General features: G+C 41.6%; 11 protein-coding genes across 13 annotated transcripts; 4 read left to right on the plus strand and 7 right to left on the minus strand.

Annotated features, from left to right (window-relative positions):
- Positions 1–19613: 19613 nt before the first annotated feature.
- Positions 19614–48913, minus strand: LOC308133715 (forkhead box protein O6-like; the record flags this gene model as incomplete). Its single annotated transcript, XM_080501206.1, has 2 exons — positions 19614–21441; positions 48425–48913. The coding sequence occupies 2 exons, from the start codon at positions 48911–48913 to the stop codon at positions 19750–19752; spliced, it is 2181 nt and encodes a 726-aa protein (XP_080357332.1). The 3' UTR covers positions 19614–19749.
- A 6497-nt stretch (positions 48914–55410) lies between these two features.
- On the minus strand, positions 55411–57426 carry med18 (mediator of RNA polymerase II transcription, subunit 18 homolog (yeast); the record flags this gene model as incomplete). Its single annotated transcript, XM_080501426.1, has 3 exons — positions 57158–57426; positions 56806–56888; positions 55411–55967 (listed from the first exon to the last, which is right to left on the minus strand). The coding sequence occupies exons 2-3, from the start codon at positions 56876–56878 to the stop codon at positions 55411–55413; spliced, it is 630 nt and encodes a 209-aa protein (XP_080357552.1). The 5' UTR covers positions 56879–56888; positions 57158–57426.
- A 7448-nt stretch (positions 57427–64874) lies between these two features.
- On the plus strand, positions 64875–70822 carry cyp4t8 (cytochrome P450, family 4, subfamily T, polypeptide 8; the record flags this gene model as incomplete). The annotated part of the gene is made up of 12 exons (XM_080500505.1): positions 64875–65069; positions 65666–65810; positions 65908–65952; positions 66284–66411; positions 66580–66704; positions 66839–66993; positions 67123–67229; positions 67697–67887; positions 67979–68112; positions 68466–68530; positions 69758–69840; positions 70091–70822. The coding sequence occupies 12 exons, from the start codon at positions 64875–64877 to the stop codon at positions 70266–70268; spliced, it is 1551 nt and encodes a 516-aa protein (XP_080356631.1). The 3' UTR covers positions 70269–70822.
- A 3409-nt stretch (positions 70823–74231) lies between these two features.
- ppp1r8b (protein phosphatase 1, regulatory subunit 8b) lies at positions 74232–80349 on the minus strand. Its single transcript, XM_080501532.1, has 7 exons — positions 80259–80349; positions 79724–79784; positions 79254–79407; positions 77922–78139; positions 77560–77704; positions 76432–76496; positions 74232–76343 (listed from the first exon to the last, which is right to left on the minus strand). Exons 1-7 carry the CDS (start codon positions 80309–80311, stop codon positions 75990–75992), a joined length of 1050 nt encoding a protein of 349 aa, XP_080357658.1. The 5' UTR covers positions 80312–80349; the 3' UTR covers positions 74232–75989.
- Positions 80350–81746: 1397 nt separating this feature from the next.
- Positions 81747–86061, plus strand: themis2 (thymocyte selection associated family member 2; the record flags this gene model as incomplete). The annotated part of the gene is made up of 6 exons (XM_080500506.1): positions 81747–81849; positions 82383–82523; positions 82601–83026; positions 83706–84931; positions 85081–85198; positions 85949–86061. The coding sequence occupies 6 exons, from the start codon at positions 81747–81749 to the stop codon at positions 86059–86061; spliced, it is 2127 nt and encodes a 708-aa protein (XP_080356632.1).
- Positions 86062–87754: 1693 nt separating this feature from the next.
- rpa2 (replication protein A2) lies at positions 87755–93803 on the minus strand. 2 transcript variants are annotated; one of them, XM_080500211.1, is made up of 9 exons: positions 93673–93803; positions 91758–91852; positions 91214–91315; positions 90170–90283; positions 89845–89919; positions 88905–89021; positions 88652–88783; positions 88361–88455; positions 87755–88185 (listed from the first exon to the last, which is right to left on the minus strand). In XM_080500211.1, the coding sequence occupies exons 1-9, from the start codon at positions 93734–93736 to the stop codon at positions 88098–88100; spliced, it is 882 nt and encodes a 293-aa protein (XP_080356337.1). In that variant the 5' UTR covers positions 93737–93803; the 3' UTR covers positions 87755–88097. The 2 variants fall into 2 exon arrangements, with proteins under 2 accessions (XP_080356337.1, XP_080356338.1); XM_080500212.1 differs by lacking the exon at positions 93673–93803 and adding an exon at positions 92018–92431.
- Positions 93804–94001: 198 nt separating this feature from the next.
- smpdl3b (sphingomyelin phosphodiesterase acid like 3B) lies at positions 94002–96930 on the plus strand. Its single transcript, XM_080500213.1, has 7 exons — positions 94002–94119; positions 94378–94475; positions 94603–94746; positions 94837–95006; positions 95279–95459; positions 95841–95974; positions 96163–96930. Exons 1-7 carry the CDS (start codon positions 94076–94078, stop codon positions 96526–96528), a joined length of 1137 nt encoding a protein of 378 aa, XP_080356339.1. The 5' UTR covers positions 94002–94075; the 3' UTR covers positions 96529–96930.
- Positions 96931–97250: 320 nt separating this feature from the next.
- On the minus strand, positions 97251–101179 carry mecr (mitochondrial trans-2-enoyl-CoA reductase). Its single transcript, XM_080501108.1, has 10 exons — positions 100899–101179; positions 99605–99702; positions 99294–99425; positions 99067–99210; positions 98732–98834; positions 98244–98346; positions 98095–98168; positions 97917–97977; positions 97712–97784; positions 97251–97615 (listed from the first exon to the last, which is right to left on the minus strand). The coding sequence occupies exons 1-10, from the start codon at positions 101087–101089 to the stop codon at positions 97452–97454; spliced, it is 1143 nt and encodes a 380-aa protein (XP_080357234.1). The 5' UTR covers positions 101090–101179; the 3' UTR covers positions 97251–97451.
- Positions 101180–106236: 5057 nt separating this feature from the next.
- Positions 106237–115190, minus strand: lin28aa (lin-28 homolog Aa; the record flags this gene model as incomplete). The annotated part of the gene is made up of 4 exons (XM_080500951.1): positions 106237–106456; positions 110693–110877; positions 114611–114783; positions 115160–115190. 4 exons carry the CDS (start codon positions 115188–115190, stop codon positions 106237–106239), a joined length of 609 nt encoding a protein of 202 aa, XP_080357077.1.
- A 4459-nt stretch (positions 115191–119649) lies between these two features.
- LOC308133713 (glycoprotein endo-alpha-1,2-mannosidase-like protein) lies at positions 119650–130432 on the plus strand (the record flags this gene model as incomplete). 2 transcript variants are annotated; one of them, XM_080501203.1, is made up of 4 exons in its annotated part: positions 119650–120160; positions 121432–121568; positions 128786–128862; positions 129796–130432. In XM_080501203.1, the coding sequence occupies 4 exons, from the start codon at positions 119650–119652 to the stop codon at positions 130430–130432; spliced, it is 1362 nt and encodes a 453-aa protein (XP_080357329.1). The 2 variants fall into 2 exon arrangements, with proteins under 2 accessions (XP_080357329.1, XP_080357330.1); XM_080501204.1 differs by having other exon boundaries at positions 121432–121541.
- Positions 130433–133958: 3526 nt separating this feature from the next.
- On the minus strand, positions 133959–140830 carry yrdc (yrdC N(6)-threonylcarbamoyltransferase domain containing). The gene is made up of 6 exons (XM_080500436.1): positions 140590–140830; positions 138685–138880; positions 137693–137807; positions 137451–137570; positions 135922–136052; positions 133959–134844 (listed from the first exon to the last, which is right to left on the minus strand). The coding sequence occupies exons 1-6, from the start codon at positions 140762–140764 to the stop codon at positions 134772–134774; spliced, it is 810 nt and encodes a 269-aa protein (XP_080356562.1). The 5' UTR covers positions 140765–140830; the 3' UTR covers positions 133959–134771.
- Positions 140831–143809: the final 2979 nt, after the last annotated feature.

The following is a 143809-nucleotide window of genomic DNA, read 5'->3' on the forward strand; positions in this document are numbered from 1 at the left end:
AGTGTGTTTGTATCTGTAAAGCTGGAAAGTGTTAAACTAAATGCATTTACAGTAACTTCCAGGTTCCTATGAAGTTCTTCAATCCCTTATCATGGAAGATTTGTCACAAATGCATATTGGTATTTTTCTTTAGCAAATTAGAGAGAACAAGCCCAAGGGAGAGAACATTCCAGATTTCCATGCCATTAGTCACATCTTGTGACCTTTTTCATATCAAGTTTGGGGAATTCCTGTTTCACAGATTTAAGGGTAAGAAGCTGATGACGCAGGACCAAGACAAGTAGGAACAAAATGGTCAACAAACCCCAAATCACAAACTCTCAAACATTGCAAAATGTTTACGTTGCCGGATCTCAGAGTAAATTAACTGTTGATATTATAATTTTCTTGCCACTATTTAAGTTTGCAGTCAGTTCTTCACAATGTAGCTTCTTCGTGTCTTTAGGAATCAAAAGATTTTCAGAACCAAACTCTTCCTCCATGTTTATGTGTCAGGATTGACTTCCACTTTTGTATGTCCATTTTCTTGAGATTATCTTTCATTCGGCTCAACTCAAGTCACTTTGTCCACATTATTGAAACCCAAAGAGATGCAACCAGGATATTCTAAGTGTCAATGCAGAAAACAGAAACAATGCATTAACTATGAGGGGAAAGAACACAAGGGGAACCACTGCAACGACTACATTTCTGTGACACATTATAAAATGTCTACACATGTTTAACTTTGAGCCAAAGGATCTATCCTCATAAGCCCTCCTTTGCATTGTCTCCACAAGGAGAAGTTATCCTGGCTCTCTTTCCTTCTTCCCCTTGCTTTCCCTCCTAACCCAGCTGGAAGCTCCAGCTGCTAGGTTAAGGCTTGTCGGATTCTCCCCTGTGGCTCATTTAACCAGGGGAGGAAGCAGAGGAGAGAAGAGAAGAGTGGAGAGGAGGATGTTGAGGCTTAAGTAAGAGACAAATAATAAAAGTGAGAGTGGATAAGATTCTGGCTAACTAAAAACACAATTATCAAAAGTAAGCGCAGGTTTGCTTAAACAATGGGAGAGCGAGCACATTTACACGCACAAAAGAAATGCAATGGTTTTTGTACACACGAGTCACAATTTTACAAACTCATTGGGGATTTTGAAAATTAAGTTGATTTTTCTTTTTTTGCTGTTATATTTACTCACAATACGGTCTGCTTTCTTACGACCGTACTGCAGCACAGTTACTCTCCCAGTCTAAAAAAAAACAAAAACCTGTTTAGTCTATTCAGTATTGACATGAATATGTTCTACATGTCAGGTAGAAAAGGGGCTCAGTTAATGATCCTTTGAAATAACTTAGGAAAGCCGGTTTCTTGTCACGTGGTCCTTCAGATACTCTGCACAAAGCTGAGAAAATGCGTGTACCTGAAGTGCATTCGCATTAAGAGGCCACGCGGTCTCTAAAGGGAGAGATAAACATTGTGAGTGTGGAGTACCATACAGAATTTACTCTGTGTCCCAATTGGTGGCAATGGGAGGTTAAAGGTCAAACCTTAAGGCCAATAGTGATTAGTTCTCTTGGGAAGGCCACAATATACACACGGCCTTGAGCTCATCCATACGTTTTTTTTTTTTCCCCCTCTGTCTCTTTTTAGCGCACACTGTGGAGCGACCTTGAGAACGTCTGCAGAAAATCTGTCTTTTTATTTTTTGTCCTACCATGCTTCCTCAAACTCACTGAACAATTACTGCTATAGGAAGCGCAGAAATAAAAGAATCACAATTTCTGCTAAGCGAAGAGACCTGGAGCTCTGGGGTATAAGAGAGTGTGTGCGAGAGTGTGGGTGGATGATGGCAAACCTTGGGTCAGGGCCCCTTCCTCTTTTCTTGGCGCATTAGGAGCCAGCAGAAATAGCTTCAGTGAGCACTTCAGGGTACGCCTTGGGCTAGGTATACCATGGACATGGGAATTAGGGAGGGAGGTAAAGGTCAGAGGACTAAGTGTGTGTAGGAGTGTGTGCGTGTTTGTGTATGTGTTTAGGTGCTGATCTAAGCAGAGATTAAATGCGTTTTGCCCAGAGAAGGGAACAGCTCTATGATTATAACCTGGGAGTTGATTGAATTTGTTTATTTATTTTATTCACATTTGGGCCATCATTGTTATCTGAAGACTGTTGATCTGACAAAATCAGTCACATATATTTGGGAAAATTGGGACAATGCAACAAGCAGAAATTATTTAACTGGCTGTGCAATACTTCAGTCAAAATGTCGTTGATGCAGGAGTTGAAATTGAAAATTAATTCTGAAACCTTTTACATTTAAACAGGAAACCTGTATGTGCTCTCAATTAGTTCAGCACAAGCTGATTATATAAACCAATCTAAGGTTGGATGGATGTACGCCAGCAGCTTCCTGCACCGCAAGAGAATAGGGATAATATAGAAAAATGCACATGAACCGCAGGTATATGAGACTACTGATCCTCAGTAGGACAAATTGCAGCATAATTTCTCTCTCATTCACACTCACCATGATTGCAGCTCCAGTTCCTTCCGGACATCAGGAGCAATTTGTGGTTCAGTGTCTATGTTAAGAAAACTTTGACACGTAAGCAGAAGGCAGAGACTGAACAATGAATCCTGCAATTAAAAGGCAATCTACCCCCTTCCCTCACTCCTCTTAAGCTACATCGACCATGATGCACATCTCTCATAATTAGGCCAACTCCTGGACTACTTTTCTCCCATCAGGCTACGAAATACTGGTTGTTTTTACCTTTTCAGTGCCCCCCAAAAATCAACTGTTAAAGGAAACATCACTGCTCATCAATGTTGCACTCATTAGAGTTGGAGTTTTGATTTTGCGTCACAAAGAATAAGAGTGTATTTATTTGTCTTACTCTACATTTGAACATACTTTAGTGCAGTTTAGTGTGTTTTTCTTACTCATTACATTCTCAAAACTGACTGGTGGGAGTGTGTGTGATTATCTCTCTATGCTTTTGCCCTGTGATAGATGGTTGGTTAGCTCCATCGCCCCTCAGTTGGATAATGATGCTATGGGGCAGATGGATAGATCAACTGGAATAAATGCATTATACATTGTCTTTGGAGGTTTTTACTCTGAATGTATTGGTAAGTTTTTGTATAAGAATTCTTTGTTTTCCTACGATTGCTTGGTCTCAAAATGTGTCTTTTTAGTATTGTGTCTGAGTACAATATACTGTTTTTAGTGAAACATTCACTATGGTGATATAAAAATGTGGAGGAAAAAAAAATTCTCGTACAATATATGAGAATAAATGTATTATCTGCAAAAAAGATTATTACTGTAATAGATATTGGGAAAAGATGTGCATCTTGTGTGATGTATTTTTGAATGACAAGAACATGATGTGAGTCGTTCATGCAGGATTTTTCTGTGGAAGAAAAGAAGATTTGAGGGGAGGGTGTTTGACTGTTGGAGCTGAAGAGAGCATCGGCTGACCTCCATAAAGCCGGTGCTGATAGCTGAAGAGTGTCGTATGAAATTGAAACTGATCTAAGTGTAGGTCTGTACCTCATGGCAATGTCACACGGAGGCCTACCTTCAGCACTGATTTGAAGCCTAACGCAGTACAAGCGGAGATGATCTGCAGTAGCTGTGAGGCAATGGGAGCGCTGATCTGAGAGCAGTCTCGAAGGCTGACTGAGGAGAGCTGCAGCTCTGGGCTCTGGTGAGCGGTGAGAAATTAATTAAGAGTGAAACAGCAGCAGGAGGGAAGATAGGAGGGAGGGCAGCAGTGGGACTGAAGGAGAGAACGAGCGCGAGAGAGAAAGAGCATGAGAGGGAAGGAGCCTCTGGGAGTGGGCCTCCTGCAGGATCAAGACTATTATTGCTATTATCATTGTCTAATTTTCCCTGTGTTGCTCCCCTCCTCCCATCTCAGATGTTTCATCTGCCTCTCCCTCGTTTTTCCTCTCAGATTTTTTTTCTCCCTCTTTGTCTCTTGCTTCTGTCTCTCCCGGCTTCTCCTCTCCTCAATCCTCTTTCTCTTTCTCTCTCTTCCTCTTCCTCTTCTTTTCCAGCCTGGCCTTCAGAGTGAGGACGGGCTGCTCGCCAGCGGGTGCTGTAGAGGAGGGAGAGCAAGCGAGAGCCTAATGAGATGTCTATCGCCTCCGTCTAGACTGGACCATTCCTCTCAGCAAAGAATCACCATCACTAACACCACACTGCACTGTACTACACACTGTACCCCGACTGTCTGCCCGCTGTTGCTGCTGCTGCTGCTGCTACTGCTCAGGGAATAGCGAAAGGCAAGGTTTATGTGTGTGTGTGTGTGTGTGTGTGTGTGTGTGTGTGTGTGTGTGTGTGTGTGTGTGTGTGTGTGTGTGTGTGTGTGTGTGTGTGTGTGTGTGTGTGTGTGTGTGTGTGTGTGTGTGTGTGTGTGTGTGTGTGTGTGTGTGTGTGTGTGTGTGTGTGTGTGGAGAGCCAGTGACTGAAGGGTGTGTACGAGGCAGTGTGTCTATGAGGTGTGCAGAAGCCGTATGTGAAGGAATCGGCATGGCCATGTGTGTTTGTTTCTGAGGGGGCTTCTCTGGCAGAGCTGTATTTTGTGGGGAATGACCATGTGTTTGTCTTGTTTGTGTATTTTGTGCACATTTCGGAGTGACAGTGTGTGCTACTGTCAGTGTACTATCACTATAATTCGAGTGTGAGAGAAACTGGCCCTTGGGTAGACAATATTATGATGGATGCCCTCGCACACACCCTCCTCTACTGTGATTGCCTGTTAGGGCTCTACTCTCACAGGCTGACAAAAAAAAATGCACTCCAAATCCACCATCACACACAGTCTGCTTGCAGAGGCCCTCTTTTATTTCCTGATATGCAGGCCCCTGGAAAAGGCTCCACCACGGGGCACTCTGCCGACACCAGGGGGACCTGTGTCGTTCTGGAGGGACCTCTCCAATGGGCAAAGTCACCAGAAGGTCTCAGTTATACGTGTTTCTTGTATCTATCTCCCAATTGTTCAAGTTGGCAGACCACCGTAGTATTTCAAGTGACAGAACAAGATGAGGGATCAAAACACTTCTTGCTATAATGAGAGAGTGCTGCCCACTACTCTACCATGCAGTCCAGACGTGAGACAATAAACGTTAAATTTATTTCACTAATATGGCACTTTTTCAGCAACAACCACCATGTAAGATGTTCAGTCTATCCATTGGGGGCAGTTTAGAGTTCAGTGTCAGCGTAGGTGTGGGATTAATCCTGCAACCTCCCCACAGGCAGACAGTCTCACTGAACCACAGTCGCTCCAGCAAATCATGAGAGGCAAGACCTGAGAGAGAACACAGGAATTAAATCTAACATAGAACTAAAAACTATGACAACCAAAATCCCATATTTTATTCTCTTCATTAGTCTCAACAAATAGGGTGAGTCCACAATGTAGCATGACTGAGCCTGATTAACCTGTTTTCGTGATATTATGACAATGTGATCTTGTCCATAAATGCTGAAATATGTCTTAAAACCTCTTTTGGCCAAAAATTTAAAAATAAATCTTGAGTATTCGCACATAGTGCAGCTTTCCTGTTGTGAGAACTGAATAAAAAAAAAAATCCATTAAGATGCCACTGAAAGGGCAGCTGTTAGCGGCTAACATGCTACCATGAAGGAAATGGACTTCATATTGTCTCTCAGCTCAGTTCCCCATGGGGTGAACTGAGAAAAGCAGGAGCTTGTCTCACCAGAGGCCTCCCTCTTTCTCGTTGCCTCTTTGTGTGAGTTTTTATAATAAGAAGCCCTTGTGAGGCATCTCTTATGGTAACCTGGCCACTGAACACACACACTGTGTTCATTAAAGTGCCACTTTGGAAAGGGCAAAGAAACAGAGGGGTAACGAGTGAGAAAGGGGTGTGTGTGTGTGTGTGTGTGTGTGTGTGTGTGTGTGAGAGAGAGAGAGAGAGAGAGAGAGAGAGAGAGAGAGAGAGAGAGAGAGAGAGAGAGAGAGAGAGAAACCTTGTTAGCAGCCATGCTGAAAGTCTGCTCCAGTTATTCAGTTGAGTGAGAGGCACCACCTTTTTTTTTCTTTTTTTTTCAAAACTCTTCCTCACTATCTCTGTTTCATCCCCCACTCCCACCCTCCCTTGCTCTCTCCTCTCTGAGGCCCGTTGGTTCCAGGTGACAGGCTGAGTGAGGGTCAAGCAAGACTGCACACTGGGTAACTCACCTCACTCAGACGGAAACACACACACGTTTACTGTCTCTCCTTCCAGCGCGTGCACACACACACACACACACACACACACACACACACACACACACACACACACACACACACACACACACACACACACACACACACCATGTTCACTCACTGGGCTTTTGACTGCAGGCCTCATTAACTACACTACAGCTGCCCCTGTTTTAGAGACGCTCCTCAGCACGCCGTCTTTCTCTCCATCCCTCTCTCCCGCAGCCACACACACATTCAGCCTTCGTCTCTCTTTGTTTCCTGCAGCCAAACACACAATCAAAAGCACACACATTGTCCTTCAAGCTTAGTATTTTTTTTCTTTTCCCACGTCTGTATTTTAGCATCAATATCTCTATTTATCTGTCTCTAAAGAGCCAGACAAGACCTCCAATACACTGTTTTTGTTCGGCTTATTAGAATTATATGGTTGACGAAGGCAAAATTATGTCCGAAAACAAATGCCACAAAGTTTCCAGGCTATCACCACATGGTTTAAAATCTTCAAATCGACCAAACGGACAATAATGAGTACAATCCAACTTCATTCAACAGGTGTCAGCAGAGTAAAGTGAATGCAAGAACCATTATTATTATCATTATTCCTATCTTAGATACACTTTCAGTCTTAGGTAGTTTTTAGGTAAAATATTTGCCATCTTATCTAATGTCTTTTCAGAAAATAAATCTAAAGCTTTAATTAAACCGCTGAAACTTTCTGCAAATACCAGTCAAATTTACTTTTTTGCATCTGTGCCACTGGAACCAAGACGTCTTATGTGTCCTTATTTTTCCTGGAAAACTCCTTGGTCGTGTGGTAGGTTCATAACCTTTGAGGGAGGGTATGCTGTGCTTTATTATTCAGGCAGGTGAGTATTTTTTTCGCCCTGTATATCAGTTACAAAGAGGCAAGAAGTTATGTTATATCACCAGGAGGAACAACAGCAGATAAAACATGAATTAACATTTTTTTTAAACCTGATGGTGTTTGTTGATTGTGTCTTAATGTTGTGATTATGATCTTATCTGATGAGTTCCTTGAAACTGATTTATTGTTTTAAGCATATTACTAATAAAAATAAAATGTGGAACTGTCCAAGATAAATTATTTGGATTGTCTGTCCTTTCACAGTCTGCGTGTCTTGTGAACAAACACCCAGCTAAACACTACATACTTACACAAATTGCACAGTTTGTAAATCCAATGGTTAACATCTGACAATGCTTTTTGCTTTAAATTTTACTTTCTGCATCCTCATGAATATATCTGTTTACAGAGATTCATCAAAATGTCCTCTGGACCTAAAAACAAATTTCAAGTGGTGGACAAAAGATTAAAGCTGAAGCCCGGATGTCTTGCTATCCAGCGTCTCCGCAGGAACCAATTGTTCACTGTCTTCAGCTCTAAACTGTTGTCACACTGAGAGTCAACAGTTTCTTATACATGCTGCCCATTTGTGTCCTGTGGATCAAGGCTTTGAAATCTGCATTGGTTTCTCTCTTCCTTTGTGAGCGGTTCAGTACAGGAAATCATTATTTACCTGAATTAATCTCAGCAGTGTATGTCACGGAAAGAGTGGCTGTATGCCTGTGCCAGTGTTGGTGTGCCTCGTATGTACATCCCATGGGATGCCGCATGGCCTCGACAGAAACAGCTCTTATCGCTTCGAACGATCGAAATCTGACGCTCCAAAGCATAGACTGTACACTCCGAAGCTGCTGCCATCAGCCACAGACTCATTAATTACTCTTTAGTATCAAGCCGTAATTAGAGACACCAATCAGGCCCCTGCTTTGCTCCCCCTCTCCCCCAACACCCCCCCTCGCCCCTATTAGCACACCACACCATATTGTTTGCTAGGGAGCTAGGCTAGTTGCTGCACAGTCGCAGAATGTCGAGATGAGCTCCCCCATGTGTGAGATTAGGCCACGTGCGGTTCGATAGGAGAAGGGGAGGGAGGGAGGGAGGGATGGGGAAGCGACAAGGGGGGAGGAAATAAAGACTGAAGAGAGGAAGGAAAGACAGAGATAGGGAAGGGAAGATGAGGAGCAATACCAAGAAGGGCTGAGGTGATGTTGACGCTCAGGTGGAGCATTAATTTGCCAATAATTATGTCATCACCGCTTTAGGTCACCCCCCACCCTCATGTGCACAGCCACACACCTTCTCCTTGTCTTCCACTCCCGATGAGTGGATCATGGCAGAGGGGAAGAGATAACATCTGATTAGATCTGTCTTGTCTGTCTGCACTGGGAGAGGGTGAAACGGGGACAAGAATGAAGAGGTGGAAAGGGTGGGGGCTCACAGTCATTAAGGACAGTGATCGGTTTAATAACACGCGAAGGAGAGTGACAGGAGGATTTCCTGGCAGGTCATTTTCTTTTAATCAGGAAGATCTCAGTCGCCTCGGACACCCAGGGGATGCTTGATGTGTTATCTAATCAGTTTTATTTTTGTCAGCACTATGAAATGAGACAAACTTATGGAGACCATTGTTGTTAAAGGATTAACGAATAACCTTTGGGCTTTTGAGAGAGTTTTAAATCAGATTTTTCAGTCGGTATAATCAGTGAAGCCTGTCGCACTTAATCTTAAGTTTAAAATTAGTTTAAGTTCGACAACGATAAAACTATTATACAAGTTGGGTTCCAACAGCAATGAAGCATACAAAACAGAAGTTTGGAAATTCTTTCAGACTGGTTTCTGAGTGGTTTTGTACTGGTTTCTAGCTTGATAAAGATGGGTATCAGGACAGTTATGAAATGTTTTATGGTCACTTATGGACTCTTTTCCAGCGAGTGTGTGACTGGTTTCTGAGTAGTTTGTGGACTAGTTCCTGGGTAGGTATGACTTGGTTTAAATATAAAATGAAATATGACACAACATTTTTCCATACTGGAATAAAGTCACCGACCCACGTCAAAGACATTGACACTGACCAACTAAGAAATCCAGCTTTAAAAATAAGGGCAACATCCACCTTGGGCATCACCTGTTTTCATCACCTGTCTGCGCTCAGGTAGAACAGAGACTTGTCAGAACCTCTACAAATAGACTTTGTTGTGGTAAAAACAAAAAAATAATTACCACAACAACTTCTAAACACTTCATAAGTATTAATTTATTATAACTTTATCCTTACTTGTTTTCTTTTTTGTAACTTTATATATTTATTCTTCTGCTGAAAGTTTTCAAGTTGTTTCTAAAATAGTGCTAATAAACGGTAGTCTATTGTAATCCATTTCCTTCTTTTTTCTAATGTGTTCCATTCAAAAATCCAAGGTGATCAAAACATGCACTGCCTGAATTTCTGGTCTGTCACAACAGAGAAAGTGTAGGTGAATCAATGCTGGCTGCATTCCACTTCGAGCAGTTTCTGCTTTTGTGCACGACTAACACAGCTCATTGGGACACTTAATGGAACAGTGCCATCATTAATTTCCCCTGTGCTTTTCCTCCTGTGACAAGTCAAAGTGTCTGTGAAAATGTTCCGTTAATGCAGTAAGGACGAAATGGGTTTCACAAAGGTTCAAACTAGTTTTCATATTAGTTATAATAAACTGGGCTTAATGCCAAGGGAAAAACAAATAACAGTAATAAACAAAGGGAATTTGAAATTCTCCAAATGAAGAGCAGAACAACAATCAACCTTTAAAACAGAGAGAAAAGCTTTATGGGTGAAAGTTATAAGAAAAAAAAATGAAGACTGTTATTTAAACAGAAAATTAAAAATAATCAACTTACAATATTGTTTCTGCACCAGGTTACCATGTGAATGAAATGGACCAGCAGTGGTTGTCACGAGCAACAGAGTACACATCTACGATCAAGTGATCATAGCAAAAAAGCTCTGTTTTAACTGTTAACACTCTCGAAAACTCTGTTACACACTCCCTAATTAATCCGTATTTACAATGAACGCTTTTCTCCAAGTATTAATGCATCATGCACCACTGACTACATGAAAGTGTAACGCAACAGCATGTGTAGTTGAGAGAAATAAAGGTCGGTCACCACTAAATTGGACTTTCAATTGCTGAAGAGCGAAAAAGAACTCCTATAGATTTTCTTCCTATTACTGGGTGGAAAATGATTACAATCTGAAATCATTTTCAAATGTGTTTAACTGCAGGGAATTATTTCTACAGTGAGTATCAGATTACCAAACATTAGTATGTCAGTATATTAGTTTAAAAGTAGTTATGTGGACAAAGAATAATTACTTTGAAAAGCAGCTTCTGTATTACTTTTTAATAAAGGATGCTCAGAAAGCGTAAATGTAAAGATGTGACACATTAGCTGACCGATGAGGGAAACGCATGAATTCTTAATGAATCCTAATTATTTATGTTTTTATTATTTTACATAACCTTTCCACTTGAATGTTTTATGTTCTTTCTTTGTTTAAAACATTTATACAGATGAAATTGATCATTTATGATTTTTCCATCCTCCTATCCATCTTCTGTACCACTTACATCCTGTGCAGTGTGGCGTGGTGCTGGAGCCAATCCCTGCTAACTATGAGCAATGGCACAGTACGCACTGGACAGGTCACGAATCCACCATAGGCCAAACACACAGAGAGACAGACAAGCACACACACACACAGTCCGAATGCACATTTTCCGTCTTGTCTGTTTCCTGTTTCAGTTTGAAGTCCCGCATTGAGTTTTGTTTCAGGCTCCTTGATTTCCCCTGCTCTTGTCTGATTGCTGCTCCCTGCCCTGATGTCTTTCACCTGTGTGGTCGTCTGCACCTGGTGTCAGCACCATAAGTTGGGCTTCAGTTCTGTGTCTTGTTGCTAGTATCTCTGGGTTGTTTTGCCTGTGGTCTCTGTATTTTTAATCCCCTGTGTTCTCGATATTACTATATTCTCTGCGTTCAGACGTTCTCTGTTAGTTAAAAAAAGAAGGGATTTTCACAACACCTGCTCTGTCTGGCATTTACAGTTTTCTTCAACATGTACACCTTGGAGCAATTTTAGGTCACCAGTCGACATCACATGCACATTTTTGGACTGTGAAAATAAACTAAAGAAGGGCTAGAAGAAACCCATGCTTGCAAAGGAAGAACATGCAGACTCCACACAGAAAGGCCCAGTCAGTATTTGATCCCATTACCTTCGAGATGTGTCGCCAGAGGGCTCACCTTGGTTATGTGCACATTAATGCAAAAAGTCATTAATATGAAAACTTGCACAGTATGTCCAAATTTACAAATAAGGATAGAATTTTGGAGTTTTGAACTGAACTCTACTCAGAAAGGCTTTTGTACGAGGTGAGCTACGCTAAACCCTGCACCACTTTCAACCATGCTGCTGTTCAGTTAATGAAAGGCGCAATTAGGGAATTATCTGTAAGATGCTAATTTAAGATACTACAAGATGGTTCAGTCTGCAGAAATATGACACTGAATAATACTGAAGCAGTACAAGCGAGTGATGTAGAGCAGGGGTGTCCAACCCTGGTCCTCGAGGGCCCCTGTCCTGCATGTTTTAGTTCTCTTCCTGCTTCGGCATTCCTGAATCAAATGATGATGTCATCACCAAGGTAGTGAAAAAGCCCAATAATGAGCCCCTCATTGCAATCAGGTGTGTTGCAACTGGGAGAGAGCGAAAACATGCAGGACAGGGGTCCTCGAGGACCGAGGTTGGACACACCTGATGTAGAGTTTCCTCATCATGCTTATTGTATTAGCGTGCACGTAATCATGAGATTCAGAGACTTTATTAGCTCCATCTTAAAAACAGCCCGTGCCGTGATAAAGTTCTTCATGCACAACTTTATGAATATCTGTTGCAGCCTTATCCTGAGGTACATGTCATAGTTATGTAGTTTACAGTACACCTGGGGTAACATCCAACTGCTAGGTATTTTCTTCATAACAGATTTTGTCGTGTTTCCTATCCATCATTGAACAGAGAGTCCATCTATCCTCCATACCCACCCTGCAGACGTTCATCAGGGCTGATGGAGACCCCGGAGCACGCAGCGATTCATGGTCCTGTTCAGGGAAAGAGTTTAACGCAGCTCTGCAGTTCTCTGGGCTAAACATTATACCTTTACCTGAAGGCTTGCTGTCTTCATCTTTCTGCCCTCCCTGTGCAACTCTGTGAGTATATACATCATGACCGGACCAAATCCAATCTGCAGTGGATTTCTCATGCAAGCCTTTAAGTGTATTGCCTTCAGCACAACTAAAATGAATTTATGAAAGACAATATCCTGTTTAGGAATGATTAGATGTCCTTTTTTTTGTTATTAAAGATAAATAGTGTTATCAAACTTCATATTCACCAGATTATTGGACGAGTATCAAGATAATTGGTCCTGAGATATCTAGAATATCATAGCTGGGGATAGTTTATTGCACGGATAACACACTGATAGCCTGAAACATCTATCATGAAAGTTGTTTTCAGAATAGCCTCATTAGCGATGCCAATTTATTTGTGCTGCTTAAGGCACAAATATGTATGAAAAAGTTGCTTCACGGCTAAAAGCGCAAGAGTGAAAACTTGCATTACTCTCGGACTGATTGACAGAGCTGTCTTTTAATACAGGGACCAACATTAGACAACAACTGAATCCGAGTTATTAATGTTTGCTGGTGCTGTTAAGGTTTGTTTACATCACTGTGAGGAAAATTAAAGCCATCTGAAGTAATGCAAAGACTCTTCTGTGGTGTAGTTTGTGAAGTCTGAAAAGTAAATGGTTCATTATTTTGTGATTTTCCTCTTTAGATTTGAGAAATATACATAATTCATTTTTTTTATGCAATTTGATTATTGAATGTTCTGTATGTTGAGGCATCTTATTAAATCTTGACCATGAGCGAGGGGAACTATTGTTCGAATCCCTGTTGCCATAAAATGACTGTTGAGATGATTTTCCATGGTTAGCCCTGTGCAAAAGTGTGTGACCTCCAAATATTTAGCAGTAAAACAATCATACAGATGCACTGAAGATTGAGTTTTTAACCATATGTCATGGTGTTTAGGGAAATGTCTTTACAATATGATCATAATCATGGTATATAGTCTCTATATATTACAATTTCTATATCCCTAAAATCTAGTTTGACCTTTAAAGCGTCACTACAATATAAAGAAATCAGCTGTTGAAGCATCTTGTCTCTTAATGTGTGTGTGCAGCACACTGTGTGTCAAACTCCTCTATCTCTGTTGTTGTGTTCTGATGTGTCTTGATGTTAAAAATGCTTTAACAAGATCTATTAAAGAGAAGTCTCAAACTTTTGATCCTTTGAAGAGCTGTTTCAAAATACTTAAACTTCTGGCCAAATTATAACTCTTGAAAATATTCTTTAAGATGTAGTGCACAGTAAGTGTTCAGGGCCACAGTTTACCAGCATACACAAGCAAAGTGCTTTATTTCAAATCTCTTGAATTTCAATGAGCATTTTGACTCTTCTCAAGCACGACGCTGTTAAGATTTATCGGCTTTTGCTTCAAAGCGTAACATATTCCCAAATGTGACACCTCAGCCAATACTAGCCATCTCCTGGTGGTCTTTTGGTGTTCTCTTTCTTCCATGTGGAAGCAATTTGTCGGATAATGTTTGGCATCTACGGGACAATAAAACTGCATGTTACAATAAAAGTAATGTGCAGTCAGAATATATCTTCCCCTGTTGATTTTTTTTGATGTGGAAAAAAAGCTGATTCCAACAGTTCCTATTTCGTCACTTGAAAAATTAAGATTTTAAGAATGTGTATTCTTATGTATCTGCAGAGTTTTGTTACATATTAAAATGTATTGATTGTTAACACATTTTCCGGCCCCTTGTTTTCTTAAACATGTTTGTTTTTGAATGCCTTTGACCTCATATTAGGAAAAAGTCAAAGGCCCCTGCCAATTATTAAAATGTATTTTCCTCGCAATTTCACGGTTTAAGAATAAGTCTTAGTCTGGAGGCAAAATATCAAACTCCTCACTATTGTTGAATTAATAATTTCTGTGAACAATTTAATTGAGTTTTTTTCAAAATTGGAGAGCCGTTTTTCACTTTGCAGCTCACACTGGAAAAGTGGGAAGTGCTGAATCCTCATAAGCACTCAAGGACATCTGCACCCTGGAGCCTTGCCTGGGTGGGTCTGTCTGTTAGTAGTTAGCAGTGTCCCCAGCCAGCCTTTAGCTCCAAGGGCGGTCTCTACAACAATCTCACTATGCCAAGTAAGGAAGGACCTGCCCCCAGATGCTTGAGTGGATGAATAATGACACTGTAACGCAGCTTTACTCTATCCCCCTCCTCCTCTCTCTCTCTCTCTCTCTCTCTCTCTCTCTCTCTCTCTCTCTCTCTCGCTCTCTCTTCTTCTTCTTCTCTGATAATGAGGAACAGAAGAGCAGAGCCTCCCCGAGGCACAGCACCTGGACTGGACTGCCTTCCTGTCTGCCCCAACCTCTGTCTCTCTCAGGAGATAGGCAGAGCATAGTGAGCCTTTGGCCTCGTGCCAGTTTCTCAGTGTCAGTTACACTCATTTTGGTCTAACTGGAAAATTATAAAACATCTTGGAAAGTTACTGAACCATGTCTGAGCCCATCAGACCCCCAACCCTTTTAACAAAAACATGATTTAATTTTGCAATTCGGTGTGATCTCTTGTTATTATTATTATCATCAGCAGGCATTGCAGGCTTTAAATACAACCTGCCTGGCTTTCTTTCTCCTCTATTTTCTTTTTCTCGCTACTTCTCACTTTTTCCCTGCAGAGAGGCTTTGCCAAGTGGAGTCAATTAAAACTGTACATCTAAGTGAGAAATGTCTGTTTGAGTGTGTGTCTTTGTGCTTGGTTTCATAACTGCGCTGCGCACTTCTTTGTGTAAATGTGTGAAATTGTGGTAGTTTCAAGTGTGTGTGTGAGCGCGCATGTGTCTATGTATGCGAAAGTCTGAGTTTGTGTAGAAGCGGGGGCTCCCCCGGGGCCTGGCAGTATGGCGCTGTAGCGCTGCACACTCCTCCTGTGAAAACGCCTCCAAAGGGACTGGGACAGCTGTGGCCAACCTATACCGCATCGTGGGCCATAACAACCCTTATGACACACACACACACACACGCACGCACACACACACACACACACACACACACACACACACACACACACACACACACACACACACACACACACACACACACACACACACACACACGTATACAAACCTATTACTCCAATACTGGCAAGTCTGTCCGGCTGTCTGGGTGCCTCCTTGTTTTGTCTGTCGGCAACACACAAACACACACACATGCACACAGGCACGGACACACACAATGACATTCATGTATTTCTTTCTCATGTAATCACATTCTATCATACACAATTGATGCCTACATATATCACAGTATACTGTTGTTTTGTCATTTTATATACAATAGAACCTCTGATGAGCGGACCTGGTAAGAGCGGACACCCTGTACTGGGCGTCCACATATTTAACTGTTGACACACCTTGATGAGCGGACAACCTGCTTGACGTGGCTAACAGACAGGTTTTTCTGGAAAATTTCAAGCTGAGCAGACACTAATATGGCCAAAATACTTGGTCTGGACCCGATTATTTGAATATTCAGACGTTGTGGTGGTGTCAGGAGATTCAGTTTGAGATCTGAATAATTGCCGCTTCTCCTGCAACATGGTGCTGCTCTGTGAAGCTCCTCTGTGTCAGCCCTTTCATGCTCTGCTCATTGTGTGTTTGCAGACTGTGTGCAAGTCGCGGATGTTCACATGATTGCATCTATACATACTATACTATAGGTTTACTTTTGTGCGCGTTCCATAACGTGACGTAGCGATCTCGAAACTATCTCCACTTCTGCTGCCTGGCGTTCTCCACCTTTCCTAAAGTAGTTTATGTTTCACTTCAGGAGTTCTGAGCCGTCTCCCTCCTTATTTGCTTTTAAATTGTGATTATTTATCAGGGGAGACGGAGGATCTCCTCACACAAGGGCCCACAAGGCTCTGGCATATGCCCAGTCAGTGCACAGGTCGCACAGTCGACCGCAGAGTGTCGGAGCGAACCCTAGCCCACAGGGGTGGATGATGATTTTAAAGTTTATCTTTCCCTTAACAGCAGAGAACATAAGGCCCGAGGGCCAAAACCGACCCGCAAGAGGCTCCAATCTGGTCCCACCAAGCAAGGTGATTATATAGGATTTATACAAGTTCTTTTTTACATTTCACCGTATTTTGCACCAGAATGTTTCATTAAAATTAACTTTATGTTGAGATTGTAATAATTTTCAGCACTGACTGTTTGATCTTGCACAAATATATAAACAATTCCATTACATACACTGTGACCAAAACAAAGAAAAACTTTCAAGTGAAAATTTAAAGGTTATTATGGCAATATTTTACCAGTCTGGTCCACTCAAGATGAAACTGGACTGTATGTGGTCCCTGCAGTAAATTAAATCTCATTTAATAATTACCTTGTATACATCTCATATACATATGTATATACAGTATGTAATTATATTTTATACATCTTTGTTTTGGTTCAGTTATGTGCTTTTAAATAACCATCACATATTTGGTGTTTGGTTCGTTCAGTATCAACTTGTCCTACAATTTGTCCTCGTGACCCGTCCCTCCGAAGAGAGGACGCCTGTCTTCAGGGGACCCTTGACCTTGGATTTTTGGACATCCCTCCATCAGAGGTTTTACTGTATTCCCGTTTTACGTTTATACAGCCCACTCCTTCTGCCTTCCACACCGTGGCTCAATGCCCGAGTCAAATATGACAGAAGAGGCTGTCACCTGCCTATGGTAAAGAGATTGTATTTTAATAAATAAAACAATATCAAGAAGTAAATGCCCTAATTGCATGCATTCATCTTTGTCAATAAAACCCACACATGAGAAAAAGCAACCCAGCAAACACAAGCAGTGAACATAATTTTTTGACTTCCTGAATTGTGAGGTTTTCAAGAATTATAAAGACAACGCCACAGGTTCACAATCTCCCGATCTTACACAAATTTGACAACACAGTAGTTTTTTTTTCTTTAATTTCATTTATTTTAACAGTCACCAGATGATGAGATACATTCTCTTAAAAAAAGAAATAGACAACAAAACTGATATTCTTTCGAGATTTTAAAAACTATTATACAATATTTTTAATATATAGATTTTGTACAAAATAAAAGTCAGCAAAAGGGGCAAAGGGGGAGTGACATCTTTAAAAAAAACTGAGAAAAAAAGAGGAAAGGGACAGGAGTTGACTTATACAACTACCACACTTAGGAGTGACAAAGACCAATCTCTTTCATAAATAAATATAGGAAAATTAGACATCATATATGCTCTCTTTCCAATAGCAGGGCATTGCTAAGCGTATGTAGCATAGGATATAACATAGCTGTTCTGTGAGGCCCAGTCACTTATAAAATTTCACGCATTTTCCACACGGAGATTAACTGGAACCATCACGGCTAAAAGCCCTGAAATAAAGGTATTTACCTCAATAATGGGTCTGATAGTCTGTGCCGTGCTTGACCTTTGGCTGTAAAAATAACTCCCACCGCACCCTCACCCCTCACCCTTTTTCCTTTGTGTGCCATACTGGGTGCAGACCAAGCGCCTTGAGTCTCCTTGAGGGAACTGAAGAATAGGGGTGTCCTCTTTTTTTCTCTCTCAAGGCCAGTGAGAAACAGGCTACAGACTCCCCCCCCCTCCCCAGTCACAAACACAGAAACAACTGAGCAGAGCACATGTGGGAGGGGTGCATGGTACTGGAGCTGAGGAAGGTCATACTGCACTACCAACATCCTTTCAACAATGGATTCCTTCCTCACATTATGGGTATTTCAATGTTGTCCACATCGGTCTTTAGATTTTCAACAATACAACAACTACAAGACAACAGAATAAACACACAAAAAGTGGGTGTGGATGGCTGTGGGGCTTCACGACCCTGTTTGACATACACTTGTGCCACTCAGACGGGCTGATTGTTTTCTCCTGACATCTCTCCTTTCGCAACTTTTTCAGTATTTAAGCTCCGGGTATAACTGCCGGAAACATGGGAACAAGGGAACAAAATACAGATAACTTTAGATGATTTACAATATGTAAATACACAACCTGTTTTGAAACACGCACGTCTGAACTGCATGAAAACCAAGGCTAATGATTGATTCCACTGCAACAACAGGCTTTTGTTCTATCCTTGTCTCCATCTTTTCCTCTTCTTCTTTTTTTTTTTTTACCCTCTTTGAGCAGGCAAGCGGACAGTGACATTGGGGCCCTTCTCAGAGCAGGATGGCAGGCAGAGTGACTTGGCGTTAATCACCATTTTGTCTCACTTTCTTGGCGCATTAAGTTGGGGAGGCGAGCAGTGGCCCGGACGGCTGGGGTGAGAGATGGCAGGACAACACGTTAGACTCTCAATAATGACACATCGCTGCCGCATCACTTTGGAGATTAAAAGCAAGATGCTGAATTTCAATCAAGCTACATTAATGGCTCTGTGTGAGGAATGGTCACTTTGTCTCCACTGGCAGACAGAGAGGGAGAGACTAAGCGAGGAGAATGAGAGCAGGGGGACAAACTGGTGCGAAAATCCAGGTGAGACAAGGTGATATGACATTTTAATTCACCAAATTGTGTGCTAGCCACTAATGATAGAATCAATTTAATGACATGTTGACAATGTACTTCAACCAATAGCGAAAGGGCATTTGCAAAATGCTGCATCCAAGAGAAAAGTCAAAGCACCAAGGACTGAGTGCATGAGGCAATAAATAGCAAAGCTGCTGTTGGAAGATAATTAATCAGAACTTATAAATATGTGAATATCATTATCATTAAAATGGTAAACTGGCAACAGATCAGCTCTCTATTTTGAAATAATAAGCAAATATGGTAATCAATAGAGAAGTTACATAAAGTGATGTTTTCAATTTGGTAAAAATTTGGAAAGATGGGGTAGAGACAACGTCTTGATTTCTCTGTTATTATTGACAAAAAAAATAAATGCTTCTGTCACAAAAAACTAAAGAAAAAATACATTCCCCTCACTAGTAGCAATGACAGCATGTAAAAAAAAGAGTCCAATTTTAATTCAATGCCTGGATCTGACACTTCATCAGCAGAGCTTGTGATTTCCTCATTTGTTCCTGTCAAATGCAGCAGCCACCTTACAAAACATGCCAAGCTCTGCCTGAGCTGCTCTGTGAAGGCATTGCACCACTAGATGTGACCCACTTGCAATAAAGTGCATTCAGAGTTCAGTTCTCATGGTAGATGAGAAGCGATGTTGGGCAACCACAGCTGAGAGATTGTCATCACAGTATAGCTGATATGAGAAAAAACTTAATGTGACATGAACTAGATCTCTCGGAGGGAGGGGGGATCAAAAGAGGGGGGCTAACAGAGGAATTGTCAAGATGACAAAGAGACATTGGAGTGTTGGTCCTATAGTCTTTGTGTCTTGTCAGGAATGTCACAGTTGAGCACAGTGCTTCATGGGGAGAGCAGTTCGTTCTGAGAGCAGGAGGCATGTCTGACACTTCAGCCTGGCACCCAGCTCTGGTTGCTGTGGGCTTGCTGGGGACCAGTCAATCCACTCATACCCATCCCCATTCCCATGGTCACACCCATGCCCATACCCATGCCGATGCCAACTCCCTGGGCTAAGGAGCAATCAAAGTTAAAGTCCATCTCCTCCCCAGAGTCCATAATGTCATGAAGGAGGATGGACTCCACATCACAGTCCAAGCTACCATGGAACATGTCAATGTCCAGGTCAGCCGGTAGTCTCTCATGGGGGTGAGGCTGGTGATACCCATGGTAATTGCTACCTATGCTACCATTGCCCATCCCATGGATATGGTGATATGGTCCATTAGTCATGCCCTGGTGCTGTGGGTCCGGGTAGTGGTTATGGCGAGGATGTGGGGCTGTGGCCACATGACAAGAGTCCTGAGGTATGCCAAGCATACCTGCTGGGTTGGGGGGCAAGGTAGTAGAAGCAGGCAGGTGTGCATGTGATGGGGGGCTGTACAGGTATGGAGCTTTGTTGTAGCTCTGTAACTGGTTGTTGTTGCCACGTGGAGTCAGGGAAGCGGCCCGGGGCGGTGTGTGGTTATGGCTCTGGCTGAGGTTGTGACCATTGTGAGTTAGGCTGTGAGGTGAGTTGTGGTTAGGTACACTGTTATGACTAGGAGTATGGCTGTGAGTTCTGTTATGGCTATGAGGTGAGTTGTGACTATGGCCATTGTGATGGCCATTGTGGTGGCCAGAATGGTGGCTGTGATGAGTAGATCCAACTCCATTAGTAGTCTGACCCATCATAGGATGGCTTTCTCGCTCCTGTCCAATCATCATGTCCTTGGAACAGTATTGCTGCCCAGCTGGACCCCCTGTTAGTAGACTCTGCAGGGCATTGGTGCTAGAGTATGCCCGCATGGTTCCAGAAAAACTGGCTGGTTTGTTCTCCTGAATGGTCTGCATGGGTGAGTGGTGACGTAGCATCCCCATACCAGTTGCCCCATAGACACCTGCACCATAGGAGCTCTGGCCCTTCACTCCGGAGTTGTAGTGATACACAGAGGTTTGGTGCTTATGTCTTCCAACAGTGGGATGCTGCTGGGGTTGTTGACGGCGATGATGATAACCATCTTCCATCATCTGCTCATCTAGACTGATGGCACCAGTAAGGTTAGCTAGCTGTGGCAGCTGCTCAAGGGGAGGACAATGATTCCCTGGCCCCATGGATGGAGAGCGGGCACTAGTTGGTGATTGATAGAGGTGCGGGGAGGTGGAGCAAGATAGGCCACCCTCCTCTGGTTCTTCTGGCTCTCCCTCAGCAAGGATAGGTGACAGACGCCCACTCAAGGTGGACGCTGATGAACTCGCCCGGGAATGGAGGTCTGTCCAGGCATCAAATTCTCCATCATTCCCAGATGCACCTCCAGCTCCAGGGAGGCCTTTCGTTGATGGGCTGCCATGGTCTGGGGAGTTCTGGAGTCCAACCACCGCAGATCCTGCACCAATTCCAGGACGGCCAACTCTTTTGCCTCGGATGCGACCTTTGCTTTTTAGATATTTAGTGTTGTTGTCCATAGAGACTGCTCGTCGTCGGGGGGACTTGCCCATCTTCCCTCCATCGGGGTTCAGCATCCACCAGGAGCTCTTTCCTGTCCCTTCATTCTGCACCCGGATGAAGCGTGTGTGGAGGGATAGGTTGTGTCGAATAGAGTTCTGTAGAAAGATGAAAGAAGCCAACAGTGAGCAAGACATCAAATTAAATTGTAATGTATGTCACACAGATTACTATTTGTATACAAACAGCTTCCGTGAGTTAAATTTGCATAACATTCAGATAAATAGTTCCAGAGGAAAATACAAATTTTGATATCAAACATAACAATGAGAAATGCAGACAAACCTAATCACAACCACAGCTGTCAGCACTGCTTATAAGCCATTCACTCTATACATACTGAGTCACCGAAAATTGTGCCAAATTATCAGGTCGCTTCCATGTCTATTATTAGACACACAAAACACACAGAAGTAGATACTCAACCCTCTATGCAATCAGTGTCAACCAAAGACAGAAAATTGAGAACCTATTCAAAAGCACAAACATGTTTAAAGGACAGCTACAGCTGGCACAAAACAAGACCCTGTCAGTCTTATCCAACCTGAGACTAAGTCTTGAGACACGTTCCTTATGCACGTCAATCCTCCCACTTTCATTTCTATCAATCCATCTGTCCTCCTCTACTTCTCCTTTTAACTGGGCTGATGTAAGCTGCTGAGGTTGGGCGTACTGTATGTTTGAAGTTGGTGCCAGTCTGGCTTAGTGCCAGCCTGTCTCTTTTGCTCTCAGTGCTTGAATGGGGGGGATGTATTGCAAGATTGAGCCAGGAGCAAGAAGGCTAATGGATGTATCCCACCCTCTGACATCTACCTTCACTGACTATCGTCTCTCCCTTCCCTTGCTTTGTCTTTATCACAATCTTGCTTTCTCATTTGTTAGCGAGTGCTACATATTTCAACTTGTCCAGATTTCCCTTTACTTATTTTCTTTTTTTTTTCTTACACAGTTCTGTGAGCATAAGTCATTTTCCACTTCTGCTTTCAATCTCTATGCTTTCAATTATACAGTGTGTCACCAATTACTTTCCCATTATCCTTCATACTGGCACATACAGTCACTGATTCAGTAATTCATGGGATATAGTTTTTTTATAATCATTTACATCTCATGGGTTGCTGAATATTGAAGGTTCCTGATGTGCAACAGAGGCTGTTGTTACAATTCTGCTGTTTGTTGTGCATGAGGCATTTTGACGCTCAAGCGGCAAAATATCAAATCAAAAGCACCTCCTGTGGTTTGGGAATATACTGGTACAATAGATTGTTTCAGATTGAGGGGTACTCACACTTCCACAGTCTCCATTATAGTGCAGATTATTTGTATTCACACTGAATTGCACGGCAAGGAAACAAATAAATCAAATTGCGGCTGCGAACACATAAATGGGAGGCGAACTGAATTCAGGTGATCTGTGAATGCCTCCTTGGGTTATCTTGCTGTGACACCTCCGGCATTGGGTAACCATGGCAACCGGGTAAACGTGCAACAGCAGAACTATATCATATTGTGGTGAGAGTCAAGAGAGTCAGAGAGAGAAATGGAGGGAGAGTGGGGGATGGGGGAAAGGATGCAAGAGGAGGCGGCTGTTTGATGCTGCTGCTCCAACACTAAACAGCCTTTCATCTTGGCAGTGCAGGTCCGCAGGGGATGCCCGCTCTCTGCTTCTGACGGCTTCTCTACGTGCCGCGCCAACTCCCTGTCTCACCCTGGCTGGATCATCCACCTATCATACCACTCCAAATCATCCCCTATCAAGTCCTGTGCATGTATGAATTAAAACATATGTAAGCTTTCATGCCATTCCACCACAGCCAGTAGTAAATGGGGCATCTTTCAGAGAGCTGAACCACTTCATGCTGCAACTCTGTGTGACCTGTCTGATTCAAATCTCAATTTATCCCCGTATGAGAGAAGAGCAGCCTCATTGAACTTGGAGGGATTTGTCATCATCCCAAACCCTCTTTATCTGATGAATCCACCTGCTAGAGAGATTTGAGAGATTTCAGATGGTGGCCAGCAATGCCATCATTATGATCATCATCATCACTAGCTGCTGACTTTATGACATGCAGTCTCCTACCACATTTATCCTGGTCATAATGGTTGTAGGGGGAGGCAGTTATGCAAGCGTGCATGTGTGGATCTAAGTATAGATAAGGTTGCAGGTGGTTCCACTGAGGGTGTGGTTCTGTCCGCCTCCTGTTCTCTGAGTCAGGGGCAATTTGGCCAGCCTATGGCCCTCACACCCCCGAAACAGGCAGTCACTGCTAATCCCCCTCCATCCCCGAGTAATCCCAGACAATCCTGGGCTAATCCCAAGTTGATTCAGGGGCACTCCCAGCTGGGTGTCTCACACAGAGCCATGCCAGGTCACCACAGACGCGACAGGCAGCTTGGATATGCTATGATCCTATAGTAATACAGCAGAAAGGGAGTTTGTGAGCTGGGGGAAAAAGAGACACCCTAAAGCCCCCATCTGATGCAGCTCCTCATGTTGGTGTGTGCGTGTTTTAGTAGATGATTTCTGAGGCAGTGAGCTGATGTTAACCATATTTTTGATGCCTCCATCAAATCAACTACCTTTACTCTGTGCTCTGTCCTTGAGGGTTGGCTTTGCCACATTTTACCCCTACAGGCTGAATAGAATAAAATTGAAAACTTTATTATGTATTAAATATTCATAAAATGGAAATTCTCTTTCAGCCCCCTGGCTTGCTGAGGCAGACGGATGAAGCCCACAGAAACATACAATGACAGAGGAACACACACATCATACGCCCGGGTCCAGGAACCTACTTCCTATTCAAATCATATCCCTTTAATACAATGGGCCTCGTGGAGAGGGCTCTAAATAATGAATGAACCAGTAGCTGAGGTTATGCAGAGTGATCCCCTGCCTGGTCCCATAATACTGGAAGGAACAGATGGAGTTATAAGTAGTTGTGTGACTTCTTTTGTTTTGTTATCTGAGACATCCAGTGTCATCAATTTACAAAGACAACTAAATCAGGCTGTAAGGAGTTTACTTGGCCATAAAGTACAAGAGGTTAAGGGTAAGAGTTTCTGGATCAATCAAAGCCAATTAAGGTGAATAAGGCTCTGACGGTTGCAGGGAAAACAGCTTGGGATCAACTCTCATTAAGGCCTAAAATCCCAATAGCTGATTTAGACAATAGATGCCGGGATACTTTGTGTTAAGATTAACTGTTTAGACTAAATACAAACAATAATGACAGGTTGACACAGGATGTAGTATAACAGTCAGATGTTTCAAATTTATCAAAGAAAAGAAACGTATTCACATGTAAATAAACGCAAAAATTCTAACAATGATAATAATAAGTCAGTCAAGCAGATTACTGCTCAATATTTCTTGAAGAGCAGAAACATATTTCTGGTAATCATCTCTTTCTTTGGTATTCTGCACTTTAAGAACCATTCATTTGGGCTCTTACAAATCTTACAATACCAATCAGTTGCTCAACTGTTCTACTTCCTTTCTTCCCCATGCAAAGTTTGATTCAAGAATAAGAGAGGCCTATTAATACTGAGAATCAATGAAGTTTAATCGCAAACGCTGCTGAGGCTTAGCATGCTTCGAGGTCTGAATAACTACACAATCCACCTGCATTATGAGACCAATATGTGCACTCAATAAACCATGGCCCCCACTGTTCACAGAACAACATCTAACCGCCACAAGCTTGTGAGTTAAGTGAGTGTGCCCACTTGCCCAAATTGGCTTGATGCCCGACGTACCCTTTTGTTGCCACTCCCAAGATGTCAGCCAGGCATAGACATTGGGAGTGGATGTGGTATGGGGGTAGGGGTTGTTATGTTGGGCTCAGTGATCCATCAGGAATAACCTGATTGAGTGGTATGGGTTCAGCTGTGCTGGGGGTACAGCAGGAGGTGGAGGGTTCCAGGCAAAAGGGGTGGGAATATAGAGGTACCAAGGGGCCCCTCCAAGCCACACAAAGGGGTGCCCTCAAAATGCCCCCCCACTCACCCCCAATCCCCTCCATTAGGCCCCCATCAGAATCCACTCAGGGGTTTTCCCGCTCACACTCAGAGGGGCGAGGAAACAGGTCAAATGGTTTATAGGACCCATCTTGTGGCAAATGTGCACTCATTCAAACAGAACTTAGTGAGAAACTAAAGACTGTGAATGAGGTCTGGGAACCGGCAAAAAGAAACCACTCACCCGATTCAAACAACCTCAAGGGTGAAGCAGTGTGGTGCGCTTGCCCAGCTAAGAACACAGCAGCTGTTCTTGTAGTGGCACCGGGTAAAGCCGTTTGCCACACTCGACTGGTATTACCAAACCATTTCATGCAGAATGAAGCCATTATGTATTGTCAAAGGGTATCCCTCTATGGTGCACATTCATTTGATAAGCCTAAATCAAGGGGGAGTAACAGAAGCGCTAACTGTGTTTATTGTGATGCTGTTTTTGCCTGTGCAGAAGGCAAGCGGGATCAGGGGGAGGGGAGGCTTCAACACAAGCAGTTTTGTTCAGCGCAGGAATGAGTTTTGTCAGCTAAGCCTGTCTCCAGGCTATTGGTGGAAATTAGCGCCAGCTAAATATTCGCTTTCCGTGATTGATGTCACGGCTCGCGTTGTCCCTTTGAAGGGAAATAAAGAATTTAGAGCCATGTGGATTAATAGGGACAGGGTTGGGGGAATTTTATGTGTCTGAGGGGGACTTGAAGAGCGACTGAAGGGCCTAATGGCTGCACAGATATGGCACAATGAAGCTGTGACGATATGGTGTATCAAAGAGAGAAAAAAGACAAGTGAGACTATGACAGTGAGTACAAGAAAGAAAATTGGAAATTGTTTGTGTATGTGTGTAAGAGAGTGTGTGTGAGGGAGAAACTGAGAGATGTAGCTATTTGCCTGAGAAGCTGAGAGTCAGATGATTAAAATCCCTTTAGGAGGCTTCTTTAAGAGAGACAGATGGGCAGACAGGCCTGTTTTGGAATGCAATCAAATTGAAAAGATTAAAAAGGAGTCTCTTTTATTAGGAGGTGAGAAACAGTTACTTCTCTGCCACATGCCATCATCGCCTCCACAGCAGTGGTCACGACTGCATTGGCATGCACGGCACATTCTCGCCCTTGTTGAGGAAGAAATAAACCTGGGATTAAGAATTGCATCTATCTTAGTGTATCACTGTGGGGTCTCTTAGGATTGGCAGCAATTGTAATGTGCTTTTTTTTTTAAATAATATGCTCTACAGGAAAGAAGTCACAAACTTCAAGGATTAATTTCCTGTAGGATTATTATAGGAAAGGCAAACTGAAGGAGTCACCAGCAGCCGTCCGTTTACTGACAGAAGTTTCACTTGATCTCACCACCAAATCTGAGCAGGTAGAATTCAAATGTGCAGTTCCCGAGCTGCTATTGTACTTGAATAGACTGAGTTTGCACAGTAGAGTGACTCGAGCACAGCTAAAGGTGCTCTGTATCCGACCCCATTATTCTACAACACTGCAGGAGTGCCATTTATGAAAAGGCTTAAAATGGAAAGCAAGTGTGTGGTGGTGTGTCTGGTAGCCTCAGATCAGGAAGTGGCTGTGGAGAGGGGTGTAATGGAGTTGGTAGGGGATTCCTGCCTGACTGTGCACTAATTGCAGCCAATGGCTGGCGACCCATCAGCCGTGCCCACTCTGGCACCAAGGGAAGGGTTGGCATCGGGGTGGCAGGGTGTGGGACAGAGAAGGCTGCCGCAGCTTTGGAGGATAAAAATAGCTGCTGACAGATTAGTAGAGCATCTGAGACCCGGATAGGGGATCGGAAAATCCGCTCGCCTGATGCCAGGGACAGCCAAGTGTTTCCGGTGGGCGCAAAGGGGACACAATCTGGGCATCACGTCTGACTCTTACACACAAAACAGGGGAGCCTCGGAGTGAAAGTGAGCACATGAATAAGCACGTGCAAACAGTGCAGCATGGGTGTGGTTTTTTTTTTTTCCACTGAGACCTGCAAGGTAGGCAGCCCTCACACCCTCCCACAGAGGATTCACACAACAGGTGTTTGGGCTGGGCCACCTGCGGGGCCGGCCGCCTGCTCGCACTTCACACCTCGTCTAGGGAGCAAACTAACATTTTCCACTGGGCTTGCCATGCTTTTGTTAAAGAGCAACACGTTTCTGGAGAGGCTTTTACAGCTCTATTTTACAAGATCTGCAAGATATGTGTGCGTGCAAGTGTGCGCTAGTCAATCTGCATTTATGTGACTGCCTGTGTGTCTATATTTGTGTATCAGTCCATTTAATAGCCAACAGGCACAGTGCGGATTTGATTATATTGACACCTCCCTCCGCTATATACAAAGAAACTGTCAGCCAACAATGGAATCAATGCAGACCCAGGCTTTTTTCACACTCAGCCTCCACATAATCTCATTCATAACAATGAGAATCTCATTTCCTACATTCTAAAGGTCAGTGCACACCTCTGATCACACTTTAATAAAAATCATTTTCAGCGTTTAATTTAATTTCAGCGGAGCAGGAAACTCACAGGCAGCCATGCACATGGCATGCAAAATTTATCAGATAGTCCCTTTAATTGCTTCAATTTCACAGTGTAGAGAAGAATGACCACAATCACGGAGAAGAAAAAAATATGCATAAACACCGACCATAGGCATACATTTGGAAAGGCGCACAAGCAGAAGGAGAGAAGACAAGTAGAATCATGACAAGCCACGTGCCAGGTTCAGTCACATTCTAACTCTTATAAATACTTGAAGAATAAATATTTCAACTGTTGTGTATAAAACACCTTTTTGACAGTTTACAGTGGGTAAAAATATAAATTTTTATATGGTATTTATATACTGTATAATTTGTGAGAAAGTGTGAAAATGACTCATGGTTGAAAGTTTGGGTGTTAAAAAGTTATCTCAATAGTACACATCTCTCATTTGCTTTCTGTCTTAATTCAGCTTATTTACAATTTTATCTGTTTACAATTGCATTGACACTTTTTGTATGATACTGCCCTTGATTAAACTGTTTTTTATGTATCTCCAGAATACGAGAGGAGTTGGACCTTAAAAAGACGATATACTTTCATTCATTTTATGAGTGCAGTACATATGTTTGAATATGGTGTCATGATTGATCATTTTTTGCAACAATCAGGTGCACAAAAAGGAGTAAGAGCTGGTTTGCCAAAGCAAAGCAGCAAAACACAACAATCAAAAAAAGCATAAAATGCACCAAAATGTCATATACTGTATTTTAGACTGTTTATCTTCTGCCTGACAAATTCCTTACTACATTTCAGTAATATCTGCATTTCCCTCCCTAGATATTATAAGCTATACTATTGATTTTTGGGAGCAACAAAACTTAACAAAAATATATATAAAGATAGATTGGTCATATGACAATTATTTGTTCAAATTTCAGCATTTTTCTTTTTTTTTTTCATGTGCCTTGTGCATGATCAAACCGGATGCAATAAGTCATGTTTTTTAAATATTTTCAAATCAAAGAACAGAGTCAGATGCACTAACAGGAAGAGAGAGCGAAAAAAAGGTGCAACAACTGGGCAGAAAAGATGTTTGGGGATGTCTATGCTTTTACGAGAAGAGTGAAGTAAATCAATCCCAGTGTGGCATGAAGTGTGACATGCATTTTAATCGTTTTCACAAATTGTAGCCAGGCTATAACTGAATCAATGTTAAGCAAAACTACCAAATGATAGCTTTGTGGTCTGTCATTCACAGGCTATTGTTGTGCTGGAAGAAATGCAAGTGATACAAAATGTGGTCTTGTGATTAATTAAGGTTTAATAAAATAAGATTGAGTCTTTTTTTTTTAATCAACACCAAATACTTCCATCATATCTCTTTGTCATCTCACATTTTAACTGTCACCTAACCAACGGATACGCGTTCACTCTCAAAGCCTCACACACCTGAGCACAAATTCACTCTCAACTACGCACACACACACACGCGCGCACGCATGCATGCACACACACGAACTCACACACACACACACGCACGCCAATACAACACAAAGCCTGGCACACCGGGCACACTCATTACTGCAATGCCAAGCTACCAGTTGCTAAGGAGACCTGTGGGAGAGGGAGGTTTCCTTGTTGTTGCCATAGCAGCCGGCTTGCTCCCTGCCAACTCTCTCCCTCGGGGAGAGACAAGGCAAGAGGTGGGGGGTGAAGTGGGTAGAGGTAGGGGGCAGCGGTTTAATAGGGCTACGAGGTGCAGAGGAACTTCATTAGCCATCAGCGCGCAGCGCACCAGTCATTGCTCCCTACGAATGCCGACCCACATGCTACACTTGAGCCCACAGACTCCCACTTACTCACGCACAGCCCATAGAACCCCACTTATTCATACACCTATGGAGGAGACGGTGAAGAATGGCATGCTTAGAATGAAAAGTGGAATTTATTTACACACGGGAGGGATGGGGAGGGCAAAGGTGGACGAAACACAAAAGAAGGGTCTTGAATGTAGGGACCCGCTCAAAGAAAAGCAGTGTGGGGATCTAAATCACAGAGGCTTATGTAGTTAAAGGCTGCATGCAGACAATTCCCACTGTAACTGTCTTATCGAAGCCAACCTTGACATTGAGTGACAGCTTCTATCTTTTACACTGCAGAACAACAACTATGTAGCCAAACATTAGGTCTGCATTACAAAGGATTACAAATGATTGCGGTATATAGTGTGATATGTGTGCAAAATAATTCAATGCAACTGTACAATAGTTTCTCTGTATTGTCTGCAGTACTATGAAATATACTGCCCACTGGTTTCTAAGTTTGACCTCAGTGATTATGTTTTTTTCATGCCTTATCAAGGGCAATGCATACAAATGTATATGAAAACTCAGTTTTTGAGCACCATTTTTCTTTTTTCAAACAATTTTTTCACATTCAGCCATGTATATCATCGTGCCAATAAATGAAGAAAAGGTGTTGTCAAGCAATCTGTTTTGGATTAGAATTGGAACTTTATTGCCATGTTTCAAATAACTATATAACGGGTCCCTGATCATGAATGACGGCCGTAAATGTTGACCGCTATGAGAGCTGTGAAAACAGTCCTGCATGAATGACTTTAAAGTGACATTGTCAAGGTTTTGAAAACCAAAATGTCTTTAAAGAAAGAAATTGATCATATAAAGTGTTATCTACTTATATTTCAATTCATTGCCTATAAAACTTTGACATGCAACAAAATGCTGTTAATCATATCGATGCTGCTTCCCAGAGAGAGAGATTCATTGATCAACCTGCATATAAAGCATCCATTTCACATATAAATTCAAATGGAAGAACATCTCCATTCAGGATATAATTGTATCTTTGTAACAAAAATAAAATCAATGCAGGTATATCTCAAATAAATCAAATGGGATCAAATATTGATTGTCACTTATTTCTATGCTCATAATGTTTCAAGCCTTTTTAGATTGCAGTCATGATAGTTTCAGCCTCAAGGTAAAAGATATAGTAAGAACATTTTTGGAAATACAGTATTTTGATATTCTTAATTTATAAGCTCAAATTATAATGAACCTAACAAAAAATTGCAAAATGTTTCAATGAATTTGTAATACCTTTAAATTGTTGGAATAATTTTTTGATCAATTGATATTACCACTCTATTTTAGTTGTTTTTAGATAAACCTGTATGTTTCACACACCAGTTTATAGTTTTAAATGACAAAGAAACATATAAAGTGTTTTAACGTTGCTTATTGGTTGTGTGATCTACATGTGCATCAAAAATGATACAAAAAAAAACACTCAACAAGACAAGACTAAAATAATCTTTTTTTCCGACTAGACGGGAAGACAATTAAAAGAATGAAAAGAATGAGTTTGAAAGTAATCTGAGCTCATCTGGGCTTCAAGCCTCAGATGCAGGATGTTTGTGAAATCAGGGTGAGCTCCTACAGGGTCAGAATGATTTCTGTATTCAGCAGCAGCACTTCGAGTATCGACAGCCTGATAACCCATGATGCTTGGACCTGCCCCAAATTCTCATACTTTAAGTGCCAGTGTACAGTATGAGTGAGGAAGGTTATTGATTTGGTCTGAATGAACTCAGTTTGTGTGTGCTTTGAAGAATACCACCCATCACCCAACTTAGCCTCAACAGCCAACCCCCCCACCCCCACAACCTAAACTTTAGCCAATTGAGTCCCAGCTCACAAGCCCACAAAAAGGAAGGACGGTGAGAAAGACACTCGAGTCCAAGTGAGAGGAATGAAGAGATGGGGGATGAGAAAACACAAGATGTACCCCTGATTCCCACCCTTGTACCTCCCCATCCCCTCTCCGTTTCCTGAAACAAAAAGAGCCCAATTAAGTCAGCTTCAGATAGGGTCTTCAGTGTGTGTGTGTGTGTGTGTGTGTGTGTGTGTGTGTGTGTGTGTGTGTGTGTGTGTGTGTGTGTGTGTGTGTGTGTGTGTGTGTGTGTGTGTGTGTGTGTGTGTGTGTGTTTTGTTTGCTTGTTTGTAAAATTGTGTATCCAACCCATGGATATGTATGCAATAAAGGGAAATAGGGGAGCAACATACTGTAAGTTTTGAAGACTGTAGGGGGGGGTCAGGAGGAGGAGAAAGGTTTGCTGGGTTTCACAGTTGAAAGTGGGGGGGCATTTTCTCTCTCGTTCTCGCCTAAAAGGGCCAAACTGGCTCTCAGCTCCTCGACGGGAGTCGCTGAAATATTAATCGCCACGCTCCATCCGCAGACTAGTGAACACAATTGCTTCAAACTCCCACCCTAATGAGTGTGTTCATGAATGGCTAATGTGCACAGATGGGGGGCTGATGACTGGATAGATCGGGATGGGAAGGAGAGGGAGGAAGATGGGGAAGGGATTGGTGGGGTGTGGGGTAGTGAAATTTTAGGGGGGGGCAGTTGGGAGGCGTGGCGGTAATGGGTGTGGTGGTGAGGGGGTGCAGAGGCATGCCATGACCTTTTAAGAGCCTCCTGAAAACTTAATTAAGACTAGCCCCGCGCTACTCTTTCTTTCTGTTGCTCCCCCTCCCCCTCCCCCTCCCACACACACACACACACACACACACACACACACACACACACACACACACACACACACACACACACACACACACACACACACACACACACACACACACACGCATACAAGCTCAGTTTTCTATGATCCATTATTCCCTTTCTCTCTTCTCCAAGTCTATGCCAACTGTTTATCCCTTTGCCCTCGCCCTGTAGATCCCGCAGAGCTGGTGTACAAAAGATGTCTGAGGATAAAACTCCAAAATGATTCACACACCTTTTACAAACTCTTCCGTTTTCTTGCTCATGTTAACGCACAATACACATCCGGAAATAAGCTGAAAGCAGCAGCTGACATTAAAACTGCAGAAGCAGGTATGTTCTGCTTCACCCCCTACGTGGATACATCTCAGGAAGAGCATGGAACAAGTCCACAGGGCGTGGGAGAACAAGGCGAAGAGCACTCTCACCTTAAATACCATTTACTGCCACAGACATTGTGGAGATGTGTCTCACTGGTAGACTGAATCATAACTGAATCTTGCATCAAGGGGCACGCAAGCCAGAGTGCCCTCTCAACTGGAGCTTGTTGCAATTGAATGTCAATGTCTCACATGCAACTTTTATGGCTGACTCTGACCTGCCCTTTCACCCTGGAGAAACACCTTCTTCAGTATCTTTTGAATCTGCACCGCTGATTGCTCTCGCTATCATCATTTCAAGCCATGACGTCACAAACGTCTTGACAACATGTGGAAAGTGACAGGAAATGTGGGTTAACGCATTCTCCCAGGACTCCACATTATCATACAGGTCGTCTCCGGATTAAGAGAAGCCAGCATGTGGACGCATATACAGACAAACAACCATGCATCAGCATACACACACACTCACAGCATCTAATTAGAGGAGTGAGATGATGTGACCTAATTCCTAACCTGTCTGTGGCGGTCGGCGTCTGGGCCTCAGCTTGGATTGCAGGAGGGAAAATGAAGATGTCCCAAACGAATTTGAATGAAGCCAACAGAAGACATTAGAGTTTTAGTGATTACTTGGATTTTTTATGGGACAGGAGTAAGTGTTGTAAGGTAAGCTCTAATACATTATTTAAAACGCATCTTAAATTTCACTTGAGACAAATTTAACATTGTGCAAATGAGTTTGAACCTTTATTTGTCAAATAGCTTTAAAATTCTATGTCAGTGGGATAATCTCATATATTTGGGCCACAGGTCTTACAAAGCAACTTTAAAACTAACTAATCCAACCAGAGAGTGGTGTAGTTGTTAGTACTCTCAATTCACAGCAACATAATCCTTGGTTAGAGCCTGGGCATGGAGGGCCTTTCTACGTGAAGTTTGCATGTTCTATCCACGCATATGTGGGCTTTCTTCTTAATTCCTCAACAGGTAATCTAAGCTACTTCTACTTTCAAGGGACTTTCAGTCACAATTTCCACTCCTTACAACAGAACACTTCAGTGCATTCATCATGGTTCGTCTAATTCTAACAAATGTAAAGTGGATTACATATGCAGCCTTACAACAAATCTACAAATGTGACGCTGTACCTGCAGAAACTGACTGATAATCCTTTCTAGCCCTGTCTCATCTGTGCAAATCATTATGCTGTTTGTGCAGCGATTTTTAATTCCAAACTCTTATCCATTGTGTGCCTCAATTATCTTCTCATTTTCACTAAGTCCGCTTTCGCAGATGCCTTCGCCATCAAGCTCACAGGCCGAAAGAGATACTGGTAGCATCATTAGCCAGCTAGCTGTACCCTGTCATTACCTTGATAGCCCATGTCGATCCATCACATGAAAATTCCTGGGGACAGATGCAGCTGGATAGAGGCATATTTGCAGTAAGTGCATGACTGTGAGCACCACTGGAGGTGGGGTGGGGGGGTGGGAGGGGTTCTGCTTCCGTGCAGAGACAGTGAGGGTACACACACAAACTCACATCTGTCAGCAACTTCACGTGAGCTGATACATGTATGTGAGGAGGCGCTACACCTCTATATGTTCTGTGTGTGTGTGTGTGTGTGTGTGTGTGTGTGTGTGTGTGTGTGTGTGTGTGTGTGTGTGTGTGTGTGTGTGTGTGTGTGTGTGTGTGTGTGTGTGTGTGTGTGTGTGTGTGTGTGTGTGTGTGTGTGTGTGTGTGTCGTGGCTCTCCTGGAAGGGGGCTGCAGTGCTTCCGCCTGAGTGCGACTGTCAGTGGGCATCACTCAGCCCTGCAGTGTGGCAGGACGCGAGGATCATTAGTGGAGACGGAGGGAGCAAGAGAGGGAGCAGAATGGAGGAGAGTAGAGGAGAAAAGGGGTGAGAGGGGCAGTGAGTGTACAAGCGGGGCAGTGCGTCTTGATATCCGTCTTGAGAGCATTACACACACGGCAGTGCACTTTCCTCTCAGTCACGCAACGGCCCCCAACGCGAAGACCCCCGTGTGGCCCCCTCCTCTGTCATTTTCTCCCCTCTGTCGCTTGCCTCTCTCCACCCATCTCACCATCTTTCACCCTGCATCTCCGACTGACCCTTTCTGTCCCTCCCCATATCTCTCAAGTCACGGCCTCACTTAAGCGCAGAGCACTGCTGCTTTTCATCTCCACATTTATCCATCCTGCTCTTTCCTCACTTCCAGTTTTTCATTTCAGCTCATTGCTCCCGTTTTCACTCACTCTGCATCACGCAGTGGATCTTCTTCTTACACTCACCATCATTGCTACTGGACCTACTCTTAACTGCAGCAAGGTGAAACAACTGTTCAACATATGTGAGACACAAGCTCTTTCCACTTTTCTCCTCTTTCTTCTGCCCCACATCACATCCGAGCACGTCATCTCCGGCAGTTGTCCGTGCCAGCCCCCCCCGCCCCCACCGAGTCCTTCCACCACCAGGTAATCCATATGCACATTTAGCCATCAATCCAGCATCCATCTGACACTTTATGTCAGTGTGCTTCAGGATGACAGTCATTCGTGTATCACTCCACCATCAGCGTCTTCTTCCTTTAGTCAGAGTGATCCCTCTGATCTCTTTCTATCCCTCCAGGTTTGTGACCTGCACTGCAATGCGCTACGCTGAATACCAGAATCAACATGCCTGACATTTATACAAACAAAGCGGCTTCTGCAGAGCTAGCTGTGTTAGCACAAGTGCTAATTCTCCTCTTGGTTTGCTTACTCAGTATGTTACCAGGTTCTGGGATCCATCTGTTTGCTTAACCATTGTAGCATTTATCACAGACAGATTAGGCCTATTCTGGAGTACATTTGTCCTAGTGAAACATTACTGAGCTTGGTGTTGGCACCGACTGCGAGTGCAGTTTAGCACTACAGCCCTGCTGAGGACAACGGTGCAGGGGTATCGTGGGGTAGAGCACAGCAATCTTTCATATGCCAGCATAGCTGAATGATTGAAGAGTTTCGGGTTACGTGGAGTCGGATATAAAACTGGTATGCGTACATTTGCACAACACAAGGAAGGTTTGACTGATGAGGTGACAGCTATCGGGGGCAAACATGGCTACCAAAACCTTTTTCAGAGAGGAAGACAAGCGAAAACAAGTGCTTGAATTTGTTTTTGAAGTGATATTTGCAGTTTTAGGTTAGTGAATTAAAATTGTAAGATTACAAAACTGTGTATTTATGAACATATAATTCTATTGTTTCAATGGAAAACTCATGAATTGTAACAATGAGTGAATCAATGAAGGCCCCAAAGTCCCGCTTTTCTTTAATGGAATACAGAAATAAACCAAAACAGTGTTTGTTGCAATGGAATTAAAAGTAATTAGGTGCTGAATCGTGGAACCTGGTGATTTCAAATGGTGTCGCTTGTAAAGGTCAAACAAGGATTTACCTGAATGCCAATACCCAACATTTGCAGTTTTTCTACTCCAAAGGTACAGAAAATGCTTCATATAACATTTAACCAATAGTCATTTACATTTGAAAAAAACAAAACAAAAACAAAAGCAGACAAAATTAAAAGACTTTTCTTTGATGCCTTCACATCTTAATTTTTTTTCTTGGGGCTCTCTTTATTTTACACACTGAACAATTCCTCTGCCAATTGAAATCATCCATAGATCAACCAATAATTAAAATAACCACCAGTTGCAAACCTATTAAAATAACAACAGTGTTTTTATGTCTATTAAGGGATTTGTCAATTACGACATAAGAGCGGCTCTTCTTGGACAAACAGGATGTAAAGCTCCTCTCTACATCAATCCCCGAACTCTCGTCTCTCATACATTCATCCACCCGGTTTCTTCTTTATCAAATCAAAATAAGCCTATATTAACTTGTATGTTTTAATACATACAATGTATCACTCACATAATGATCACACATTCAGAAACCCATGCAAGAAAGCAAACTTGCTCCACCCACACAACTTAATTTTCATGAACTTGAACTTTTTCTCCAGAAACCTACAAAGTATATAAAGATGTAGACGACGGTTCCTCAATCATACATCTTCGCCCCTATTGCCTTGACCTCAGCACTATACCCTAAGCCGCCCCCCTCTTACACCTCCTTCTTACTCATTTAGATCTCTCCCCAGCCGGTGTTTGGGCATGGATCACTTGTAAGGATTTGAGTAAAGACTTCACTAAGCTGATTGCTAAAGGGAAGGGGGCAAATTACCGTTGCACAACTGCGTAAAAACCTTCTTGGGTCATGATTTGCCTTATGTAATAGACTGTGTGTGTGTGTGTGTGTGTGTGTGTGTGTGTGTGTGTGTGTGTGTGTGTGTGTGTGTGTGTGTGTGTGTGTGTGTGTGTGTGTGTGTGCTCCCGCAATGCACCCCCCACCACCCTTACCCCATGCCATTTACCCATTTTGCACTAATTGAGGGATCTTTTTTCGGAAGCTGTTATTGCACGCATTTAATTATTTATTTTGACGGGAAGCAATCTGGTGGCTAGTGAAGAGATCGTGAACGTATGTGTGCGTGTGCATGGGTGCGTGCGTGCATGTGTGTGTGTGCGTGTGTGCATGTCCATGTGCAGACAAGTGGGAAGGGGAGCCAGAGCAACACTCGGTCAGCGTAGCTTTTGGGGCAAACGTGTGTGTGAGGTCAGAGCTACTGTATATTAACTGTACTGTATGTCTGTGGGGCTTTGCATGCATCAGAATATAAGATTTCTGCTCTGTGCGTATGCATGTGTGCATGTGTGTTCGGGTGTGTTGCATCTCAGAGTGCATGGCTTTCTGAGTGCAATGGGACTGCACTAATGGACGCACACTTGAGCTGAAGTGTGCAGAGTGTAGCTGAAGTGCAGCCAAGTCTAGCTTCCAGTCCTGCTTGGAAGCCCTATAATCTACTCTCTACTATCCTAGCTCTTTTCTGTTCCTCTCCATTTTCCTCACTTGTCTCTCATTGTCTTTCTATCTCTGTCTTATGTCAATTTAATATTCATCCATTTCTTCATATAGCAAGCTAGTCTTCTCTGCCTCCCCACTATCTCCCTATTAAATGTCTTTATTCTGGTTCTGAACTGAAGAGATTGGGATCAGCGTCATCACTTGCCGACAACTTTTCCCCTTCATCTTTGTTCCCTCCTCCCTGCTGTGCAGTGAAGAGAATGAAATAAGGAAAGACGACATGTAACCACCAGTAGACTTGACCTTTATCAAGCTCCAGCGCCTGAGGCAGGGTGAATGAGACATTAAGGAAATGACTGAGCATTATTAACCCCTACTTACTTACACAAATTCTGGTGCACTTTCTGGCCTGAAGATTAGCTCTGGTGGCTTTTTCCTTACCTGACACTTTCCTGACATTCAAGCATAGGCCAAATCCAATTGATCATACTGTGAATAACACGTAGATATTCGGTGTCAAGTCACTTCAGGAAGAAAAGAATGGCGTGACCATCTTGGCCTGCCAGCTCTGACTGTTTAACTGTGATTGATCCCAGCTCTACTGCGAATGCCAACTCCTGTTGAGAATTGATGTTTCATTATGAAACAACTGCACAAGTTCTTTAAATGATGCGTCAGCCTATGAGAGAAAGCTGGACCAGTGAGGACCAGATGTTAACCCTGACTGTTGCAGTCTCAGCCAATCTGAATCTGTCTAATGAGAGATTATTTTCATGCACCTTTCCTACACCCCCCCCCCCCCCCCTCTTTTTTCTGTCAATGTGCACGTGCACGCAACTGGTGCATGTGCATATGTGGCCATCCTTCCACTCCAGTCAATCAATAAGCAGAGACAATTCCCCGAGTGACATTTACTGAGAAGAAAGAGAGCCATTTATCACTTTAGTTTTGGGATAATAAAAGAATGACTGAATGAGCCAGTGTGTGTGTGTGTGTGTGTGTGTGTGTGTGTGTGTGTGTGTGTGTGTGTGTGTGTGTGTGTGTGTGTGTGTGTGTGTGTGTGTGTGTGTGTGTGTGTGTGTGTGTGAGAGAGAGAGAGAGCGAGAACAGCCGAGAGAGAGAAAGAGAGCGCGCTAAAGATGAAAAGGGGATTTCAAAAGCACATGAAAGGAGCAGGAGAAATGAGCGAGGGAAGAGGGAAATGAGTGATAAAAAGGCTACTTTGTGGAGAGGACTGAGACTGTGAAATAGAACAAGGGAGGAGAGAAGAGAAGGCCGTGAGTGACTGACAGTGGAAAAGAGCACGAAAAGGAACGGTAGGGAAAATAAAGCCTGGAGTACGGAAAGAAAAAAGGCATCGAAGACACCGTAGAGGGGATAGAAAAAGGCTCTTGGCGCAGAGAGCAAACTGAGGAGAAAGAGGAAGAAGAGACACAGATGAAAAAAGGGTCCAAGAGAAAGAGAACGATGGAGGAGACAGTCTGGAGACAGAGCGAGGCAGACGTGTCGGGTTCATTCAGGGCTATAAGCAGACTCTGAGTTCAGACCTCACACATTCAGCATACTAAACACAGGACCCAGTGTCCTGACCCAGATTCATGCCACTGACATACAAATCCAAATGGGGGTGCCCCTGCAACGCCCCCCCCCCCCCCCCCCCCCCCCCCCAACCCCCTTCCCTAAACCCGCACAAGCGTCTCCCACTCCAAATCCCAGGTGGTCTCACAGTCACCTCATAACCCAACACACTGAACCCAATCCTGTAACCTCCCAACACATATGCTGGCTCCCACACAGATTCCCTCACACATGGGTTGTTTTACACAAATGAATGGAGACGCCCACAAAACGGCACATGTGAACTGACTTATTTCCAAGGTTACTTTGAGCTTCTCAGCTCAGGTGACCCAACCGTACGTCTCAGCGGGGCTGCTGACCAGCCGCTACCCGAGGTGACCTCTGCAGCTCCATCCATCAGTAGCGGCCACGAGTTGCAGCCACAGCATATCCAGTAGCCATTAGCATAACAAGCATCTTTCCTGAACATCACTCTCACTACTTCTCCTCTCCCCTGCCCTTCTTTTTTTTTTCTCTCCCTCCTATCCACCTGCTCCAATCAGTCAGCGTTAACTACATTTCCCCTTGTGAGGCGGCTCCCTCCATCACTTGCCTGGACCGCCAAGCTCAGGTAAACTGATCGACGGCCCTTACACGCTCCACTTTCCCCTCCCACAATCCTTTGACTCATGACAGGGGCTTGATGGACAGGCAGCGGAAAGCGAGAGACCCGGCACATGGCTGCCAGGAAAGGTCCCAAGATGGAGCGTTGTGAAATACACCGTTTACCTCAGTGTACATCATCTCTTTCTCAGGGACAGACGTGGCTATACGTGTGCACGTAAACACACACATTTACACACATGCACATGCAGACAACAATCAATCCTTTGCATACAGGAAGAGATATCAGGCAGAGAGAAAAATTGAATTAGGAAATATGGGTCCCGTGATTTGTGGGAAGCCAGTTTTGAGGCTGCGAGAGAAATACAGCTTGGAGCACACTTCATCTTATAGCGTGAGCAGAGAGGAAGAAGCATCTGTGTTGTTTATCTAAAGCCCCCATCTAGTTACAATGGCTTGATTTGAAATATTCATATACATGTATGACAAGATCAGGCCCATTATGTTGCTCTCTCTGCGGGGCTTCACTGAATGGACTGAATGGAAACCCATCAGTCAGTGTAAATTATGAAAACAAGATACATTACATAAGCCTATAGATGGGCATGAAGAGGAGTGTTATTGTAGCCTGATATCAATCACGGTAACACACGTTCTACAGTGTCATCAGTATGGTAATTCGCTATAGGCTATTTCAAGGATAAACCCACCATTATAATATTTCACAAAGCCTATAACGAAAGCAAAACATATTAGGCTTTGTATAGTGTGCATCATAGGACATTATATTGTTCATGTTTTAGATGGATCTGGAAGTATACACAAGGTGCCTCAATCATATTGAACCATAAGTCAAATAGCCTACAAGGCCTGCAACTAATGATCATTTTGCTTATCGACCCACGTTATTGTCTTGGTAAATCAATTACATGTTCAGTCCACAAAATACAAGTCCAAGCCCTACAACCCCGAATGACCACATCTGATAACTTTTCATATTTGTATCTCACAAAATGATGACACATAATACACATCTGCTTATTTCCCCCCTCTGAAGATGGTTCGTAGGACATCTTCTCCGCTTAGTGTTACTTATTCGTTGTACCCGCATCTGAGATGGTAGGGCATATAGATTTTTTTCCTTTTAAGGATTGAAAAGTTGTGTTTGACATTGAAATAGGTGTTTTGGTTTGTTTCTGAAATGTATATTATGTAAATGTGAAAAGCTTTTAATAGCAATAATAAACACTATTGTGTTCAGGCCGTTTGTTTTTGGCATCTGTCAACCTGACATTTAGTCTGAAAATATCAAAAAAGTGAAAAGCAGTGTACATAAAAGTGACAGTATGCAGTATTGCAGCTCCTACAATGTAATGCTGCATAGTATGGCTCAATTGTATCTTTTAGGGATGAAGGAAGCACAGGCTTACTTTTGGGCTTTTCAAAGCATTTTAACAGATTTTAGATTACGTAGATTGATGTCCATAAATATCATTCAACTACACCTTGAAATTAAAAAGACTTATTTTGTCTGACCAACGCTGAAAGACAGTAAACTTCACGTTCAATAAGCAGAACGCTATTCCAGATTAAGGTTTTTCCTATGAATGGCTAATGTTAAGAGTTATTTTCCCATCGACCAATTAATCGCTTAATAACTTATAGCTTGAGCTCTAAAACCAACTACATTATTATTTGGCTCTTTGTTGGCCAACCAAACATTCCTTAGCTAAGCCTAAACAGTGTATGGTCTGCATTTAATCAGAATTATATGAGGCACATCTCTAAGTACCAATAAAAAAACGGCATGTTCGTAGTATGTTGCACCATTAAGGTGCACACTAATATGGAGCAGGCTAGCCAAGGGCCGTCTTGCTGTGATAAGGGTGAGTACTGGAGACAGAGCAGAACAGAGCAGATCCGAGCAGGCCCTGTAGTGCTGGAGAAAAAGACAGAGAGAGTCAACCCAGCGTGACTACCGACTGCCTGAGTGGAGCAGCCTGCCTGCAATTAAGGTGGAATCAGGGAGAAATCTGCGCTGCCTTGATAATGAGCCTCGTCTGAATTATTAACGAGAGCTGTTCCCCCGGGACCCGGGCTCCCACTGAGCCCATCAACCCCCCCCAACACACCCACACGCACACACAGATACACAAGCCTACACCCAAACTGGGAAAATATAGAGAAATACACTCAGAAACCTTCATTTCCACGCGCACAAACACCACACACACACACACACATTATGCACATTGACACAGATGAGCAACAAGCATTTCGCTACACACAGAGAAGACATTTCTAGCACCACAAGGGCTAAAACATTTCATTCACCAGCTGAAGTGAATATCAAAATCCATTTATAACGTTTGTAACACAAACATTTCGCTAGGACGATATCACTTCATCCTCCAGCCATCAGATGGGACGTAACAGACCTCACTGTATCAGAATGAGCTGCATCAACAATGAGATTGAATTTTAGGGGACAAAAAAGACATATACAATATCTCATATCAGACGATACGATCAAAGTATGAATCCCATCCATTCAGCCAACTGGATCGCACATGTGCAGCAACACAGAATTTTTCTAAACACTTTGTATTAAGGAACAGCACACTGAGGTATTTCACTCTCATGGCCAGTTATAATACAATGAGTCATTTATTGTGCATTAGTCACTTTGTAACATATTTAGAGCAAGTGAATGATAAACATTTTATTGTGAAGAATGTGTTCAGAGATTGTTATTAGTATTAACTCCACTGACAGTGATGTGCAAGTCTTTGCTTTATTATTAGTCAGTGAGCCCTCTAACCTTGCAGCAGTGAATACATTAAGTTTTTTTAGTTTTTTATTAATTAGTGAAACTGCAAGTCACTGGGATACTGGTTTTAATAGAGTGTGGCAGAATTGTGGGGATTTTGAGCGTATGCCTTTAACTCCTCACTGTACATATGTCCAGCAGCCCTACCATGACATAGCCTCTCTGTTCCCGGTCCCCCTCCCCAGCTTCATAGCTGGTTTCACGGAAATAAAAAGCGATGTGTTCTGATCACTCGCAAAGCACGCAAACTTCCCCCTCCATCATCAAATCTCCATGGCATCAAACTTACACGGCCTCAGAGAGCAACACAAACCACATTCTGTCCCTGCAGCTGCGAACAGTTTTGCCAAAAAATCCGCGAGAGCTTACCAAACACAGCCACGCCTTCAACGTTAGCCAATTGCCTTGAGTCAGACAGGTTTCAAAACAAATCAGACTGCAAAACAGCACCACAGAAAGTCACTTCGACTCCTGGTCAGCCCCTTCCTCTCCCAAAAATGGTTCACCCCACCCAAGAACAGAGTGTTCCTCCATGGGTGGTTTGAGGAGGCACAAGTGCGTTGTGTGTTTCATACGAATGTGCGTGTCTGTGCTGAAAGGAATGGTGGAAACCATCACTCTAAATGGTGCAATGGGAAACAAATGACAATTTATCTTAGCTTAGAGAGGGCAAAAAAAGAACTGAGTATTTAATATTCACAGAAATGTCACCAAATAAGAAATGCAGGGGGGAAAAAAAGCTATGGGTAAGATGGCTTGGTAAGAATTGCTTCAACAGCTGAAGTTCAGCTTTCCTGAGAAGAACATCCAAATTAGTTCAACCTTGTCGAATTGGGAACTTGACGGCCTGATCCTCCAAAGACCCAGTAGCTGCAAGGAGTCGATCTGGGTAAAATCCAGCATTGTTATCCTATTATCTCAGAGATAATGTGAGATATGAGATTTCTCTTAGATAAGTGGAGGCACGCTGCTTAAGGCAGTCTAGATCACTGGCAGGAGGCTGCTAAAGCTCAAAATCCTGACGCCACGGCTCCCTTGAGAAAGATGCCTCACCTCAATTGGCCCTTGTACCTAAAACCACTAAGACAGAAAGAATGTATAGAATGTCTAATGGACAGATAGATAGACACAGCTAAAGAAGTGCAGTGATAAAAGAGAAGATTACATGGGTGTCTGGTAGATAAAGCGATAAAAGAGAGCAAAGTAATATCAAAGGCAAAATGATATTGTTTTTCATATTACAGTCTCCTGATTGCTGTCTCCCAGATTTGAATGCGTGCCCATGCTTTGGTAATTTGCATGTACATTAATCATTTTCAGTGAGAAATGAACTGCCACGGCTGCCTGAAGGCTGGAGGGGGAGCGGCAGTGAGAACTGGCTTCTTGGCATCAGATACCCGCTTCAAGCTGAATATACTGCCTGAACTCAACCTGGCTCTGGGTGAGGGAGCCAAAGGGAGATGTAAGGTGTTCAAAATCCTACACCATAAATCTGTCCAGCACGCATCATATGCTCTCCTTTTGTGAGCGTGAGCGTGTGTGTGTGTGTGTGTGTGTGTGTGTGTGTGTGTGTGTGTGTGTGTGTGTGTGTGTGTGTGTGTGTGTGTGTGTGTGTGTGTGTGTGTGTGTGTGTGTGTGTGTGTGTGTGTGTGTTTGCATGCCTATGTCTGTCGCACTATCAAATGACTCTGCTCCCCTGAGCCAAGACTGGGGATAAAATATGAATCAGCTGAAGTCTAGGATAGTTTCCAGTCCCCCCAGACAACCCGACCATCATCAAGCCACCTAAGCATACAATCGCATACACACATGCAACACACACAAGCATGCGATTCTACGCACTCTGAAAGTTTCAAGCCACTCAAAATCATCATAAGCTTCTGTCAAACAAACTCTTTGCTGTACAGTTGACATTCATATCGCTCATATTTGCCAAGTGTCTCTGTGCTGCAGCTGCTGGAGCCCGTACATGGTGACAGGATTACGAGAGTCTCTCTCTCTTTTTACCTATAAATCAATTAGATAAAGTGATATGATCAGGCCCCCTTATAGTAAATACTACTGCCATGGAGACAGGAGATGTGTTCCATCACGGAAAGACAAGACTTTACATCCACACATATATATATTTCCTCCCCTCATAATTTTTCCCACTACGCTTTTTGTCTTTCCTTTTTGCTGCTTTACAGCCACTGTCACATCTTTTCCCCATTTTTGAGGGACTTCTTTCTGACCTGTCAGATTCTTCTCAATAAAAAAGGTAGCCCCGTGATCCTTCGCCTTACTGGCCCTGCACCGACCTCCACCTAAAGACACCTTATAAATAACAGTCTAGTCGCTTTGGATTAAAGTGTCTGAGTGACTGCTTGGCACCCTTGCCGACCTGCCGCACAATCCCTCGGCATCTGACTGCCCCGAGTGCTGAAAAAAGCCTTGGCACTGTAAACACATACAGGAAAGGCAGTGTGTTTTAAGACGGCAGAAACAGATTTATCCACGCAGACGCTCTGAAGTTCAAACTGCATACACAGATGATATCGCAGAGGTATGCATCCAACATTTCTAACCTAATATTGTCCATTTTTAAATCCTATCATGATCCATGATGGTATATGTAAATGAGCAAACCCCCACCCCCCTTGTGCAACAATGGCATCATCAACCCTGTGCAGTTAATGAACTTCCCAGCACCTACAGAGCAATCCCTACACTGAGTTGTACCCCACCATTAGACGCATTATGAAGTCAAGAGCGAGACTACATACCATTCACCACAGTGACATGCTGTCAGACCAATCAGCAGGCCCAAACACACATGCCTATAGAAGTAGACAGCCCCTCCCCCTCCCATAACCCCCACAAAGAGACGCACAGCACTACACTACACTGCCTACCCTGATGCTTTGTTGCAATTGGCATGTGCTTCTCCCACACCAAATGCAAAATGCATCCAAGTGCATTTGTAGACGCCTGCACTCAAATACAATTAGCCTCAAAAGCACTGAGCACAGACACGTGATTTAGTGTCTAACCTATGAACTTATTAACAGAACAATTTATTAACAGAATAATAACAAAACGACAGTGAAGTTGGCACTAATCTGCACTATAGTGCAGTCGTGACCAACATCTCAGTGGAAAGTGTAAAAGGGTTCACAAGGACACAGTTCTACGTATCTTCTCTTCAGTAAGGAGCTGATTAGGAGACCGTGACCTCAGAATACTCCTGCCTTCCTAGAAGTCAGAAGCCATTAGGTATTTATAACAGCTTAATGGTACTGTCTAGGTGTACCGACTGTCGTGCACCCATCATCAAGCGAGCAGCACATCCTTTCCAAGGGGAGTCAGGACAGCACAACTTACTTTTCAAGATTTTTCTCGAACCACTAAATAAGGTCAAGGTTCAATATATTAATTCCTGAGATTTTTTTTCCCCATTAATGCCTGCAAATCTAAAAAAATAAATAAATTACAAAAAAAAAAAAAAAAAACATCAACACCAACTTCAATCCAACACCAACCCTCAAACCCCTCACTCAAACTGCAAAGCTATACAACTTAATTTCATTTTATTTCATCAGCATCTTGCCAACAATTCTTATATGTTTTTCTTGCTTTCTCTGCAGTGAAGTAGGAAAAAAGAGACAGTTTTGCATCAAATGCTTCGCTCGTGCATGATATTGTTGATTGAGATGAAAATGTAGTGGATGATACAAGTAGTGTTTTCCAACTTGAAAATACTGCTGTCAACTATAATTGCCTGATGTGATTGTAAAATTATATGGATGAGAGTGCACCTGTTTTTTTTGTGGGAGGGGTAGGAGGATTTTGGGTCCTCAGTTCATGGAGTGGATGTGAACATTGACGACACATTTACTTTTCAAATGTGGTCTTATAAACCACTTTAACTGCGTCATAAAAAGAGGCCTGTTCCATCGTCATGAAATGTTTTGTGAAATTCTAGAAAAACAGGCCAATTTGCATCGACTGTTTAGAGGAATAGATCATGTTTTCAAAATCCTGCTGATACAAATATGGGTGGTTATTAATGAGCAAAGTCTAAATCAAAGTTTAACTTATTCACTGCATTGGAAAAGAGTTGAATGATGAAAATTTAATGTTTTGCTGTATGCAAATAAGTTGCATACTGCTGAAAGACTGTATTTCCAAAGGTTGCTTGTTGTTGTTCCTGTAAGTGAGCTGCACATGTGATTTCTAAGTGTATGTTTACATTACCTCTCTGTCTCAGACCAAAACCAGGTCAGGCCTGTTACTGACATTATGGCCGCCTACTTTAAACGACTTACCTAATCCCCCGTCATTACCTGGAATGGGCCCCATGTCTCGACTGTGGCCTGAAATAGCCCAGGACCTCAGACTGCCACTGTCAACCCCCCCTAATTTGCAGTTTCATAAATAGCAGACTGGGACTTTGGCACTGAAGATAAAGAGGTCTGTGGCTGAAGACTCATGGTGCAAGTGCAAAGCTAATGAGTCTACCTAGAGACACACCTCAGCCAGTCAGTCAGTTCAGTTTAATGGGACAGGTTTAAAGTGTCAGTCAGGTGCTATGTGATTACGGCTGGGGCCAAAAGAGGAGACTCAACTCTAGCTGGTGACAGAGTTTATGTTATGCAACCGCAAACCAACAAGTTATGACAAATGACTGATTCCTCATTGTAGTTATCATTTGCTTATAATTGATAACATTGCAAACACACCTTGATATTTCACGAGTTAACAGGAATGTTATTGCTGACAAGGTAAATGTGGAGTCTTCTCAAAATCCTGACTTTTCTTGTTTCATCCCACAAACATGTAATGAGAAATTAAAAACTAGTCCACAATTATAGAGTAGATACCTGTCCAAAGTTCTAAAACTACACAGTTCCTTGTTTCCGCAGAGCAATGTGAGATGAAAAGAAAACCAAACATCTATAGGCTGAAGCCTCAGCTCAGCAGAGCTACACCATAAGGACAAGCACTGCTTCCTTGCTGATCCCACTACCCCCTCCGCTGTCCTCAGATGGCTGTAATGAATAGAAACAAGATGAGGCTGGGAGCAGAGGCTGATAACATGGGCAGATGTCCAGGAGGTTACTCCAGGCTCTCGGCCAGACAGGCAGTGGTAGTGGACTGTGGTCAGTTGTGAACACCCCTCTGAATATTTACACTTTGGACAGCTGATCTGTGATCTCCTACAAGTGGCACTCTGTTGATTCTTGACAAGAAGAGATTGTAGACTTGGAGTGATGCTGTATTAAATCTATCAATGTGGCACTCTGTTTGGCATCGTTACACCAGTGTGGTCCTGCACTGGTGAAGGATGCTGCTGCCCATCATAAGGTGGCTGTCTGCAGCCGAGATGAGGGGTAAAAAAAAAAAAAAAAAAAAAAAAAAAAACAGTTTTACACAGAAAGTGTCTCCAGTCTAGTCTATTACATTCTGTCATAGGTGATGTATTAGAATGACTGACAGGAGTAATGAACTAAGACAAGATAACGCATGGCACCATTCATGCGTAACCGACGCGGAATCCCACGGTGACATGTGTAAGGCACGAGGGGTGAAAGAATCATAATGGCTTTTGTGAATAGGAATAATAATCAATGTTATCGCTGTGATTAACACGTCAAAACCACATCATGCTGGCCCCTCTGTGTGGGTTTTTTTTATTATTATTATTACTATCCTTACCTTCCAGCCAGCTGAGCTATTACTGTCGCCTTTATCCTTGAAATAGGGCACATAACGGACCATCCAGTCGTATATCTGTGACAGCGTGAGTCTCTTTTCTGGGGTGCTCTCAATGGCGCGGGTAATGAGATCCGCGTAGGACTGGTTCCCCCACGCGTTCCGCCGCGAGGACTTGGCTTTGCGCAGGGGTCCGGTCACATCGAGCGCCGCGCCGGCCAGGCATGGGTGCGTCGCGCCCGTGGGTGCCGGGGCGCCGGCTGGATGCTTCAGCTCCGCCGGCGTTCCGCCTACGAGCCCGGCTCTGCACGCCGGGACGTCCTCGGGTTCCACCTTGATGTTGGCCAGCGGAAGACCCCCGCTCACCTCGGGTCCACCGGGGAAATCCTGCGGGCAAGGCAGCGGCCAGGTGCACGAGCGAGGCCGGCTCTGCGGCTCGAAATCCGAATCAACCTGATGAGCGTCCAGTTCGTCGTCCTCCATCATCAACATTTACCCTTCAGTTGTAAAAAATAAAAAATAATGGAATAAAATCACAGGCAGAGGAAGGGAGGGAAATACCTCCACGACACGCGTATCCCAGTGTCTTCAACACCACTTCACGCTGAAATTTGCCTCGTAATGTGGCTATTAAGATCAGTCTGAATCAATAAGGAGCAATTCAACGGAGTAGGAGAACCATGGTGAGCACGAGCCAAATCACAGCCTCGCGTGTAGAGATAAGAGAAGTAATAAAAGTAAGAGCAATTCTTTGTCCATTTTACTTTGAGTAAATTGTCAAATGGGGATTAAAAATTGGCAGTCCACATCACCTTAAAACACCCAATCTGGAGTGGGCGTCTGAGTCAGTCATCTGGGGTTTTTTTTTTTGTTTTTTTCTTCAATCCAGTTGCAGCAACAGATGATATTTCAGATAAGGAGCAAAGCAGCCGTCGATAAATCCTCCACAAGACAACGAGAAGAATTGAGAAAGAGATAGAGGAAGAAGAAGAAAAAAATCACCGGGGCTGTGTAGAGAGCATCCACTGAGGCGATAATGCGTGATTACCGTAAATTATTAAATCTTCCAGTCTGCACGGATTAAGCTGGCAGCGGCACATTCAAGTCCATTCAGCCTGAACAGCACCCAACTGTCTGCAATTATAATGAAGAGGCGTGCGCATGTGACGAATCGATAAATTCCCCGTCTGAAAAAATATAAGAGAAGGGGGAAAAAAAATCCAGCAATCAAATCTCGTATCCACTTGTCAGATTGATGAAATTGGCTTTTTATCACACCTCCTCTTGTTCCTCTCTATCACCCCTTTTGCCTTTTCTCACTCTCTCAGATCCCACACATGTTCTCATTTGCTTACAACTCGTTCCGTCGATGTGAAGCGGGGATGACGCGCCGGCGCTGTATAGTAGAGATGCTGCCAATTGGAGTGCGCGCACGAAATCAATACTCTCCGAACATGATTACAGCGAAATCCCAAACTCTCTCTCTCTCTCTCTCTCCCTCGCTCTTTCTCCGTCTGCTCTCTCTCTCTCTCTCTCTCTCTCTCTCTCTCTCTCTCTCTCTCTCTCTCTCTCACTCACTCCTATCTCTCTCTTTCTCTCGCTACCTCCCTCTCTCACCACCTCGGTTAAGAAGTAAAAGGGCAAAACCCAAATTCTCAATCAAAACTGCATATTTATCTTTCGATTTGTGCGTCACATGGCGCTTTGTGTGTCATTCTCCATGTCCAGTCGTGATAAATCCGAATGAAGCGTCTCTCTTAAAAAAAAAAAAAAGAAGAAAAAAAAGAAAAGAAAAAAAAACTGGTTTGTAGTCTCTGTGCTTAAGAAATATTCTGGTGTACTGTGCGCAGCGTCCAAACGCCCTCAGGGGGGAACTTACTGGCTGTTTCACCTCTGCTGATTATATGCGGGCAATACCCCAGTGAGTGTAATTTTCTATGCCGATTAGACAGATTTAGTTCAGATTAAAATAGATTAGGTAACCCTAGATTGTTAATCCGGGAGTAGTGGGGTGAAATGAGGGTATTCAGAGGCCAGCGTGGAAAAATTTAATATTTCTTTTCCACACTCAAAACTGGTGAGGAAAAGTAAAAGCAGGCTGTCGTCTCAAATTGCATTTGCCTTAACACCTTAACCACACAGCTCTGCACACTGAGCTCTGGTCAGATCTGTGTGTGTCTCTGCTGCTGCACTGACTGCAGTTGAGCGCATGGAGGGGATTCCTGCTGTCCATCCCACCAACCTCTTCTAAAATCAGACTACTGGGCGGGCACACAGTCACAGGTGCTTAAATCCCATTGGCTCTTTATTTCCCATGGCCAAGCCATTAACCTTACACGTAAAAGCTTTAACATCTGGGTCAGAGTCCATACATAAGTCCTCACCATTTCCAAGGCAGGAAGGTTTTGCTGAGTGTATTGTACATGAGATGTTACTGCAATTGTCTAAGTTGCATCTTCCTGCACATTCACACCTGTTATGATGATGGCTGCTGTGGGGAGAACATTACTTATTCATGGACTCTCAGTCAGTCCTACTTTCTAACAATCACACACTCGGCTACAAAATTCTGGTAATATTTGTCAGCCGGGCAACAATCCCATGCAAGATTTTTAACTCCCCATGGGTAATCAGTATAACCTGTGGGGGCATGTTGCTATGAATGCATTGCTATCAAAATGTTTAACAGCTGAATACTAAATTGCCCCTCAGCATGTGGGAGACTATATTTGGATACTTTTTGTTTTTTTTAAATTATCTCTTGGTGAAATAAAAACACATTTTTGGGTAACTTCCAGAGTTGCAAGGTGGGTAAAACTGTCTGAGGACAACACCCTATTCGTGCGTTTGAGTGTGGACGGACAGAAGCTGTACTTAAAAGTTGCACAATGCAACCACAGAGTGCACTCAGACATGACTGATGTTGAGAAATTTTTGTCAAAAAATAGCACGCTTTTTAACATGGGAGGATGTGTCATACGGTGTGTCACTGGATGACTTAGTGCTGAGCATCAGCGGGGCCACATGATTAAAATACCATGTCATAATAAGTTATTTTGTGTGAAAACCCTAACGACACTATTGCATGTTCGAATGTCATAAAATTGCGTGTTATAGTTTCCTCATTTTGTGCCAGGAATGACAATCAAGCCATTGCTGGAGACAGGCAAGCTTATTTTTTTTTACAGCCTCTAATCTGTATCGCAAGGTTCTACTTAAGATGCTTCACTAGTAACGCTCATGAATGCCACAATTTTAGTGACACTTCAAATCACACAATGTGACTTGATTACACATGAAATGAAAGAAAATCAATTGTGAATATCAAGAAGGCATACAACCAGATCCAAAGACTCACAGCAGGAGTGAACCGAGAGAGAGAGAGAGAGAGCGAGAGAGCGAGAGAGAGAACTTGTAGGAAGAGGGGAGGACTCAGACAGGCAGCGAGGAGGAAGGCCCATGGCAGTAGGAGTTTAAGAAACTATGTATGTTTGGTCCCTTCCAGGCTGACTGCTACGTTGTCCCCATACCAGACATTCCAGAGGCAGCGTGGCTGGCTTAGAGCTGAGTGGCCGATCCTGGAACAGCATGTTCTGCACAGCAGTAATCACCTCAGCCAGCCGCAAGCAAGGCAGAGCACCACATCAACAACAAGTCGGAGCTATGTCCCTGTCAATTTGCACCTGGAAAAAGTGCTCTGGAATTTCATTTGAATAAGAAAAAGGACACATTTCTTTCCCAGCTATTCCTGCAAGGCCATATATATATATAAATATAGAATCTTTGGCCAAGCAGCTTTAGCCCTCCCATGCAACCTCATGATGTTGAGCAATGTATCCCCATATACCCCACTTTGCCCAGTGGGGTTAAGAGTAAGGGAATCTGGAGAAGCCACAAGAACACCCCTGGGACATCGATGTCTGTCTGGGAAAACACCTCCCCTGGTCCTCCTCCCCTTTCGGCAAACAACCCACACTCTCTAACAAGCATATGGGCTCCCAATGACACAAGAAGGAGAGGGCTCAAATCCAAGTATTGGAAACATTTCTGAGTAGGCGAAGCTGGATTTCACCCCTTTGTGGCATTGGCCCAAAGTAGGCTGACTTAAAGACTTCCTGCCCTGAGCAAGCGCCAGATTTCTGTGGCATCTTGGCATCTGCACTGCCAACTATGAACATTATGTTCAGAGGCAGACAAGACAATTGGTGCCAAGAGTTTTAATTAAGACTGCATTGTGAAATGGAAAGTAAAGGCATGTGCAGGTAATGGCTTCCATCCGCATTTGAGGTCTAACAAAATATGATTAACTAACACTATCAGCCCCAGCCAATTAATTATATTCAACAGTTAAAAACGCAGAACAACCAAATGGCCCACAGAGGGAAATCAGTGTGCATTGCTCTCATACTCCAAACTGAAGTGAGCTTAATTGTATTATAATAAACAGATGATGTCAAAGCTGTTTAAAGGTTGTGCCGTCGAACTCAGACACTGCCCTCAAAATCAAGGCACCGAATATGGCACAATAACCCTCTGCTCTCTATTACTCATCTTAATGTATAATCAAGCATTTCCTTGGATCCCTTTTGAGTTAGAAATGAGCGAACCCAGCTATTTAAATGTAGAGGCATGCTGCTGCTCTTGTTTTCCCACTTTGCTCCATAAAACGGAGCAATAAGATAATGTTGTACTGCTTGCAAATATTAGATTAAAAATAAATGTGATTTTAGTTGATATTTCCAAGCTTTTTATTAACGAGATGGACAATCGGGTGAATAACTGACAAATAAGTTCATGATTAAATAACTCCTGACAGTTTTGTTATGACACTAATAAAATATCAATAATCAGTCTTTCAGGCTGCAAGTATTGTGAAAATAGTTTGATCTTGCATTAAACTGATCTATTTTTATGTCTATTTTTACAGCATACTTCCAATAACTATCCCACAATGAAAACCTGTTTGATACGTCCACATGAACCACAACCTTAGCCTTATTATATTTTCTACAGGGTGTCGCTCTGAACTGTTACTTCAAAGAAGCCATGTTGTATATCATATTGCCTCCAGCAACTTGTTAAATCCCTCACTTGTGCAAGTCAGTGGTTGGCTACATTCACAATAGCCAAGTAGGCCCGATGCCAAGACGCTGATTAGCCTAGCTGTGCCTCTGTTCTCCAGGCGATGCGGAGTGGAGGTGCAGTGGGAGTCCAGCTCATCACCAAAGAGCGCTGTGCTAAACACAAGTTTAAGTGGAAGAAAGCCAGTAGACTGTAGTGTATCCATGCTGGACATATAAAGCCTTGGGCAAGGAGGCATCTGCCTCTTTAATACATAATTCACTCAGAGCTGAAACATCATGCTTTAGTCCTAAGGGCCGGTAGTCTGCTTCTGGTTGTTGGAACATAAAACTGTCTCCATCAGATAATCCAAGCTCACTGACAGGGAACTTTGTGTATGAACGAGCCAACTATAAATTTACATCCAATTTAAGGACACATAGGAAACTTCCTCAGTGATGACGATCAAAAAAACCCTAAAAAAAAAAACAACCAGATGAAGCTGAAAACCTCCTCATTGAACAAAATGTTCAATAGGCGACGTCCGAGGTGCACCAATTGAATGTTGAATGTCATCTCACCTTTCCACCTGAGTGGTTTGTCCTCATCAGCCTTGACATACAGGTAGGTCAACGCGTAGAGACAGCCATCTGCCCCTGAGCTCTACTCTCAGACATGCACATCGTCACTTTACATCTCTACCCCTGCAAATGCATCTTCCTGTAGGGGGTATTATTAGAAGCACTCATGTCTTATTGCCAACGTCATTATCATAACTGACAGGATGTGCATTAGTTACTTGTGTCTGTGCAGCAGATTGGCCATAATGTTGACACGCCGGCATATACGGGCTTTTCTGGGTTTGAACAGTGAAGAACCTGGGTAGCTCCAGTGCTTTCATGTGTAAGAGGCCCAGCTCAAGTTCCCATGAAAGAGGCACTAATGGGTTAACAGTAGAAATGAGAAGGGAAGAGAAGGAAAATCAATGCTTTTGTTGAGGGGAAGAAAGAAAGGCTTTCACAGGTCTATGTATCATTAAGCAATTGAGAAAGCTAATTAGAGTGGGGGGGAAAGATGTGCAGATCTCACGGCTAATTATTGCCATGGCAACCGCAGTACCGTACATGTGAGGTAGCGTCGAGTTTGCTTCTTCAGACCAGGCAGCTACAAAAAGAGAAAGAGAGACCCCTAGTGGCATGAAGTGGAAATAGTCATGGAGACACCTGAACGAGGAAAACAATTATCTGAGGGATGGAAAAAGGGGATTGAATTAATGCAAAGTCTGAAACACATTGAGATTGTAGATAAAAAGAATATTGTGCAAATGTTGATTCACCCAGTGTTATTGATAACCCAATAACAATTTATTTCATCTCTGTCAGCTTTGTTTTGTACTTTGCTTTTGGAATAAGTGATTTTATAACATCTGTGCTTCTCTTGTAGGGAACAAAATCATTAGCAAGAGCTCTCTGAATAATTCCTCCTGTTACCAGGAACAGAAGTAAACCCAGTGGACTCACAGGTGCATCTCTAAATATTCGAATATCATCAGACTGCAGTGGTTTACACTGAATATCGCCAGTTAGGAGCCCGTGTCAGGCTGCGTTTGCACTGAGGTGGAATAGAAATTCATCCCGGATGAAGAGTGGAGCAAGTTTTTCTCCCACACTGACAGATAAAACTAATAAATAAATAAAAATCAAAAATGCATAGAACATTTTAAGGCATTGTGGCTTTCCATACAATAAATACTTTTTGCGATGCACCAGAAATATTTGATACATTCCCAAATTCAAGTAAAACATTGAAGAAAGCATAACTCTAAAGTCAAAGCTCTACTACATTTTATTTTTGGTAAAAATTGCAGAAAAACAAACACAAAAAGTATGAATTTGTCTTAACCAGGTGTCAGATCCATGCTCACTGCCTTAATGTCTTTGCTTGCTTGGGTCAATTTTCTCAAGGTGCACCAGGGGCTTGAGCTGCTCAGCAAAGCTGCGCATGTCCTCCGACACCGTGTCCTGGCCAGCAGGGGCCAACACGCTCAGTTCCACCAGGTACGACAGAGAGAGGCGCTCCGTGTTCTCAGTGTTTCCTGGTACGAGGATACGCGACAGCTTGCTCACCACAATTTTCATTGAACCTTTCCGGAAAATGTGTCCATTGGTCACAAACTCATGGTCCATGCGGAAGCCCATCTCGTTGAGGAACTCTGGAAGGCTGTGGGAGGCAGCGACGTCGACGCAGTTGCGCACCAGGGCATGCCGGCTCTTGTCTCCCACTTCAGGCTGGCCGAGGTATCGTAGGTGCCACGGGGCGGTGGGGTGGGAGAGCGAGCGGCGAGCACGCAGAATGAATGGGTTCCCTTGTTGGCCTTTCAGGAGGTAAACCAGTTCATGGTCCGTAAAGGTTTCGGGTTCCATGTTGTCGCATAAACCTCGAAGGCGATGCAAGAGGCTTTCCAGAGCTTGGTCCAACACACTGCCTGAATCGATACAGAGAAGAGCGGGAAATGCATTAGTACGTCAATGATATCCATTCGGTACGGAGCAAGGGTTAGGGTTAGGGTTGAATTGCACTTATAGTTGCAATTTCAGTAAACATTTCCCGAAGAGACACTGCAAGTACCAAACACTAGGTTGATCAAAAGCAAACTGCCTTTTCTTTCGGAACAAAGAAAAGTTTAAGCTTTTAACGTAAATGACGAGCTGGAGCTGAAATAATACAACAATAAAGTGGAGAAAGAAAACTGCATCATCATAAATATACATCAAACATTTCTTTAGATGAAGTAAATTATATGGCTGAACAATGATAAAACAGCAATGGAACTGTTAGAAATGAGACCATGCATTTACCTTATTTTCAAAAAGTTGGGAGTACAAGTGGCTATAAATGTAATCTCCTATATAATTCACTTTATAATATTATCAGGTTTGGTTGAGAGGAAGAAGTCAACTTTTTGTCATTTCATGCAAAATAGGGAAAGAAGACCGTCATTGCACATGTACAAGAATATATTACTTTGCTATTTTTGAAACCATTTCACTATAATTGTATCACTGAAAACGTAATTGTTTTGACAGCCTTTTCTTCACTCGTAGCCTCTGATCTGAAAAAACCTTAGGCTTATGGTTCATTTATCACCTTCAGCTGAAAATATAAGAAAAGCATCATATTGTGAAATATTGGAAGCTATGTAATTTAATGTATTCTTTTTACATGACTGCTGAGCTAAAATTACAAATTGGTAATGGAATAAAAAATTTAAAAAGTACAAAATACTCAGCCTTGTCTTTGAGGTTATGGGAGACTTGTTTTACCTTGTAGCAGATACTCCATCATGTTGATTGTGCCTCCAGTGACCGGCATCACAGTGACGGGAGGAGCCTCCATCTTTATGAGCCTGAAAAGGAAAAAAATAAATATATAGATATATATATATATAGAGAGAGAGAGAGAGAGAGAGAGAGAGAGAGAGAGAGAGAGAGAGAGAGAGAGAGAGAGAGAGAGATTGCATTTAGTAGGCATTATCAGAGGGTCTAAGTATACTGTAATGTACCGTCATTACTGCTTCTATCTATGACAACCACATGTTACAATCTAGCAGGCTGGAGGAGCTGATCAGTGTCGTTTCACTCAGTCCTCAGTCACAGTAGCATTCTGCATGTTTACCTGAGGAACCTGAAAGATCCAGATGTTTGTGTTCGACCTCCTCAACACGATGGACCGCTGCTAGGCAGCTAACTAGTTAGCCAGCAGCGAGCTCGATAAGTTAAATATCGCCCATTAGCGGAAACGTTGTTCAAGCTTTTGTGCTGAGAGTTGAACGCCGGTGAAGGGCAATGTGGTAGAAGGTTAATATTCGGATGCAAAACGAGCAGCTATAAGTGAAACCTGTGTAGTTTTGATGAATGTGAGAAAGAAAAAAACACCCTCCCACACAGAATGTGTCCTCTTCTTCGCTTTGTTTTAGCATCGATGAGGGTCGGTGCTGCCACCTGCTGGAGGGCAGTTTATATTGTGCTCGATAGATAGATAGATAGATAGATAGATAGATAGATAGATAGATAGATAGATAGATAGATAGATAGATAGACTCCTATAGCAGTCATGGATGTTTTGAAAGTCCATCTATTATTTTCTTGTTTTGTAAAACAACTCAACTCCAGGACATTGTAGTATCATCATCTCAATGCCATTAACTAACCAATGTAATTTTCTTTACATTGGTTAGTTCTAGTATTCGTAAAAACGTAAATGAAAAATTGGCCATTGCAGAATAATACCAACTTTAAAGCATAGGGTTTTGGTTTTGACTATTTTCCATTACATTGTTTAAAAAAAAACTATCTTAAAGCAGAAGTACAGAGGAGGTAACGATGAGTTGTGAAACTGCACTTAACTGGAAGTGAAGATGTCCTGAAATCATTCATTAACAAGTAAGGGAAGAGTACTTGTCAATCTATTACTTATTATGTAATGTGTATTGCTGTTGAGATTGAGCCAGAGAGCAATATGCAATTCAGAAGATTTGAACCCAGCTTTATCACACAAGACACAATTTGCAAGCAACATTTTATTTTGTTGTCATTACTTTTTTTTTTTTTACATGCAGAGTACACTTTATAATAACCTTGTTTCATTGTAGTTGAAACCTTCATGTGCAAAGTAAGTGGCTGTCAAATCCACTTTTTTGTCCTCAAACCTTTATTTCACTATAGACACAGTCATTTTCAGATGGATGATTATGAGTTCCTTTATTCTGTGTCCTGATAAGAACTGATGAGTAAACAATAGAAGCTTCTTCTCCCACCTACAGTAAAAAAAATTGACATTTGAATATCAAAACAAAACAATACATGATGGATCAAGATCATTTGCTAACACTTACATTGTCGGTCTCTCCACAGCAACAATGATTGGAAAATGCTACAATAAAAAGATACAGAAAATGAAATTAAAGGGGAGATGACCTCCAACACACAACTGAATAACAGTTGCAAAACAGGAAATCTATCATTTAGAGAAAGAAAACTACCCACCCATCCACAGTCTTGATCTGAAGTAGAAAATGAAAAGTGTGATAAAAATGAGCAATGAAATGGTGATGGGTGCGATATATATGACTCGAGTCTGACATTTGAGCTCTGCTGTACCTGTGAAGCCCCACAAAATAAAGAACAGTCTCATTATTCAAGTTAAAAACTGCATAGTCAGACATTTGGCAAAATACCCACCTGTTGTTGTGTTATATGCATTTGTTGCAAAATAACTGCTGGTTGCTGTTGCATGTCCAGCAAACGTCTGTGGTGGACTGCAAACTAAGGACCCGCCTGGTTCTGAGGAAGGCGTGTTGATCACCGTACCTGAAGTGGTTGTATTGGATTCCACGCCACAAGTCACGGCACAAGAAAAAGATGAATCATTTCTCTGGTGAGCTGCCATTGAGTAGAAAAAGAAAAAAGTAAGTCCAACTGTACATTTTCGATGGGTTGCCCATCAGTCCCTGGGCAAACAGAGAAACACACAGTCACACTTGCGCTTGGCTTCCACTTTACAGTCACCAACTCGCCTCAAATACATGTTTTTGGATTGTGGGAATACCCAAGAAACGCCCAAATGTGCAGAGGACAATTATACAAACCAAACCCCTTAAGCACCACCCTGGACCCAAAAGAGTGTTAAGTCTCTTACCTGTGATCACACACAAGCTGACCGTGAAAAACTTGTGATTGTTTTCACCGCAGTCGCTCGTCCAGCAGGTATATTTACCAGCATCGGCCGTTTTAACCTCTCTGATACGTATGTTCTTTTTGACAATCCAAATATTTGATCCTGGTACAAGTGAAAGTTCTTTGTGAGGATTTTGTGCTTCAAATCTCCATTTTGTGTTTCTAAATGTACCTGGACATGCCTGCTCAAAAGCACTGCCTGCAACAATACATACTGCCTTCTTGGTTTCCTTCCAAATGTCTGGGGGTAAAAAACAAATAGTAAAGAGGATTATTATTTTTTAAATGTTCATGACAACACAAATACAGCGAGTGAACAAAACAGAACTTATAAGAACAACATGGGACAATCACAACATTTCATACCTTTCCTCACTCTGAAGGCTGTGGATTCATTGCAGCTGCTTTTATAACAGTATTCACACCAGTATTTCCCTTGATCGTTCTCAGTGAAATTGTTGATGATCAGAGAACGGTCTGCCAAAACTTCAATTTGTCCTTTATGGGTGTCGAGATGAAATTGTCGTCCACTCTTATCTTGAGAAAATATTGTGGTTTCGCTACTACCGTCACTCGTCTTGTAAAACCATCTGAAAGAGTCTGAGTGGCTCCTGACGTGATTACATGGGATCACAGCTGGACATCCCAATAGGAAACGAAGGGAACCTGCAGGCGCTAAACACAATTTCTCTGTTAGTCAAGAAAATCCACATTCAAAGTATAAAACTATAATAACAGCAATATGTTTATGTCAGTTACTTACAGGTTCCTGAGAAGGCGGATGAATTGCAAACAATCAGAATGTAAATTGGAATCAAAATAATTTGCAAGGACATGCCCATTTCTCCAGAAATGAGAACGTTGAACGCACGTTAACAGAAACTTGTGGGGTTACAATGTTCCTGTTCATCAAGTCCAGACACTCGCAGTACTACAGATTACATACACGCAACTGCAGTACATATAGGAAGTGGTTCAACGACCAGTGCAGAGGAAGTTTATGCAGGGCTCCCACCCACACAGTTTGTTCCTTTCTATTTCTTTAATGGTTTGACTTTAATTTTAACTTTTGCATTAGCACTGGTGTTGATTTATGGTAAATGCTACAGGAACAACTTTCTTTTCTTATACATGTGTATTAAATTTGAACTCTCACTCTTAGTGGAATATTATCACAAAACAGCTCCGGGTAACAAATGTTCAACAATGGAAAAAGTGACATGGCAGTCGCAATATGAATGAGATATGAGTCAAGCCATCACAGAAATGCGGCTGTTCCGCGGAGCTTGTCTCTTAGTCCACTTGTGCATAAAGTACTGAGCAAAAGTTTTAAGGGGCTTTAGATGCTTTGACGTTCCGTAATCTGCAGCCACCGCCATACTATAGAGGATAATGGGGAGAAGCACCAGATGGCATGGCCACCATTGAACTTCTGTTTTAAGCTTGTGAGCTTATAGTGTACATTTTAGATGCGTGTTAGAGAAGCTATAAGAATGAAGGTGAACAAAGTGTTTTTAATCTTCACAGTACGTCAACTGAGCTTCCTGAAAAGATTAAACGCTTATTTAAGACACTGTATCTTTTGGATTGTATACATGTTGTGAGTCATTTCTAGATCAAAATTTTTACTCCATCGATCTACTGTATCATTTTCTCCAACTCTGGGATGCACGATAGACCTTGGACAAGTTGTCAGTCTGTCACAGAAAAGAAGTCAGATACACAAACATTCACAGCAATTTGCCTCGCATGCATGTTTTTGGATTATGGGATGAAATCAGGCAAAACCCTATGGAAGAGTATAAGGGCCACTTCAAGAAAAACAGTCGAAATGTCCACAATAAACTGGAAAAACAACGTAGAGACGACAGTAATAATACAATGTCGATTTGGAATTTATTCTCGACATTGTGTGTTGACTAAGTTCTCGAAAATACCACTGATTGTCTGTGTGTAAATGTAAATTATGCACACAATGCCTCCCAGCGACCTGCACTGGGGAAAGCAGACCACAACTTTCTTCTGCTACAGCCTCACGACATCCTGAGAGTGAGGAGGATACCCACGATATGCTCGTTCAGGAAGTGGTCTCCTGAGGCAGAGCAGGCCCCGAGAGACTGCTTTGAAACAACGGACTGGGATGTCATGCAAGGGTCCCACGGCGAGGACACGGCGGTGGCTGTTTACTGCACGACCGACTATGTTAGCTTCTGCATGGAAACTGTGGCTCCAGAAAGAACTGTACTGCACGCTGCTTTGCCAACAACAAGCTCTGGATCACAGCTGACATCAGACACTCGCACCTCTGACTTCTCCAGTGTCTTTACCACCATCCAACCCCGGTTCCTGGGACGCAAACTACCGGGTGTGGACACACCTCTGTAGAAGAGGTGGATGAGAAGAGGAGTACGGGGAACCGATAGAGGACTTCGCTACATGGTGCTACTCCAATCACCTGTGCCTCAACACCACCAAGACCAAAAAGATGGTGATGGACTTCAGGAGACCGAGGTTTCAACCGGTGCCTGTCATCATAAAAGGGGGACTTCGTGAACATTGTAAAGATGTATGCATATCTGGTAGTACAGCTGGATGACAGACTGGACTGGACAGCCAAGAAAAAGTATTGTGCTCCATTTTCAATCATATCTGTTCGTCAGTAAAAGTAAAAATAAAAATAAAAAGAATCAAATTAAAAATATTGTACTCCAAAAATACTGCAGTAAATGGTAGGAGAACAAACTGCAGCTAATGTCACAATAAAGATGGAGACTGAGTCGGCTGTCGGTGGTACAGATCCAGCGCAAAGTGAAACCTCGTCAGCTTCTACTGAATTTGAACTCGAAAAGAAAATGGTGTGAACCCCCGGCCATATTTATAGGACTACTTCAGCTTCAAGTGCAAGAAAGGCAAAGCAGTAGTATGCTGGTCATGTCGCACATGGATGCGCTGCGGATGAGGTTCACCGTGGCAGGCACCACTACCAAATGGCAAAAGCTCGAGAAAGGCATCATGGCAGGATGCACGATCTCTGTCGTCCTTTTCATTGCGGCCATGAACCTGCTACTAAAGGCAGGAGAGACGCAGTGCAGAGGCCCGAAAGCAGACGACGGCACAAGACACCCAGCCTGTCGAGCTTTCATGGACGACGTGACAGTGATGACTCCATCAATCCAGGGGACACAGCGGGTTCTGAGCGCACTGGAGAAGATGGCAACATGGTCACGCCTACAGTTTAAACCCGAAAAGTCGCGGAGCATCAGCATTCTGAAAGGGAAGCTAACAAGAAATACTTTCAGCATCCAGGGCTCTGAGATCCCAACTATTCAAGACCAAGGGATCCGATGCCTTGGAAAACATTACGACAGCTCCCTAAAGGACAGCCACAACCTCAACACGACCAAAGCCCAGCTGAACACCTGGCTCAAAGCCATCGAGCACAGTCAGCTTCTCGGGAGATTCAAAGTATGGTGCTTTCAGTATGGCATCATACCGAGGCTCCAATGGCCCTTCCTACTTTACGACTTTCCCATGTCCCAAGTGGAAGGAATGGAAAGACTGTGCAGCAAGTTTCTGCGGAAGTGGCTGGGAGTCCCCCCATCCTTTAGCGCAGTCAACCTGTATAGCAAGACTTCCAAGCTTCCCTTGCCTATTGCATCAATAGTGGAGGAGTTCAAGGCCACTAAGGCAAAGGCAGTCAGCACACTCCTTTTGTCTAAGGATGGGAAAGTTCGGCACGCAAGTAAAAACATCAAATGCGGCAGAAAGTGGAAGCCCCAACAAGCGGTGACTGATGCAGAATCCCACTGGAAACACCAGGAAATTGTGGGTGTGATATGTCAGGGACGCCTGGGTCTTGGCCACTACAGCGGGAAAAGGTGGTGCAGTGCTGATGCGAGAGCCAAAAGAGGTCTTGTGGTGGAAAGAGTTCGCGAGGCAGCAGAGGAGGACCGACGGGTGAAAGCGATTGGACTCGCCTCTCAGGGTCGATGGACACAGTGGGATCAGGCACAGGAGCGGCCAATGCCTTGGAAAGAGCTGTGGCAAACCGACCAAGGGAAGTTGAGCTTTCTCCTGCGCGCTGTGACCGACCTGTTGCCCACTCCACGCAACTTGAAGATCTGGGGCAGAGAAGAAGACCCATCTTGCAACCAATGCGACGCACCCGCATGCACGCTGAACCACATCCTGACAGGGTGCCCAAAGGCGCTGGCTGAAGGGCGCTACAGATGGAGGCATGATAAGGTCCTCTCGGAAATCACCAATTGGGTGGAGCAGCAGCGGGTCAAAGCCAACAACAAGCACGCTCAACCGCCCAAAGCCATAACCTTTGTGAGGGAAGGGGAAACGGCTCGTAAGACCAGCACAACAGCCAAAAACCTACCTTCCTCCCTGCAACGCGCCTGCGACTGGGAGCTGAGTGTGGATTTGAAGAGGAAGCTCGTCTTTCCACAGGACGTGGCAGTGACCTCACTTCGACCAGACATAGTCTTGCTGTCCAGAAGCACAAAAACCATCATAGTGGCAGAGCTCACGGTGCCCTGGGAAGAGAGGCTGGACGTGTCTCACCAATTGAAGCGAGCCAAGTACCAAGACCTGATTGACGAAGCTGTCCTGAAAGGATGGCATGCAACAATTTTTCCCATCGAAGTCGGCTGCCGTGGGTTTCCCGCAAGGTCGGTGCGGTTCTTCCTCCAGAGGATGGGGCTGGAGCCCAAACAGCTGAAGAAAGCCACCAGGGAGATAGCCGCAGCAGCCGAGTCCAGCTCAAGATGGATATGGCTAAAGAGAGCTCACAGCTGGAACCCTTCCGCAGGTGAAGCCTAGTCAGTCTTCGCTGCCCCACTCAGGCGAGGTGTACAGGTTAAGGGGCGAAACACCTGTGAACCTGAGATGCCTGCTGACGATGCGGAAGGGTTCCAAAAATTTGGCTGCTTCAAGGATACCATCTTAAAGTGATGACCTGCAACCGTTTTCAGAGTAGTTCCCGCAGTTGTAGCTCGTGGCAAAGCATCTTTGATGTTTACTTCACCTTACTGCAGTGTAAGGTGTGTTTGCCTTGGGAGGCCGAGGTGGATTTATATCACATTGACTTTTTCACTGACCATTCTTCTGCTGTCAAAAAAGTTACTTTTAGTCTGAGTACATTTTATATGAGCTACCTTTTACTTTTGCTTGATTAAATTTTTAGACTGGTATTTGTACTTGCACTTGAGTAAGATTTTATCAAAGTAATGGCACTTTTATTTGAGTAGAATGTTTTAGTACTCTTTCTTACCTCTGGTATGAATTCAAACTTAACCTTAATATTAACCAAACAGTAACAGGTTGTTTTCAATTTCAATTACTATCATGACCCTTAGATTTTCTGGAACCCGCGCCTGTATTTCTCCCACTTTTCATATTATATAAATGATAACAATCCTCCGTTTTTTTTCTTACTTGTACACAACTGTGAGATAATAAGTCATCTCATCCGGTCCAGAGCGGAGCGTCATTCTCCATCGCATCAGTCAGCGTGTGAAGCACAGACTCTCCGCCCACCACGCACCCAGCCTCCCTCTGGACATTTACTTCTTCGAAATCGATCACTGACCTACCGGTCGGTGTTTGTAGGAGTTTTGCGCAGAGACTTACGCGGGTGTTGTGTTGTGGATATGTCGCAATCCGGGTCGGTGGAGAGGGTTCTTCTCCCGGGCTGGTCTCACACGCAGCTCCTGTTCGCTGCGCTCTGTCTGGTGGCGCTTGTTTACAAAGTGGCTGTTTTCTTCGCTCGAAGCAAAGATGTGCGCAGAAAAGTGCAGGCTTTTTCAGGACCACCGACGCACTGGCTCTTCGGCCACGTTCATGAGGTAACTCAGCCCCCGTTTTCTGCTCCATTGATCCTTTTGCATGGCGCTGTTATATAATAGTAGCGAAACTATTTTGTGCATGCACGGATTGGAATACACGGGCGCATTTTTTTCTTTTATGCGCAGCAGATGTGTTTATACACGCACACACACACGCACACACACACACACGCGCGCGCGCGCGCGCTTCTTCATAAGCACGCACCAAAATGTTTACGACTATAATTGTCTTGCTTTGACTCAATCATTTCTGACTTGTTTTAACCAGTAGAAAATTGCCAAGTATTGCATTATTGCAAAAATGTTTGGCCACATGCACTTTGATCGGCTACCAACAAAGAATTCTAGTAATTTATTAACTTTTTTTTAACAATACATTTGTACAAAACTTGATTACCTTTCAATAAAACTTGTATTTTAGAGAGTGGTTTCCAGACTTTATTCATGCCTGCAATCCTATAAACAAATTTCAACAATTTATATCAAACCGTATTCTGTATTCTGTCCAGTTGATGTGGCCTCTAAAAAAAAAAAAAAAAAGGAGTCTTTTTTATATCATGTTTTTTAAGTTTGTCCTGTTGTGATTTCTCCTTCAGTTTAAACAAAACGGGGAAGACCTGAAGAAGATAGTGCAATGGGGAAAGGGATACCCGTATGCTTTCCAACTTTGGTTTGGTCCTTCTGTGTGTTTCGTGACCATTCACCACCCGGATTATGCCAAAACTCTACTGTCCTCAACAGGTATGTACTTTATTAAAGAGACAATGTGAAAATTATGTTTGTTATGAATACTCTAAGATTATTCCAGAAAACGGTCACAGTGCATCTTTGCCCACAGAGCCTAAAGACAAGATGGGATATTGGTTTTTGGAGTCTTGGATTGGTAAGATTTCTCATAATTCTTCTACTTCTGTGTAATCTACAAATAATTATAATTATTATTTTCAGAATTATTATTATTATCAATGTAATTTGGGTTCATTTTCTTATAATATGAATAAAACTTAAGGAAAAGAATAAAAATGAAATGACAAATTCTGTTTTACATTTCATTTGATCTTGTCAGTCGCAATTACCAAATTGTAAGTATCTTTTTTTTTTTTTTTTAAACCAGATAATACCAGAGATAAATACAATGTGGAAATACAATGTGGAACTTCTTGTATTTATTCAGTTGCTTCAGCGACTCAAACACATTCTGTCTATGCCTTCAGGTGATGGTTTATTGGTGTCAGGAGGCCAGAAGTGGTTTCGCCACCGAAGACTTTTGACTCCAGGTTTCCATTATGATGTTTTGAAACCCTACATAAAACTGATGTCAGAGTCTGCTGAACTCATGCTGGTATGGAAATCAGTTGCATGTTATAATTTACAGTTAGTAAATATGTATCAAAGTGACATAATGATCAACCAATGGAGGCCTAAGTTGTTCAGATGACTTGTTTTGCACAAGTTTTAAGGATTATGTAACATGCAGATAAATCACATCTATCTTCTCACTGCTTACCAGGACAACTGGGAGAAATATGCAGACACCAATGAGGTGTTTGAATTGTTTGAACACGTGAGTCTTATGACACTGGACAGCATCCTGCAGTGTGCCTTCAGCTGCAACAGCAACTGCCAGATGGAAGGGTCAGTATGTTTTCTGATTATTCGTCTTTTATTTTCAACTGTTGTGTCAGTTGATTCTTCTTCAGTCAGTCAAAGTCAGTTTTGTTGCCATAATCAGGACATGTTATTAATGTTTGCCAAAACTGTCATTTCAGTGGGACGAATGCTTATATCAAAGCAGTTTATGAGCTCACTGATCTCATTAATTTGCGGATCAGGATATTCCCATATCACAACGACCTCATTTTCTACCTCAGCCCGCATGGCTTCAGATACAGAAAAGCATGCAAGGTGGCTCACAGTCACACACGTAAGCTTTCATTAACAACACAATTGATCTATACAATGTAAAATGTCATCGGATTGACTTTATACATTGTAGTACGTCCATTTCTACAGTGATGCTGCAAATTCTCATCTGACTTTTTGTCTTTTGCAGAGGAAGTTCTGAGACAGAGAAAAGAAGTACTGAAGGAAGAGACTGAGCTGACCCGCATACAGGCCAAGAGAAACTTGGACTTCCTGGACATCCTTCTTTTTGCAAGAGTACGTTAAGTGATACCAATTTTCACTCGTTCATCAGATTTAGAAAAAAACTAATTAATTTCCAACTGCCAAAACTGTAAAAAGACTTCTGGGAACATTTGTAAAAGAATAAACAGAGGGCTCCATGGTGTTGAGTTTTTAGCTCACTGACAATATTCCTGATTGGATTTCAGCCTTGAGAACTTTTTTGTATAGAATGTGCATGTTTTCCATGATCTCTGAGATTTCTTACACAATACCCAATCTTTCACAAAGGTAAATTGATGTATTTAGATATCTAATGCTTAACCCATCACAAGACACACCAGCTAAACTAAACCCAGCAAACAATAGTGTGACTATAAGGACCGCAGCCTACGCAGCCGTGAGACATTACCTAAACAATTAGAAACCTGCAAAAAAAACCCAAGCTAAAAAAATAAAGGTAAAACATTTTGGTTATGTTTGGCTCTTTACTTCCCCATCAGGATGAGAAGCAACAGGGTCTCTCAGATGCAGATATCCAAGCAGAAGTGGACACCTTCATGTTCGAGGGTCATGACACGACTGCCAGCGGCATCTCGTTCCTCCTCTACTGTCTGGCCTGCCACCCCGAACACCAGAGGCTTTGCAGGGAGGAGATCAATAAAGTCCTGGACGGCAAGAGGTCCTTGGAGTGGTAAGTGTTTGTTAACGAGAGTTTGCACTACTAAAGCAGGTGTGCCAAGTGTGCGGTCATTATTTTATATGGTTTTGTTTCTTTATCCCAGGGAGGATCTCAATAAAATCCCATATACCACAATGTGCATAAAAGAATCCCTCCGTCTTTACCCTCCAGTACCGGGATTCGCCAGAGTAACCACTAAACCCATGACCTTTTTTGATGGACGCTCGGTACCAGAAGGTGTGTAAGAAACTCTCAAACCTAACCCTAATCTTTTGTTGACGGGTAAAACCGCTAATAACATTGACACCTTCCACAAAGAGGGAAAGCTCTAGAAGATCATGGATGAGAGGACTGGTTGTTTACAGAGTAAACAAAGTAAACGGTGACTATCGGGCCGTCACCGTGCAAAAAAAAACACAGCAGCCTTGAGAGAATTGTACAGCAAAGTCAATTCATGATCTTGGGAGAGCTTCACAATGAGGGAACGGAGGCATCAGTGCATGAAAGAAAAGCTCCCACAAAGAGTCACAACCAGGAAATGGACCACAAACTGATGACTTTTTAAACCTTTTGTTTTGTCTTATTTCTAGGTGTGAGCGTTGGAATCAGCGTGTTTGCGTTGCACCGAAATGAAACCGTCTGGGAAAACCCTGATGTAAGACAAGATGACTTCTTTCTAAACATAATCCACTTAATAGATGGGATTAAATCTTCAAGAGCATTAGAAGTGTGAAGCTCTCATGCCCAGACAGTCCTGTGTGAAACTATCATAAACATAGTAAATAAACTGATGCATGCTGATTTTAATGCAAATCATATAGTTAGTAATATGTTCATAGTGTAACTCCTGTTTCCGTTGGATTTTATGCAGTTTTCGTAAGAGTAACAGACAGAAGCAAGCTCCTTTCTTGCTTGTGATATAGCATGAGAATATTGTAAAGGTGAAATACATAAGATACATTTCCATGTGGAATTACAAAAGTGAGACAACAGTCAGCAAGGAATGGATTCACAGCATTAACAGAAATAATCTCATCCACTCAGCCCAACTGTTGCAGGGACCATCTTCAAATTGCAAAACCACAACAACCGTGAAGTCAAATATTCCAAACTACAGTATATAAATCACTGTCAAACCAAGTGTTGTAGTGTGATCACACGAATGCTGCAGTGATTTGGTGACGCTGAATGCCAGTCACGTTATTAGGTATTTTTGTGGCAATTGTCTTTTTCAGCGGTTTGTAATGTGCAGACGGTCTCGGCACTCTGGCCACAGCAGGCTGAACAATGTTGCTCCAAAGACGGATGCTTTTGACAAAAAAAATGAGCTAGTAGCATACCTCGCAGCCATGAGAAAGATGTGTCATTTATGTGCTGATGATATTTAATTTAAGAGTCATTGATGCTGGAACTTCGCGCAGCTGCTTTCTGCAGGTGTTTCTCAACTGTGTATCAGGGTCTAATCCACCAATTAACTCCAACCTCTTCATATACCTGCTCCGTGTGGCGTATCTGAAGTGTCTATGTACCTGAGCCTCTTTAATTGCCATTGTATGCTTATCTAGCCCGACCTGCCATATATAGTGTTGCACCTCATGGCGTGAGAGGGGTGCTGCTTGCTCATGGTGCAGTACCCTGAGTGATGCATTTAAGTACAACCTAAGAAAATCCCAACTCTGAATTTCACTTGAGCAGTTGTAGATCAAAGAGCTGCAACCTGACAGTCAAAAAGCTCCAATCCATGGGTTTGGGCACCCCTGTCATCGATTACCATGCTGTCATTTTACTTTTTATTTCTACGGTGTGTTCTGGTTGCTAAGCTGTCTGCCTCACTGCTGTACACTTTACTCAACGCTGTTTTAAATATCTTGTGTTACATTAGGTCTTTGATCCCCTGCGTTTCCTGCCAGAGAACGTTTCCAAGAGATCGTCTCATGCCTTTGTGCCCTTCGCAGCTGGACCGAGGTGTGTCCTTCACCTGATACTGAATTCTCTTCTCACTTTACAGCTTCCTCTTTAACCGACACAAAAAAAAGTGCTGGTTTGTAAATACGTTTTTGAGTGAAGTAGACCAGAATTAAATTGTGTGCAATACAAGACGGAGTCCGTCAGAACAAAACACGTACATCCCGTGCTTGATGATGGTTTCATTTGCTTTCCTTTCAGATTGTTCCTCATTTCTATTATCTTAAAGTAAAATCTTCTCTTCCAACAGAAACTGCATTGGTCAGAACTTCGCTATGAATGAGATGAAGGTTGTGACAGCCCAGACGCTCAAGCGATACCAGCTCATAGAGGATCCTGCTTTTAAGCCCAAGTTGATCCCCAGATTGGTTCTCCGCTCACTCAACGGCATCCACATCAAGATCAAGCCTGTGGACACAGAGGGCTAACAGGAAGCAACTGCATGAAGTAACAGGAGCTGCTGACAGGTTCAGCAAGTTCATGTAATGTAGAATCACATTAAAACGTAGCTACTCTTATCACACTGATATAGAAATATGTTAGTGTTCTGTTGCAGAACTACGTTGGAATTTTGTTTATTACGTACGTTTTGTAAGGAATAAGTATCTAGTTGCACTCTTAAGTCTATATTACATCAACAGAAAGTAAATGCGCATTCTATATATGGTATCGCAGTCAGGATTCAATTATACAATACAGTTTAATTATTTAACTTCAGCTGCTAAAAGTTCAGAGTGCAATGACATCGTCTTTGGCATTTTTGTGTGAACAAGGACGAAAGTGTTTGTCATTAAGTGGAAGGTGAGTGTATATGTTTGTACTCTTTGGCTTTTTGTCAGCTCAGAAAAGGCATCCAGCTTTTGTCGTAATGTAGTCATACATGCATGACTTAATATGATATACATTTAAGAAGAAACATACTAATACGATGTGGTGCTGATGGCCTACTTTCCATAAATGTCTGCTTCAAATGAGTTTTGTAATACACGAGTGATTGTTCTTTTTCTTTTACACATTAAGCACTATTCTCACATGTATGTGTGCTTTTGTGTGCATACACCTGCACTAACACTGGACTGTGATTGTTTGAACCAAAATGATAAAGTATCTCTGAGATAAGAGGTGAATGTTTTGTTCGTAGGCCAAGAAAAGAGACGGCCACACTTTCTGAATAGACCCGACCTTTGTTCACAGTCGGTGCTGTTTGCACATAGGTAAACAAAACACTCCCAGTGACATTTGAACTTTCGTCTAACATTGTCAGTTTAGGTACTCATTAGCAGGGCTGTCCTTTTGTCTATCAGAAAGTGTGTTGAAAGTTAACCTGGTCAAAATGATGTCAATGACCTCTACCTAAGTTTGATTAGAAGTTTGGAACCAGCTTGTCACAGCAAACTCGGAGGCCTGTAATTTATTCAACAGATCGATGGCCACCTTTGTTTATTTTTCCTCTCTGTCTTCTTTTTTATTATCAACTTTTGCAGAGGTCACAAGTTAGTACAAGCAAATTTAAAAACAGAATCGAAGTGCAAGACAAAGACGATCAAAACTGCCGGCCACCCATTTTTTTAAAGTCATACATAACAACTTGGAAAAAGTATAAATCTACCACAAAGTAAATTAAAAAGAAAAAGATCTATTTTACCAAAAGTAAAGGAGATTGCATACCAATATATGTAGCAGTTCCTCTGGGGTGGCAATAAACACCAGGCTCTCAGCATGGTCAATGAAAGGTTATACTGAATTTTGCAAGTACTGTATGCCATTTAATGTTCACTTTCAGCTTCAGAAAGTTAAGTATTTTATCAAGGAGGAATGGGACAGGGAGTTATATGTGATTTCCACTACAGCAAAATTAAACGACGCGCAAATACGTTGAAAACAGCTACAAAATTGCAGCTCCACTGAATCCAATGCCACATCAAAACGATGAGGATGGTTAAAGTACATGAGAGAACAAATGCCGGTGATGTGAGTAATGGCTTTTTAAAATAAACAACCAGTTGGGGCAATCTGAGCTTGTCCTGGAAGGAAATTAAAATCACATGCAGGCATGTTGTTGATGTATTTGGACACATATAGACTCAAGCTCATTCACAGTGCTTTGCAAAGAAATAAATGAAATACATTAAAACAAGGAGGTTTTTTGATTATGAAATACATTACATCAAAGTGATTAAGAGAAGCATACAAAGGAGAATACATGTAATACGATAAAATAAATCCATTGTTTCATAGAATGTCTTGCCAAATAAAGTTTTAAAGCACAATTTAAAAGAAGTGAGTGTGTCAGCAGTCCTCAAGTGTATAAACAACATTTTCTGGATCTCTTTCAGTCAGAAATACTTTAATTCTTGCAATATTCAGACACAGAACTAAATATATCACTTGAATCATTCATCAGAACTTCTAGCGGATGACAGCAATCTGCAGCATGTTTCTAATGCCTCCGTTTGAAAGTCAAAATCCTCTAAAACATTCCGACTGTGTTTTGCTATTACGAGACTTGTTCTCAAACTAAGATTAAAAGTTGCTTTTTGTGAAAGCTGAGATCACTGAATCAAATTTCTGTTCCAGGTGAATTAAAAAGTATTTCAGACGAATGAAAATAAAAATATACGAAATGAAGTGTATGAAATGTAAAAACACCCAGTTCAGAAAATAAAAGTTGCCATGAGAATACTTGTGTGTGTGAGAGAAAGAGAAAGAGAGGGAGAGAGTGAGCGAGTGAGCGAGAGTACCTTGCATGTTCATGGGCAACAGCACCAGTTAGTGGTATTTTTATGGTTTGGGGGTTTTGTTTTGTTTGGGGTTTTTTTTCAGACGTCCTTCCGTACAAGCTTATTGGTCTATCAAGCAAGAAAACAAGACAAAAAAAAAAAAAAGGATCAGTATTAGGTGATACGCATAAACATAGTAAACATAAAGTGTAAAAATAAATGCAAAAACAGAAAGTATCAGTTTATTTGTAGCAATCTTTGTACAGACACTGATGGTATAGGCCTCCATTGATCAAATCTATCTATTTTGGTGTCAGTTTTATTGTCGGCACAAATACATTTCATCATAAAAATGGAAAGTCCTGATATAAATCAGCATTTATTGTTCTGTCAGACTGAATTTGGAAATATGTGTGAATTGGGTTTAAATGCCCTCAAATTCTGAGTTCATTTCAGTCAATGAAAACCAAATCACTGCCACTTTTCTGTAAATTTTTATATTACAAGAAAACAGTTTGACATTCAAACTGCTCGGGAATAAATGAGAAAATAAGAGAAAGATGTAAAGTGAGAGGATCATTCACAGTGTCAGGTCAAGGATAAACCTTAGCCCAGCTGAGAAGGGCACAAAGGTCTGAGTCGATCTCTTGGAAATGTTCTCTGGGAGGAAACGACTTAAAGTAACATGATATAAACAAACCGGAGCATTGTGAAGTGTATATTTATTCCTAATCTGTCCACACAGAGTGTATTTCAGACATTTAATTCAGATGGTATCAGTTACAGTAAAAAGCTGGGAGGCAAAGCAACCAGGACACTGGTTTTGCATTAAACTTGTGTCCATCAGTGTAAATATGTAAATGCCTGCTGATATTAGACAGAACAGACCTACTCTGTTACTGCAACTATTAATAAAGTGCAAGGTTCAGTAGATTGAATAAATGCTGATTTCCATTCCTTTCTGTACAATGTTGTACTCACCTCTTGAGTACATATTGCTCTCCTTTAATCATGTGGAGTCCATTTTTAAATGAATGTGTGTCTAAAAGGCCGAAACAACCCGTTTCAAAAGTACACCACTAATTATATATTATGTCCCAACAGTTCCATCTTTGCCACATCTGAGACACAGCTCTCATGCCACTCTCAAACAGGAAGCCTCATGTGACTGCCATCCTTTGCACACACCATAGTTTAACATCACGTCCCTTGTTTAATGAGTCTTCTATTTCCTAAGAAAGAAATCGTCACGAGCTCACTCCACTGGTATTTTGCTCATCGTGGTTTTAATGGATGACTTGAGAGCTGTTAGGTGCAGACATGTCCTTTTTGTGCAAGGATGAGTTTTCTCAGGCACTATAGGTTAACTTTTGTTAAACCCCCCCCCCCCCCCCCCCCCCCCCCCCGCCAGATGGATGAACAACCACCAATGTTTGACGATACAATATACAGGCAGTACTGAAAATCAAAAACCAAAAAGCTTCAGTCAAAAGTATGTTTTTTTATTTACAGTGATATTATAAAATCCACATGCCCACATGGATAAAAAGTCAACAGTACATTTTGTTAGAAGAATTTTTCTTTCTCCTTTTATGTCAGATAAAATGACGACTTGAGATTTCTGAACAGAGCGTCCTTAGTGGGGACGTCAGATTAAAAGCGATGCTGTATTTCTGTTAGTTTTATCAACTCAACCAGCCTTTTGTTATAATCTAAGCACTAATCCATTAGCTTTGAGTGAGAACTCTCTTTGAAATAAGTGTGATGTAAAGATGCTCACTGTGACCATTGAAGGTCTGACTCCAGGCAGGGACCTTCACAATAAATCTCTTCCAATCACTTTCCTATGTATTTCGGTCTGAGCTTTTTCTTTTCTTTTAGCTTCTGATGGCGTTTTATGCCAGGTTGAGTTGGCCTTTCCAGACTGCCAGGTCATAATGTCCCCCTGTCATTCAGGCCAGGTTTAAAATAAAACCACACAAACCATATATGAGGACTGAGGCAAGGATTCCTTAAAAAAACATTAGTTATTACAGTAGAGTATAAATCGATCTAAATGTAACCTACAAATAAACACATGACATGTTCTTTTGTTTTTTTTGAGGAGAAGTGGTGTGTAAAAAAACCTAATAAACCTTAAAAGAAGCATTAGCAAAACCTGTGTTCACTGAGAAGTTCAGTTTCTCCCATTTCCTGTTTGATTCCAATAATTCCTTCGAAGTACAGAAATCAAAAAGAATAAAAACTCAAAAACGCATCGTTTCACACTTTCCTTTTGAACTGGACGACACATTTTATAAAGTAATTACAACCAGTTGATTACAAGTATGATATAATGAACTGTTTAATACTTGTCGCTACATGGACCATTAACAACTGTCTAAATTGGTATTGGTTGGTATTTGTTATTGTGCTAGAATCCATTCCTCCTCCGTAATGGGTGAGACCATAAACGAATTAAATGCTAAGCACAAAACTGTAAAGTCTTTGTATTTACAGTAAATTCATGCTGATAATTGGACAAAAGAATACAATTTTGCGGGGGAAAAACAAAACTCAACAGGTAAGAAAAGCCAATAGACAAACATTAAAATGAATGTTCAGACAGGGCAAATGGCTTTTACCTTTAACCTGCACAAGAATCCAAATGAATGACTCAAAGTTTGCTGAACTACCATCATGTGAAGCCATAAACAACCACGGGTTTTGTTGAGTTTAGTACAATTAAAGGCCATTAAAAGCTCTGAAGCTCTGAGCTTGAGCACAAAGGCTCCCTCTGGAGTCTCGTGGGGAAAAATGCAAGCTATTTTACCAGACACGGATCTTATACAAGGAATGACAAATTTTGTAGTTCAGTGAAACAGTTGATCACATTATATTTAGGGGTTTTAAAAGAAATGTAAAAAATACAACAGCCCTATATGTTTGGACAATAATGTTAATCCACATCCGGAGCCTCTGACTCTCCTGATGTCTCACAGTAGATCATTTCATATAAAAGTAGTTTTTCTTTTTTCATTTTTTAATAGTTCTGACAACATTCTGAAGAAGTGAAAAAATACTGAAACAATACAATTTGACATCTATCAAATCAAATCCGTCAAAAACAATTCATTGACCCGCCATGTTTGTGTCGTCCATCACCGACACATCTGCCCATCACTTCAAAGCTCTAGTTTCCACTGTGTGTACTTAAAAGGATTCAGGTGTTTTTTAGGCCTATTTGATGAATAGTAAATGAGTGATGTTGATGATATCTTGTGACAGACCGCAGAAACATTGTGTGAGTCCTTTTATATATAAACAAAAGTGTAACACAACAAATAAAAAAAAAAAAAGACATTAGAAGTGAATGGCTCCACCTCTGCCAGGTCACAGTCCCTGATGTATCTGCTGGTAACCTGAGAGACAGCAGCTTTTCCAAACTGGTTAGATAAGTAGTGATGGGGTGGGCTTCTTGCCCGGCCAAGCTTCTTTGGCATACTTCTTTTTGCGTGGCTCGTTGTGGGTCTCTGGTAGGTAGGGCGCCGTTACGGGTGTGGGGTTGAGGGTGACGGGGGGCTGCGGAGCTTCGGGTGCCAGGTCGACCTCTGGTGCTGGGTTGGGGAAGGGCAGAGGAAGCCCCCCCTGCATGGCGGCGCCACCTGGAGCTCCTGTTGGCTGGTTCTCGTGACTGGTGGGAGGCAAGTCCCCGTACAGACCACCGCTCAGGCTGTAGCCGTGCATGCGCTTCGACGCGAAGTCGTCAAGACCGAGAGTGTTTTGGCCCTCTGACCTCCGTTTCTACAAGCAGAGATGGAAAACCATTAACCCACTCAGCCCCTCCTCTTCACATTTACTCCCACGAAATAAATTGTGAATCAGAACTTACCTTGATTGGGATGACAGCAGTCTGCACCATATTTCTGAAGCGCCCAACCAGGGGGTCAATATCCTCTGGAAATAAATGGTTTTGACATGGTTATGATTTATTTCAAAAGACCATTTTGTCCCACGAAAACCAGGAATCAACTAAACAATGACACAGCTGGGCTACTCATTTGTATGGCAGCACAAAGATCATTAGTGCTTCCAACAGGCTGGTGAACTCCTGTGCACCAACTGAATATATGCTACGTTAGTGGTACGACCCCATTATGCAACGCTAACAACAAAACATGATTGGTTCCAGGTTTGCGCTGCAGACGAGTACAATAACCACGATTGGATGCCCAAAGCTATTAGGGACTAGCTTAGCATATAAAGACAAATCATCAGTCCTGGAATTAATTATATGGCTTCCACAGAGTCCTGATCTCATCATGGAGTCTGTTTGTCATTACATTAAGAGCAAGCAGCAGCCACATGAAATCCATACTTGGTTCTGAAAGGTGCTTTAGTTTCTTCAAAGACTGTCTTGAATTTTACCTTTATCAGTTTATGCCTGTTTTTTTCCACCCCACATTTGCCTGAAACGTTTGAACAGACCAATAGGAGGACGTCGCCTTGAAGATGCAGCCTGATTAGTTTCAAGATTAAACTATTAATGATTTCCCCTCCACTGTTGCTCATGGGAAAGTTTTACACATGAATGTTTTCGATAGATTTCATCACGAGGCCATGGCATTATTATGTTTTCTTTAGAGAATACACACACACACAAGACAGGAACAAATGAAATAGCATCTTATTCGCGGACATCTCATCACAGAAACAAGGTTTCAACCCGTTTATCTAGTGGATCAAAGCATCACACCAGCGAACCAGTGATCGATGACTGTGGTTTGCTAGTGCTGGAGTTGAAATGAGTTGAACTGAAATTATTCAACTGAATTGGTGACAAATGTATGTAATTTCATTAATATATGAAAAACCTCGAAGGAATCTATAACAAGACAAATTAGAATATAAATCTACAAGATATTGTTATGATATGGTGGCAATATATTTTGGATTCCAGTATTGTAATTTTTATTCTTTTTAAATTTACATTGAGTGCCACCTTCTTGTTAGCGTGTACCTGGGTTGATGATGGAGTCCTCTTCACTGAATGTAACTCTGGAGTTCCTTCGTTTCCTCTTCGGCCTCTGGATTTCCAGGTTACCTTCCTCGATAGTCAGGAGGGAGATCCTCTTGTTGTGAGCTGTATTGAACTCTGTCAGGTTCTGTAATGATCCACAGTACGACTCCAAATAAACCAAGTGTCACAGTCACACTAATACCTGGAAATATTAATTGCACAGCTGTCAGCAGCCTGGAAAACAATGAGTGGACTAACACTGACGCAGTAGATTCAACTTTGACTGTGAAGAAGGTTCGTTCAGGAAGCAGGACGTAAACCACACTCAAAAGACGCTAATATGAAGAAAGAAAATATTCTACCTCCAACTCTGTCTCCTCCTCTGGAAGCCCGAGCAGTCCTTTGAGCTCCTCGTCGTCTCCCGTCTTACTGTCTCCTGTACCTGCGCTGCCTTGGGTTTGGGGTTTCTCCTTGATTGTGTAGGTCCTCGTCGAAGCTCCAAAAGAAATCGTAGAGTCTATGGGAACCTGCTGGGGTTTGTGTGCCTCGAGACGGATGTGTCCAAGGAAAGTACCGTGTGCTGAAAGGGTTAAAAGCAGATGTGCTCAATTGGTTAGGGCTCGGCATGTGAGAGGACGTGACGGACGGATACTTGGAGGTCCAGATGCAAAACACAAGCAGACGAGTGTCTGTTACAAAAGGAAGAAGCACAGCATTAACCGATACACATACTAATGATGTCCGTTCTGCATCTCTGAGGCAGGACTCATGCCTGTGGTGCTATTAATAGTCGGGATAAAAAGATTATAGCAAGGGAAGAATTTACACTTTAACTCCACCTGTTACTCAAACTTACATTGTTTTAAAATATGTCGAAAAAATATAAAGAATCTGTGGACAGTTATTATGAAATACACTCTGTAACAGCTTCCAAAGAAAGAGTTTGTCTGGCAGCAGACAGAGGCAGCGTTCCCTTTTCAGAGTTGACAAGAGTATCATATTTCGACAAACAAACTGCACCAAAATACCTATTGCACCCTAGTCATTTTGACAAAACCAGACCATTAGAAACAAACATGAACATGCACCTTCCTCATAAAGCTGTGTCACCATTTAAAAATACACAATTCCCCTCATTTTGTAAAACTATAACTTGGGCTTTTTTTCCCCCTGGAAAATGGTCTGAAAAAGTGGTGTTTTCTTATATTCAGCTCATGTCAGTGTTATGCCAATTTCTGCATAAACACAACATGAATGCCTCAGAAACACAAGGAACAAAGTCAATGGGCTCCATGGACTTTAATCTAAAATGAACAGTGACTTTGTGAGCATACCAGGAGGATGAGAGGCCATTTACAGTACTGGACATACTTGTGAACAAGCACTATGGGAGGAACGAGCAGATAAACATGAGAAAACTGGAGAGAAACAAGTGATGCAGGATATTTGTTGAATAGGCTGACAACACTGGAGACTGTATGTAACCAAGAAATATCATATTATCTTATATTCAGGGTAACCATATATAAAAATGACTATTCTTACTCAAGGGTTTAACTGTCCATCACTCTTTTCTGATGTGAATATTTTGGAACAATGGAACAGTTTTCTTTTATAGTGATTACTTAGCTTTTTATCCCCTAGTATACGTTTGCTTGTGAGTAATGTTATAAAAAAAAAAAAAAACAACTTACTGCTATTGAGGTCTATAAGGAAGAGTCGCTTCAGGTGTTTGTGGTAGACGAGGGCTGCGTGAACGCGCGAGCACGACTGATGGTCGATGGTGAAGTCACACCAGTCAGGGTTCCTCCCAAACAAGTAGTACTTCTTTTCATCTATGATCAGTTTCTGCAAGACGAGAAAGGTTTATTGATTCAGTCAATACAATAACAGGTCAGTCGCATCTCTGTGCCTCTGAGCCATAACTCAACAGCGTTGCTTCCCACTGAAAAGCTTAAATCTCAGGGCAGAAATTGCTCTCGCACCATTTGAAGCTGTGCAGCTACAGAGATATCCCAGAAGCGAGTACACATTTGGGACAAATCAGACTGGCAGGCTTGTATCTGGTGCTTTCAATGAATTGAGTACTCATACTGCAAGCTTTATGAATATGTAGTATGAGGACAGTGACGCTGCCCCAAACCTGTCAAAAGCTCCCATTTACCTCGATCAGCTTGTCTCCCTTCATCACGTCCAGATGGAGCCCCTGAGGCGGCTTCCCTGCCCTGAAACCACAGTTGGTCATTATTTTAAACATTCACAAGCCAAACTGAACATCGCTGACAATACACGAGCATCCAGTTTGGTACATTATCGTTCTACTTTGGAGATTACTGTACAAGAAAATGACAACTTCGACCTCTGCACGAACTGAAAGCGTCGCCATCTATTGCAAGACAACAAAGACATGTTTGCCGTGTTCACAAGAATCAGCCTCACGCCTATTCACTGAAATTATTCCGTGCGCGTTTTGATTTTAAAAGTGAATTCATTGTGCATAACAAAGCTAAAAGAGAAACACCCAGCGCCATTCATACATCCATGTTAACTGACGGAGTTAGCCTTCTAGCATACTTCAGTGCTGATGTTCGCAATAACTAAAGTGATATTTACAAACGACTAAACACTGGTTCGCTCGTTTTCATGTAACAGTGTTTTATCGCCAAACTATTCCAACTTTGGCATGTGCTATTTCTCACCATGTTGGACAATCAAACGGAGGGGCGCTCTCTTTGACTATTTTAGTCGCCATCTTGCTTGAGCCTCTCGAAGACGAGCTGCATGATGGGTAATCACGTCGAAACCCAAGAGTGAGGTGGGAGTTGTAGTCCCGCGAGTCTGCCCCGCCACCTCGCTGACGCGCTTTAAAATGTTCCACCAAATTCCGTCATTAGTATCATTGTTTATGAAAAATCCCCCCCCAAAATCCTTTGTGATAAACCTGATCTTACTATTAGCAAAATATCATATGCACTGCTCTAAATTTTTCAACCAGAAATCTAAATTAATAGTATCCAAATCACTGTTATCATCACACATACTTTAAAACACTGCACCAACTCTAAAGCTGATTAGACCAAAGAACTCTGTATTGAATTTGATCTGTAAATCAAACTCAATGTAGTAAAACTGCAAAAAACAAGTCCCATTCTACTAAATTTCCTTTGAAATCTTCTAGTAATAAAAACACTTGCAGGCGCTCAGTTGCAGAGCTGTTTCCATAGAGACAAGTCACGTTTCAGTGATGTGGCTCTGCAACTGAGCACGGCTATCGTGCTCTCGATGCAATCTCGGTTCTTAAAACAATTGTGGCTTTAACGAAGATATGCGCTCTACCGAGAGTCCATTCAAACTATTATTTATTTTGGTCAGGCCTTCAGATTTACAAAGCTTAAATTTACATCTAGTTCAAGCACACAAAATAAACAACAGACAAACAAATAACTACTCCTGCGCACATCATGGGGAATTCTATTCATTTGGTTTGAATGATGTGAGTTTCTTTTTTTTTCTTTTCTTCTCCAGATAGTGAGACTGTGACTTGCTCTGTGGTAAATGTGCGGTGGGAGGAAACTTGTTGTCATACAACCCACATGAATAAGGAAATATGGTTGCAGTCATTTTACAAGCTACTTCAATTTGCACATTGTTTCCTGCAACTGGGCTTATAATAAATAAGCAATTTATATTTGAAGAAAATTATTGTGTAGTATTTAAAAGAAATAAAATAAAAACATTATCGGGCTTGTGTGGGTGAAACATGTCTTTCTTTCCAGTTACATAAACATTATTCATTTTCTCTCTCTCTCTCTCTCTCTCTCTCTCTCTCTCTCTCTCTCTCTCTCTCTCTCTCTCTCTCTCTTTCTCTTCTCTCTCTTTCTCTTCTCTCTCTTTCTCTGGTTTATTAGTTTGTTATCGTGGTCTGTTAGTGAAAGGTGTTTTCATGCTTTAAGCCATCAACAAAATAAAAACTAAGTGATATTTTTTGCACTTTACATCAGCGGCAAAGTTATGGGTAACGTGTGAGTCTGTCTGCATATGTGTCCGTATGTTCTGCAAACAGCTTCTGTCACTTCCTCATCTGCCTTTGTGGTTTCTCGCTGAGAAAGCATATTCGATTTGTGCTGCTCTTGCCATTTGCTACCTGCCTCCACTTGCGATTGCAGCACGCCGCCAGCACAGCAGTGATGGCAGGCATGACTGCTCTGCCACTTCAAGACTTTATCGCCTCTTTGGACAATACCTGTCTGCCAAAGATCATACAGGTTTGCTCTGGAGTGTATTTCCAAGGTAGGTGTTTTTTTTTGGTTTTCTGTGTGTTGTTAGGTAAGATCAAAGATGAAGAGTTAATGGATTATATGAAGGGATTAAATCAAAAATGTTTGGTAAAACAGCTTCACTTGTTTGTGCATTCAGTTTTTTCCCCCACATACTTTTGCTTTCACAAGGTGCTTATTTTCTTATTGTTACCCCAACTAAGTATGTGATACAATAAACACTAGTTATGGCTGAAACGGTTTCTTCATAGCTGTTAGGGTTAGAGTGTATGCGTACATTTGTGTCTGTCTGTTTGTCTATCTATCTATCTATCTATCTATCTATCTATCTATATCTCTCTCTCTGTATCATATATATATATATATATATACATATACAAATGGATACATCCACTCCCTCCGACTCACAATAGATGGACACACGAAATGTTGCAGTGCATCAAGCTTGAGAGGAATAGATTCTCCCTGTGGGATTCCTTGAAAGCTTCCAACAAAACTTGGGAATAACTTTTTTTTGTTCTTCTTTCATGACTGTCTCCGTTTTAGGCTCCATATATGAGCTTTCTGGGAGTGAAGTGAGCTTCTCCACTGGTGATCTACTAAAAGTGATTGGCATCGAGCTCCTTTCAGTTTGTTGTGAAGACATCCACAATAAAGAAAAATTTGAGCTGCCTATCAATCACACAGGTCGTGCGGAGACACATAAAAGATTTGTGGTGGAATAGTGTCGTGACATTTATAAATAACACTTGTTTGCTTCGCAGGTTTGTTCAAGGTCCTGCCTGACGAGATGCCGTACAGCACAATAGAGGAGATGTTGAGTTTGAGGCCTCTAGGTCTGGAGTCCTGTCTCCCCTTTACTTTCACCAGCCGCAGCAAGATGGCCGTTGGCAATCTGACGCTTGGGGCCGGGAAAGCTTTGACCATGCTTTCCATTGAGCGGCATGAGGGTCAAGAGGATCAAGTGCGGTGTCACCTTGAAGGCCATCAAAAAAGCTCGGCTGAAGTCTGCATCCCCCTTTCCTCCCGAGGGGAGTTCTATGAGTGTGAGGGAGAGGAGCACTTCACTCTGCAGGAGATCATGTCCTCGCCCAGTTTGCAGAGTCGGAGGTTTCGCTTTGTCAACACCACCAAGTGTGACCGTACGCTGGTATTCAGTCCAGTATACCAAGTCCATGCCATCATGAGCTGTAAGGAGAGCACACTTTTATGTTTCTGAACATCCTTACTTATTCAACTCATGCTATAGTCACTGTTGTTGTGATGACGTAGAGCATGTCCGTTTACCATGATGACAAAGCTGGATTTTATTGGAAAACTAGAGCAATCACGGATTTCAGACGTCCACCAAACTTTGACCTGGACTCCTTAAAAAAAATAAATAAATAAATAAATAGTTTCCGGATCACCTCCAAAATTTTACGGAGTCTTCCATAGCCTAATATCTATCAATGGTCAAACTTTTGACAAATCCGTACAGTAGTTTTGACGTAATCTTGCTAACAGACATAAAGACAAACAAATATTCGCCAATGCTTTTATTCTGCTTTCTTTTAAAGATTAGGAACAAGATCCATATTTGGTGACCAATTCCATGATATTTATAGTATCTGTAAGGTTTCAGGAACATTAGTATATGAGATCAAATGTTCTACATTAACTGGTCAAAGATTGATTGATTGATTGATTGATTGACATTCAGCATGGCTCATTAATATTTATTAAACCATATTAAAACTGGAAAGTAACTGTCACAAAGAATATTTAATGCTCCCTAGAAAATGGGCACAAAATGTACTGTTTTTATTGTAAATGCACATTGAGTTCTAAGTTTGCTTTGTGTGATTAACAGCTCTCATTTTATTACAGTGAGGAAGAATGTGTTGAAATTCTCGTCAAGCCTGGAAGTGGATGTGATCGATGTCACAGAGCAGTGCAAAGATGTGGAATTTGTCAGCCCTCTCAGTCTGACAGAAGCGTTCTCTGAGCCAGACGAGTCCTTCCCTGTGGTCGTGGAGATAATGAAAAGCCCCGACTCCAACTCTCTGCTCAAGTGTAACTGGCTGTCTCAACTTACCCAGCACGAACACTTGATTTTACATAAGAAGGGAACCTTGCCGATGGTTTTAGTATCAACCTCGAAGGGCCGGAAGGTGCAACAGTACTTTGTGGTGTCCCAGCAGTATGGTGGGCGATTTCGAAGGAGGCCAAGAGAGTTTAACTCGGTGTACGAGCTGTATGTTGCTTCCATGCAGGCTCCGGGTCTGAAGGTCAGTGTGACCAGGAACTGTGAGGAAGATGAGGAGGAGGGCCTACCTGCTCTCAGTGTGGGGGAACAGCTGGAGATCGTTCGCTGCGATAGAATGGAATTGCCTCGTGCTGACAACAAGGGACAGAAGCCGTCTGTTGAGGCGCTTTTGTGTCAGCGTCTTCAAGAGCCAGACGATGGGGATGATGATGATGATGATGATGTCGGCGAAGAGGAAGCCAGACAGGAGGAGAAAAATGAGGTTTTCCTGCCTCTCTACATGCAGAGTCACTTTCTGGAAGTACTCGGGGATAAAAAGAAGTACAAACTCAGAGACTTGGGTAAATCGTTTTCTTTGCCACTGGATGTTAAAGTGGTGAGCCGTGACACTGAACTGGAGACTGATCCACTGGCTGGGTTGTCGTGTCTCAGAATAGAGGCGGCGATGTTGGAGCCCATGATCCAGGCCAGCTTTCCAGTCAGCCCAGAGTACTGCTTTGAGATCCCGACCCAGTGGCTCTCTATGTTGGTCCAATTTACCCCAAAACCCCTGCCGTGGCCGCAGGGTGAAGCCCCCCAGTGCTACGTGGAGAGGGTGACCGAGGTGACAAGCGCCTTCTTTTATGAATTTTGCAAACAGGGTTACTCAGCAGCAGTTCCTCCACCTCGCCCACCAAAACGAGATCTGTCCTCTTGCAAACCATCCAAAAGAATGACATCGAAACCTTCAAAGAAGACATCCAAGGCTAAAAAAGATCAACTTAAACAGGATAAAAGCATCCCAGCCAGAGAGTTTAGTGAGTTGACTCTAAATAATAGAAAAAGACCCCCGGCTCGTCCCTCTCGTGTGAGTACATTAACCAGTTATAACTTCACGTATTATTTTTTTCAAGCAAATCTACTTTTGGGCATTCTTAAAATGTGTTACTTCCTCTCTATGTGATGAGAAGAAGGCTCGGTTTCAAATAAAACAAACTTCCCTTTTATATTGTGCAGGCCAACATAGATCATGAGCCTCCACCAACCATGCCTCGAAAACACCAAGCAGTGGAGACCACAGCACACAAGGCTCAGCCGAACGCTTACGTCAAAATGGAGGACTCCAAAAAACAAGGTGACTTTCAGTAGACTATCACATAAAGCAAATGAAACAAATATTTAAGAACTGGCCACACATTATCTTTTTAAAAAGGCTGAACAACTTGTATATATAAAGATAGCTGCATATTTTTTGAAAAGCAATTCAAGCATAAGTGGCCGTTGCATCTCTTGTGGATTTCCTGAGCAGTTAAAGCACTTTGGCTTGTTATAAATAATGTTTGATAGTTACATATTGAAATGTCAAGATGCTTTGAGTCATAAGATGCAAAGCAAAAGCAAAAAACGAAAACCAAATCGGGAACCACAAAAACATATTCATAGCATTGGTGAAACCTTAAACTCAACACTATTAATACTGTTCTCTTTTGGTCTTTAGTTTTTATGATCAGAACCTGTTTTGGTTATGATTGTCAAGCGTCACATGTGCATGTATGTCAGAAGTTTCACACGAAACAAAACAACAGAGTGTTGAAGAAAATCCAAAACATTTAAAGAAAAATTATATAGAGAGATTTTTGCCGAAGAAAGGAAGCCATGTGCCAAAATCCAAAATGGCACTTTAACTTTATATAAATTCAAGACAAAAAAATTGGAAATTTAACACAATCAAGTACATAATTGCATATATATTAATTCACATATTGATGCACCAACATAAAATAAAAAATAGGTCCATGCAAAAGAATTCAACCTGCCTGAGATGCACTTAAAGAACATTCCTGACGCTTGGGCTGTTTACCTTTCTTTCTTTCTTTCTTTGCAGTGGCGCTGTGTGACGCTGCAGAAAACGAGGACAGTGACCACGACTACGAAATGGTGGAAGATACCCTGAAAGACATGCTGAACAGCGCAAAGGAGCAAGTCCTGTTCTACTAGAAAGTAATGTGTTCACAACATGAGCCAAACGTAAACGGGACGAGATAAACGGCACATTACACAAACTATTTTGAAAGCCAACGCACATTTAGTCATTGAATGAAATCAGAGATGTTCCATTAAAACACATGCAGTAGTTTTATTTTTAATATTATTGATTTATTTCAGGCAAGGAACACAGGGAGGAAAAAAAACATGCCGCTTATTGAAAGGCGTTATTAGTGTCAACTGATATAATTAGAATGAAAGATTCACAAGGAAAACACCTTGGAAAGCATTTCCTATTCGCCCTGAGTGCAGAGGATTGATGCATTTATCTTAGAATTGGAAAAACAACAGCAACAATATTAGTTTTAAACAAGCACTCAAGTCTGGTATATAATATTCAGCTTTTTTAGCTGAAGAGCACATTGTATTGAATGTCTATCAAATCTAAACTATTAAACAATGGTTTACATAGAACTAGTTAAATGTGTAGTTTTATTCAGTACTATTTAAAATATTCAACAATATAATTAGCATGTAATCATGTGTTACTACTGATTTCTGATTACGAATACTGATTTCTTAACCCTCCATGGAAAGAAATACCCTTCAACAATGTGTTAGTGAGAGATGTTTACAGGGTGGTGTATAATAAGACATTTAGCAGAATTTATAATATTGCATTTTATTTTCTGATTGTATCCTGATGTCAGCAATAGAAACTTTGTCCAAATATGTATTTGATGTTGAGCTTGTATTTGTGTTTCTAGGAAGCAACATTTCTTCATCATGACTCAAACAATTTAAATGGGGGAAAAAAAAGAATGCTTTAGACTTTTTGAATTATTTTTCTGTAAATGTGTTGACCTTTTCATTATGATTTTTACTAAAGGGCTTCAAATCTTGATTTAGTTAATTAAAGAAGCAACATCCTCACTATTTTATAGCTTTCCTGCCTTAAATGCAGGTCTTCTTTTTTTTTGTATGTCAAACTGAGCAGGGCATTTATATTTTACCTGCATTCTCATAAAATGTAATTTCACTCATGCTGATTCTCTTGAACCTTAAAGGTTGTCCGGGACGTGCCGGCCCAGATTTGTGCTTCCATTTCCTGTGTTTGACTTCAGATATGGTGCAAGATTATGGTTAACTCAATACAGGTCATTCTCCCAAGAGATCATTGCGGTTAATTTCATCAGATTTTTGTTGACGTTCAAAACCTATTAATATTTCACGCATTGTGAGGAAATATTCTAATATTTGGATTTTCAGGATATTTAAGCTAAAAAAAAAATATACCAAGATTAACTAATTTGATTTATGTATTATTACTAAACACATGTAATTTAACTGAATTATGTTCATTTTGTTTTCTGTATTTTACGGTTTCTATTTTGTCGGTGTAAAAGAAACTTGCATATATACATTTTATTTAAATTCTGGGAAAAATTAAATTTTCCAGTATCTTAGAATTTCTGGAGCTGTACCTGTATAACTAAAAGAATTAGTATTTAAATTTAAATTCAGTTGTCAGACAGGTTGCCATTCAGAATTGTGAGACATGGTGATGCAGGTAGACTCAGGAAAATATTTTGGATGACGATAAAAGTTTTGAAAAAGCATCTCTGATCATCCAACAGATATTTCTTATTTCAGAATATATATTATAATAAACTGAAAAAAAACATTTCCAAAAACAGTATTTTGTATAATTTTTATTTACTCAAAAGTTACAAATTTATCATAGTGATGTTCTAAACCTTTAAAAAGAAAATGTTTTAATGAAGCAGGTACATTGAGACAACAAAGAAGAATTGACGGTGCACACAGCTTCAACACATGTGCTACTTGTGAATTTTACAGAAGTGCTGACAGGATGTGTATACCAGACACTCCCCACCAACAACCGCAGTGCTTTCAGACACACCAGCGCAGATTGTCAGCGAGGTTGTGCGGGAGGTGATGGATTTAAGTTAGAGACATTTGACTGGTGAACTTTGTCAGGTGAAACTCAATGAGAGACAGAACGGCGTCTCGCAAGGTAAACTGGTCTAGTCGTCGTTGTCTGTTGATTTGTAGTGATCGTCGTCAATGGTAGAAAAAATGTGACCTTCGTTGCTGAGGAATTCCACTGCCTGCCTGTAGGAACACAAACATAAGATTTCAACATTTATATTGTAGAGTATCTATTCAACACTGGAGGACAGTGTTTTACTATATAAAACCATGCAGTAATAGATAAAAAGCCAAGCTTGTGTTTGAGAGACTTCACATCTAAATTTAGAATATCAATTTTATTCAGGTTATTACTTACTTGATAACAGTCACACTGATGCCACTCAGCCTTTGCTTCAGGTCCTGGATGCTGATGCCTTGCGCGTCCGGGCAGCCTCTTATCAAACTCAGCACCTTGTGAGGCAAATAATTACTTCCTCCAACTTCTGCATGTCACACCAGCTTGATACATGTTGTTCAGTATTGCATAATATAAAGCTTTGCTGTGACAAACAACTGTTTCTATACACTTAATGCCCAATGTTGAATTTAATTTGTACTTTCAATACACGTAGAAACAAACTCAAACCTTTTTCACATGTCTCCTTACCTGGTTCTGATTTGCACTCAAGCCATTAAAAGCCATGTCATTGGCGCCGGTGTAGCCTGCTCCCATCCCGCCCATAGCTGGTCGTGACAAGGGTGTCATGGGGCCGTTGGTCATTCCTCCTCCGGCACTTGACTGAAAGAGAAACTCAACATCAGCGACAAACTTTCCCAAAATGCCGCAAAGCCAAAGCTGGGGATTCACAGCAATAACGTCCTCATTTTGCACATTTCAAAGAAGCCTTGAATTATCTCACCGTGGGCTGAGGTTTGCCAAGTGTCATGTGAGCTTGAACAACCTCCAGCATGTGTGAGGTGATTTCATTCATGTCCTCAAGGGGCCTGACGCTGAAGGCAACAACAGATCTGTGGTTCTGAGAAAAGAAAGCAAAACCTGCTGTCAGTCGATGATAGATGAACTTATAGAGGAACTACCGTGACAAGGACTACTGGAGATGACCACATCCACCTTCGTTCCTGGAATATGCATGAATTTCAAGAAATAAAAAGATAAACCTTTCGCCATTGCTTCACAGGCTTTGTGCACATTTTCAGCAATTCCCACAAAAAAGAATTTAAGCAGTCAGATTTTTTCTTTTCTTTTTTTTTTTAAAGAGATGTAGCAGAGAAATGAGAGAAGAAACAAAGTATAGTGCGTGGAGAGAAGTGAGAAGAAGGAACTACCCAAATTAGAACTAATTTATGCAGCATAAAGAAATGTAAATTAGAGAGGGCAAAGCACAAAGTTACAGCAATGCCTGGAATTCAGAGAATGCCAAGAGAGAAGAAGAGACAGACGGCAGTTGATGTATCAATCTGGGGTCAAATTGGATAAAGTCTCGAGATGGTGTTAATTTCATAGACAGAATGTCCTTCAAAACCTTTCAGGCACACTAATATGTGGTTGCTTTAATCTCAGTGTTCTTAACTGGAAAAAAACTGAAGCAGAGGCGACAGAAGACGGAAGGAGGAGAATGTGAAGAGAAGAGGGAGCATCTGAGAGAAAGAAGAAGAGATTTTAGTAAACAACGCAAGAGCCATAGTTAAGCTCATGAATAGCCCTCTCTAAAAATGTATGAATCTCCTTGACCCCATTTTGATGAACTTGTAAAAGGATAAAAAAAAAAAAAAAAAAAAAAAAAGACGAGATCCCATTAGATGGTTGACACATGGAGAGAGCGAAAATGAGAAGCCCACCTGAAAGGAGCGCAGATTTCCAGAAACTTTGACGTACGTTCCCGGGGGCAGGACAGTGCTGTCCACGCTGGGGTCCTACCAGAAGCAGAACAAAACAAAACGACAGATCAAATACAAAAACATCTGCGTGCCCATTTAGCACTACTTCACTCCTAATCACAGATGGGAGGATAATGACATCTGTCATAAGTATCTTTGAATAAACCTGCATGACTTCCACCCAAAAACAACAGCTATTGACGGAAGATCTAAACATAAAACCACCAAAAAGGGAAGCCATCTTGAATTCAATCCCCCGTACCAGGGCCAAACGCCACTTACTGACCTCTGTGTCCACCCACTGCTTCACGTCCATGGGAGCGGCCGTCATGTCATCCACCTTATACTGGATGTTGGTCATGGACTTATCGGTGCTTCTGAGGATTCCCACGATGGTGACCTACGACACAAAGCACAGACGGGTGAATGAATACACGCAATGTATAAACCTTCAACAAACAATGGATGAAATTCCCATAAAAATTATATTGTTTGTGACATTCAAAGTTCTTCATTTGACAACTAAAAAGTCCTGATCTGCACAAGAGGTAGAAAACTTCTTCCCCTCTGGTACAATGCAAATTATTTAAACCTGTATTCATTAGATTTCATCCTCACTGCAGAATTTTGACTAAACACTCCCACCATTCCAATACATGAGAAGTTTTAGTACTAATTTAATGAACACACAGAGCACATAAGTCTAAAAAGAGTTTTTATAACTCCAGGACGTAACATTGATGTGGCGTTGGGTGGATGAGATCAGGATCATCTTGTATCAATATAACTCCAAATAAAGTGTTAATGAATAACTTTTTGAAATCTGCAGATACTAGGGATGAAAGTAGGGCCCACGGGATACCAGTTGCACATATCTTAACTTATTAGTTTGATTTAAAAAGAATCCAACCAGAAAATTATAACATCAACATGTTTTTTGAAAGCACGTAACACTATTAAACCATAAGGTTTTTAGTTTCTAATATAAAAAAAACACCTTATGCTGACAGGCTGAGAACAGTGTGATATGAATATATCTGAATCATGGATGTATTGCTTGTGACTCACTATATAATCTATGATGCATTTGTGAAATATTTGTCACATGCAATTTCTCTCAAATAACGTCAATCCTCCACTGACTGTAGCGTCCATGGCTTCTCAATGGCCACTTAGTTTTACATACAGTTGATGAATTAATATTGGTGTTCGACATCAACAACTACATGTTTGCTGCCACACCAATATAAATAAAGATGGAACTATTTGACACAACTTAATTCATTCGCTACTAGTGCAGTCACAAAATCACATGAAAGACTGCAGATACCTGGGCAACTTCCACATCTCCGACTTTAAAGGCCTCATCAGCTTGTGAGGCCGACATCAACTGAGACACTGTGCAGGGGATAATCTGTGAGGTGCGAGTCCTCTGCAAAAAGAAAACGCATGCATAAACAGACCATTATGTACAGGTACAACTGTGTGCAGGTAAAAAAAAGGGGACATGGCTGGATCAGTTGTACGCTTCGTTTATGCGATATTGTGACAGATGCCAATGCATTCATTACCATTTAAAACACAATTCCATAGAATTACATTATATACAGTTTAAAGCAAGCAAATAAGACACTGGATTAAAAACGAAAAATGAGATCTCAAAACCACACAGGTGAGGCTCACTTTCACATGAACATAACACAAAAAGAGCATGAAGAAGCATCGGTATTAAAGCGGTGCAGCTCACTATTAATTAATTAATTAAGCACAGGTTTAGGTACAAGCATCAAATGTCGATCATTGAAACAGTAAGTGAACAGAGGCCAACTAGATGTGGTTTGTTAACATGTAAACATCCAGACTTCACTACTAACCCCTTTCTTCTCTCCTCCCTGAGATAAAGCAGGTGAAGCAAAGCCTCCAGGGGACTGAGTGTAACCTCCGACCGAGCTGGACTCATTGTAGCCTCCTGAAACAGCAAACAAAGCTACTTTATCCGCCACACTGCACATTTTACTCCATTTTCTACTTCACAACCGTTCGGGCCGACAGCTCACAAGCTAACGCCGACCACAAGATGTCAACACGCCCGCAGGAAGCTTTAAAAACACAACCGTGTGGAGGTGAAGCTCACCCTGATTCCACATGCTCGCTCTTATTTTTGTTTTCGATTAGGTCAAATCTATCCTGTTGTGAGAGACGTTTGCAACCCCCTCGAAGCACTTCTTCCTCCAGATGTCCCGCGCAATAAACTCAACCTACAGCGCATGCGCGCTGCACTACTCCCGCGAATCTGACAATGACGCGCCTGGGTTAGTTCCTGCCCTGAGTTTTGCTTGTCAGTCTTTTTTATATGGTGGGTTTCACTAAACATTAAAAAAATAGTAATAATAATAATCAAGTATTGGTCCAAGTTATATTTGAAAATATATCATCGTAAATTCCGATGTGTTTGTTTTTCCGGTAGGGCAAGTGACACACCGGGGGAAAGTATCCCTGGAAGACATTACCCAGGTCCCATATGAATGTATGAGCTCATTTCCGTCCACCACAGGAATTGGTAATACACGTGTTTGAGCAGGACTGTCAAAACAAAAGAAAAATGTATTGATTTAATTATTTAAAAGAATATACAGACAATTCATTACAATCCAATATAGTGCCCCACAAAAAAACTACATTAAAGTATGTGCTGGACTTAAAATGAAAAGGAAGAATAGACAGGAAAAATCACAATACAATGTAAATGGAGGAAAAACGGTTATAATAAAAAAGTGAACAAAATTAAATATTAAGCAAAGCACAACATGCAACATGTTGCAGTGATTTCATTTTTATTGTTCACTAGCTTCAAAGTAGTGGACTCTAAAATGGGGTAGGGTAAGATAGGGATTCATTTATAAAGGTTTTATTGATGTGTAAATATTTATTTTGGGGGGGGGCATGAAAATGTTCAAATTTGTGGTTTTGGACGTTTGCAAGGTATGAAAAAAAAACATTTGAGTTGAAGGCAGGATATTGTAGGATGAAGGTCGATATAGAGTTTTCTGGCTGGATATTGTTTCAATAACTTGTTTGCAGAAAGAACAATTGGGATCAATGTTGGTTAATGTGGCTATTATTATTCTTATTATTATTCTTATTATTCTTATTATTATTATTATAAGGATATTGAAAGATGTATACCAAATAAAAATACCTTCGCTGGAATGCATTCCTAATTAAAAACAATTGTCTTTTTTCTACTGACAAACAAATGAATAAACAAACAAACAAACAAACATTTAGTGAAACATACCAGGTTGACATGGGCAACTGAGTTGCATTGAACTAATACTGAAAATGTTCATAGTTCCATTCACAAAGGTGATAAGTGTTTTATGAGATTCTGGGGACTCATAAAAAATGTTTGTATTGAAACACAGTATGTATGTATATGTAGAACAGCTGTTAAAAGCAATACTATTCATTTTATCTTCGCCGCAATAAAAATAAATGTAGCTACGTGAGAAGGCAACACAGATAACTGTGTCGGTTGCCTTTCATGGCTTGCTCAACTGAAGTCTATAAATAAATTATCGAGTTGAACAGTTTACACTTTTGTGTGGCGATATGTAACAGGATTACTTCTTGTACCAATGCTATAAAGTAAACATTGGCGTTAGGACTTCTGTATTTCAGACTGTTATCATATGAGTGTATGCACTGTTGGAGTTTATACTATACAACTGAAGAGGTCTGGGGAAAAGCCCTCTCTTATCTGCATTGCGCTTTATAACCCACACTTACCTTTCAAACGTCGACTTGACTTCTGTCGGTGCCAAGAGTTTGCTTTATTCAAAGATTTCAGCATGTCCTCCGCTTCGTTGATCTTTATCTGTCTGCTTTTCAAAGAAGCTCTTGCGCTTTCGGGTAAGTGAACATATTTTTAACCATATGACGTGACGGTGTCTATTTAGAAGAGTGACAATGCAGCCGCTTAAAAACGTCAGTGCGCGTAATTACGCATCGTTTTTCCACAGGGAGCTTTTGGCATATCACAGATCTGCACTGGGATCCGACATACAAACTAACCGATAATCCCGAGCTGGTGTGCGCATCCAGCGGTAAACGACCGGCCACCGGTGCCGGTAAATTTGGAGACTATGTCTGTGACTCGCCATGGCACCTTATCAACTCTTCTGTCTATGCAATGAAGAGTATTCTACCGGACCCGGACTTCATCGTTTGGACAGGGTGTGTTTGATAAGCTTACTGGAAATATATATTGAGATATATTCACAGTTACAGTTATGAATAAGTATGTTATCAAACAGCATGAAGGCCTGGGACAAAGATGTCAGACTGCACCTCTAATGCAGCTATCATGTGAACCCTGACTAACTTGTTTTCTCACTCTTCTGGAGCGCCCATCTAGAACTGAGAAGAGGAATAATTTAATACTTCCTCTACCGATCAGTGAATCCCAGAACAGTCTCATGTTTTACTTTTCAGAGATGACACTCCACATGTGCCCAATGAGGATCTGGGAGAGGAAGCTGTGGTTCACATAATTGGAAACCTGACACAACTCATAAAAGAGGTTTTTCCAAGTAAGCGTGAAATTATTATCTTCACAATGTAATTGGACGACACACATCTAAAAAAATCCCTACCTTCAGTAATGTCTTAGCTTTTCAATTTTCCTATTTATGAATTATTGTTGCCTGCCGTTCCTAGGCACTAAAGTGTACTCTGCACTGGGAAATCATGACTACCACCCTAAGAGTCAGCTTCCCGCTGCCACCAACAGAATTTATGACCAAATCGCAGAAATGTGGCACGACTGGTTGGAACCAAAGTCCAAAGAAACATTTAAAAAAGGTGACCCACATTTTGTCTAAAACTCTAAAACCCAATCCTTGTTGCACACTACATCATACAAAAATGTTGTTTGTTTTTTTTTGCCCACAGGTGCATTTTACACAGAGAAGCTTCTGAACCAAACAGGTTTTAGGATGCTGGTTCTGAACACTAACCTCTACTATGACCAGAACAAGCTCACCCAAGACATGGAAGACCCCGCTGGACAGTTTAGCTGGTCAGATCAAGTTCTTACAGAGGCGGCCAACAACAAAGAGAAGGTGAAGGAACACATATATTTCCCTGAATTGTATTTTCCTACTTGGTTTTCGGTTGCTTCATTCTATGTTACCTCATAAATGAATATGAACAGTTAATAATTAACATATCTTTTAACGTTACAAGCATGAAAAGGTCACATCGCAGATATGAGTCATTTTTAAAAGGGGGAAGAACAAAAAAAAGCAACAGTGTGACTTCAAATAAACAATGCTTTAACCCGAAACAGAGATTTGGTTAATTGAATGATTTTGTTTCCATCTTGGTTGTTCAGGTGTACATCATTGGACATATCCCTCCAGGTTTTTTTGAGAAGAAAAGAAGCAAACCATGGTTCACGCCAAAATTCAACCAGCGTTATTTGGATTTAATTCAGAAGCACCATTCTGTTATAAGTGGGCAGTTTTTCGGTCATCATCATACGGACAGCTTCCGCATGTTCTACAACGCGGAGGGTAAGTTACACTAATGCTGTCCATCTTCTGCACTGCCTAGATTGATTTTAGAGTGGCTGATCCCAGCTATGATTGGAAGCAGGGCACACACCGGAGACGTTGAACGTCTAATCACAGAGAAAACACAGAGATCATCATTAATTCATGCTCATTCTAGTATATAAACATGTACAAGTACGAATGAACCTTGAATGGAATATTTTGGACTGAAGTACGCAGAGAAAACCCAACAATGTACAGGGGGAAAAAAATGCAGGTTCATCACAACTTCATACTCCTGCCCGGTTTTGTATCGTTACATTATGCGATTCAGAATTTTGAATGCGAGTCTGACCTTCAGTGTCCTGATGACATAACTTTGAAGCAACCCTTTTTCTACAGGCTCACCTATTAGTGCGATGTTCCTGAGCCCGGGTGTTACACCCTGGAAAACAACGCTTCCAGGGGTCGTAGATGGAGCCAACAATCCTGGAATTCGTGTCTTTGAATATGACACTGAAACTCTCCTGGTCAAAGTGAGTCATCTCTACTTTATATGATTGCCACTGAAAAATAATGAGCAGATTAATTATGTCGAGGTATATTGCCAATCATTTTTGTTTAATTAAGTGATTGTGCCCAAGAAATGCTTTCAGTAATTTTATTGTTCTGGTTTCTTCTTTTGACCCACAATAATTGAACACACACACACACACACACACAGGATGTGGTGACCTATTACCTGAACCTCATTCACGCTAATTCAGTCACTGGACGCTGGGAGAAAGAGTACCGCCTCACGGAGACCTTCAGGGTGCCGGACGCCTCTCCAGGTTCCATGCATCAGGCTTTGGAGCGTATAGCCGGCGAACGCTGCTACCTACAGAAGTACTACGACTTCAACTCCGTCAACTATGACCTGACAAATTGTGACAGCGACTGCCGTATTGACCATGTGTGTGCAGCGAGAGAGGTAGACTTTGAGAGGTACGAACACTGTCTCGCAAAAGAAGGAGCAACCTCTATCTATAGTGGGTTGTTGCCCGTCGTATCTGTGGCTGTGAGTCTGCTGATGGCCCGTGGGCAATAATTAGCACGGTCGGAGATTAGGTGTTTAATCTTTGAACATTCATCACACAACAAAGTGAAACTGAGGGGAATCGAAGAGGCCAATGTTTTTCCAGAGGGAATGGAGGACTTCGAAGGCTTTGGGGTATTGTGGAGGAGAAAGAAACTTGACTGTAATTTAGAAAATATAGTTCTACTTAAAAGTCGACCAAAGTGTTGGTGCGTTTCTATTGTGAAGCGTGTGACCAAATTAATGTGTCAAGTCAAGCCCTGCAGGTAATTTACAAGAAACAATCAGTTTCAACACTCTTTTATGTGGTCTTAGACCCTGGTTTATTGGTACTGGTTAAAAACTTCGTTCCCAGTCAGTAGTGGAACTAATAACTAATACTCAGTATTATTGTACCTCTAATGCTACGATGACAAAAACATCAAACTTGTGGATCAAATCCAGACCTCTAGTTTTGTCTAACATTTTCAGATTTTCATTTGAAAACACTACTTGATCTAATTTGTATGTATTAGATCAATCCTAATTGTATGATTTTTTTTTTTTTTAACCTTTCGGTATTTCCATGACAATAAATGCATTTATCGGTTCTTGTATTTGCATTTATTTGTATTAATGTCCCCGGCAAGCAAAACATATACTGCTTAAAGTGTCAGACCAAAATTATGTATTCGGACATTTGTACGATAACTGTTGTTACGTCATATCGGTATAAAAAGATTTAATGAGGCTTTGATTGCTGCCAGTAAACCTGACATTCATAAATGTTGTTGCAGAAGATGACAGATATTGGACTCTGAGCCCGATGAGACATTTATTGAGTACGAGAAGTGTCATTTGTTGGCATGATATTCATGTGTACGTCGTCAAGTTCAACTTCAGCATGTAGACTGCGTATATGACAGTGTAGTGTCTACTACACGAGACAAACCGCCTCACAATACCAGGATCTGCTTCCTGGAGGTGAAAGGCTGCATGGCTGCATCCAGAGCTTTGTGATAGTCATGGAGACCCAACTCAATGCAGGCAGGGGCGCTCAGTTTTCCCTGCTGGATGAGGGCGCACAGTTCATCCAGCATAACTCTAAACTCCTTCCCATCTAAGAAAAAGAGTTTGTCATCAGATTAACTCGCTTGGCAATGTGTTATATTTTTAGGATTTCTCTTACACGTAAGAGACTACCATGACAACCCACCATGAGAGTGATCTCTCTTCCACTGCGTGACCCAAAATCCTCGAATCTTCACATCCTTGAAAATAAGAGCGCTCTAGAGAGAGACAAGAACACAAAATGTACCGGAAGATAAAAAAATATCCAATAGTTCTAGAAATTAGCCCATTAGCGTTGTTGACCAGCTGTTTCGTTTTCAGATATGTGAAATAATTGCATGTTATCTCACCACAGGAACAGTGACTGGCTGTTTGGCCATGCCCCCGTAGGTCACCATAGATCCTCCAATCCTGAAATGAATAAGAATGATAAGGGTGTACAGCATAATTGTTTTGGGGTTGTTTTTTTTTTTTTATGTAATCATCAGAAGTCATGTTATATTAAAAGAGGGTTTTCTCCATTCTCACTTGAGATGTCGGAGCAGTTCTGTTGCGCTCTTGCCTCCGACTCCATTTAATGCCAGTTTAGGCTTTGGACAGGTCTAAGAAATACCAACGTGAAAAACCTTGGTTAGTTTCCCTGAAGCTATCGGTAAAGCTGCGTTTAAACCACAGACCTTGAACAGTTCCTTAATCTCAGGCCGCCGAAGAGCCTCCTCTTTGATCACATGACTGGCTCCGATGGCCTTCAGCCTTTCACTGAGCTCTGTGAACTCTGGCCTTTTAAAAGAGAAGATACACACACACACACACACACACACACACACACACACACACACACACACACACACACACACACACACACACACACACACACACACACACACACACACACAGACACATAGTGTTGCACTTCAGACGTTCAGATATAGGCTGATAACCTGAACAAAAGCTCCATTATACTGTTTTACTCCCATCTTGTCTTGAATATGCAAGTTGTTCACGCACCATGCACTGACCTTGTCGGTTTTTTTTCAAACTTAATAGATTGAACTTAAATATAATTTTGAATAGATGTGAAACTGAGGTGTCTTGAAAAAAAAAAAAAAAAAAAACAAGAAACGACCATAAAAATTTACATGTGAGACAAACACATCAAGAGCACCTGTCTCGGACAACGTTGATGGTCTTTATTCCTCTTGCAGCAGCGATTTGAATGACCGCCTGTCCGACACCACTGTTAGCTGCATTCTGAATCACTGAATCACCTGAAAGCAGTGGACAGGGAGACATTTTTCGTGTAAAGGCCGAGATTACAACATAGCATGCCATACTTTCAGTGCTTCCCTTAAATGACCTTTTAAATGACTAATGTTAACTCAGCATGTTTTTTTCTTATTGTGATAAATGCTTTATCTATTTATATCCTGCATCTAATCAAAGCCTTTTAAGTTGAATGAATATAAACATTATATACACTAAGTACATGGAAATGGTTACCTGGCTTGAGATCTTCAAAGTCACAGAGCATCCTGAAGGCCGTGCAGGGATTCACCCCCAGTGTGGCAGCAGACAGCAGAGGGATGTTGTTCGGCACTGAGACAACGTCTTTCTCAGGAAGCACAGCTTCCGTCCTCCACGTCCCTGCACAGTCAAAGGCACGGAATCAAGTGTGCATGCTGTGACCTGTGGACTCATTTGTAATGTTCCATCGAGATGGAATTTACCTAAACCTGCATCTTTGGGAATGACCCAGTCTCCTCTTTTGAGCGACTTCACCTGACTGCCCACCTCTAAGACCTGAGCCACACCCTCATTGCCACCGACAGCTGGGAGGTCAGGCAGGATGGCGTACGTTCCTGAAAGAGACACACAGTTCATTCATATGAGCATCCCTGACTAATGAGGACAGAAATAAATAAATAAATACCAGCAGTTGGCTATGCTAGGCCTAAATGGGTGTACCGATTCAATCAAATTGGGTTACTCAGGTTACTCTGTGCAAGAATCAACTGGGAAAAAACAAAGAAACACATACCTTGAATCATGTTAATGTCAGATGGGTTGATTGGGGCTGCCAGCAGTTTGACTAGGACATCGTTTGCACCCATAGGGGGCAGATCGACATTTTCCAGCCTGCAAGTCCCCCACAAAAAAAATCACAGTAGCTTCAAGCCTGTTCAATAATTCAATTAATTATTTAGTTGAATTGACAAACATTAGTTTGGATTGCTCAGTTTTAGACAAAACAAATGATCACAAACATATTTGTGATGCACGCTGTGCTGTAGTGGTTCGTACTCCCACCCCAAAGCCAACAGCCAATATATATCCAGTTTGAATCCAGGCTTGAAGGGCCTTTTACTTCTGTTTGAATGTTTCCCCTGTCCAGGTACAACAGTTTAGTCCCAGTCTAAAAGTATATATTGAATGCTTTGTGGTAAGTCTAAAATTTCTAAAAACAAATTCGTATGATGACAAAGAGTTGTGATCATACATGCATTATAACCAACATACTTATTCTGTGTCTATAAACGTATGTACTGTAGTAATCATAGTCTATTAAGACTAACAAACTAAAAGAGAGAGAAGGGACAAGTATAAAAAAGCCCATTTTTGGTTTTGATCCTCAAATCAGACAAAGCTGCCGTGCGCCTGTGTATCTTTTCCAAAATTACAGATTAATCACTGTTATTTCTATTATCTCTGAATGGTCGAGGCACTGCAGAACATATCTCGTGAACGGTTCTAACAGACAAATCTTATCCTTTTAAAAAACTAAACTATGAATCATGCCATTCTGTGCAACCTGCAGGAAACTTTTGAACTATTAAAACGGTGTCATCTTCATTTGGTCACACTTTAGTAACACCAACTACCTGGGTAACAGCAAAACAAACGTGTCAAGCCTGGATTCAAACCTGAGCTTTTCTAGCAGGCCGCTGACAGTGCCAACCACTTCACCAACACCCAGACCTCGTGGATCCAGATGAAAGTCATTTAATGAGAGAGGGATAATAAATAGCTCTTACAGTCACAAGGCGTGCCCACACCCGTGTGCCGACAAACTATTTTTTGAAAAGGCTGTTGACCACAGTCTCGCCATGAAACAAGAGTTCTCACACAAACTTTTGAATATTCCTCTCAACCTAATCGGGTGAAAGTCTGTGGTTTAGCCTCAAATAGCATTGCGCATTCTGCATGGCGAGAAGGAAACATCTGCTGTGTAACGTGTAAAATTGTCCCCTCTTCAAATTAATCATTTATTTAGCCATGCAGATATAACTTGGATGTGTGTGTTAAGATGCTCATATTTAGGCAGGTGTTCTTACTGGATGGCTCTGAGCGGGTCTCCGTGGTTTCTATACACAAGCGCCCTGCATGTCTGAGAGCGTCCAGCTGAATGACTGAAGGGGGAAACGTTTACGTCTCTGTGTCTCGAACGCTTCAAAAGTGCAGCGGCGACGCTTCTTCTGCACACTTTCTGGCTTCTTAAAAAAACGGTGTAAAGCGGCGACCACATCGTGTCTCAGAGGGACAACTTAAACTATGGAAAAAAAAACGCACCCACGTTGATAACATTCGTGATATGAGGCGGCCAGTTTAACTAAGTGCCGCCATGTTGGATTTTACGCGTGAGGTTGTGTCATTGAAAATATAAACAGAGAACAGCGCCCCCGGAGGATGAAGGCGGTACTGCACCGATGCGCCTTGGGGTTTCCTGTGTGGCGCGCCCCAAGCGGTTTGGAAGAGTAGTGCAGCAGGAAGAATCTGCATTAAAAAAAAGAACAACTTTTTTATTGAGAAAACCTTTTGGGTTTTCCAGTTTAAATTTTTTTCTATGAAATTATTCCTATGTTGTTTTAGTACTCCCATTTTATGTACAGCACTTTGTGGGGTTTTTTTTGTTTTCAATCTGAGAAAAGCACTTTATATATAAACTTTACTTTACACTTACTTATCTTTATTTAAATATATAAGACACAATACACTCTGGAGGTATGGGTAGGTAACATCATTATCACATAATTTGGAAAATATCAAGATTATCTAAAAATCGTTTCCATCGAGAAACAAACAGCTTTTTGCAGACCAAGCAGCAAGCCAGGGAGACTGAGCAACAGACTGAAGAGACTGAGCAGTAGGTCGAGCTGATGAGATCCAGCTACCTCCAACATCGCATACCACGTGGGTGAATGATTGCAAGGGATGAGCAAATTACCACCCAACCCCAAGACATTTTGATGAAAAAAATGAATAATAAAAAAACAAAAAAAACCCACTTATTTTAAGTGTGTGTATAAATCCACGACAACACATCTTAGACAAAACATCACAGATTTCACTGATGTGCATAAAATGTTATGTATGTTTAGGCCCGCAAAAGCACATTTTCCCATATTAAAAAAAAGTACAAGTTAATCTTTACAATTTCAATAGGGTTCCTTGGCACTTTTTAGTGCTCGGACCCTAATTATATAACTAGGTTAGTGAAGTCCTTACATTGGAGCAGTGTTTCATTCACTCACCTCGAAAACTGACTGGGCCTTTCTGCATGGAGTTTGTAAGTTCCTCCCTATGTGTGTGTGTGTGTTTCCTCCCAGTACTCCGGTTTCTTCAAACAGTTTAAAAACATGCATTTGAGGTCAATTGGTGACCCTAAATTGCCCCGAGGTGTGAATATGATTATGTGTGATTGTTTGTCTCTCTATTTACCAAGTGATGGACTGGCACCCATATTGATGTGGCTTTCTCTTAAATTCCAAAAACATTCAATATCTCTTCTGAATTAAAATCCTTTTTTTTTTTCTTTTTTTTTTTTTAAATAAAACATTCTTCACAAATGTTTATCAAATGCATTCAAAGGCTCAGTAGAGATTAAACAACTAATTTAGCAAATGTAAACAGACAAGACAGAGAAGCATGAATATTAACATATTTATTAAGAAACAGAAGATCTTTACATATAGAAACATAATCACAATAATACTTTGAAAAACCTACATGCTGCTCATCGTTAACAAACTAGCCTTTGAAATCACCTGAGATTAAGACAATTGAATCTTCATGGTCACAAAAATTGATACATTCATCAGTAACAAATGCAGATTGAAAGTAGCTCAAGTCATTTAACAGTTAAAAACAATAAAGACCAATTAAATGGCTGATGTTCACAAATGAGATAGGAAACTAACAGACTGCTTTGATGACCTTTGAACGTTGTCCTGAGCACATACATGTCACAATTTCTTTCATTTTAAAGGAGCATCTAACCCATCTAGTACCCGACAATATAAAAATCACAATACACCATTGAAGGGTCAGAGAGGTTTGTTACAATCAGAATGTCTGGCATGATCTCCATAAGTTTCCAAATGATGCTTTGAAAACAACAGTGTGGGAACAGCTAAATATTGAAAATATTATATACTATAATTCATCTATGTAAAAAAAAAAGGGTGTCCAAGTCACTGCAAGACAGTCAGGATTTTACAGATGAGGTAGTAGGTGGTTTCAGATATTTAATCATAAGAAAAAGAAGTGTAACACACAATCTGATGAACAAAAGTCATCGGTGTGTGTTGCTTTTCAGTGGAGAGAAGAGAAAGTGTTCAAGGTATACCAACACTGTCTTTTTTTTTTTTAATCAGTAAATGAAAATAAGTGTAAAAAAACCAAACTATGTCAGCTAATCACAACAAACTTGTGGAATAGAATGATTAAAATGGGTCAACTCTGTGATAGTTAAACTTTGTCCATCAGCAGAGTATTGAAAGATACATTTGAGTGTTAAGTCATCCACGACACATTCTTTTTGTCATAAGCATTGATAGTCTGAAACTTCAGAGGTATCGACGTGTTGAGATGAGACAACCCCGGATTATAAACTACTAGCCCCAGTCCCTTTACGATATTCTACTATATCCCCACCTACAAACGATTATAGAGGAAAACAAATACATTAATAGTGGAACATTTTCTTCATATCATATATCATGGAGAGTATTGTAAAAGATCACAAAATATAAAGAACATCATCGCTTTGGGTGCATGGAGAAATTCTGGAAAAAAAATGTTTCTTTTAAAAAAGCTCAAAAAAAATCCCAGCATGAACTGGCTCACATTCACACTCATTGTTTCTATCATACTGAAATATTTGTTCAAGGAGTAGAAACACAAACTTGAGCACCAAAATAATTCTCAAGCCTGTTACTTCAACACAGATGAGCTTTTCATCCCTGCTTTTGTCTTGAAGAAACACTCTTAGACTTCTTCCTTCAATCTGAAGCATTCCCTGAGTTTTCAGATTGAATTTTTTTTTCCTGAGATGAACCTAAGAGTAATGACATTTCAACCCCCCCCCCTTCCCCCCCGACCAGCGACCAACTTTAGGTGGTTTGTGAAAGAACGAAATGAGAAAAAAACAAAAAAAAATCAATAATCTAATGTATGCAACGTATATTCAAAAATGATTAAAATGAAGAGGTAAAAAAATAATGCATCTTACACATGATTAGTGCAGAGTAACATTGCATTGGTTTTGGCATAGATTGGTTCAATAGTGAGCTTGTCTTCTGAAAGCCTCACAGCATGAAGAAAATAGAAAATCATACAAGGCAAAAATAAGAATTAAAAAAAAGAAAAAGAAACCCTAATATTTCCCCATCAGTCCTCATTTTACCATGTACCTGTACAGTATTCACTGCATATTCTTAAGTTCATGTTGGAATATATTATGATTACATTGTATTCATACTGAATTAAATTAAGGACAATGGCAGTGATTTATCAAGCACATATGTACAAAGTAATGAAGAGTACCTTGATGTTAACAATGCGTTTCCCTAATATATCCTCAGGTCATGTATGGCTTTGAAATGACATTTGGCAGTTAGACGTCTACTCGAACATCCGTTGCTGAGAGGCTTCAGCAGGAGCAGAGGGAGAAGCTGTAGCACTCTTGGATGAAAATAAATAAGTAGTATGATTTTATTTTTCTTAAAAAAAGACTTTAGAATAATTTTACAATATATTAATTGGGTGTAAAAGTCTCAGTCAGCTTCTCCTGTAAAACGGGAGTAAAATGCTGATTAGCTAGCTAGTCCTACAGGCTCCTCCGTGCAGGCTTGATGTTCCTGAGCTATCACCCTACTAAGGGTCATAGGGAGGCCATGTCTTAAATAACTACCTAGAAATGGATCACATTGGATATAAACAAACAAAAAAAAAAAAACCCACCAGCCTCCCTACTGGTAATATCACATCTGATTCTGCCTCAATTTATTCAAGTATCACGTAGAGATCTAGCTGGACCGCAAAGGAATTCAGTCCAGGTCAAGTAGGATGTTAGAAGTGATGTTGTAGTTTTGAGTATCCTGTTGGTTGGAATTATATCAAATCCAAACTGTAGTAATAAGTCGTGTCCTTTCAACAGCAGCCAATAAATTAGGGAGTTTTCTCCTAATGGACAATGGACATTTTGAGTTCCATTAAAAAAAATGTAAATGAAAGAGTAACTTAACTTAGTGCTGAAAAGCAGAGTTTTGCAGTCTTTCTCAGTGTAAATCGAATAGTCGAACACCACCGATGTTTCGTTATGCAAAATGATATTTAAAAAGTTATGCAATCGGCATGTGATTTGTTGTAATATCACCTCAAATGGCTGAAGCTAGATGAGCCTGTGGAGTGCAACAGGTCAAGTTGACCTGGAGCAGCTGGTACACTCTCTTGTACATCACTGCCGGAGTACAGCCAAAACATGTTTTTCAGGGGGTTAAGTTACTCTTTAACTATGTGTTTTGCAGGTAAACTGCAAACCTGTGTAATAACCATAGTGCAAAAAGGATTTGATTTAATTCCAATGTGATTACTCCAAAGCTATATTATGAGAATAACTGGCTGTCAGTGGATATTATGACGGTTTCAGTAGCAAACCAAACCAAACACACCAATGAGGTAGATCATGTGCCTTTTAAAAACAGCCAGCATAACACTGGGAAAACCTGAAACAAGAGAAATATTACTCTAACCAAAAGGTGGAAAGCCCCTCTGGTCTGACATTCATTCGGCCCCAGAAACTGGATGGTCAACTGCAATATTAGCGTATCGATGCCAATACATTGCCTATAGCTATATCATTAAACCCGTCCCATTTTTTTTTTTTCACAAACCCTCCCAGCCCCATGCGATAGGGAAACTAACATTCATTACAGAGGTACCAACTGTCACACCTCTGCCTTGTCGGATACTGAGGTGTTACGGTCAAGAAAGAGACTAAATGGTAAGGCAGCAAAAGTGTAGCTCTAAACTAAACACACTGAGAAAAGAAGAGGTATAATGCCCACAGGAGAGCGGTATCGCTTGTAATAAATCTGCAAGAAACTCACGAAGGCCATCTGTTACGTGGCATCGCTTACTACAATCTCCCTCAAACAACAGCAGTGATTCATATATTCATCAAGTGTCCCGAGTGCAATAATACAGCAGTATTCCTGAGTGTTACACCAAATGACAACAAAAAAAAAACAACTTCAGCAACATTCTTCATGAGATTTCATTTTAACCTGAGGTAGTTCCAAAAGCTGCTTCCACAGCCGGAAGGAGGACGCGTGTCCCTCTTCTCCACAAAGCACTTTGATTGGCCTCTGTGCTCCACCGGCGATCCTTTGCCTAGTCGGAGGTCTCGGGAGGTGGTGCCGTGTGGCTGTGCTCCTCCTCGTCTCCTTTCAAGGAGGACGGTTTTCCCTGAGAACCCGGCGAGGACTGTTGTGCTTTGATTGGGCAGCTGGCAACCATGTGGTCAATACTCTGGCAGAAGTGGCACTTCTTGGGCTGCGGCGGGAGCTTGCACTCTTTGGCATGGTGATCCAGACCTCCACAGTTGTAGCACCTGCAGGAAGGAAAAGAATTAAGAAATTGTGTTCCATTTCATGGGAATAGGAATTTCTCATTTGGACCACTTGGAGGAAAACTTGTCACAGACTTTTTTTGTTTTTTAACATCCATTTGGAGTCATGTTTTGAAAATATGTTAATCACTCACTAATTGCACTCAGTGTGATACAGAAACGAGCCTCGACTCAAATCACAGAGTCGTGCTTTGGTTTCCTTCCACAGTTCAGAAATCCATATTGGATATTCACTAACTAAAACTCTGGAGCTGCAAAATGGAGCACTTTGTTCACCTGACCCAGGCAGTGGGTAATATGTCAAGATGTTTTACTACTGGGAATAAATAAAGGTTGAGAGAAAACGTGCCATCATCACTATAATCAGAGAGTTTTCATGCAGGCTGAATTGTCAACGTTGTCAGCGTTGATTTAACTTGTTATTCTGACCCTCTGATATCAGTGTTGGTAATAACAAATTGTAAATGTCACAAAATGTAATGCTACTGATGACAGATCAGTATTACAAACTGAATAATGTGATCATTGGGGTTGTTACTTTTGTTATACATGAGATTTGATGCTTTGATAACCTCTTTTAAAGAAGGTTTTTGTCTACATGTTTGCTATTCATCTTAGCAGTCTCTTTTATGATTTGCAAACATCCAGATGATATATCTTGTAAATGATTAAAAGGAACTGCAGATATACTTAATGAGTGTTTCAGTCATTAGGCCCACTCATACAGTATAGCCTACCAACCTAATGTGTCCCAGAAACACTCCATTAGTCAATCCTTAATCAAAGCATGCATGTGGTGGAACTTGCGCAACACTGCTGATAAAATATGCTCCTCAAATAATTGTGATAAACACTACAGGTGAGGCTTCATGACACCTCACAAATGTGTCTTTATTGCAATAGAAACATTCACAAAAAAACTGACTGAAGTGAAATAATTCAAAGGTTTCCATGCATTGTGCATTTAACAAAATAATTGCTAAATGACATCATACCTGGTTACAAAAAGCAAGCACCACAAGAATCATCAAAAAACAAGCCAACAACTGCTCGGCTTTGAAGACGCTGCCGACGTAAAAAGCAGATGTCAGCGTGCACCAAAATAAAAAGCAACTATGGCCTAATTGATTCTGTAATTTGGAAGGGGAATTGCCAAAGCACAAAGATTCCAACATCAAGTCCTCATTTATTTCAAGTCAAAATGGGATCACACAACATGATCGCATATTAAAGTTTGATTTATATTACACAGCCCTGTTACAGGTGCAGCCAAACCACAACACGATAATGTGGACACAAACCTACTTCTCTGTGGATAGAAAAATAATACTAAATTGCTTATAGCTTTGCATATGTGCCACATATGCACACCAGCATTTAAAAAAAAAAAAAAATCTAATTTCAATCCACCAATGACCTTAAGCATGTATGCTGCACTGGAATAGTCACCTATATAACATTTTATACTTTCTATGTTTGCTCCTAACTATAGCTATTCTAACATTTGAGAGAATGAGTGAATGATTTATTTACATTACACAAAGCTGGGTAAATATCAAAACAGAGTAGCCAGCATGCACCGGTCAATAACACATAGAAAAGACTGTCCTTGAAGTGTTGCACAATGGAGGCAAGGCCATTTGCAATAAACAATAGAGGACGATTTGACCACAGAGGCACGTTGCCTACTGTATTCAATGGGAGGGAAACCTGAGAGTGAGCAATATCAAACTTAAGTAAGATATTCACCATTCATGGTGTTTTTCCCAAAAATGTTTTAAGTTGTGAGCTTGAAGAACAGACATGACCAAAATAGATCTGCCATTTTAACTTCAAATGCATTGCGTGGCCACTAGGTGGCATCAGTTCACCTTGAATGACTTGCACTGGTTCATAAATCTTGGGAGGGCATTTCAGGTCACGCCATACAACTCTGTGGAGGCTCACTGCACTGAAACATGCGTGAAGCCTTCTTTGTAACAGTGCATCCTCACATTGTGTGAAATCTTTAACATTTCTGTCTTCTGGAGATTTAGGAAAGGCACATATATGATGAACCTCGTAAAGATTCCAGTCAACTTGTGAACAATCTGGCCTCCGCGTCAGTTTGTCACTGACAAAAGTTTCCGGCTGGGCTCTATTGTGTCAAAGTGATGCATCCATTTCATCAGCATTGAACTTTCGAAACAAACACAGAGGGGTCAGAGGGGGGCATCAGGGGTGCCACCGGCCACCGTTTTAAACACAATCTATAGAATGGCCACGCGCGCAGGGGCAGAAGACAGATGGGTGGTGGGCGTGGAGCGGTCACTCTGTGCCTCTGCGGACCCTCTGCCACCTTTGTGAGCGGCAGATGAGGGTTGGACAGGACGGCTGCCGAGGGGTCAGTGTGGCTTTGTAGCGGCAAGGTTTGGGGTGGTGTCAAGGTCTATACCGTCACATCACAGAGGCTCCGTACACCAGCCTCCACCAGGAGGCGATTTGAGGGGAAGGGGAAGTGGTCCCTTTGTCTAAAAAAGCTGCAGCAATGACCTCTGAACCCTGACCCCCCCCAACCCCCTGTGATCCCATCCCAACCCCCAGCTCTCTTGCTTTTACTCATACACTGTTGCCACGGCAACAGCGACCTTTCACCCCCCCCCCCCCCCCTTGCCTGAGCTTTTGCATCTGTTATCAATTAAATAGACAGGAGTTTTTTCCCCCCTTGCTCAGTCATTCATCTATATATTCATATAACCACACTTGGTGGTATGTGGACTCATGAGCAGTGGTACTGGAACTTAGAAAGTCGTCCTCACTCAATCCAAACAACACCAACTGATTTCATATTAATACCATTTTTTTATTCATGAATAAATCTGTGAAGCACAGCACAACAGTGCTTAATGAAACATGCTAAAAGGGAGCATTAACTTATCCATGGATCCGCGTAGTCTTGGGAGAGGTATTGAGCTACAGTGGGCCTCCCAGGACTCTTTGAGGCAGTAATGATCTCTGTTCTCACACTGACTACTCTCTGGCTGTAATCACAACTGACAGGGGGGGTGAAGTTGATACACCTCTAACCTTGCATTATATTGATATTCAAAGACTGACCCAAAAATCAAGAGAGCCCTCAGCCCTCCTTTTTCCACTGCCTGGAGGGACATTATCGCCCTTGCATGAAACATTGGAATCTTTGTGAGGATCCCCCCCCCCCCTCTTTTTTAGGCCTAAATCCATGATAACGGCGCACGTAAAAAAAATTCTGCGCAAATTCAGATCAAATAAGCACATTTATATGTTAGTTTTTCAGGATATGAATATTTTGCAACAAACGGTCATTTCCATCACAAAAAAAACAGTGAAAGTCCACATTCATAAAAACAGAAATTTTGTCCAATCTCCCTTTTGGGTATATTTTTTTTAGTTTGATTTTAGAAAGGTTTAGGAGGAGATAGAGAGGTTTGGTGTGAATTCACCAGGGACCAGCAGATTTAAACAGTTATTGATCCAGGTCACACGGCAAGCCCGCTGATGTGACCCTTGCTACAGGGCGAGATGTGGGGGGTTGGGGCGGAGAAAGAGGAAGCGAAATGAGGAGAAACTACAACACCCTTGTATATCATGTGGACCTCTGATGAAGTTACTGGTTTGAAAATCTACACTGAAAGATCTCAACGTTTTATAAATCAAGAAAACTATCTAAATTAAGATAACAGACATATTGAAAAGAAAAATGTGATTATTCTAACAATCTTAAGGCTGAAAGCTGAAATGTTTCAGGAATTAGTTAAAAGACGGCACAGGCAGTGTTAGTGGATGATAAAGGGGCGCATTTAGACTGTGATATTTGTTTCACAGTATCAAGAGAAAGCAGTCTTTAGGTTTATCCCTTTTATTACAAGATTTACTGGACATCGTTGAGATACCTTCTTCAACAGGAGTGTTTTCAACATTGCTGTACTGTTAAGAATATTTGACACAGTGGTGAATCTTGTGCTTGAGCGGTCTTGCTGAGGAAGTCACTATCTTGAGGATCTTTCTAGTAGTTTTGGAATTTTTTAGTTATCATTGAGAACCTTGAGTTGTGGTGATGGGACGTAAACATGGTGTGTGCAAAAAGAGATAAATGTATAGTGGCGGTGCTCGTCTTGTTTTTGACTTGGTATTTTGAACACATTCGGGCAGGAGGTTGATATCAAAAGACCTTTTTTCTCTAACATCACTCCTGCTCACCTGTCTCCCTTCGAGCGACGCTTCTGGACCTTCTTGCCTTTAGGTCTTCGCTCACTGCCGACACAGTGGATGCCATCTGGTCCGGTAACTCGTTGCGACTCCAGGCCTTTGGATGACTTCTTGAAGGTAAACTCGACGGCCTCGCCGTCCTTCAGGCTGCGGAAGCCCTCCATGTGCAACTTGCTCTGGAAAGGAACAAGATTTCTCAGCAACAAATGCAGTGTTTTCAGGAACTAGTTTTGTGTTGTTTGGAGGGTTTAGGCAATTTATTTGGGTACGATCGGATAAAACACACTCGGGAGGAATGAAAGCACAACTGGCGATAATGTAACGGTTCCAATGTTGCTGTGCTATGCGTCTGTGATTAAATCAAATGCAGACAAGACTGTGGAGACTTTGACCATCACAGACAACCCTGCCCATTCCTCACCGTCTGATAGCAAACTCATCAGGTATTGAGTTTCACCTGATAAACAACAAAGCACTGCGTCGCTTGCCGTTTCACCTCCACCTGATAGCGCGCACACCCTGCATTACAAAGCAGCGCTGCCTTCACGCGGCATTGTCTTCCTGCTGCGTTTGAGAGTGCGTAAACCTGATGAGGATAACCTTCAACCCATCCCCCCCCTCCGGAGGAACGGCATTCCACACTACCCCCCACCCCCAATACCACCCCTCATCCCACCCACATCACAAAGCTCCACTAACACACTGACCACTATTGCTAACCCTAAACTGCAGGATGCAGGGTTTGGTGCTCAGGCTGGGGGTGGGGTGAGAAGGCAGCGAGGCGTCTCTGTGGGGTTGGGGGTCAGGGTGACATTCTTCAGATAGTTCTTTGGCAGAAAAAAATGAAAGATAAAAGTTGAGTGAAAGTACGAATGATTAATATCTCCCTTGAAGAGTACAGCCAACGTTTTCTTTTTTTAACCCCCAATATGGTCACTAAGACAAATTGAATATCACCCGTTTTTATCAAATAAGCCCAAATGATTCTATGGGTATGAAGTTGTTATATATTTACATTTTGGCCTTGTACTTTGTTTAATATTCATTAAAACTACATTCACCTGAAGTGACCTTTAAATTGCTTCTTCAAATCGGTGTCTTGTTGGATACGCAATCAAAACCTCGTAAAAAAAAAAAAAAAAAAGGAAGCTGAAAGATTATAAAGGTGTGATTTCGAGGATAACCTCTTAAGTTTGGCTAAAATAAACATGGGAACTCCCCTTCTGAAAATTGGTGGGATTTTGTGATTAAATTGTCATGAACACAACTGATTGTTGACACGGAAGGGAAGAACCCGTTAATACAACAGGCTTGTTTTTTTTTTTTTTTATGTTTTCTTTGGATCAAAGTAAAGTAAATCCATCCATCCATTAGCCAGAAGTCTGTATGCTTTGCTCAGACCACAAAAACTCAAACGAAGATTCACTAATCCTGCACATTGTGGTTAAGAGAATTGTCAGTAAGATTCAACGTAACACGAAACCAAAAATTTAAACACCTTTGTTACAAACAAAGCCAGCAGTGAGATGCAAAGTACTAACGGTTAAAAAAAAAAAAAAAAATCCCAAACAAATCAATCAATAGGACAACTGCTTTTAATCTTGCCAAACACTGAGTTGCAGCTGAGCATCTGCTGCAAACTCTGAGGAAACTTGGTGAGCCATGACATTTGAGTGGCAATATGGACGTCCTGGACCCCCTGTCCCATCAGGCCTCTGAGCCCTGGGTGACCGTTAACCCACTTCCTTTTCCATGTGTGACCTCCCCCACCCCCGTAACAGACCCTCACCAACCACATGGCTGCATCAGGTTATTCTGGCTCTCAGGTACTGGGTCAAAGTGGGGGCCCGTTTCGCTGGAAGATACCCCAACGTTGAGGCGGTATTATTAGTGGGGTCTACTGTAAACTATAAGCACAACATGTCTGGAAGCTAAGTGAGGCAGAGAAAGACATCAGAGCACAGAGGGGACAATAGCGGGACTGCTGCTGAGACAAAGAGGGGCTCGGTCACGGCTGAGGGGTGCTTCATTCGGATGCATGGCTCTTTTGTCCACCTGCACAAAGGCCAGCGGACCCTGGGAGTTAATTTTCCTTGACACGCGGCCACTAATTTTAGGAGTGAGGCCTTTTTTTCGTTGCCATAACTCCCGTACATTCATCACCGACACACGCGTGTCCCCATTTTCCGTTGACAAGAGAGGGAACTAAGTCATTGGTTACGCACTTGTTCTGAATAGTGTGAACAATCACGTTGTGAGGTTATTGCTTGAGCAAAGCAGGAATAATGACAATGCTTTCTCTTTGGAGTTTCCCTTCAGGTTCACAATTGACAAATAGAACTTCTAAAGTACTCAAGGTTCAATATATTTTGATGCTGCTTGGGCCAACCCATTAAAAAAAAAAAAAAAAAACCCAACTTGATTGTAAGTGGAGTTTCGAACCTTGGATGAACTGATGCTTTGGGTTGCATTATGAGTGAACACATATCCACTTCCTGTATGTGTTCAAGCAATATCTCACTCAAAACTGTTGAAACTCTCCATATGCATCATCATAAGATGGTTTACAGGAAGTGAGAGACAAGTATAGTTTGCTACGTAAAACGGGCAAAAATGGGGAGATGCAGCTGTTTAAGGCAAATTAACTTCAATCTTTTATCTACAGAAATTAGGCTTTGGCCTGAAGAAGTGTTTGCAGCTGGAGGGCATCATGTGTATGGGGAAATGTGCCTTTAAAAAACGAGTTAAACTCACTTTAAAGTGCTAGCCTGTCAGCATACCACCCACAGATGGGTTGAGGAGACAGCAAAGAGCTTTTAATCACTTTATGACAGGAACTTCGAGGTGAGTGAGGAGCTACTGGGGCTGGCTCTCATTCACATGTAAAACCTTTATCTTATCAGACAGAAATGGAGGTGTTCATTCAGGAGGGAAGGGAAATGCTCCCCCCACCTCAAAACCTCCCGCTTCATTATCACCAACCCTCTTAAAAGGTTAATGGAAGTGTGGTTAAACTTGGATCAGGAGGGATTTGTTTTACACCCAAAGAAAAAAATCCACTCATAAAAAAAAAATCTGATGAAAAAAAATGCGCAAAGAAACTGTTCTGTAGTGTTAGTAAAATAATATGGTGAAAACTATTTCAAAAGATAATTGTTTAAACCTTTTTTTTTGCAAAATGCAATAAGACGAGATGAAATGTTTGCAACCGCCAGGAAACATGCATTGCCATACTTTGTATCCTAAAAAAAAGTTAATCCATTACCCTCTTTAGAAAAACCTAAATAAACATAGACTGTTCTAATCTCCAGATGAGCCTCAATTATATCCACCTCCTTTAAACGACCAGTTTTCATGCAGCTCGGGAGCATTAATGTAAGCCTGTTAAAAGTGCGTTTAAGCTCCATGGACGACAGAAAGCGCACTTTCATTTCTCCATCACATTATATCAGTGTCCGGCAAAAACCACGAGGGAGGCCCTGCATGCTCTCTCCTCTGCCCGCAACACGTGTTTCCCCCCCCCCCCCCCCCCCCCTTGAAGGAACAACACCCACCAAAGTGCTGCAATCGAAATCACCCAAATATCCCAGTTTACACGATGAAATGACCTGCAAACTTTTCTTTATACGCTTTTTGCGCCCATGATTAGTATCATGGTCAGCGTTTACGCATGGGGGCGGTGTTGATAAAACACTGAATTAATTAATCACCCTGCGTTGAAGGCAATTGTACTACTTTCACTCCCGCTGTTCAGCCTATTTGATTAAAAAAAAAAAAGGATCAATGTGAACACGAGGGGACGTCTCTAATGGTTACATTGATGCTGCGTCTGCGAAGCTGCAGTTTGCGCGTTTTTTCCCCCCTCTCTCTTTACTTTTTTTTTTTTCCCTCCTTCTGAGCAGAACTTACCTGATGGACAAACACGTCGACCGGTTCGTCCAGTGGCACCCCTTCTCTTGTGGTCATAGACAGGAACCCGAAGCCCATGCGGACGTTGAACCATTTGCACACGCCGACGCCGTGGAAGGACTGCGAGTCTTCCTCGGTACTCGGTCCCTCATCTTCCTCGGTCTTACACACTCCTGCAGAGATAAAGCACGCACTTTAATCCCCATAAGTAGCGTCTTCACGCGTGGATCGTTGGATATGGTCTCTTCACAATGCGAATCAATAAAACCCGGTTGCGATCGTGGACAATATTTCAATTAAAGTTAACTTTCATTAAAAAAAAAAAAAAAAAAGAAGTTCTCATTCAGTAAAAGAGCAAAATGAAACACACGTTTGGCTGCAGCAAGTCGGAAATAGTTAACTGCGTTAAAAGCATTGAAAGACGCACAGTTGGCACATCACGTGTGAGAACAATGCCTTAAAATGTACCATTACAATTGGACCGACAAGTCCGCCACAAAACAACTTAATCAACTTCCAGAAAATGTACGTTTTTCTAAGTTACTCAACCTGGAAATTCCTGGTTAGAAACGGAGCCCATCTCTTCAAGTTCTCCCTTGAGTCAGAATTAGCTCCCAGGATACAGTATCCTCTCTCTCTCTCTCTCTCTCTCTCTCTCTTTTTTTTTTTTTTTAGCCCTCAAACTGGGTAATCCTCACAGATTGCCACTTCCATGCAAAATGCAGTGGAAAGCAGAAGCTGCGCAGCGAGAGGGAAAGCGGGAGAGGGAGGTAAACAAAAGGGGGCTGGCATCCTACTCCCTCTAAACAATGAGGGGTGGGTGGAGGGGGGTCACCGGGAAGAATTTTCTGCTGAAGAAACCATCCCGACAACAATGCAGGAAGACCCTGCCCCTCCAGAAAAGCACTTTAAGGCCACTCTTTTAAACACAACATCCCAAAAAGTACCTTCTGCCATGTTTGCAGGCCAGTTTGCTTCGGGGTTTCCACTGCTGCTGCTGCTGCTGCTGCTGCTGTCGTCTTCTTCACGCCTCTGAAACGTGCCGCAGCTCTCCTCATGCACTGCTCAGCTCTGTTGGTCAATACAAATGACAATTTCTCATCCAACAAACCCCCACACTCTCGGTCACGTCCACGTGATTCACAATTAAAGTCCCCAAGGATACAGCTGCAGCATATTGGATGGTGGAAGGGTCCAAATGTGTCACATAATGAATATAAGATATTTCAATGTGCATGTGGTGGTTTTTCTATTGATACAATAACGGATGTTATCAATATGCTGATATATGATGATGCATTTTATTTAGTCAGAATTTGTGTTCTCTTACTATTTACTTCTATTTCCTCTTTTACTGGACAACAATTCTTTTTGCTTCTTTGTGCTATCCATGTATTCTACTGTACAATGTATTTATTTATATGTCCTAATTGATAAAACGCATTTAACTCTGTCTGTGAATTCTATAAAAGTGTTTGCAGGCATGAATATAAGATTTGAAAAACTTATTTGTATTCCTTTTTTCCTCTCTAAACATTTGCATGGCCACTATTTGCTGTGTCAACTATAGGACGTAAATACATGTGGAGAGGGTGTCTGAAGAGGGTAAAACTGGTTGGGCCTGAAGAGTCCGTTTTAATAAAGACTTAACAAAAATGTGCATCTTATTTGGGTTTAATGAAGGAGAGGGTAAGAACTCGTAATGTAAACAATTGCATTGAAATGTGTATTGTTTGTAATTGCTCACACTGCCTGTTTTGTGGCCCTGGGTTCTCTTGTGTAATTTGGTTAGCTGCTGTCCCAACTTGCCAGAGAATGGTTTGTAATGGTAATCCAGATGAAATGTGGAAGGGGGAAGGGTTTTTTTTCCTTCTTCTTTCAACGTGCCTCATAGGTGAGTCAGTTTAACTGTGGACCGAGTTGAAGAGGTTTTAGTATAATTAAGAAGAAGAAGAAGAAGAAAAGAAGAAGAAAAAAAAGAAACCAGACGTGAAGTTAAATGAAACGAAAATAGCTGAATGCATTGTATTATGTAACAATTCTCTGCTCAAGGTCCCTCGAAGCGCATGAAAACAAGCGGGTTTGGTGAAATGAATTCATGGATCGATAGTGATTGATCACATCACGTTAAGACGTTGACTCGCGTCCTTGTGAAATGATGGATGCATAAAAGACTGAGGAGCGAACCAACCATCCACCAACAGCAAAATGAGTTTAAATCTGAAATAAACACACTTATAATAATAATTTTAAGAATAAGAATACATATATTTATTATTATTATTATTATTATTATTGTTATTATTCTTGTTATTATTATATGCTTTGAATAATTAGACAATATAGTATTGTTGAAAAACTGCATTTAAAAAAAAATCAATTAATTTGAAAAATGGCTATTATAAAACCCCTTTTCATTGAATAAACAAAAACGCAAAAACAACCACCCTATACTTTATGGAATTATAACTTACTTGACCTATTTTCAACAAGTATCTTGAAGATATACACTGTACAATGTGACTTGTATGTTTGATAAATTGATAAAACTGATAAAACCTAAACTTATTATCTGCAAAGAAAATACATTTAATCATTGATTCACTTAGATTTATTATCCGCAATTGACGTTGAAACGAATAACACCCATACATATCTGATATACGTTTTCTACCTGAGAATGAAATCTTTTAAAGAGCATGATGGATGCGTTTGGTGAGTTGTTGGAGTTGAATCTATCACAGCTACCACAACGACCCCTTGTGGATCCACAATATACAGGTACCTGTGCTTCGACAATATTATGTAATTCTCACCAATAAGTACCCTCAATTATGAAGAGAACATGAAGATCATACGTCTTCGTATGTGACGATGATCAAGCAGCGGAAAACTGGGTTTTGATACATTAATAAAATCAAATAAACTAAAAATGTCTTTTTTTTTGTTGCCAAATTCGATGCTTTTAGCACATTGTTTTATACTTTTAACTCATCGTGGCCTGAGGTTACCAAATTAACTAACAACAAGATTATTCTTATTCTCGGGCTTTGAATGAGAGGTATGCAGTTCTAAGCTATATAAAATTAAATAAAAAAGTCAGGTTTTAATATAAAGCAATTACACACACATATATTTTTTCTCCAGTTTTCTACTTTATTTTTGGTTGAGAAAACTAGATTTTCCTCACGAGATGTCAACCTGGAGTGATGATCTGCTCGATAGACGAGTTAATATACGAATATTTAATGCTAAGGGAAGATATTACGTGAAATGATTATGGATGCAATAACATCAAACTTTCTCAAGGTCTACAAGCTATATATATATTTCTTTGTTTTCTCCCAAAATTGGGGTGCAGACTCATATCTCTCCATTATTTCACACGATAATGTTATTTATGTGTCTTCATCTTCAATTGGAGGTTTGGTTAACTTTAATGGTTTGAGCGTCAATAGATGACAAACCGCGGGGGTCAGTCTTGCTCTCATGGCAAGAAAAACAATCTGATTAAGTGTCAGCAAGTCAGATGCTTTCCAATGGAGAGGTCAGTGCCTCCTGAGTGCTGCTTAATATCCTGGCCAGAAGCCAAGGCTTTTTGGACCGCACCACTGGATTCAAGCCAAGCGGCTCTCAGATGGGGACGATCTGCGTTTCTGACGCTAGAAGGCGCTTTATTACACGAGTTTATCCAGTGCAAGTTAGTTTTAATATAATTTTATACACTAGAATGGAAAAGACACGGCAACAGGCTACACTGCTCATACTTATAAAGTACGAATTATTATTATTATTATTATTATTATTATTATTATTATTATTATTATTATTATTATTATTATTATTATTATTATTATTATTCACATGTACATACAAATGTTTGGACCCCCCTGTAGTTGTAACCCTCTCTGCTATTTTACTCTCTGCAATGTATTTACCTTATTGCCAATTGGCATCTGTATATATTTGCTGTATGTGTACAGTTGTTGGACAGACAGGAGCTGTCCAACAACTGTACACTTCTGGACTTTGAAGGCACTGGAGGCAGTGCTCATATGTAATATAATATATTATATTTTATTGTCTGTGTTTGTTGCTTTTAGTGTTCATAGTTTTATTTCAGTTTTTATATAGATCCAGGTCTCTGAAATATAGATTGATTGTTGCACTGCCTGCTTCTCCGTAACGTTTTTATCGTCCCCCGGGTACAAATAAAGTTTCCGACATCTGAAAAAATTCTTAGAGACATGTGTTCACCACAGATGACCACGAGGTGTCAGTATTTTTCTGAAGTCACAAAGCAGCATCGACAGTATCGGTCAAACCCCCCCCTTTTTTTTTTTTTTTAACTTTACAAATGTTTTAATTGCATGTCTCCTGTTGAAACTTTATGATTTCGCCGATTAAAGCGGCTGTAAGCGAGTGGTAGATAAATCATAACCTGCAGACTCACAAAGGTGTAAAACAGGAAACAAACCCACACTCCAGAGGAGTGCATCTCCTCCGGTTTCACACGCCGGTGTTGATGGCACGTGTCAGATGGATGGAGCGTCCTCTGGGCGGGACGTGGCATCCGATGGAGCAGCAAAAGATCCCACAGAGCTTCATTATAAAGACCAGAGAGGGAAACGTTTTGAAACGCAACTGTGCGCACAGAGACACCATTTAAAACCAAATTATAGCCACTCGTCCAACTGCTGTACACGCGCAAATCAGAAGAAAGGGGAGTGAGTTTGTGTTGCAGTGACACATCATCTCTCAGCTCAGCAGACTGCGAAACATGCGGCTGCAGGACAAAGTTAGAGAGCCAACATCCAGCCGGCTGCGTCAGGGAATCTGCTGCTGCGACCCCGCTGCTGCAACCATGTAGGATCATTGATCCCACCCGACGGATGCGTCTCGATTTTCTCTCCATGCGGGGCATGTGGAGGCTTGTTCGTGGGTTGTGAGGTGAACCCGGTGCAGGAACAAGGAGGACGGTTCATTTGCGCTCTTGGTTCGGTCCGCGCCGGTTGCTGCTGCCGCTCCGCCGTCCAGCCATGGCCCGACTCCGGAGGAAGGCGTGCGTCGCCCTCTTTCTTTTCACCCTTTTTATTTTTGGGACTATGATGGGACTGAGGACCCTGAAGCCAAGTGACGGCTTCTCGGATCAGGCTCCGGGTCTAGAACTCCTGCCGATGATCGGAGGGAAGGTGGACCGTCGCTCCGTTTCCCGGGATCCCACCCCGTCCCTGGGACAAGCCCACCCGCCCGGCAGCAACACCAAAGCAGTTCTGTCCAACTCCGGCCCCGAGGGGACCGTATTTTACGATGTCCACATTTTTTACTACTCTTGGTTCGGAAACCCGCAGATGGACGGGAAGTACATTCACTGGGACCACATCCTGGTTCCCCACTGGGACCCCAAGATTGCGTCCAGCTATCCGAGAGGGAGACACATGCCGCCCGAAGACATAGGCTCCAGTTTCTACCCGGAACTCAACCCGTACAGCTCCAGGGATCCGGACGTGCAGGAGTCCCACATGGAGCAGATCGGAGCCTCCGCAGCAGGTACGGTTCAGAGAGGCAGCAGTATGTATGGGACAGACATTAAAAATAGTTGATTGTTGTTTTGTGCTGCACGGGAACACAAGCGCCCAAAGCTGCACGTCTGAAACCCTTTTCAGCACCACAAATCTACTGGACAGCTCCTCACACGCTCCCCATACGCCACTCAATGCAGTTTTCCACATTTGAAATAAACTTTTACTTGAAGGCGGCACATCAGCTGAATCACATGTGGGCTGTACTATTCTGAGTGTATTGTGTATTTAAAACAATATTACAATTATCCAAATGTAATGCAACTTCCTGAGAACTTTACACTTGGATGATTCGTCTTTCTATGGTGTTGCAAATCATTCAGTAAGAGTGTTGTAGTCTTTAAAAAAAACAACCTTTATGGCTTCTTAAAGACAACCAACGTCTGTTGCCAATGCCTGTGTCAAGTTACAGCCACCAGCGACCAACACATGATCGGTCCTGAAGTATCTGTCCTGCAGCTCGCTGGGTCATGTACACCATACAAAATGATGAGCAGGCCACAGAGCCCCCTGAAACCCAATCACTTCAACAGATGGAGCATGGCAGGGCCAGCTCACCATGCTAAGTTAAAACAATCCTGTTAATTAGATCCTGCAGCCAAACAGCCTCTCAATAGCTCCCACTTGGCTTTGATGACTGATTTCCTGTCACTCCCGAGAGTTCCCATGAAGAAATAGTGTAGCAGTGGCCATATTCTTAATACACAGGAGACATGGTGGGGCGTTGTAATCTAATAGTCGCCACAGCTCCGCTGCAAGCGGACATGATTCTAATGAATTAGCTCTGAGTGCATATCTGATGTGCCAGTTCCCTTTTTTTTACCCTGCCAGGCTGTGGCTGTGGCTGATATGAAGCAATTTTTCAGCCCAGCATCTGGGGATGAAAAAGCAGTCTTAAACGGGAATTTATGGGCTGTCGCATGCTCAAAACGTGGAGAGAGATTACCTCTAAAACAAGACATAATAAATAGCCAGAAGACGACAAGTGCATATTCATCAACAAATGCAACTCTTCTCCATAGGGTCAGATGCATTACAGTATTGAAGTAAAGGAGACGCAGCGACAAATCACACCAAAGACATGCTAAGTGATCAGAATGAGTATTGTATTCTGAATATTTGACAGGCTTGTGTGTCGTGTAGAATTTTGTTCTCATTTTCTGATGTTTTCTGAAGTAACAGCTTGACTTTGTGGTCTAGGATGGACAGTCAGGTTCATGTGACAGTTTCTATCTCCAGGGGTTCTGGTCCTGTCCTGGTATCCTCCTGGCCTGGCTGACGACAATGGGGAACCCGCTGAGGATTTGGTGCCAGCTCTACTGGATGCTGCATATAGACACAATCTCAAGGTAAAAAGCACACTAGTACATTTTAGTGTGTGTGTGTGTGTGTGGGAGGGAAAAGGACCACTGATCGAACAGGGAAGCAGTCCAAGGCTCAAAGGAGAGCAATGAACTCTATCTGTTCCAAGAACTGATATTCAGCTGAATTTTACTAGAACACACGAGCATGTGCTCATACTTAAGAGTTTTTTTTGTAGTAGTCAAACATGCTTTTTTTCTTCTTCTTCTTCTTCTTCTTAAATTGCATCCTCTATAGATCCCTCGTGGGGAAATTATTTATTTGCATTTAATCCATCCTATTTTTATGAACAGTAAGCTGCCACAGTGTGGCACCTCGAGAGCTGCTGGGGATCAATGGTCTCAGGGATCCACAGCAGTGACCTGTCCACTGTGGGGTTCAAATCTGCAAACGTCCGATCTCAAGACTGCCAATCTAACTTTCAGGCCACCACCACGCAATCAATCAATGTCATGCAAAAGTGAACATTATCATTGTAAGACAAGAATTTCTGGCACATGTAGCTTCTATACTGGGATACAATAGATTGTACAAGTGAAAGTGGCAGGTAAGTGTACACCGTGTATATATATAGGTATTAAAGTGGCCTAGTTGTAAAATTTTCATTTTGAACTCAAATGTTTTTCTGTATAGGGATACCCATCATTTCAGACTTACTGAGGTAAATACACAAGGCATTTTTTTCCTACATTGTTATCTCAGTAACACAGCTGACAGACGTTTCAGACCTCACAGAGGTGGTCAGAGAGCTTAACACCGATTAGGACAGTGATCTGTATTTATAAACGTTAGTGTGACCTGTTTCTTTTTTTTTTTTTTTTTCTTTTTTGTCACAAGAGTGTAAGACTAAGAGCTCCTGGAGTTATCTTGCTGCCTCTTATGCAGTGGCCTCTGCTTCTCAGGGATTTGATTCGGACGTTTCCAGCTGCAGTAACATCTTCAGCATCAGAGCATGAAACATGGCTAAAGAGCCGCTGCCGATGTATCAGTAGTTGAATGAACTCTGAAGCAGATCAGCGGGGCGGAGAGGTGTGGGAGGAGGGTGGGGGATGGGGAAAAGAGAAAAACAACGCATGACCAATTGCCAATTAGGTCGGAAAATGGCATAATGGAAGATATAGCGGCCGTCCATGTTGGCCCCTTTGCATACTGTAATAGTAGTGTATGCTCGTTAAAGTTTTAAAAGAGAGGAGTTAACCTGTCATGAAAAGATGATTCATGTCAGAGTAAAACCACATGACAACATCCTTCAGAAAATAACTTGGTTTTTTTGTCTGCACAGGGACATAATGATTTGTATTTCATGTAATCTTGTCTGACTTTGAAAATTCTTCCAAAATAAAAGTAGGAAAGACATGCAGCCTGTGGTATTGATCCCTGAAGAATAAAATCTGCTCAGACTTTCCATGAATGAATTGAAATGACACTTAAAAAACACGGGCTTGTAGGAATCCTCTTATGTCAACCTGGGCATCATTAATAATGTACCACCACCATTTGCATATTTAAGTCCAGAAATATAAACTCGAAGGCTTAGATCAGAATGAAAGAACAATCGTGTAAGGTTTTTTTTTGTTTCATTTTTTTTTTTTTTTAAAGTTTTTATATTAATAATAATTGTATTTGTATAGCACGTTCCTAAACTCAGCTACAAAGTGCTTTTACATTATTATATATTATTCACAAAGATCAAATTGTATGTTGAGCTCAATAGGACAGTGAAAGGGTTTTTCTGCTGTTACTGTCTGAGGTAGTCACATCAGATCATATCATCAGGATGTTTATTGAGCTTCTTGTTGAATGGCTTTCTTGATGAAACCTGTGCAGTTGGCGGTCAATGGCTTTTGGTGAGGAACACAAAGCGAGGATCTGGCAGCGATGGGATTCAAACCAACAAATACCAAGCCGTCTGCCCTAACCTCCAGACCATGAATGTCAAACTAACATTATTTCAGAGGCCACATACCGAGCAATTTAATCTCAAATTTCCTATTTATCATATTCATAAGGACCAGAATGGACCCTTTGGCATGAAAGGGCCTGTTGTTGACAGCAGGCCTTATGTTTGACACCCCTCGTAGAAACTTTCAGCCTGTTGACGCCTCCATATTGAATTATATTTGTCACAATGTACTGTTGTACAGTACATTGCCTTAATTTCCAGTCACTCCAGAAAAGAAAAACATAATCACCCATAGACATACAGAGAAAAAAAGTTGAAATCACAACTCACTATCACCAAGGTTAATTACAAAGCATTACTGTAAAACAATCTGTTGTCATGCCCGCGTTTGTTTCCTGATGTGCATTAAAAGGCAATTTATTTTCCCTCAGCAATGTGACACATATTGGCCGCGTCCTCTTTCTCTGAGCATCTGTGATGAGAGGCAGTGGGTTCGCTGGGCCAGCTTGTCAGATTTGATATCACATTTGTTTGTTTTGCAGTTTGGCTGGAGGCAAAGAAAATAATGTATCTGTGCAAGGGCGAGACAGGAATTCAGCGATTAGACATGCAATGCTGAGCTGATGAGGTTTTACACATAGCGCTGCCTGGAGAGAGGCTAATAGAGCAAATTCAATGCCGTGCCTTTCATTGTCATCTGTGATGCAGCGAGCGTGACATTTTCATAAAAAGAAGGGGAAAAAAGCGTGTGTGGAAAATAGGCTGTGACATGATTTCTGCAAATCTGCTACACATTTGGAATCTGTCAATGAAAGGAGGAGAGCTCATCGTTGTGATGGAAGACAGAAGGTCACAACGAGCAGCCGAGAAAAAGCTTTAAAATCAAATTGCTGTGCACATCAGCAAGTTCACAATTTGCTTCAGTTCGAAAAAAAAAAAAATTTTCACAATGAAACTCACCAGCATTTACTGCAGCTTCAACTGTTTATCCCTCTACTTTTTGTTTCATTTAAATAGTGCCAATTGCAAGATCACATTGATATAGAATAACCCAAAAGTTTCACATGACGACGGAGGTGACATTACTGGGGAAAGACTCTGCAGGACCAGACCCAGAGGACAGATACAGTACATAATCTCAGTGACATGTCATGGAAACATATGTATGAATAGATTATAGGTAAGAAAATGAGAAGATTTCAGCAGACGAAAGAAGCCCATAGCATTTTGGTCCAAGATGGTCCCGGTTGAGCTGAGCCAACCTTTCAGATTTAAGTTTTTAGCCTGATGATAAAAGTGGAAACTGTGTATTAGCCTCCATAATTGAAACTGGGATCTGCTTCCACAAGAGAGGGACTAATAACTGAAAGCTCTACCTGTAAGCAGTTCACTGAGGAGTACATGTTCTCATAGGAAAAGATGAGACGAACAGCATTTTAAGATATGATGGAATTTGTTAATAGTTTTATCATTTTAAACTCTATTCTACTGGAAGTCGAAGCGGCATATTGTTCATAATCAATTATTTTTACTCTTTGGCCAGACTGTTCTTTAGATTGTTTATTATAAATTTGATGAATTCAGCAAAAATGCTGAGAGGGGAAAAAAAAAAAAGTACAGCTCTGATGAGATTTTTCTAATAGTTCTTTTGCTCTTTTGTACCAAAAAGCAGGCGAGAAAGGCAGGATGGAAGCCTGAGTAAGGAGACGAGGACAGATGGTCCCACAGGAGTAGGAGTAACGGCCAAGAACGCATCAGATCAGTTTTCAGAAAGCACAACATACACAGTCTGTCTATAGTGGTCACTGGTTTATCTGTGATATTATTTGAAAGAATTAAAGTGACCCAAAGAGAGCCGATTATTCAAAGATACAAAACCAAAGCAGTAACAATAACAAACTACCAGACTTTGTGTTGGGAGCAATGTCAACTTTTATTCTTTGAAAGAGATGCAGGACAGCTGTCTGCAATACTTCTTTGTCCTCCTCTTAACTGAAGAGGAGGATTACAGCGACGATAGGACTCTTAAGTAATGATGATGTGTCATTAACCTTTGCAGGATTCATGGCCCGATTAACCTTTTCAAGGAAGGTCCTCATAACTCAATAACATTAAATTTAGAAATGCAAGCATCAAAGAAAAAGTTGACCTTTCTGTTTAGAGTTAGCATGTTCTTCCCTTGCATCCCCTCACTGTTCAAAGATATGGTTGCGAAGTAAAAAAAAAAAAAAAACTTTAAATTCTACAATGGTGCTTCATATGTGCGTGGGTGGTTGAATGTGTGTGTGGGTGTGTTCTGCCAAAAGCCCTGACTCAGCTTGGATACACTTAAGCTCCCTAAATGAAATTAGATTTGAATAAGAAAAAAAAAAAAATCTGAATTTGAGTGGATGGGTATAGAATGGTGTGGTGAGCTACTCTAGTGTTTCGATTCTGTCTTTAAAGTCAACATGTATACCTGTGAAATTCAAACATTTTCAAAAGGTATTATTAAAGCAAAAAGTTCACCTAAAACCTATATATCCGAACCTGTATATCAAAACCTGTATCTGAGAACATTACTGGAGCTGCAAACGCACATGGCTTTAGTGCACAATATGGACAGGTTTGGATTTATCCATTCAACAAAAATTGTGTGAGGAAACTGAATTTCAGTAAATGTATTTAGGTTTCAATATTATCCCCCAGTTACCCGTTGAGAGTCCAGGAATCTGAGCCAGTGCTATTGTTTGCCCTGTTGGTAGTACAGCTTTGCAAAGACAATATATATGCTTCCAAATTTGCATATAGGGCTTAAGATAAGAAGCATAACAGCAAATTAAATATTTGGCATTATTGCATGAGTCCCAATTGAAATGAGGATGAATGGAAATGGGAGCAAAGCTTGTTCACGAGAGAAACAAATTCAGCTTCCATCCTGCAAGAGATCCCTCACCACAGCTAAAAACACACTGACCCCTCTTCTCTTCAAAAGAAAACAATGTACTTTTTTTCCCCATTATATAAGTTGAATAGTGTTTTCTGCTGCACCCACACACAGCGTGGTTTGTGTATCGTGAACTGCTGGAGTTGGAGAGCGCATCGCACTGAGAACTTCACAGTCCTGCTGCTGCTTGACCTCCACTTGAAGTGGAGCTTAAATAGTTCTTCTTCCCGGGGGGGGGGGGGGGGGGGGGGGGGGGGGAGGGGGGGAGGGGGCTACACAAGGGGGTGAGAAGAGACGGGAGGATGAGGGTAATAAAAGCTGGATGCAGGAGAAAAGAAGCGGAGGGGAAATGTGCATGAGGGGTTTGCGCCTCTGAACAATCGGCACCCTGAGGGGCAGTTAAAGTCCTGTCTCTGAAGTAGGCCATGTAGGAACATATACATGGAGGGATTTGGCCCCTGGGTGCCCTTATGATGAAATCAGCCACACTTCCTGCTCTCCAGATGCACTGAGTTAGCTACATTTAATCTTACACACAAATGTATTATTGTGAACGCTCACTAAATTTGATCCCTAAAAGTCAATGTGACAGTCTCACATTTAAAAGAAAAATACACCAAAGTTTGCTGAAATTGATATAATTGTTAGAAAGGTCTGGGCCTTCATCTTTGTTCTTGGCTCACGGCCGTTGCTCGGTGCTTTCTGCATGACATGGCACTAAATTCCCCTCTTCTCAGCATAAATCATGCTGTGGTTGTTCCAGGCTGATGCTGTCAATGTTTATGAGGCATTAAAATGCGTGGACTCTGTCTCATTTAGCTCCAAATTACCACAGCAATAATGTCAGGGCGTTGATAAGAGAACGTGCTGAGATTCCTGGTGTCCTGTGCTGTGCTGCAGTGAATACTAGACTGGTACGGCTTTTTACCTCCTCTGCGGGTCTTCACATCCTCCCGATACCCCACAATGTTTCAGAATGGCTTCATGTTTGATCCCACTTTACTGGCCTGCTACTTCACAAGAGGTCCAGAGAGTTATGGCTTCATAAACATTGATTCCAGCCTACGATTTACTCACACGACCAACATCTTTGTTGCCTCCTGTCTATTTCCAAATCGGCATTATGCAGGGAAAGTGCGGCTTCCACCATCGGAATGTACATTTTGTTGCACATAAAAGCACTTAGCACCTCAGTTAGTGGTTCAAGTGGTTCTGTTTGTCTTGTCATCTGGACAGTTTATCTATAAACATCTGCTACTGTGCATGAGCCTTCTCCAAACACCACTTTAATCCATGAGGACACTTGCACTCAATGTCATCAGGACGGTGCCACCAGCAGGTTCGTGCCACATAAAAAGTCCAGATTTTATTATTTCCCTGCAGAAGCATGAGCTCTTTGTATCCATCCATCTATCTTCTATATCGCCTTATCCAACTCAGAGTGGCTGGAGCTGATTTTAGCCGAGTATTGGAGAAATACCACCAAAGAGAGGTTTTTTTCCCTGACAGAATGAAAACAGAGACAGACAACCACACACATATTCACCCAGTACCCAAAGAAATCCCACACATGCTCATAGAAAACAGGCAAACTCCCTGTATGCGTGTGTCAGGAGAGGCAGGCGATAGGTTCCAGCCTCATAATGATCCCAAGATAAAGCAGAAATAGAACATGCAGTAGCTTGCTACATCATATTACAATACAAGAAGATGGCTTCACAATACTACTGGTGTCAATGACTGATCAATTTTCTGTTTGGTGACTTTATCTCAGCAACCATGAGACAAATCACAAGGATATTTCAATGCCTCATTGCAGTGATAACAAGGTTGTGGATTCTTCGTTTTAATCTGGATTTTTTTTTTTTTTTTTTGTACTCTTAATCAATCAAGGACAAGACAGGAGTCATACAAAATTAGGTTCAGGCATGTCTGTAAAACTTGATGACATTTTACATCCGGCCGTCATCTTAAAAAGCCATTTCCCCTAACACTGCTCCCCCTTGGGTGTCCACTGCTGAGAAAGTGGTGTTTCACTATGATCATGCATATTTCAAAGCCACAGAATTCTCTGGCTGCATCCTTAAAATATTCAAGTTAAGCGCTTTTTGTGTAAGTGTCAGTTCAGGTCCCTTGTCTGTCTGCTGCTTTTGTTCATCAGTTGTAAATAGCTGTTTCTGACAGAGCAATAAAGTCAGTGTTGGAAATGTGACCAACTTTGTCCTGCAACTTTTTTTTTTTTTTTTAATCAACTTTTCAAACTATTACAAGTCATATAATGGCATCATCATTTCACTATTCAGCCTATCATGAAGTTTCTCCGGCGTGGAAACCTGCTGGCATTTTACTAATGTGATGAAGCAAAATCAACGTGCCATGTGTGTTTCTCTGTGTGCTTCCAGGTTGCATTTCATATCCAACCGTACAGAGGACGAAACGACCAGAGCGTGCACGACAACGTCAAGTACATCATTGACAGGTTTGGTTGCTTGTCACGCTGCACTGCATCACTTATGCTGCTCAAATAGAAAAAAAAAACAAAAACCCATTAACATTGCATGTGGAGCTGAAGAAACAGGAGGTACAACACTGAAATACTTTTAGAGTGCATTCCTGATTATATGAATCCAGTTTCATCACTTATGAATAGGTGTTTTCAGTCGTGGAATTTTTAGAAAAGCAAAAACCCAGAAATTTAAAACAACCAAAAAAAATATCGAGTGCATGGAAATTAACATACTTTTCAGAAGCCCGATATTTGTGATTAAAACATGGAATTTGTTTAGTCTTATGTGATATTCAATTTTTCTGAGACACTGAATTTTTAGTTTTCTTGATCTGCAAGCTATAAGAATCAAAATTACAAGAAATAAAGGCTTGAAATATTTCAATCCATGTGTAATGAATCTATTTAAAATAACAGTTTCACATCATGAAATGACTGACAAAAAATATTGAACTTTTTCATGACATTCCAATTTGTTTCAGATGTTCCTGTATTTCTACTCTCAACTTTGTTTTCCCATTGCATTGTACCTGACATCTAATACACTTTAGCCAGCTTCTATTGCGTTGTTTTATTCAAGTCTTTCAGGTGTATGTTGGTCTCCACATTACTTTGCATTGATCTGAATATTTACCTGTGTGCCTGTGCATTCGCAGCCTCGATATCCATTATATGTGCAGAAGTGCATGTTTGCAACAGTTTTTCATTTCAACGTTTTTGTGAAGCATTTTGATGCACTTTGAGTTGGATTGTCTGAAAGATGCTTTAGAAACAAAGACTTTTATTAATTGTCCAGAAGATTTTCACTTTTCAAAATAGATTGCAGCATTTCTTTTTTTCTTCTTCTCATGAGTACCATGTGACACAATATTTTGATTTTCTTTTATTATCTTTTTACCTCTGAAGGTATGGTGACCATGGAGCCTTCTACAAATATACCTCCAGCACCGGGAAGAGTCTCCCTCTATTTTACATCTATGACTCCTACCTCACTCCCCCCGAGTCTTGGTCTGAGTTTCTCTCTCCCACCGGCTCCCACAGCGTCCGTGGCTCTGCCTACGACTCCATGTTCATCGCCCTGATTGTGGAGGAGCGTCACAAGCACGACATCCTGGCTGGAGGCTTTGATGGCATGTACACTTACTTCGCCTCCAACGGCTTCTCCTTTGGCTCGTCTCACCAGAACTGGAAGGCAATCAAAGCCTTCTGCGATGGGAACAACCTGCTCTTCATCCCCAGTGTGGGCCCCGGTTACATTGACACCAGCATCAGACCGTGGAACAACCACAACACGCGCAACAGGGTGAATGGCCGATACTACGAGACGGCCCTGCAGGCAGCGCTGAACGCGCGTCCAGAGATCGTCACCATCACGTCCTTCAACGAATGGCACGAGGGCACGCAGATAGAGCGGGCAGTGCCTAAAAAGACAGTGACCCGTGTGTACTTGGACTATCAGCCGCACGGAGCCGATCACTACCTGGAGCTGACCCGCCGGTGGGCAGAGCAGTTCAATAAAGAGAAGGAGCAGTGGCTCATGTGAGCTTTCAACAAACAGCATGCTGGAGTGGAAGTGTGTGTCGTCACGAGAGGAAACAACGTCAGAAAACAAACGAATGTAGAGGCCCGGTCCACGCAGACCAAGGTGTGTCGAAGGACACACATTTACCTTCCAATCCTACTGGATGTGAGACTTTGTGTCCTCACATGTGAACATAAGGTCATGTGAAAGACCAGGACGCTTTGTTGGTTTGTGGTTTCCTGCCAAATGCAGCAAGAAGGATCAGTCTGATGGTATCAACTGCTCTGACTTCTGACATGCTCTGTAGGCTTGTCTCTGGTCTCTGTTCTCCTGCATACTTGCAATGTGAGAAAATCCTTCCTGACGTGCAGAAATACAATGTGTCACCACGTTGAAGGCGTCGTGTCCCTCTTTACAGTGAAAAAAAACTGATCACTTACACTTATCACACTTCTGTCCCACAACTGCCTCCTACGAAAAGCTGATCTTAAAGGCGAAGTATGTCAAATTGAAGTTATACCTCTGTTGTACATTCGGCGGCAGCGCTGAGCCACGACATCATCAGTCTATTCTTCACCTGACTTACGGCGTTTTGGCTCTTGTTGGTTGATAGTTGCAGTGGTGTCAGCTCAGGTCTATTGAGTAAATGGTGTAGTTATGTAGTCATCCAGCTCCTTCTCAGTGACTAAATTCACCCTCTTGTGGTGCCAATATGTATTGCAAGACTAAATAAAGGTTGGAAAATGTGCCGATTTTAGTAGGTATACCAACAGCACATCACAAAATTACCATTGAAATGACAAGAAGACTTGTTTTGTCTTGTTCTGTTGATTATTTAAGGTGATAATAATTTCACATGAAACTAAAATGATAACTTTGTTGGTGTGAATTTGACAGTACTGCTTTTTCATAAACTGAGTACCAGTAGCACTTACACTTGAGCACTGTAGTGTGTGTAGTTGATGCAGTTTCAATTCTGAAATTGTTTTTAAAATGTGTGAAAAGTTACTTTAAAAAGATGCTGTTCTTTCCCTGACAGTGATGCACTTTTCACTTGCACTCGAGCGCTCATTGTCAAACAACAAGAGGTACAACTTACATTTAAATTCTAATTCTTGTCACAAACCAGTCTGCATTGCACTGAGCCCAATTTATGGCCACAATATCCAGTAGCACCTTTAAGGGAAAAATACAATGGCTGTTCCATCTCTTTTTGTTGACATAATTTTGAATCACCAATCAGCACATGCGTAGTGCAGGATTTCCTGCCAGGTTGACCTTTTCTGTATGGTCTCTTTAAAAATTATGGAAATCTTCACATGGCTGACATTTTCCCTCCTTCACTGATTAACTGTTCTGCGAAGAGACTCATGAAAAACCATAAAGTGGTAGCATAATTGTGTGATTATGATTATCATCATTATTATTATTATTAGGGCAAAGTTTCAGACAGATACTGGCATCAACATGGTGCATCTTTGTTTTGTTAACCAAACTAAAAAAAACAGCTTCATTTAGAAAATGTCACGCAGAAATTGATTTGTTTTATATTAATCATGCAGTTTGCCATCTAAATGTGTTTCTGCCCTGTGATGTATAGGTGAACTATTCAAGGTGAATCCTGTAGGCTATCCTGTGATGGTGTTTTAGACAAAGCAGGTATCTGGGTAATTTCATGATATTTCTAATAAAGATTTAATGTAGTCGGATTTCTTATGGTACCGATAGCGACTTAATACCGTTACGCACAGGTGCACAAGCGTCATATTCATCTGTGAATGTGAAGGAGATGAAGAATCTGGATCTGTAAATCGAAGATACTATGCTATCCCATGGCCACTAAACTAAAATACAACAAAGAACATCAGACGATACACATTTAATCACAATACAAGCCATTTAAAAGATCACAACTGGGACCAATGAGGCTTTTTACAGCTTTTGTCTTGCATCTGTGCATCAAGTCTCTGCATCCAGACGGAAGACAAACTGGAGGTGGACATTGTGCGGCGGATTTGTGAGGATCGGTCCAGCGTTTAGTCACTCAGCCGGTGAAGGTCGTCAAATTACGGTATGTTTGATATACAAATTTAATGTCGACACTGCATTAGAAACTGTTTTGAAAATAAAGTCTACAATAGCTTGAAGCTTCAATTTCAAGAATAGTTGTATCAATCATTAAATTAAAAAAAAATCCGACAATGTTATAAGACAGCACTTTAATTACTAAACACAACACTGTCTTATATTTTCTTTTGGTCATGCCCTAAAATACACTCGGTCCATCCAGCTGAATATGAGAATAAAGCAGATCCCAACGAGTTCATCACAGCACAACACACTTTAGAAATCTTTTTTTTTAAATTAGATTGTGGTAGGAAGCTGAGAAAACACATGCAAACAAAGGGAAAACTTGCTGAATCCACTCAGGGAGCCTGGAACTGAACTGGGCTATTCTCACTGTGATTATGGTTCTGGTGGTTGAAGCTGATTGGCTTCAATGTTATGGGTTTGATTCCCCATCTCACCATATTCACATGTCAAAGTGTTCTTTGGTATCATTTTGGGGTGAATGTGACTGTAAGCAAAAGCAAAAGCAAAAGTAAAAGCCTATTTAACCATTGCAATTCACTACTGCACTGTGTCCAGGCCCACGTACTGCCCAGCCATTGAGCAAGGCATAAAGGAGTCACTGGGATGGTCTAAATACATTAAAAAAAAATTCAGTCATGATGAGGTCAAACCTGCAAATTAACATCACAACCAGCATGTTCTTGTCTCAATAACTGGTTTAACTGTTCAATTTCTCCCTGTATGACAAATTTCACTCAAACTTTTCATCTGATTTCCATTTTTTCCCCCCATACCTCTCTGAAAAATATTGCAGCCGCTAAACCCAACAAAAAAAAACTGCAGTTAGGTCAAACAAAGATGAGTTTTAATCTGCATTCGGAATGCAAATCAGTACTGATCCGCTCTGCTGTGCAAACAAAAAGTGTTGAATTTATTTGGTATGTAAAAAGAAAGACTCTTTAATCCACGTCCACTTCTACTAAACTTGTCCTTGAAGATGTGAAAGCACAAGATCAGCTTTTCTCTAAAAGTTTCTTAAACTCTCACAGACCTCCCCGACAATCTGTCTCAATTCCCTTTTTGGAAAAAGAAAAAAGAAAAAATCAATTTACATTGTAAAGCAGAGTTTCTCCTTTTAATTAAGAAATCAGAAGTCCAAAGTTTTCCAGGTCACACTTGAAAATTACAAAGTGCCCTCCTGCATAAATACCTGTCAGTGACTGATGAACTCTGGAAGGATTCCACGAAGATCCTGCCGCCTTTTAAAAAGCTACTTTCACAAAGGAATGTTTGAGAATAAAAGTGTGCCCTTTAATACTTTTCTGGTTGCTTTCCTCGTGAACGACACCTTTAAGTGGCTTCTGTCTAAACACTCGAGATCACGCTCTATCAGGAGTCGGCTATGAATAAAATTCACACACGTTTGACAGAAATGTCTTCGTCAGCTTCTCAAAACATGAAGAGGACTGAAGTATAAGAAAAAAAAAAGTACTTTTATTGAGGCTAAAGCAAGGTCATACATATCAGTCTTACACCAGGCACTGCGGAAGTAGAAAAAAACCCAACTTGTTTTTATCATTTCCAACATATCTGAAGAATTACCGTAGCTTTAAGTGTTTGTTCACAAAAAATTAAGTGAATGTACAACACTTTCTACATCAGTTGATTGTTGCACCAAACTCTCTTCTATGCACTCGCTTAGTTTTTTTTTTTTTTTTTTAATATCTTCCTACATATTTTCAAGCATCTAAAACATTTTGCACAACCTTGTAGTCAACGATTGTAGTGGTGGCCCCAAAGTTCCTGTTATAAAATAAATACGGAGGAATTCAATTCAAAAAAAGTTTTATGCTTCAAATAAAAATGATCTTTAGTTCATTAATAATAATAAATCATAGCCTTTGCAAGGGTCATTCAGACCATAAAATGTGTGTCAACCGTCAGCTTAAAGTTTAACCGTGTTTTTAATAGAGGCCACATTAAACGTATAAATATATAAAGAAACGCCATCGGTGATCTACATTTATAATTCTGATTAAATGTTGGAGAACTGTTGCATCTTCATCTCAAACATAGACACATATCTACACAAAAATAGGAGCATCCAAAGAGAAAGAAGCTCCAGATCATAGAAAGGAGCCACGAAACCCGATTCACCCGGCTGCAGTCGGAGACTCGACTTCTCCCTGAGTTCTAGTCTTTGCCGACATTCATCGTTTCTCAAGTGGCCCCGGGTCGGAGCTGGTTGTGCGTCTCAGCGTGTGTCGGAGTGCTGAGAGTTCAGGGGTCATTTTTCTCCCCCCGAGTCCTCTGACAGTCCATATTTGCGCTCGAGCACGTCAACTGTAGAAGAAAGGGCACTGGGGAAGAAAAAGAAGAGGAGTCACAGTCGTTTCTTGTTTAATGTACCGAGCCGACATCAGAGGGAGTGTTGGAGGCTTGCTGGGGGAAGGGGAAGGGGAGAAGCAGGAGTCGAGAGAGGAGGAGAAACACATTCCTGCAAACAGACGCTGAAGCACCATCAGGGCCGAAGCACCTATTTGTGGCCGATTCATGCGAAACTGCTTATTTCCGAAGTGAGGGCGTTTTACAAATTCTACCTGCACACGCTTTCCCACGCTTGGTAAAAGCGCTTGATATTAATAGCAGGTGCCTCGACCTCCTAGTGGAGTAGTGACTGTAATGACACGGTGCTTCAATGGGAAGCACAGTAAAAAACACACACACAAAAAAACATAGCTGGATGCAGGTGGACAATTTTATGTTGAACTGTTGTCAATTTCATGCGTTTCTATAAACTTGTTACTTTTCTGGTGGATTAATGACGTTGATAAGCTGCCGTCTCCTCGGTTCAAAATTTGTATTCAAAGTTCCTAAATGGACAAACGTGAACTTTTCCTTTTAAGAGTGGTCTGCTGCAGTCGACATGTTGGTGTTTGATCATTCTTCCTTTTGAAATTTTGTTAATACACGGTTTATTTATCGACCGGTGTTTTTTGTGCCAAATTGTACACAACTGCTAATAATTGCATTCCAGAGAGGGCCTGCTGATGAAATTACAGGGTTTTCATGATTAACTCTAAACAGACCAAAATATTTTATGTGCACTTTCAACTGGGTGATTTAACAACTTAGCAGATAAACCAGTCAGTAGAGAAGCTCATGTGCCATCGCAAAACCACTGCACGTGCACATTAAGACTCCTAAATAACAAAAATTGAATTGAATACTATTGAATAACAGGACATTTTTGTTAAAGTTACTAGCAAAATAACTCCCGCACAAGTAGAATTTTTAGGAAAATGGCCAACACTGCTGACTAATCAGAGATGGACTTAACTTCTGCAGTCCGAGCTACTGTCACTCGCCTATTTGTCTATTGTTTGTGTTAAAAGACAATACACAGTACATGTAACAGTGCTTCAGTTTGAACTCACCAGCCAGGTCTGATGATGCGGTATTTTCCAAACACCGACAGGTCGACCACTGTTGACCCGAGTCGGCTCTGGCCTCCGATTGGTCCACCGTCCACCACCACGGCTAGTTTGGGCCAGAGCTCTTGAAACTCCTTCAGAGTAAAAAATATAAATAAAATACTGCCACAAAATGGTGGAGTGCAACTAAGTAAGAGCTTTTAATCTATTTGAGGCATGCACTTGCATGGGGAAGGCTTTTGAATTCCTCTTACCCAATAAAGAAGAAAAATACTCTTAACATGAATGATTAAACCTGTAGAAATGTTACCAGACTGGAAAAAAATGTAAAGAGCCTGATTGATCGAGCTTTAACACATAATGCAAATTGGAAGAAAAGGACTCGTATCTAAATACTGTCAGGTCTTAATATTATTATATATGAGCAGGTCCCACCAGACCTGTCAGTACTGTTGGGGAATGGCAGAGGTGCGGGGCACAAGGGTCAACACAGCAATTTCTCCTTCACTCTTCCATTTGAAAACAAAGACCAAGCAAATGTAACTCTGCCTCCATATGACCACTAAGGTGTCAGGTCGGAGAGGTTTTTTCTGTTTGTAATTTGCATGTTCTCCCTGTGTATGTGCAGGTTTCCATTCAACTTCTAAATACATGCATTTGATGATAACTGGCGACTCCAAAAAGCATTATATCAGGGGTCTATGACATGTAGTAGCTCATAATGGCTCCCCAAAGCTTTAAATTATACTTGAATAAACATTTTATCTTGTATTTATTTTATTGACCCACCAGTCATTATCTCTCTGAATTAAAAGAAAGAAAAGGTACCCTGTATTCAGTCAGTCAGCATAGACAGCCTCCTACTTCTAAATCCCTCAGGGCAGGAAGGGCTTACTGCTGCATATATCAAACATTTCAGGACGAAACGTCTCGGGAGTCAAAATCAATGAATAAATAATTAAAAAGGGTAGCCGAGTAACAAGCATGCAGCCTGCCAGAGAATCTGGATGGGCCACGAGATGATCATGTAAAATTATCAAGTAACTGCCGTTTCTAATGTTTTCACAGATCAGTAACGCAGCACGGAAAGCTGAGTGTTAAAGTAGCATGAGCATCAATGTCACAGTGAGTTTGTGAGAACATGCAGGCTAAAGGCAGCAGGAATGAAAGACTTCTGATATTTGCCATTATTTTGCAGAGAAGGATTATAATGGAACAGTGTCAGATTTTGTAGACAAATAAAAAGGAGTCATTAATTGTATTTTTGGATACAAACTCCAAGAAAAATAAAGGATTTTACAACATTTGATTGTATTTTGCAATAGGATCGATCGTTTCAAACGGCATAAAGTTAAAATTTCACTTAAAATCATTAGCTGAAAAGGTTTAATTCAAGTTAGATTCACTTTCATTAATTGTTATTAGAGTATGTTACCGTTACAGTTATTTTACTGGTCTGGCCTGCTCAAGGTCAAATTTAGATTTCGAGATTGACACACCGTGTTGAATGCGTTTGCTTCACTGGTACTCACATGTACTTCCACAGTGCTGCCGTGTGAGCTGATGTTGGCGCTGGTCAGTGCGAGTGGCTCCCTGCACATCTGGCAAAGGCGCCTCATAAAGTCATGGTCTGGGATACGAACGCCGACAAGCTGAGGACCACATGGAAGGGGAACATTTTTTGTAATTTTTTTATTTTTAACAAAAGACATAGAATTCTTAATCAATGATTAGTTTCATTGTCAGTCGTGTTTGACGTTTGGAGTGAACTCACTGTGGTGAAGGGGTTGAGATCTGCGTTCAGCACTTCAGATCTTTCAAACACCAGAGTGACGGGACCAGGCAGAAGGTCTCCCAACAGCTCGCTCTTCACCTTCACCTTGCAGTACCTTTGAGGCAGAAAGAATATCCAGCAAACTGGGGAGCAGCTGTGGAGAAACTGAGGCTAGTTTCACAGTGGATCACTTCTAAAAACTGATCTGTATACATATTGGCTGTGCTTGTAAAAAAAACTAAACAAAAACAAAAACCCACAAAAACCCCCCAGAAAAATAGCACTTGCATTCTAAAAAGCCAGTTACTTTTTTTGGTTCTCCGTTTACCTCCCACCGTTCAAAAATTGCATTTGTGGCTAATTAGTGAGACTACAGTGTGAATTTAGAGTTTTTAAATGGAATTTGTCCGTCTTCATATCCAGCCAGGATCAGCTGCAGATAAAGTGTAAGGATGGAAGTACAGACTCAAGCTTCTTTCAAGTTTTGAGGAAGATTCTTTTGCTCCTTTGAAGCAAAAGTAAAAAAAAACCTTGAAAGTAAACTTTTTCTGAATTAAATACAAAATTGATTGCCACTCTTTTATTACTTTCTTTTTATAATAAATGTACCATATCCTTAGTTCCTATTGAATGAGTCTTCTCTCAAACCGTCTTCTCTGGTTTAATTAGTGGCTTATTTCATTTTTGAGCGAAGAGTTATTAACTTTGAAGGGAACGAGACATCAAATGGGAATGAGGCGGGCAGTCGCACTGTTAAATAAATATGGAACACGGAGGCGTTTCTTTGACAGCAGGTGTGCTTGTCACTCAAAAAGTGTGTGGTTGAGGTCGATGTAGCATCTCTGCCTCTTCCATGTGTGACTTCGCTGCGAATGAGTAATATGTACAAAACGAGTGTTCAACACAGACATGGGGAAAAAAAACAAACAAACAGCTCATCGAGCACCAAACGGCAACAGGCCGGGTCGAAGCAGGAAAATCTGCATGCTTACTTGTGGATGTCGTCAATCTCCCCGACACAAATGGCGAGCGGCTTCTGCTCGTTCCGCCCTTTTATCTCGTAGGTTTTTCGGACGGCGTCCGAGTTTTGGGCCAGACATGCCAGGCCATAGATGGTGTCTGTGGGGACGGCAACAACGTGACCCTCCTTCAGAGCCTTCATAGTGCAGCTCAGGATTTCAGCATTATCTGTAGTTGGGGGGGAAGAACGTGCGAAAAATCAACGAGACAGCTTTTCCAGAAGGGTACGTGTCCAGAAAACAGAGGTATCCTTTGTCTGTGAACACACTTATAATTTGAGTTGAATAGAATGTGTAGCAAAGAGTAAAAATTCCCCAAATAACTACTTTGAACCACCAGATTAAAAAAAGCTGATTGATAGATTTCGCCAAAAACTGCATACAGGCAAGTTGCCACATTATATACTATAAACTAGACATTCTGTCCCATTTTCCATTATATACGTGCTTCGAGTAAATGTTTCCAGGTTTATTGACTGGGAACCAAAGAATTAAAATTGCATTTTTATTATAATGAGATGCAGAAAGCAAAAATGTTGTTGTGATAATAATGTAAATTACAAATGTATTACAAAAACCTAAACAAATCTGAATCTTTGGACCATTATCAATTTCCAGTTCCACTGTAAGCATGTACAACTTCATCAATGCAGATTTAATCTCACTGATCAGTATGTTCACACATCAGTTGAGGTCGGAGAAGCTCAAACTCCTCTTGATTAAAGAAAAAAGTATCTTTCTGTAATAGGTTGTGACTCTGATGAATAATAATCGACGACTGAGGAGGTCTGATGGCGTAAAGTCACGAAACATCAAGTCTCATTAGAGCAGGAACATCAGACTTTATGTCTCTGATCGACAGCACCCGAGGACAAACTGTACTTTTCCTGCGATAAATCTGTCTAACGGTGGCCGTTAAGTCTCTTCATCACCCCACAGAATAACAATTTGCAGGAAAATTACTGGATGTGCATGGGGAGGTTTCTAGTTCCTTTATGAAAAATGTTTGCAACAAATAAGTTTGTAAAAGTGCTTTGTGAGAGAAAGCAGGATCATAACATTGCAAAGAATTAAACGAAAGCCAACAGAAATCAGACGAGAACATAAAGACACATCCTTTAAGTTTTCAGATGTAGAATAAATAATATATGAAACTATTTGGAGATTCCATACACTGATAATTTACATATACAACATATCTGTCCATCATCATAATTGCATTATCCAAGTGCAGAATGCTGGAGCCAAAAGGGGAGATACTAATGCATGCATGGGGAGAACATGCAAACTCAACGAAGAAAGGCCCAACACAGACCCAAATCGAACAAAACGTATGGATGTAGCCCGATGGGATCCGAGACAACATATTTAATATTGAAGGAAAGGCATCCTCCATTTATGATGTGTTCCTTTTACTCATTGTGTCGCCTAAGAAATGAGTTGTATGCAAAAATAAAACGGTTATGATGGTCTAACTAAGCGCAATGGTAATAATATATCATCAGTTCATGCAGATAATTATTAATGCCATGAGCTAAACCAATGACTTTTATATGCTGCCGAAATAGGCAACTCCAGAGCTGATGACATATATACCCATACAAGTGCGTGTGTGCATTTTGAGTAGAAAGGTGTGTGTTAGTGTTAATCGAGTTATAACCACTGTCTCAGACGTCCATCATGAGCAGCAGCTTCCTTCCAGTGCAACAGTAACATCCGGAATCTGATGTAACCCGCTGCAATGTTGACACAGACGAGTGAGACAAGACGTTTAAATGTCTCAGCTGGATCTAAAACCCGTGAAACCCCCCCTCACGCCGTTTAAAGCGGCCAGTGTGCGACGTGTGGGTAGCCACGTGTGGCGGGCGGACACGCTACCTGCTCGGCCCTGCTCCGGATGGAGCGCCGGTCCGTTGGAGGTCGCGTGCAGCAGACGCAGCACTTTGGTCTTGAGCTCCTTGCACATGTCGGCCGTGAGGACGCGAGCTGCGGCGGAACTGTGAGCTGCTCGGGGCTTGATTAATTCAGCAGCGACCTGACAAACTGACTTCATACAATCAGATCGACGGCCGAGGTTTTTCTTTACAGTGACAGCCGGAACATGTTGCCCACCGCACGGGACTGCACTTCCGGGGTCCCGCCCACAAACAATGACGACCGCGTTCTTAAAGAGCCACTGCATTTTTAATCGTCTTAATATGTCCAGTAAATTTACAAAAATGAATGACTGAGTTTGAAAAGTAATTCACTATTATCGCGGTTACAGAAACATGGTTTAAAGATAATATGATGAGTGGGATTGAGTTGGAGGGATGTGGTCTCTGCTCACTGAACAGAAAACAAGAGAGGAGGTGGAGTTGCCTTGTATGTAAATTCAAATCTGAAAAGCGTGATGGTTAATGACATGACTGTGATAGAAGATAATGTAATAGAAAGAATAACTGGATCAATAGCCATCCCTTGGTGCACTGAACTCGGATGAGCAGAAGCACCTCAAACCCTCTGGTTACTGAATCTCAGTGTATGGCCTTATGAATTTTAAGTGTTTTTATCAATTTGCTTTATTTGAATATAGCCATTTTGCAAGCTGTTGCCTATTGCTCAATTCAGAATAAATATGTGTATCTCGGTACACTAAAAAAGCCTTAACATCTGGACATTTACAGCTCTTTCTCTGACTTCAAATGTGGATGATTAATTGTGCTACTCGGCGATACTGACACATTGGATCAAGTCTTTCATAGGTTATTTCAACTTATAAGCTGCATTAATTTTAAACAATGCCCTTGGGTCCTTGGCCTTAAGCAGTTACTCAGTTGAGTTATTCCCCGTCTGCTGAACCGCAGCGGGGGCTGGCTATCCCTATCCTTGAGGGGGCTGGAGACCTGGTGCAGAACACGTCTGATTTTACAGGTTGACAATTTTGTCACCCGAACAGGGCTAAAGATATATTATAAACACTGCATAGAGAGAACCAGAGTTCAGGTCTCAAACACCAAATAGGCAGTAAATAATCATGCACTCATCATAAGATGTCATTAAAAAAAAAAATGACATGCATGCACTGCAGCGATTGGCTGAATCACATCACACTGCTTTTTAGTTAATAAATTAAAAGTTACATATTTTATTGGTGTATTTAGAAATTAACCAGGCAACAAATTATAATTTTCACACATGTATATATAATTTTTTTTAAATAAACCACTGAAAAAAGCAATCACATTTCTTGGGGGTGATATGGGGGTGCTTTGGCTATTCTAGGGTGAGCTGCAGCACACCTTAGGCAATTTTTGATCATTTCTGAGAAATGACCTGTCATCCGATTCACCCTTTTGGGAAGGTTAACCCGCACACTAGCAACCTGCTCATCACTCGCAGAGAGGTCCGATTTGACACTTTCCGTGACCTCTTGTGAGATTAAATCCATCAGCTGGTCTGAGCTGATACTGGAAATGGACTTTCTGACATCCAGCGCCTCAGCAAAGGTCTGGGGAACGGCTTCTCCTGCAACTGAGACAATATCACCCTCATCAACATTTCCCTCCTTCACAACATCCAGAATAGCATTTGAATATTTGGCAATTAGGTCGAGCACGACTTCTGCCAACAAGCTCACTGTCCTTGAATCTGAGTGACCTTCCTTCAGTAGTGTGGTGAATTAGAATAATAATAATACCTTTTAAAATATTTTCTCTTTACTGTTGTTTCTTTAACATAATTTTGAAAGTCAATTGTTTTCAGGCTGCACAGTGGTGCAGTGGTCAGCACTAAACACATAGTAAGAAGGTCTGGTTTCAAATACTGGCCGGGCCTTTCTGTGTAGAGTTTGCATGGTGGAATAGAACAGAATGAAAATACTGTACTATATAAGGAAATTGTTCAAATGTTCTCACCGTGTGTGCATGGGCTTCCTGCGAGTACTCCGGTTTCCCCCCCCCACAGTCCAAAAACATGTGCGTGAGGTTAATTAGTAATACTAAATTGCCCCTCGGTAGACTAGCGACCAGTGCAGAGTGTACCCTGCCCTCCTCCATAGATAGACAAGATTAGTTCCAGCACCTTATGACCCTGCACAGGAAAGATGATGGATGGATGGTTTTGTGCATTATGAGAAAGTTTAAAACCAGTTGTCATCAGGTACGAGACGACCAACTGACTGTGTTACTCAGTTGCTCTTTTAATTGATTCCCTGCTCTTTCTCTCCATCACACAGTAATCATGGAAATGTAAACCACCTGTCAGTACCTGTGTAAAGCCCACAAAGGACACACACACCTGGACAGAAACAAAGTGTTGTCAAGAGGAATATGGCTACAGCCATGGCATCAGAAGCAGGTAAAACAAAAAAAACAAACAACAAAAAAAAAAAAACAGACGTATGTATAAACTGAGCCTTCAGCTGTTTGATAATGTGGTACAGGAGATGATGCAGGAGAGGCAGTACGACAGCAGGCCGATGAAGTTGCTCCACTTGCTGAGGAGGTCAGTGTGCTTTAATATGTAGCTTTGACTGCCCGTTCTGACATGCGATAAACTCTTTTGTCCTCTTGAAGCTGGAGGACAGACTGGCGACCCTCTCTGAGAGAATCTTACTATGCAGCGCAGTGCTGGAAGACCTGAAGGACCTGAGTGGAGTCATAGCGGTAAGGGCGTCTCTCTCTCTCTCTCTCCCCACCGTGTGTCTAATGTGAGTTCTTAAGAAGTGTTTATGTGTTGCAGAGGAAGACCCTCCAGGATGTGTCCTCCTCACCAAAGAAGTAAACCGAAGTCCCTGCCACAATCCCGTCCTTCATTTCTATGTGATAAATAAATGTTAAATTAAACTAAAACTGATCATGCTATGGTTTGTTCCTGTAGAGTCTGATTGGAAGTTCATTATAATGGGAAAGGGGAAATTGCATCTGAAATTCTTCAGTGCTCAATCTGTGGTTTTGTGCCAACAACCAAATCGCTGCTGTGGTATTCAGTGCCGCTATGGCCTCGGTTGCCAATTCTGTCGATTTCCTTCCAGCCCCACCGCAAAAATAAAACTCACCCAGGTCAATGATAGTCCATCCAAATCGCATCAAATGTGTTAGTTCTTCACAAACTGCAC

This window comes from Blennius ocellaris (genome assembly GCF_963422515.1).
Source record: "Blennius ocellaris genome assembly, chromosome: 8".
Taxonomy (NCBI): Eukaryota; Metazoa; Chordata; class Actinopteri; order Blenniiformes; family Blenniidae; genus Blennius; species Blennius ocellaris.

Bases quoted from the DNA above. Each gene is read 5' to 3' on its own strand.
- yrdc (XM_080500436.1), bottom strand. From the start codon at position 140,764: ATGAAGTCAGTTTGTCAGGTCGCTGCTGAATTAATCAAGCCCCGAGCA. The intron at 138,881-140,589 runs GTAGCGTGTCCG...CCCCAACTACAG, and splicing joins TCCGGAGCAGGGCCGAGCAG to ATAATGCTGAAATCCTGAGC. The intron at 134,845-135,921 runs GTGAGTTCAAAC...TTTCTTCCCCAG, and splicing joins CGCATCATCAGACCTGGCTG to TGCCCTTTCTTCTACAGTTG.
- mecr (XM_080501108.1), bottom strand. From the start codon at position 101,089: ATGTGGTCGCCGCTTTACACCGTTTTTTTAAGAAGCCAGAAAGTGTGC. The intron at 99,211-99,293 runs GTAAATTCCATC...TTGACTGTGCAG, and splicing joins TCCCAAAGATGCAGGTTTAG to GGACGTGGAGGACGGAAGCT. The intron at 97,978-98,094 runs GTGAGAATGGAG...TATTCATTTCAG, and splicing joins GAACTGCTCCGACATCTCAA to GATTGGAGGATCTATGGTGA.
- rpa2 (XM_080500211.1), bottom strand. From the start codon at position 93,736: ATGCTGAAATCTTTGAATAAAGCAAACTCTTGGCACCGACAGAAGTCA. The intron at 91,853-93,672 runs GTAAGTGTGGGT...TTGCTGTTTCAG, and splicing joins GTCAAGTCGACGTTTGAAAG to GAGGCTACAATGAGTCCAGC. The intron at 89,920-90,169 runs GTCAGTAAGTGG...TGCTTCTGGTAG, and splicing joins AGCAGTGGGTGGACACAGAG to GACCCCAGCGTGGACAGCAC.
- smpdl3b (XM_080500213.1), top strand. From the start codon at position 94,076: ATGAAGAGTATTCTACCGGACCCGGACTTCATCGTTTGGACAGG. The intron at 94,120-94,377 runs GTGTGTTTGATA...TTTACTTTTCAG, and splicing joins GACTTCATCGTTTGGACAGG to AGATGACACTCCACATGTGC. The intron at 95,007-95,278 runs GTGAAGGAACAC...TTGGTTGTTCAG, and splicing joins CGGCCAACAACAAAGAGAAG to GTGTACATCATTGGACATAT.
- ppp1r8b (XM_080501532.1), bottom strand. From the start codon at position 80,311: ATGGCGACTAAAATAGTCAAAGAGAGCGCCCCTCCGTTTGATTGTCCA. The intron at 79,785-80,258 runs GTGAGAAATAGC...CTGTGGTTTCAG, and splicing joins CCGTTTGATTGTCCAACATG to GGCAGGGAAGCCGCCTCAGG. The intron at 76,497-77,559 runs GTACACGCTAAC...ATTTATTTCCAG, and splicing joins GGACTCCATCATCAACCCAG to AGGATATTGACCCCCTGGTT.